This window comes from Narcine bancroftii, chromosome 1 (genome assembly GCF_036971445.1).
Source record: "Narcine bancroftii isolate sNarBan1 chromosome 1, sNarBan1.hap1, whole genome shotgun sequence".
Classification (NCBI taxonomy): Eukaryota; Metazoa; Chordata; class Chondrichthyes; order Torpediniformes; family Narcinidae; genus Narcine; species Narcine bancroftii.
This window is the reverse complement of record NC_091469.1, coordinates 52,481,869-52,626,047: the sequence shown is the minus strand read 5'-3', so window position 1 is coordinate 52,626,047 and position 144,179 is coordinate 52,481,869. Positions and strand designations below refer to the sequence as shown.

The 144,179-nt window shown below is 40.2% G+C and overlaps 1 long non-coding RNA gene across 1 annotated transcript; it reads right to left on the bottom strand.

Moving 5' to 3' along the window:
• Positions 1 to 31,698: 31,698 nt before the first annotated feature.
• Positions 31,699 to 116,986, bottom strand: LOC138736545 (uncharacterized). The gene is made up of 4 exons (XR_011340396.1): positions 116,893 to 116,986; positions 92,754 to 92,867; positions 81,171 to 81,311; positions 31,699 to 31,787 (listed from the first exon to the last, which is right to left on the bottom strand). It is a non-coding gene; the product is annotated as an uncharacterized lncRNA (long non-coding RNA).
• Between the last annotated feature and the right edge of the window lie 27,193 nt (positions 116,987 to 144,179).

The window sequence follows — 144,179 nt, the reverse complement described above, 5'->3', positions numbered from 1 at the left end:
AAGCATTATTGATTGAGATATTATGATATTGAATATTTCACAATCTAGAAAGTGCCATATTGCAGTTTCATTAACTTATAGCCTCTGATGGAGATATTCTGGACAAATTATAGATTTGCCTCTTACTGAACACACTCTCAGTCTTGGCCATATGGCCCTGAGAAATACCTTGATGGCTGTGAATCTTTACAAAACATTTAATGCTAGTTGTTTGCTTTTCTTTTGAATGTATAACAAAAAAATCTAACACAAAATTACACATAGATCTATTATAATTCATCAGCCCATTAAAACTACAAGTGAAGAACACAGCTGGATCTCAAAAGGTTCATAAGCTAAGCTTAAAGATCTTAAGGATAGAAATCAAGTTGACAACCTTGGGCTTGGCAGCAGTGATAGAAGGCACCAAATAGCAAAGTGCCATTGCAAGATGAAATTCATCATACTCATATTCAGCCGTAAACCATTGTGTCAGACACAGTCTTATGAGCACATTGCATGGAACAAGATGATTCCTGACATTGGTCTGTGCTCAGATATTCTTTTTCCGTTTACCCCCATAAGCACTAAACTAGTTTACTTTCCAACAATTAGGTTAAGACTTGCACAATTAATGTAATGTTATGTAAATTAAATCTTCTTTGCTATTCATTACCACTTAGAGCCCAGCTTTAAATTAGGTTATCCAGCTGTGTTTCTTCTGTTTACTATTTCACTAAAATCTAAATGCCTACTTGGATTGTATGTTGGTTTCTGGCTTTTCAGCTGTTCAGCATGCATTGACCTAGTATATGCTAACCAGCTCATCATTCTCTGTATAACCACAAAGATTACGCCAGGATGGAAGATCAGACAAAAAACAGTGGGCATATAGCTCACATCTTTGAAAATGATCATGTGTGAAAACAATAAGGGATCCCTGCATTTAGACAGTACAAAAACAAGTTATATCAAATCTTTATAAATCACTGGTTTGGCTTGAGTTGAGGTATAGCGGTTAATTCCTGACACCACGTTTCAGAAAACATGCCAATGCCTTAAAGATGGGGTGGGGACACCTATCAAAATGGTATCATGTGCCCAAGACATCAACTGAATGGAATATGAAAGGGACTAGAGTTTATTCCCTCAGAGCCAAGAAGGTGAGATTTAAAAGGGGACTCAAAATCATGAATTGTTTACTCATTTGAGGCAGTCATGTTTCAACAGGTATAAAATAGGTGGCTGTGTACCTCAACATGGCTGCAAAATTGGTACTAGTATAAGGAATGGCTCAAGAAATAAGATGGTAAGACATTTGATCCTTCATTGTGCTCTGTCACTCAATAAGATCACAGATGATCTTTTACTTTAGACCACTTTCCAATATTAAACCCATTTCCCACAATATCTAACAACCTGTCAATCTCCATCTTGAATATGGTCAACCACTGAAACTTCACAGGTCACTTGGTTAAAGAGTTTCAGAGGTTCACTACCATGACTGACCCATTATTTTGAGACTGATTTCCCTGGTTCTGGACACAGCAGTGATGGGAAACCAGTCCTGCATCTATCCTTTGAGCCCTGTCAAGGAGCATCCAAAGTATGTTTCAGAATACAGCATGAAAGCATTCAGCCAGAGGCTTATTTCATTTTATGTATGTTAGGTTAAAGTGACTCCGATGGGATTCTGGAAAATGCTGTCTGAAGAAATAACCAGAAGTATTTAAACATACTGGAGGAGTCCATCATCAAAAGGGAAAATATTTGAAAAATAATCTGACTGAAGAACCGGAAATTCCATTTCTATTTCTTTCATGCCACCTTTACCATGTCAGTGTCCAAATGGATCCCATTCTTCCCCCAGTCCTTGTTCCTGTATGTCAAGAGACCATGGGATTTAATGCATTCCCATTTGGTATCTTTGAATATTTTCCATTCACCTTCAGTTTATTGTCTTATTGGAAGCAAGCAATGCCAAAAAATTTCAAGTGTGGAATTATATTTTCCCAGCTTACAGGGCATTAATGGAACTTGATCTGATTGGATCTTTTACAATAACAACAATGTGATTATTTTCCTGTAACATTAGTAGTAATTACTACCATTTAGAACACATTTTCCACTGTGCACAAGATGCAAACATTCATTCTATCTGCCAGTCTAATTTAAAATCACATATAAAACAATTACATTCAATACCCTACCAGTACAATTTGCCACGATTAATTATAGTGATAAGTAATGCCTGTTTTTAGATGATCATGAAACTGATCAAAATATCAACAAGTGCATCGAAGCAACATAAAGAGTAATGCACCATTATTGCCTGCTCTACTTGACAGTGAGGAGCTTGCAGTGGCAGTAACTGGTAATACCATTGGATGACAGCAGTGGTGCATGAACCAGCTGCATTGTGGGGATATAATTCCCCACAATTTATACATGTAAATCATCAGGAGGGTTAAACTGATATCAATAAATATTACTGGCTATTATTCATGTGGAATAGATCAGAATGTACAGCAACTTCACCAGCAATCCAAAACAATCAAAACTGTCATCTGAATTTCTGTATCCCAGTTACAACAATTACTCAGAAGATGAACCCTGACAGACCTGTGTCATAGCTGAAGGATATAGAAACTCATTCTGCTCAGTATGAAACTTGTATCAATTGTTTTGCCCATAGGACTTCAAATGATTGAAACCATCAACTTTTATATCCATGTGCTTTCAGCAATCTATCTCAGAGACATCAATCAATTTGCTATATTTAGGGCTATCTGATTTCATTAACTAATGGAGGAAACCATTTATGGATTTAGAGTTTGATTATAAAACTCTTTAAAGACCTGAAGAACCAAGAGCAAAAATGGTTTTGATTAGATCTACATATTATCAGGCTAACAAATGGATAGATGGATAATTTAATCATGGATGTCTCTGTTTAACTAAATCATGTTATTGCATTTGTTATGTTTTTGAATGTCAAAAATATTAATTTATGAAGGATTTTACTCTTTTATGGCTCAATTTATGACTATTTTGTGTTATCTAGTTATGCCTTGAAATATTTGCAAATGACGGAATGAAAAGATGGAATTGAGTAACAATTCAATACCCTTTAAAACTATTAATAGCATCATCTTTTACAATTTTGTACCACACTAATGATGGTGACAAACACCTTCAAGACAAGTAGAAATAAATAATTGTGCAAATCAGCACGAAAGTGTTCAACAGTGTCCCCATGCAGTTTAGCTAGAAATGGACATCAAAAGTTATTAGTTTACTGCCTAAGATCTTAAGCATTGGGAATTCATTAACCTAGCATCCATGTCATTAGAACATCAGTATAAAGGATTGAGTTATCGACCGGAAGACATGAGTTCAAGTCTTATGAAGATATGAAACCAAGTGCAAACTTGGGGATTGTTTCATAGAGCGTCTATGCTCTGTCCATAGTGGCTATCCTAAGCTACCAATTGTATGTCATTTCAAGTCTCCTTTCAATCTGACAATGACCCATCTGTCCTAGGCCTTCTCCACTTCAGAGTGAAGACCAACATAAACTAATGCAACAAAATCTCGTATTCAGCCTGAGCAGTCTAGAACCCAATGTAATGAACATCCACATTTCTAATTTCGGGTAATTAGTCCCCTTTCCTCTCTTCCACATCACTTCTGCTCTTTTCCTTTTCCTTACCCTTTCCCCCTTTTTTTGGTTTTGTTAACTGTGAACTCTGCAGAACCATACACCACCTTCATGAGTATTCATATATTTGGTATATTCACAGAAAAATGTTTAGAGGTGCCAAGCCTAATTTTTTCCAAAGGATCCTCTTAAAATCTGCTAGATTCATTAATTTGATCAGAAGCCTGGGCAGTTTTGCAGGCACACTTGCATCCACTGTGAAAGATCTGTGGAATCTATATCCATATTGATGTAATTTGTACTTAAAATGTTTAATCTCTCCACAGGTTTGACTAATTTTGCATGATATATGCTTAAAAAAGTACAATTTTGAAGAAATATTTCTTTAAAAATTTTTTTGCTGAATTTGAAAGCTAAATGTTGCTTTGAGATCAACATAACTTAACCTACACACTAGAAAATAGAATAAGGTTTGTGTTGCAATGTAAGCTGTTTTTAAAGTGAGTTTGGGAGAGGTTTACTTCCTGTCTGTCTTCTTCACTTCCTGTGTGGCTTGTATGTAGCTTGGTGACTATGCTGTGTGCAGCGGAGAAACAACAGAGGAAGAAGGTGTGTGTGTGTTTTTTACTGTTCCAAATAAAGTTGTTCTTTTGACCTTGAAATTGTCAAATAGATCTTTCTCAAAGTAGAAATTATCACAGTTTGCATCAAAGAATCATGGTTCTCTATATACAGGACCAGGCATTGCTTGGCCACAAAGGCTTGCTGAAATATCTGTGATATCACTTCTGAAGTCTCTGAATATACTATTGGTAGAAATGAATGTTGTGTGCAAGGAAGCAAAAGCTAAAGTCACCTTGGCAATATTTCCTGAACTGATAGAAAATGATAGATGAAAGTGGTGTTGGGTGTTATCTAGCTTGGTTGATGGGTCATTATGGATGACATCCTGAGTACATACCATCAGGGAAAACATGGAGGTTATTCCTTTGTGGTGTCCCATCCAAAGAGTGAAGGGGTATCCATTATAATAAAGTTACAACTCCTCTTAGAAGCTTGATTGCAGCTGATATAAACAAACTCAAAAATCCTGGCAGCATCAGCTCTGATTGAGACCAATGGTATCATAAAATTCCTGGTTGTTCAACAGTTAATGAGCATAGAGGCTGGTGAAAGACTGCAATAATAGGCCATATGAGGAAAAATAGTTTATTGAACATTAATTATATGGCATAGAGATGTTACATAAATACCTACTGTGAGATTTATTCTAGAAAAATAATGTAATTTTGACATAAAACACTCATATTTCATCATGTGTGACTCAATTATCTCCATTATGCTTTTATCCATGTAATTTATGTAAATGAAAATGAAGAAATCACCAAAGTCAAAGAGGAAGAAATTCCCCAGCAGTCACCAATATTAAACACCTGCATGAATCCACCACCAGATACATATTCTCCTCCTCCCCCCTTCTGCAGGGACTGCTCCCTCTGTAACTCCCTTGTCCACTCCTCCCTCCCCACAAATCATCCCCTTGGCACCTTATCCCTCTGACTGTAGGAGATTATCCAATTGCGTCCACACCTCCTCCCTCACCTCCATTCGGGGCCCCAAATTGAAGCAACAATTCATGTGAATCTGCAGGATTCATTTACTGCATCTGATGATCCCATTGTGGTTTTATCTCTATCAGAGAGGCGGGTTTGTTAAGCACCTCAGCTCTGTCTACCACAATAGAGTGGATCTCCCAGTGACCATCCATGTCAATTCCCCGTCCCATTCACTTGCTGATCTATCTGTCCATAGACTGAGACCACCTCCAAATTGGAGGAACAACTCCTTATTTTCCATCTGGACATCCTCCAACCAGATGGTATTAACATCGGCATCTTTGATTTCTGTTAAACACCACTTCTACCCCCCCTTTCCCCAACTCTCTTTTTCTTTCCCACCCGCCCTCCCAACTCCTTTCACTGAGCCAAAATCAATTCTCACCTTTCCTCCTTATGATATTTAATTAACACATTTTGACTATTGGTCTGGACTCCACTCCCAGCGATTCTTCAATCTTTATTCCGATGCCTTCCTGCTATTTGCTTATACATTATAGAAGGGCTCAGGCCTGAAATGTTGGTAATATATCTTTACTTCCTATGGATGCTGCGAGACTGGTTGAGTTCTTCCACCATTTCTGTGTTTTTTTTTAAAAAGTGTTTGCAGACTTTCATGTTTCACTTGGGGATAGATTTATACCAGGTAATGAAATTAAACAAGCAATATTAGTTTAACAAAGAAGTCTGATATGATAGTTAATGGTAACTATTTAGTTTGGTTATTTTCATATATACTTAATGAGAAAAACTTTATTTTGGTAAATAATAACAAAAGTTTATTCACACTTATTAAATAAATGTCATTGGTATCAAGTGTGAGTGGCATAAACTGAAACAAGACAAGTACAGCATTGCTGCATTTGCAATCAACTTATAACTGGGAATTTCTCCAGAGAAAAATTATCACACGAGTGCAAATAGGAGAGTCCAAAATTAGCTGTCCAACTCAGGAAAAATTGATTGAATTATTTGTTGCAATGTGTTTCATGTACTGAGATACCATGAAAAAACTTTGTGTTGCTTGTTATTTAAGCAAGTTGATCTCTGTGTAGTACAACAGGTACTGCAAGGATAAAAAGATAATGTTACAAAAAAAAACAGAATTGCCAGTTTGGTGTTCCAGCACAAATGTACAGTGTATTGTGTTAAAGGGAAAAGTAAAGTTAGACAGTGCAAGGCATCAACTTAAATTAATGAGAGGTCCATTCAAGAGTCTGATAACAATAGGAAAGAAACTCTCCTTGAATCTGGATGTTTGTGTCTTCAAATTCATGCATCTTCTGTACAATAGGGGGGAGGGGCGAGAAGAAAGTGTGACCAGGGAGAGATATGCCTTTAATATATTCTCAGCTTTCCCAAGGAAGTGGGAAGGGTAGATGGAGTGGAGGTGGGTTTGTGTGAAGGCTGGAGATGCATTCACAACTCTGGAATTTTTTGAGGTCTTGGGCAGGGCTGTTCCTGTACCATGATGTGTTCACAGGAAGGAAAGTTTAATTGTGACCTTGATCACAATTGTTGCTCTTTGTGTTAATTTGCAACATAATAAAATTAGCTTAATCATTTATATTGAGCCCCATCTTTACCAAACAATTGGCTTATATTTCTCATACAGCATTGAAGGAAACCATTTTGTCTAGTGAGTCTATGCAGGTTCTCAGAACATTTCCATCATTCTCATTCTGCCATTTATTTCCTTGAGCACTATTCTCTCTGACATGTCCATTAACATACACCTACACTTAGTATAGTTTACAGTGGGCTACAAACCCACCAGCATGCCTTTGCATTGTAGGTAGGGACGAGAGAACATGCAAACTCACAAGAAAAAGTACCCAAGATCAAATTGAAGATGGGTCACTGGAGCTGTCTGCAGCAACATTAATGAATAATGACTACAAGTGGCCAACATTATATGGGAGATCTTACATATCCCATAACCTTCTATCTAACCTTCTTTAGTTCATTCATTGCTCCCAATGGGGCCTCTGCTACATTTTCAAGACTAAACACAGGCGAGTCAGCTACTTTGCCAAGCACATACACTCTGTCTGTGATGGTCATCTTGAGCTCCTACATACAAGATCTTTTACCTCCCCAACCAGTTTTCACACCAACCTGTCTGTCCACAATCTCTTCCACTTTTAGGGTGAGGCCAAATGCAAATTGCACTGGAAAACAATTTCTTTTTTCAAAAGCTTTGCTTCCTGAAAAAAAATGAGGATTATAATAAACAACTTCAAAATGAACACAACGATAATTTCAGATTTGCTGGTCTTGTCCAAATGTGAGACCATTTTGTGTGTCTATAAGTAATTTTCAACAAGTTACAGGAGCTGGTTATCCATTAAATCCAGATCTGTTTTTATCCGGAAATATTGAATGAACAACTCCTAAAGTGAAATTATCAATTTATCATTTGAACTTTGTTAAATTAACATTAACAATTGCAAGAAAATCTATTGCAATTACTTGGAAATTGGATATGTCTTTAACATTGCCAAGGTGGCATGCTGAAATACAAAGTTATATCCCTTTGGGGAAAAAAAAATATTATAATCTAAGAAATGAATATTCCCTGTTTTTGCAAATTTGGCACCATATACTCAGTTAATGAGTATATCCTTTTTAACCCTTCTGATCCTGAAGAATCCTCCTATATATCTTTGCATTAGAACTGCTAAGTTGCACTGCATGACATCTCTCTCTGCAATTCAAGATTCTTTGTTACTTTTTTTTCTACCTTTATATATATTTTTTTTTCAATTTGTATTTTTTTTTCTTTTTGGTGAGGGGTGGGAGGTTGGGTGGAAGGGTTTTGGGATGGGTTGAAAACTATTTATTCTTTTTGAAAAACTGCATATTATAATAATTGTAGATACTGCATGTATGGAGTACTGAATAAAATATTTTTAAAAATGATTTCCAATTTGCTGTATCGCATAGGAAGTTGGAAAAAATTATTTTTTTTATTGAATTTAACATGTTTAATTGAATTAATGATGCTGACACTGATCTAAAAATGTTTTGTTGCTGATTTATAACCATATAACAATTACAACATAGGAACAGGCCAACTTTGTCCTACTAGTCTATGCCGAGCACTTTCTCCTACCTAACCCCACTGACCTAAACTCAACCTGTAACCCTCCATTTCATTCCCCTCCATATACATATCTATCTTCTTAAATGCTAATATCAAGCTTACCTCCACCACTTCGTCTGGAAGCTCGTTCCACATACCTACCACTCTCTCAGTAAAGAAGACCCCCCTCATCTGACACTTTTGCCCCCTAACTCTCAACTCATGTCCTCTCATTTATATCTCCCCATTTCTTAAAGGAAATGCTATTCTACATCAACTCTATACCTCTAATAATTGTAAATACCTCAATGAAATCCTCTCTCAGCCTTCTATGCTTCAAACAATAAAGACCAAACTTATTTAACCTTTCCCTATAACTTAGACCCTGTAACCCTGGCAACATTGTAGTAAATTTTCTCTGCTCTCTCTCCAATTTGTTGATATATTTCCTATACTTTGGTGACCAAAACTGTACACAACACTCCAAGTTTGGCCTCACCAATGCCTTGTATAATTTTAACACAACATCCCAGTTCCTATATTCAATGCTGTGATTTGTAAAGCCCAACATACCATAGGTTTTCTTCATCACACTATCCACATGTTACTTCATCTTCAGAGAATGATGTACCATTATTCCTAGATCCCTATGTTCTACTGCTTTCTTCAATGCCCTACCATTCACCATATATGTTCCATTTTGATTAGCCCTATTAAAATGTATCACCTCACATTTATCTGCATTAGATTCCATCTCTCATCTTTCAGCCCACTCTTAATACTGGCTAAAATCCCTCAGCAAACTTTGAACCCTTCTTCAGTATCCACAGCTCCACCTATCTTAGATTCATCCACATACTTACTAATCAAATTTCCAACCCCATCTTCCATATAATTAAAGTATATGACAAACAGTAATGGACCCATCACTGAACCCTAGTTACTGGCTTCCAATCTGAAAAGTTATCTACCACTACACTCTGGCATCTCCCATTCATCAATTGTTGAATCCATTTTACTATTTCAATTTTAATACCTAATGATTGAACCTTCCTAACTAACCTTCCCTGAGGAACCTTATCAAAGGCCTTACTAAAGTGCATATATACGACATCCACTGTCTTACCCTCATCAACTTTCCTACTAACCTTCTCAAAATATTTGATGTTTTGTCAAACCCCCTCACAAATCCACTTTGTTTGTTCCTAATCAAAGCCTGTCTATCTGTCTTAGATTCTTAGATTATATATAAAGAATACTTTCCATGATCTTACCTGCCACTGATGTCAAACTTACAGTCCAATGATTACTAGATTTAATCCTAGCACCTTTTTTAAACAAGGGAACTACATGAGCTACCCTCCGATCCTCCAACACCATTCCTGTTACTAATGACATTTTAAATATCTCAATCAAACCCCCTACTATTTCTACACTAACCTCCCTTTGGGCCCTAGAGAATATCTTGTCAGGACCTGGAGACATATCCACCTTTGTTTTTCTTAAAAGCGCCAGTACTTCCTCTTCTTTAATCTTCATCATTTCCATAACTTCCCGACTTATTTCCCTTACTTTACACAGATCAATATCCTTCACCTTAGTAAATACTGGAAAAAGAAACTATTCAAAATCTCCCCCATCTCCTTTGGCTCCAAACATTGCCATCTGCTTTCATCCTTTTGCGGACCAATTTTATCCCTCACTTTCCTTTTGCTCCTAATATATCTATAGAAACCTTTTGGATTTATTTTCACTTTACTTGACAAAGCAATCTCATATCTCTTCTGAGCCTTTATAATTTCCTTCTTAAGAATATTTTTACATTCTTTATATTCCTCGAACACCTCATTTATTTCATGCTGTCTAAACCATATTTCCAATAACTCTTGGAAACCAAGGCTCCCTAAAACTTTTAACCTTTCCTCTCATCCAATCAAGAACATACCATCTCTGTACCCTTCAAATTTCACCTTTGAATGCCCTCCATTTTCATTCTGCATCCTTCCCATAAAAGAATTTATCCCAGTCCACATTCATCTCCTCAAAATTAGCCTTTCTCCCATCAAAAAATCTCAACCCTGGGTCCAGACCTATCTTTCTCCATAATTATTTAGAAACTAATATTATTGTGATTACTGAACCAAAGTGCTTCCCAACGCACACCTCCACCACCTGACTTATCTCTTTTCCTAATAGCAGATCCAACACCGCCCCTTCTCTAGTTGACACCTCAATATATTGATCTAGAAAACTACCCTGCACACATTTAACAAACTCCAAACTACCCAGCCCAATTACAATATGGGCGTCCCAGTGAATGTGTGGAAAGTTTATCTTCCACAATCACAGTTCTTACTACAAATATCTGCTATTTCCTTACAAATTTGTTCCTCCAGTTCCATCTCCACATTAGATGGTCTATAATGCTCCCACTGGGACTTGTCGAACCTGGCTCTGTGTCGCCATTACTGCTGCTTCAAACCAGACCTCACCAGGCTTGGAGTCCTCATTGCTATTTGATGAGCATCAGCCTTGACTCCATGCTGACTCCAATCCTCATGCCTACTTGGTCCTTCTCCTCCTCTGCTGCTGCTGCTTCTCCTCCACTGCTGCTTAGTATGTACTCAGCATCTGATGCCTCCTGTGTCAGTGTCCAACAATAATCAGCCAGGACTGATGGATTCCAATTGCTCTGATACCATTTTACCATGGATGCAATGTCCTGGTGAAACCTGTCACTGACTGCACCAAGATCAACAGGAAAGAAGTCCAATGTGAATGCAGAAAATGAATTTTCTGTGCCCTTCATTGTTTTGTCTGCTTGAAATAAACTTAAAATGACTGTAAATCACAAAAAAATAGGTTATATCTAAAAAAAACAGCACATGATAGGAAAAATTTAAGGCAATTTTCGTGATCAGCAGACCAAAATTCATAAAATGCACCCAAAAGTGTTCAGGAAGTAAAATCTTCATTTTCCAGTTAGGCCTGGATAGTCTACAACCCAATGCCATGAATATTAAATCTTCTACGTCAGGTAACCCACACTCCCTCTGTTCTTTTCTCTCCCCTTTAATTCCTTCTCCACTCCTCTGCACTCTCCTCAGTTACTCAATTTCTTTCTGTTCCCTCCCTCACCTGGTTCCATTTGAATCATAACTGCTATGCTCTTCCATTTAACCCCATTTTCTTGCATTCTCTGAATAACCTTTGACACACTTACTAATCAAGAACCTATCAATCTTTGCTTTTAATATGTCCAATGACAGCCTCTATGGCTATCTGTGGCAACACTTTCCATTGGTTCACGACCCTCATCTATAGGACTACTAAGGTTCAGGAAGACAGTTCATTGTCATATTCTCAATATTACCTGGAGATGGACAATGTGTGCTGGTCTTGTCAGTGAACTCCATATCTTAAAGAGAAAAAAAATGGAAGAAAATAATTTATTGAAAATGAATATTTTGCTCCAAAACAGGGTTAAAATAAACAGAGGTTATTGGTTAATAGAGATATGTTCAAAGAAATATAAAACAGTTACTTATATGATTTTAATTCCTGCTTTGCTTTTGACAATGTTGTCTGTTTTATGACATCAGTAAAATTCATGATTAAACATTGCCAGATAGAATATTGGAAGCATCAGAAGTAATAGAATATCTGGTCAAGTTCCTTTGGAACAATAATTGGATAGATGCTGGATAAAAGAATTGCTAATATTGCTCGATAAAACAAAATGGAAAAGATTATACTCAAACTTATTTGCCAGGCATTTATACTCAGGCATATTACATTTAAACTTGTTTGCTAGGTATATGTAATCATAACATTTATAATTTATTAAATTTTACAGAAGACTTTATTACCCCCTTGGGCCAGCAGCATGACATAAAATATTCCTCACTGTCACTTTCAATCTTCACAGAACAAAATTAAAACCCATTTGGCTTCTGATACCATATATCAGTGCAAATACTGAGAACCATCAACATGATATACAGTATATGCCAGTCATGAAATCCACATCATAAATTTGCGCACAAATAAGTAACATTTGTGGGCCTAAGGAAGTCTGGGTTAATTTTCCAATAACTAACAATTTAAAAAGTTTTCAAGATTATTCAATATGGAGCAAGTTGTAAACATTACTCTTTCTTATTTCTGGCCCATATGTTCATCAAAGCAAATTACATCAGTACCAGTGGACCAATTTTAAATGTTTTGGGTAAATAATGTCAACATCATTGCAGGATGGAGTGTAATGAAACAAGTTTGATTATGATAAATGAATAATTTGCATGTTTGTCTCAAATTCCTCTCCACTAATTTATTGGTGTTGTTCATATAAATGTTAGGTTAGTGAAATTGTTTGTGTTCCCATATTAGTATCAGCTTCAAGACTATTTATATCTTTACATTTAAAAATTACCCAGTGAGGATTCTAAAATTTCTCCTGGTATTTTTATTGATCTTTGAATAGAATGTCTCAGTTAAGAGAAGAAATTGGATAGGCTAGGTTTATTTTCCTTGGAGCAGAGGAGGTTGAGCAAGAATTTCTGAGAGGTGTGGCAGAGGGCATAGGTTTAAAATGAGGCAACAGATGTTTGGCATAGATTTTTTTTAATCACCTGATGGATGTTTGAAGACTACACCGCCTGAAAAGATGGTGAAGGCAAACACTCTCACAACATTTTTTAGAAGCATCTGAACGAGCACTTGAATCTATCTTCAGGAAAATGGAATAAGCACAGAAAGTACTTGATAGTTGCCAATTTTACATAGTGGGCTAAAGGCCCTGTTTCCAGGATGTATGATTCCACAACAACAAAATGCACCATTGACATCTGTGCCTTCAGCTGTGTTCCCTTTCTGAACAGCTGTGCCTCTGTCCTACCTTTTCTCTGTTAACAGAAATCCCATGGAACTTTTCTTTCTGCCAATGAGTTTTCCATAATTGAATGTGTGCCTAATTGTGTTTAATAACATGATCAATTAAGTGCCATCAGAAGATTTGCTATGTGAAAGGCACAATATGAGGAAATGATTATTATCGTTGGTATTTCTCTGGCATTTGAAAATATCTGAGATTTGCACTTGAGATGTGTTTCTATTAATTTTGTTTACATTTCTGCTGTTATTGTACAGTTAACTTTATTATATTCTATGTTAATTACAGACTAAATTTCTAAAATTATAAAGTAGGTGAAATGACAACATTTGGAGAAACCACAACATTGTTGAAACTTCATAATTATGAATCAATTACCTAAGTGTGGGGTTACAAAAATCAGAGAAAGCTAAATTTCATTGAAAACATGCTGTTAAGGAAGTAACAATGTTTTTCATCATTTTGCAAATAATGTGTTAACATGAAGCAGAAACCTCCACTTTTTACTCATGGTGTAATTATTCTTGAAAAAAGTTGCAAATTTCTGATTTCCACCCCCCCCCCCCCCCCACCCAGCCTTTTATCTTATAATGAATCACCACATAGCTTGCTTAATTATCACTTCATATTTTATCACAATTCTAAAAATATTGTATTGCTGAATTAACTTTGGTTCTTGACTATGAAAGTTTCCTGCTCATTAATGATTATCAACCTCTTGGCACACAGTTCTCTCACTTTTGAAAGCAGAGCATGAATTTAACCTAGAAAAAAAATGTTAAAGTACATTTTGAAATTAGACAGGGGAATGGGATGACAACACAGACTCTCTCCATGAATAAATTCTCAAGAGATCAAATAAAGAGAAACGAAGCACTTGTTCTGAAATTGTGAGTAAGGTACATTTTCGAGAAGTGTTATTTTTAATAGATTCATTATTTCATCTCAAATATTTTTCTATGTTCTTTGCGAATATATATATATATTTTTTTTAAATCTACACACACACAACCTGTATATATACACACCTGCGTATATTTTATCACTGTGTGATAAAATGAAAATGTAGTTAGCATGTGTCATACATTTGTTGTCAAAGAATGCCACAGGGAAAAAAAAATTGTGGCTCTGCTGGATCTGTACAATGGCAGCACTGCTAGTGTGGAAGACCCATGGGTAGGCCGGGGTGGGGGGGAGGGGGGTGCAAGAAGGAACATCACTTCTCTGCAGGGTTCTGCACCCAGTCCAACTACTGACGTACAGGTTTTTAATGGCTTGTGTTGGACTTGAATTTTTGACAAGTTCATATTGTCCTAATGCAAGTTGAATAAGGAATCATAAATAAAGCCATTGACACATGTATTTCCACCCCCCCCCCCCCCCAATAAAGAATAGGGCTTTTGCTTAACCATGGTGTTGCTTGTAACAGTATTGGTTACATCTTCAGTAGTTGTTGAAGTAATTGTCTACATCATGCTGGAAAAAGCTGAGTTGGCGAGGCGATTTATTTGCTTATTGTAACACTTGTGTCCAGACCCGTCTCTCTGTGAACCCACCAAATCTGATATTCTTCCCAACATGACACTTGCCTTTATTGGTCAAGCACTGAGTATGAAGGTTGGGAAGTCATGTTGCACATATGGAGTGCAGTGTGTACTTCTTGATTGCCCCACTACAGGAAGGATGTGGAGACTTTGGAGATGGTTCTGAACAGGTTCACCACAATGTGGGGTGGATTAAACTGTATTAGCTATGAGAAGCGTTTGGACTAACTTGGATTATTTTCTCTGGAATTTCAAAATTTGAAGGGAAACCTGATAGAAGCCTAGAAATTATGAGAGGCATAAAATCAGAGTTATTTTCCTAGGATGTGAATGTGAAATAGTAGAAGATATAGCTTTACCGTGAGAAGGGGAAAGTTTAACAAAAGATTTGTGAGATGTTTATTTTATACAGAGTGGTAGGTGGTTGGGATTGAGCTGGAGGTGGAGGCAGATATAATAACAACATTTCAGAGGCATTTTGACAGGCACATAAATAAACAGAGATTAGTTTTAATTTTGTCACCATGATCAGCACAGATATCTTGGCCGAAAAGATCTATTCCTGTCCTGTCCAAGGTGATAATTTATGTTCTAAACAACTGGCAGCTTCTGTTGTAAATTAGATAACTGAAACTGATTTTGATACTAAACTATAACATTAAATGCTTTCTTCTATGTACCATCTTGTATAATACTTCAACTAAATGTATAGTAACCTGCAGAAAACAGTGAATATTAGCTAATCATAAAGAAGTCTTTTTAGGAGGGCAGTCAAATCTGACCAGCACCATTCAAACTGCTTTGTGATTGATAGTCAAAAGGTAGTGGACATAGCCCAGGTCATCACAGGCAAAACCCTCTCCATTATTGAGTACATCTACAGGGAGCGCTGTCGTCAGAGGTCAACAGCAATCATCAAAGTCCCACAACCTCCAGCACGCACTCTGTTCTCGCTGCTGCTATTAGTAAAGAGGTATAGGTGCCACAAGACTCACACCATCAGGTTCAGGAACATTGTTACCCCTCCCCCATCTGAATCTTCAACAACAAACTCAATCAGGGACACATTTAAGTACTCTTGTGCACTTTATTGATTTTCTTTTGTTCTCTCGGTATTGCACAGTCAGTTTGTTCACATTTATTTTCTGTTCACAGTTCTTTTATTTGTTTACATGTCTACACTGTACAGTTTATTTTTTGCACTACCAATTTGTGATAATTCTGCCATTCCCACAGGTAAAGGAATCTCAGGGTTGTATGTGATATCATGTATATACTCTGACAATAAATATGAAATCTGAATCTATATCAAATTGATGAACTCCAAGTTTAGATCATAATCTAGTCCTCCATACTTTGCCTGGATTTGATAGGATATGAAGATCACGTCAGCCATCCAGCAGGATGGTCTGCATGGAGATTAAAACAGGATTTGCTTGGCATGGGGAAATAATTGGGATGAGAATGTTCCATTTGTTGAGATGGGGAAAATCGCTTGAGGGAAAGATTCTTGAGGGATCTTCTGCTGTAGCCGCCACCTGTTTCAGAATTGCTCATATTTGCTTTGAGGTTATGCATTCAACAGTTTCTCTGTGATAGGTTGTCACTTATTGCCATGGAAGGACATAAGTTTAGGCCCTTAATGCAATCCTAATCCCTATACACTTCTATAAATTCAAAAACCAGGTGACAAACTAACAAAAAGTCATGTGATGGAGAAGCATCACTTTGAGGACGTCCAGATCCTTTGTATGAAGCAGAAAGAGCACTATGTTAATGCCATAGATCCATCGAAGAAAGACTAAAAAATTCACAGTCATAGAGTTAAAGTCAAGTTGTCCATGCCAACTAATATCCATGGGGCTAATGTGAGACCTGAGGTTCTAACATACTGACTCTGATATCAATCAAGGAGGTAGTGGCAGCTTGAAAAGGGTGATGAATTTGCACTGATTGATTGCAGCCTGGGAAGGAGGAGTGATGGGTGCATAGGGGCAGGATTTGGGGCCCAGTAGGAGTTGCCCAATCTTTTCTTAGTTTATTTTAAATAAAAAAACAATATTTGGAAATGACCGTGGACTAATTTTTAAAATATTCTTATTATAGACATCCATTCTGACTACTAAAGTCTGGAGTGTGTGTTGCATTTCCCTGGAAAATGGGACTCATTTTTCCAGGAGGACCTATCATTGAATGCTACTGAGAGCAGGCCTTCTGTGAGTTATGAGAACAAATCCCATGATGGCAGCTATGGAGTTTACATCCAGGTAATAATTTAGAATAAAAATAATGACATTAGTAGCAGAGACAACAAAGTTATCAGAATGTGGCAAAAACAATTCTGGTTCAGTATGCCCTTTAGGAAGGAAACACCATCCTTTCCCAATTGTCCAGTCTGTTTGCAAGTTCAGGTCCCCGTGTGATGTTTGCAACTTACCTGCTTTCCTTGCATTCACATGCCCAGATCCTGATTAGGTGACCCAGTTTCCGACCTCTTGTGCATGCCCACAAGCCAGGCTTCTGACCATCCGTCCTCTTCCGCTCCAATTTTCTGAGCCAGTCCTACATTTGGCATGCTTTCTACCCCATGCTCTGCAGTGCATGTGGAAGGTGTGCAGCCAGCAATTCAGTAGCAATCATGCTCAGTATTGAAGCTTGCAATGGGAGAAAGTGAAGGAAATGATCACTGGTGTGCCATGCAACAAATATTCAACACCCTTTCCATGGGACAGATCAATTCAACCTGTTCTCAAATCACTTTATGCTTCAATATGTCTGGTAAAGAAATTAAAAAATGATTTCTCACTTTTCTAACCTAGCACTCTTCCAATTCTTTACATGTGACAAAATGCTTAATCGCACCCTGATTGATGTGCTTTCATGGCATATTGATTGTTCTCAGTCTAAATATTATTTTCACAAAACTATTCTTGATCAGCACCTTTCTAAAACATTCTCGGTTTGATTTACTAGCTGCTATTTTGGTCAGACATGTAAATGTGCGACTTTTAGCAGAACATACCTTGTGATGATAATGCAATGTAGAGAGGAAAGCTCATATTTTTTGCCTACCTTACTTTAACAAACTTGAAATTTGACAGGATATAAATCAGGCATCTGATCCAAAACAAAACCCAACCTTCGAAATGTTGAGAGAGCTCGGTCTTTTCGCATTGCTACATTGGAGGATGAGAGGCTATTTAATAAAAGTGTACAAGATTATGAGAGATTGAGTGGACAAGCTAGAACCTTTTTCCCCAGGGCAGTAATGACCAATACCAGAGGAGATCTGTTTAAGGTGAGTGGAGAAAAGTCGAGGGGAGATGTGATTTTTTTTTACCCAGTGAAGAAAGGGAGATTGGTGGTGGTTGAGGTTGGTATCATAATAACATTTAATAACGTAGATGTAATGAGTTATGGGTGTGAAGTTGGGAAGTGTTACATTGATGTGGAATAAATTTACAGAGGTTGGCACAACTTCGTGGGCTAAAGGTCCTGTACTTCTGTTCTTTCTTTGTTTAAATCTGCTCTCACCCAGCAAGTTAGGTTTAAAATCAAGGCTAATATTTATGCTTATTCTTTGATGCTCTGTTGCAGTCAAATGTTTGCATTGAAATACTATGGTTTCTAATTGCAATCAGTGGTTCCAAATAAAGAGCAGGGGGAAAACTATTCATTCTTACAGAGAATTTTACAAACATACTGATACCTCAAATTTTCTCTTTTCTTTCAAGAAACACTGCTACAGGATGTTGAAGTTGCAGATTAATTGTGGTAATTGTGTCTAAATAAATTTGATTGTTCCCATTACAGACATTTTCACAGCATCCCAACACACATAAGCATTATTTGGAGGGAATCGTTTTGTTCTAGACTGCGAATCAGAAGAATTTATGGTAAAGACAACTTTACTTAAATCCTGTTTGAGAAAAAAAAAATTACACTGCATGAAAATTGCTGCCTTTAGATTTGTTTTTATTGTTAATAGAGACTTGGAAAAGAATTGCATCTCTATAGCATTTGTTGCAGTATACCTGAGATATAATATTCATGGAGTTATATCCATGCAATGTGCTGAAAAATTGTCAATTGTAATATGTCATTTTATCTGTAGTGTGATAGTCCTCAAATGATCAGTGTGTGATACTATCATATCATCGCTTATATATCAGTGAGCAAATGAATCGACATTATGAGCAATTTGCAAGACAGACAATTAAACTGGGCTCGAGACGTCAGACAAGTGTTCATTAGAATGAGCTATCCCCTGTCATAAGTGCATACATGCATTGAGGTAGATAGCATAAAGTAATTTTCATCAGTTATTTCCATATATTCTAACTTTCCCCTGGGCATTTGTCTGTATTTTAAATGAAGTAATAATGAATTCATTGTCATACATTGTGTGTATATATTAAATATAAAATAGCAACGATCCAATTATAGGTAGAAACCTAACGAAGGAATTCAGATGATGGTTTGTGAATTCCCGGAGGTGAGCTTACTGCTTTGGAGATGTTTATCTATAGTTCTTCACAAAATATTAGCAAACCTTATGACTATTTTACCAAGTGTTGATACTATAATTATATGGGTAAAGGTTTTTTTAATCATTGTTAATGTTATTTATAGGTTTGTGCTTATCTCAAGATAATTGCAAACTTATTGGGAATAATTTGGAATTGATAATCAAGAATCAGTAAGGGTGGGAAATGTAACATGCTGTAACATTACCACATATGTTATGAACTTTTGAAGACCGTTTCCACCTTTAAAAAAAATGCTTTCACAGACAAGTTCAGTTTTTCATATCAATTGAATCATGACCTGATATGTAATAGGATCTGGAAACTGAAAGCGCAAGGTGAACAAACCTATATGTAATGCCATGTACTTTGAATCTCTAACTGATGAACGAATAGCCATATGTGTCAGATGACAACTTCTGGTAGATTTATTCAGAAGAAATAATGAAAGAAAGAGCAGATAGAATATATTTCATAAGATTAAAAGAATTTTCATAAAATTACAGTGCTTTTTTTTTCAGAACCATAAAGAAGTTTGTGGCCTGACAATGAACAGTTTATGGCCCAGTTCATCTTGTTCAACAGCCAGATCACTGAAGGCCAACAAATTAGTTGCTTTGTTCAAAGGCTCACTGCTTGTGAAATTTAGAAGCTCATGAGATTCACGACATCCACGCATATGTAAACAAGCCTTAGTTACTGAATATTCTTCCCTTCCTGTGTTTCTCTATGGCAAAGGGAATCAACTAAATATAGGGCTGGGTGGTGGGATTTCTGCAGTAGATTGAATACTGGTGTAATATTATGATCTATTTCTCTCTGCCTCTAATTTGATCTGCCGCATACTTTCAGTTAGATCAAATAAATACCATCACGTCAGAAGAAACCATGTTTTAGTAACTTGATTCCTCCTCACTGATTGGAGCAAAATCACAGGTGAAAATTATTTTATTAAACGACTATTTCTTAGTGTGAAGTCAACAAAGTTAGAGAGTAACCAAATTGACTGAACAATGTATAACAAAGCTATACCATAATTCATTGGGTATTTTGTAAATATTTTGTGGATTATTTTGGAAGAAACAAAGTAACTACAGGCATCACTTGCTGTACATGTAATTTTACTTAGACTCGAGGACAATTCATAATTTATAAGTTGAACTGAAAGATCTGAAAATGAAGACTGTGAATAGCATTATAAGTGGTCACTGCATTTTAATTTAATTCAATGAAATCTTATCAAGTACTTGTTAGGGATTATCAATTTGATACGTGACGTATTTCTGATGATGGATTAGATCTCCAAGATTAGCAGCCAGCTGTTTCTTCTCATTGATTTCAATGAAGCTGATGTGTTTGGTACAGCCTCAGCAGGTATCCAAACCTGAGACCTGGCAAGTCTGCTGAGGTTCACACTGGCTGTCTGGAATCTATTGATGTCACACAGGAACAGCCATCAACAAAGTGGTTAAGGTGGGAAAATATCATCACAGGCTTCATCCCTCACTTACCATATAACCATATAACAACTTACAGCACAGAACAGGCCAGTTCAGCCCTACTAGTCCATGCCGTAACAAATCCCCACCCTCCTAGTCCCACTGACCAGCACCCGGCCCATACCCCTCCAGTCCTCTCCTCTCCATGTAACTATCCAGTCCATCCTTAAATGTAACCAATGATCCCGCCTCAACCACATCTGCCGGAAGCTCATTCCACATCCCTACCACCCTTTGCGTAAAGAAATTCCCCCTCATGTTCCCCTTATAATTTCCCCCTTCAATCTTAAACCATGCCCTCTAGTTTGAATCTCCCCCACTCTTAATCCACATTTACTCTGTCTGTCCCTTTTAAAATCTTAAACACCTCTATCAAGTCCCCCCTCAATCTTCTACACTCCAGAGTACTGGATTTCTGAACCAAAGCTGAGAAATTCAAACAAGTCAAAATGTAAGTGGCAGCATCTGGGCAGGGGATCTGAATCAATGTGTTTCCCGCCCCTTTGGTGATGCTGAAAAATTTGAAATTCCACAAATACATTGAAATTGTCAGAGAATTCAACTAAAGGAGTTAAAGATGAAAATGTACAGACACTGGGGTTGAGTGCAATACACAAATGTGCTAGACAAACTTGCAGGTCACTCAGCATTCATATTTAGTAAAAGGTAACCAATATTTCAGGTCTGGGCCCTTCAAGAGGAAATTGGACAAATAGATCAATGCCTGAATAAAAAAAGTGGGAGGAGAGAAGGGAAAAAGAGAGGAGCATAGGTTAGCACTTAAGAGGGAGTAGGTGGACACTGATGGGAGGGTAGAAGAGAAAGAAACTGAGAAGTTATGGGGGAGTGGGTGAAGTGCTAAAAAGGGTAGCTAGTTCTTTGATCAGAAAAGGAGGGGGAGTGGGTGGAAAGCTGCAGGAAAGAACTTGGGGATAAGGAAAGAGAAAGACTGGGGGGGGTGTGCTTAACAGAAATTGGAGAGTTGATAGTGGATAGCTGGTTGGAGCCTGCCAAGACAGAACACAAGATGTTGCAGGTGGCCTCGATTTGGCGGTAAGAGGCCATGTAAAGACATGTCAATGTGGTAGTGCTGGGTGGAATTAAAATGGTTGCCCACTAGGAGTTTCTTGCTGTTGCAGAAGATAGAGAGAATTCACCACTTGCATATGCTATATACCACATTCTCGAGCATTTAGGTTTTTGACATTTCATCTAGTTCTTTTGCTTTTTTGTATGTAATTTTCTATATTTCTATATTGCATTGAAGAGGCAGATAAGATGATGTAGACTATCATTGCTCAGTGTGGGATTAATGTTTATGCATGGATGCCACTGTAAATATTGCAGAGGTTCACAACAAAGCATCGGAGATGAGTAAACATATCATAGTCAACAAACCTGGTAATTTAAATTTTTATAGCTATTTTTACCCCAATCATAAATGATACCTCACTGAACAGTGTTACAAATGATAGCTGTCAGAAATAAAACTTCTCACACATGAGTCTTTTTAAAACTGATGACACGACAAGCTTTATTTACAAGTCTGCAGAGTTGGACTCAACTGGTTTCTCACCAGTTAAGCCCCGATACATACAGTGCATTGATTTTTATACCTTTATTATTTGCCCTTCCCCTTCTTATTAATACTGTTTTAATTGGTTAGTATTACAAAAACATTCTAAGTATAACTGCATTATTAATTATCACGTTCGTTACGTACGCTGTGAACTCTACATTCACTGAATTCTGTTTCTCATACTTCTTATCAATCCTTTGTCTCCTGCATGTCTCTCACTATGACCATGAAAAGATAGGTTTAAAAAAACATATTCAGCAGCTCCTTCTGTCCTTGACTGCTAGTAAACTCTCTGTCCGTTCTGGCTTCCCTGTTTATGATTAATCATCACATTTTAACTTAAGTCTTTTTAACCTAAATTCTCTATATCACAATCCACCCCTTTCTCTCTTTAAAATGTGTTGAATATATGTATAGATATGAATGGGGATTCTAAGCTAGGGAAGAGAAATGTTTTATGATACATTAATCTCACGCTGAAATAAAAGTCTTACAGGGTCTCCCATCCCCCCTGGTTGCATAGCTTGTTCGACCATGGAAATCACCAGGCTGCGTAGACAGGGAATAATACAGGGCAAAATAAGTAGGAGGAATAAAATACCTCCGATGACCCACAAGAAGGTACGCCACCAGGTTCCTCCAAACCATTTGTCCATCCAATTAAATTGTGGGAAAGGATGCCAGGTTTGAACCGGTACATGGGACAATGTACGAATATTATCAGCGATTTTACGAACGGCTTTTCCATTATCATCAATCTGTAAGCAGCAGTTAGTCAAATTAAGTTTGCCACATACACCTCCTTCCGTGGCTAGGAGATAGTCTAGGGCTAGACGGTCCTGATATATAGCAGAGCGCATTTGACCTTGCTGGGATGCAAGTAATTGCAGGGCTATAGCTGTTTGATTTGTAACAATTTCAAGCACTGCTTGTAAGCGAATTATGCGATTTAACATATATATAGGAGTACGATAACCCCAAGATCCATCTTGAGCCCATGTAGCGGGACCATAATATTGAATTATGCGCTCTGGAGGCCAATCATCTCTCCATTCTCCCAAATGTACCGTGGTAGAGCAGGGTTCACGATGTAATGTATCAAAGACCTTCACGCCTAATTTATGACCGTGATCGTGGGGTAGAAGGAAAAATTCTGGGCGGATTATTCCTAGGAAACAAGTTCCACTCCACTGTGAGGGAAGACGAGTATAAGCTTTATTACCACATACCCAGAATAATCCATTTGGGGATACTCCATACCCCCTTTCCCAAACTCTTTTAAGAACAGGATTTGATTGGTATGGTCCTGTGATGGTGGAAGTGGTACAATTCCAAAACTGAATACTGCTATTAGACAGGGGTAGGCAATTAGTTTTAAAAACAGTAGATAAGAACCAAGTCTGAGGTTTAGGAAACCAAGTGAAAACACCAGGCGAAATGCGAATCCATACAGCCTTGCAGGGACTTTCTCCTACTGGGTATTTGCCGGCTCGTGAGAGACAATAAAAACCAGAGGGGACATTAGAGAGAGACCAGGTTTCTCTTAATCTCGTTCGGTTAGTTGTCCAAATGCGGGAAATCATGGTCAATGAAATGAGAGGTTCTCCCCACCAAGGCCATTGTTCTGACATCCGTGGACCCCCGCAGACCCAACAATTGGTTACATTAAAAGTTCCTGCAATTTTAGTTGCTAGATCTACAAAAAGGTTATCTCCCCCAATTGCATTACCGAAACTTACATGGTTATTTGGATGGACTCGAACTAAGTCCGGCTGTCTTAAAGGGACAGGCAATTTCAAGTGTGGAGTGTAACTTTTCATTGGAACAGTACGTTGGTGTATGCAAAACCAGAGTCCATCAGGGCATGGTGGGCTTGAGTCACCTTTCCAACCGTTAAGAGGGAAAGGAGTGGTATTAGGAATCTGTATATAATTATTTCCTTCTTTTTCCACACAAGGGGTATATGGATGTTGGGTGGTATTTTCTGCCCAACATTTCTCAGGAACTGAGGTATGGGAAATGAAATTACCTTCCTTTCTTCCCCAAATGTGGTCCTGAAACAGGACCACTGTATCTCTGCATTTCTTACATTTCACACCTGATAAAGACATAGGCAAACTAAGAAAAATCAAAGAACATAACAATAACATTGTGAATTAAGTCTTTTTGCGAAATCGTAAGGTAAGAGGTTTTTCTCCAGGAATACAAGTCCAATCTGAGTTCGTATCAGGGTCCTGTGGCGCCTCTACAGGTCCCTTAAATCTGGATGCGTGTGTCCACCCCTTCTCTCTTGTTCGTGCTGCAGCTTCTGTAGTTAAGAGAACTTGGTATGGACCTTCCCACTGGGGCTGGAGTTTTTCAGTCTTCCAGGTCTTGATAAGAATCCAGTCTCCTGGTTCCACTTTGTGTAAAGAAAAGTCTAGAGGCGGTGTTTGTGCCAATAGTCCTCTCTTTCGTAAATCTGTAAGAGAGCGTGACAGTGCCTGTAAATAGTTCCTAACAAATATATCCCCTTCCCCCAAGGTGGGACACCCCTCAACTGTACTCCAGAAGGGAAGCCCAAACATCATTTCATAAGGGGACAGCCCTACATCTTTTCGTGGGGCAGTACGAATTCTCAATAAGGCTAGGGGCAGACACTTTATCCAAGGCATTTTAGTTTCCACCATTAACTTTGTCAATTGGATTTTTAGTGTTCCATTCATACGTTCGACCTTCCCTGAGCTTTGTGGATGCCAAGGGGTATGTAATTTCCAAGAGACCTGTAATGCATCACAAATCAATTGCTGGATTTTTGAAGAAAAATGTGGACCCCTGTCTGAGTCTATAGAATCCATTATACCATATCTGGGGATTATCTGCTCTAGGAGGAGGCGAGCTACTGTAGAGGCTGTAGTATTTATTGTTGGGAAGGCTTCTACCCATCGGGTAAAGTGATCTATTATCACCAACAGATATTTCCATCTTTGAACTTGAGGTAACTCTGTGAAGTCGATCTGGATACGTTGAAAAGGGCGTATGGCTAATGGTTGACCTCCCATGGTCCCTGTCCTCATTATCTTCTTATTAATTTTTGTGCATAGGTAACAATTTTGCACCTCTTGTTGGGCCAAGGTGTAGATTCCCTTACACACATATTCTCGAAGCACTGTGTCACATAAGGCTTGGGTGCCCCAGTGGCTCTGTTGATGCAGGTGTTTTAAAATATTGCGAGTTATTTCTTTATTTAGAACAATTCTTCCATCTGGTGTTTTCCATGTTCCATCAGGTAACTGGCTTGCGCCCAGCTGATCCATGTTCTTTTCTTCTTTAGCAGTGAAAATGGGAGCTGTCTTTATGCCTTGCCTTATTGGGATTAAAGTCAACAAACGGACTTCTTGTTGCATGGCTGCTCTTTTGGCTTCTTCATCAGCCAGTCTGTTTCCAATTGCTGTCGGGTTATCTCCCCTTTGATGGCTTGGTATGTAGACCACTGCTATTTCTTGGGGTAATGTTAAGGCTTCTAGAGTCAGAGTAATCATCTGTTCGTGTGCCAATTCCTTTCCTCTTGATGTAATTAGACCACGCTCCTTCCAGATCTTACCAAAGGTATGCACTACTCCGTATGCGTATTTGGAATCTGTGTAAATCGTTCCAATTTTCTTTGCCAGTATTTTGAGGGCTCTCTGCAAGGCATATAGTTCACAGGATTGTGCTGACCAGCTTCCGGGTAGTCTCGTGGATTCTACTACTTTCCAAGTATTTCCTTCTATTATAGCATACCCATTTCTTCTCATTCCGTCAACACATCTGGCGGAGCCGTCAATGTAGAATTCATATCCTTCTCCCAGCGGAGTATCGCAAAGGTCTTCTCGGGTCTTGGTCTGAAGATCTGTCAACTCGACACAGTCATGCTCCACCTCTTTCTCTGTTTCACTGCCGTATAAAAACTGAGCTGGGTTGCAGCTATTAATTTTTGCAAACTGTAAATCTTCTCCAACCATTAAAATGGTTTCATACTTTAATATACGAGAATCAGTCAGCCATCGATGGGCAGTTTGTGTTAATAAAACACTTACAGAATGGGAGGTGTACACAGTCATCTTTCCTCCAAAAGTAAGTTTACGTGCTTCCTCTACCAACAGAGCAGCAGCCGCTACTCCCTGGATACACGTCGGCCATCCGCGAGACACTGGGTCCATCATTTTGGAAAGGAAAGCTACTGGGTGTCGCTGACCACCTTTTTCCTGTGTTAAAACTCCCACAGCTGTTCCTTGGTTATGAGTGACAAATAGCTGGAAGGGCTGTTTTAAAGAGGGCAGAGTGAGCACTGGGGCTCGTGTTAGGCGATGTTTCAAGTCCTCGAACCATCCCTCCTCCTCCTGGGTCCATTTCAATGGATAGTCATTTTCATTTGTCAGTTTATCATACATAAACTTCACCAAAACTGAGTAGTCCTCTATCCATAACCTACAGTATCCTAAGAGTCCCAGGAATTGTCTTATTTCCTTCTTATAACGGGGTAAAGGCATTCTAGTGATTCCCGCAATTCGTTCAGGGGTAATCCGTTTCTGTCCTTTACTTATCTGGTGTCCCAGATATATCACAGTTTTCTCAACAAACTGTAACTTGTTTCTGGACACTCGTAGACCCTTTTTCCCCAGATAATTCAAGAGTCTAATGGTCTCTCTCCTCATTTCTTGTTCCTTGGGTCCTGATAATAGTAAATCATCCACATACTGCATTAGTTGGGAATCATCAGATTGTGGATAGTCCATCAGGATTTGTTCTAGCATTTGTCCAAACAGGTTTGGAGATTCAGTGAACCCTTGGGGCAATAGAGTCCACCGAAACTGTCTCCGTCTACCTGTCCATGGATTTTCCCATTCAAACGCAAACATATCTCTACTTTCCTCTTCTATCGGACAAGTCCAGAAGGCATCCTTCAAGTCGATAACACTAAACCACTCATGGTCTGGGGGAATCCGACTCATAATAGTATAGGGATTAGGCACCACTGGGTGGCGGGTCTGAACAATAGCATTCAAACTTCTTAGATCCTGAACTAGGCGATAGGATCCATCTGACTTTTTTACTGGGAGTATAGGGGTGTTATAAGGTGACATGCATTCTTCTAATAGTCCGTCTCGTATTAAAGTCTCAATTACCGGCTGTAGCCCTTTTCTCCCTTCCAAAGAAATAGGATACTGACGTTTCCTTACCGGCTGATGACCTGGTATTAATGTGACATGTAAAGGTGGGATGTCCAGACCTCCTCGATTTCCCTCCTTATACCAGACTCTCTCGTCAATCTGCCGTTCATCCTCTTCCTTTAAAGCGCAGAGGTGGACTCGCACTTCTCCGTCCACAGGGAGAGCACCCAAACCTAGGAGAGCCTGTAAGTCCCTTCCTAGGAGGTTAAATCCAGCCGAAGGTAATAACAAGAGGTCTGTACCCCTTCTCTTTCTTCCAGTTTCACTGTTACTTGGGGAATTATTGATACCATTCTGGGAGCTCCTTCTATCCCAGAAATTGTCAAATTACTTTTTATAGGCTCAGTTCCGATTGGCACAGTTATTACACTACTTCGTTCCGCTCCTGTGTCCACCATAAACACCACCTCTTCTCCCTTGGGACCAATTTTTAGTTTTACCAGGGGTTCCCTCTTATATTTGGTCCCTAACATTTGGAACCCCTGACACCCCTAATCTTCTTCCATAAGTTCGAGGGCACGCAATTCCCTCTTGTATCGGGGGCATTCCCTCTTAAAGTGTCCTTCCTCATTGCAGTAATAGCACTTAACGAATCTCCGGGGTCTTCCCTCTCTTGGATATTTTGGATTGTTTAGAGGAAGGTTTTGTTTTCTTTCCCCTCTGGATTCAGCATTCATCTGTCGGATAGTCTGTACCATAACCTTTGTCGCCTTCTTTTGATCTTCTTCTTCTCTCTGCACATATACTTTTTGTGCCTTTTTTAACAGTTCACTTAGGGGTTTTTCACTCCAGTCCTCCTCCTTTTCTAGTTTCTTTCTAATGTCTTGCCATGATTTGGAAACAAATTCAATTCGAATAAGCTGTTCACCCATTGGTGTACTAGGGTCCACACCAGCATACTGTTGGACATTCTTTCTCACCCTCTCCAAAAAATCAGTAGGGGACTCGTCTTTCCCCTGGTGGTTCCCAAATGCCTTGGTAAAATTGTGACCCTTTGGCACAGCCTCCCGTATCCCTTTAATTGTCCACTCTCTATATTGTCTCATACTTGCCAATCCCTCGGGTGTTCGTTTGTCCCACCTGGGTTCATTTAGGGGATATTTTTGTTCATGGGGTCTAGGGTCCCCAGGTTGTTCATATTCCCACATGAGGAGGGCAGCCCGTCGAATCATCTGCCTCTCCTGGGGTGAAAATAATGTTCCCATTATTGCCTGCATCTCTTCCCACGTATATGTGTTTTGTCCCAAGAATTGGTCAAGCTGTTCAGCCAGTCCTATAGGATCTTCCAATAACTTTTTCATTTCTTTCTTAAATCCCCGCACCTCTGTACTAGTTAGGGGAACATTCACATATCCCGTTCCCCCTCCCGGTCCTCCCATAGGAACTTCTCTCAGGGGATTTAGGTTTATTGAAAACTTTGATGGTCCTGGACCAGTCTGGGATCTTGTCCAGGGTCGGTTTACCGGTGGAAGTTTAGGGTCCGACTCCCTTAATTCATCCTTTTTATCCCGGCCCCCTTCGGCGCAATCAGATTCATCACCTTTCCCCTCCGGTAATAAGCTTTCCTCGGGCGCAGTAGGCACCGGGGGAATATAAGGAGGGGGAAGGTTGTCCAGAGGTTCCCATTTCTTTTCTCCTGCCACTCTCAATTTAAAACATTCTGTTAAGGATCCTGGCCAGGGAACCCAACAAAATGCATATGCTGACTCTTCTTGATTCACCTTTGGTCTCGAATTTACATATATGTTTAATGCTTGTCTAACCCAATCCTCATCAGATCCAAATTTCGGCCACCAGACCGAGGAACCTTTAATAGGTTGTTTTGACCAAAGGAGACAATATTGGACCATCTTTTTCTTGTTTTTGTCCCGATATCTTTTACTATCCCAATTTTCAAACATTCTCCCCAAAGGGCTGTCAAGGGGTACTCCCAGGAATTGTCCAGAATTTTCAGACGAGCCCTTAGATTTTGATCCTCCCATTTTCCCACCTAGATCTGTTTATCGTTGCTGAGGACCCTCTCGCTCTGGACCCTACTCCCTTCCTCTCAGACGCCTCGTCGGAGGTGCTGTCCCTCCTTCGGTTACCGCTGAGGTTTTCCTGGGGTTGACCCCTCTCTTCTCGGCACTTCGTCGGAGGTGCTGTCCCTCCTTCGGTTACCGCCGAGGTTTCCCTGGGGTCTATCCTAGAGTCCCGCGACAGGGTCCTCACACAACGACAAAAGATCTATACTTAATCTATTCCGTTAGGTTTTTATCCAAACAGGTGTATCCCGTTACACCTGTTACCCAATCCCCACACCACAATCGTAAGTCGTCACTTACCGGTGTCTTCCCGGGGATTGAACAGTCACCCTTCTCCTCTCCGTCTTGTCGTGTCACCCTGTCCGGATACCACTCGCTCAAGCCGCCCGAAGCGACGAGCAAGGGACTAGGAGCCGCTGAACTCAGCGGGGTGCACCGCCTCCGATGTCCCTCTTCTCGCCTCCCCTCACGGCCGGAGTGTAGATCCCGGACGAGCCCCCATTTGTCAGAAATAAAACTTCTCACACATGAGTCTCTTTAAAACTGATGACACGACAAGCTTTATTTACAAGTCTGCAGAGTTGGACTCAACTGGTTTCTCACCAGTTAAGCCCCGATACATACAGTGCATTGATTTTTATACCTTTATTATTTGCCCTTCCCCTTCTTATTAATACTGTTTTAATTGGTTAGTATTACAAAAACATTCTAAGTATAACTGCATTATTAATTATCACGTTCGTTACGTACGCTGTGAACTCTACATTCACTGAATTCTGTTTCTCATACTTCTTATCAATCCTTTGTCTCCTGCATGTCTCTCACTATGACCATGAAAAGATAGGTTTAAAAAAACATATTCAGCAGCTCCTTCTGTCCTTGACTGCTAGTAAACTCTCTGTCCGTTCTGGCTTCCCTGTTTATGATTAATCATCACATTTTAACTTAAGTCTTTTTAACCTAAATTCTCTATATCACAATAGCGTGATACTAATGAATTGAAATAAAAAAATATAAAATCTAAATCTAAATCAATAAGAAACTAAAGATGAGAAGGCATTGCCCTTTTTTTTTACACACACACACACATTCTATTGGAGATCTTTTAAAAAAGCATACATTTTTGCTGTTTCTTAAACCATTTGCTTCAGAGATTCAGAGAATGAGAGGACCTGAGTTATCACAGTCTAAATTTGTCATTATCATTTCTCTGCAGTGCTTTTCTGAGTTGAAGCCTGCATAGTACTGACTTTCAGGTTAATATCAAGGTCATTCCAGCCAATACTTTACCATAAATATGGTTGTGGTATCCTAGTGAAGATGGGGAGGGTGTCAAAACGTGTCATCTTCAAAGAAATGCAAGGATGATATTCCGAATTACAATCTTATCAATCCAATAAACCAAACTCTGTAGATGCAAATTTACATAGCTTTAATTTGTTGATAGAAATGGGTAAACATTTTGCATAACTTTGCATCAAGATTTTCATAATGATGAATAAACAAAGCATCCGGTTATATTTGAAGACATAATGATATCAGATGATAAGACGAATTAAGATGATAAGAAAAATGATTAAGACGAATTCAAAGAAAAGTATTTTGAGCTTGCATCCCTTTCATGGTTTTACGAGGAATGAAAAAGCAAGCTTTGAGTCTGCACGGATATTATGACATATGATGTCATAGTAACTATGGTAACACTACAAACAATACTTATCCTTAAAGAGATAGGCACAAAATTGCTAAGAAGCAAAAACACAAGGTTTTAACCTTTACATTCTGGCCCCTAATTATTATTATAGATGTTATTATACAGATACAAAAGTAAATATGGTAAGTATAAAATTAGAAATCAAAACTTTCTGCTTCTTGTAAAAGACAGATTTTAGTAATAGGTCAATTTAATAACCAGTCTTAGTTTTAATCTGTGCTTGCCGAACAAAACCTTTCTTGTCTCGAACTGTATCCATGATTCTTCCCAGCAAAAAAATGTATTGGTGCAGAATCATCCATGTTAATTACAATGTCTCCGCATACAAAATTGCATTTAGCTTCAGACCATTTTTGTCTTTCTTGTAATAATGAAGGATATTCTTTAATCTGTCTTTTCCACAATAAATCCGCAATAAACTGCACTTGTTTCCATCTGCGTCTTGCATAGATATCGTCTTGCATAGATATCTTCTTTCTGAAATTGACCCAGAGGTATTAAAAAAGGTTTAGATTTAAGAAGTAAGAGATGATTTGGTGTAAGTGCCTCGATGTCATTTGAATCGACAAAAATTTTAGTTATTGGACGATTGCTTAAAATAACTTCACTTTCACACAATACTGTCTGAAGATTGTCTTCATTCAGTATTTGATTATTCAAAATTGAATTAAGAATATTTTAATGATTCTTTTTTCACTCACCACCATGATGTGATCCTGTGGGTAGGTTAAATGTTGAAATAATTTCCTTCTGAAGTAATGAATTATGAATTTAAAGTTGATTCCAATTTTGAATTGCTTTTCGTAACTCTAATTGAGGTCCAGTAAAATTAGATTCATTATCAGAACGTAACTCCATCATTTGACCACGTCTGGCGATAAAACGTCAAGAACATTGATAAAAGAGTCTGTATCAAGCGATGACACTACTTCAATATGTATTGCTCTCATAGTCAAACAAATAAAAATAGCTCTGTATCGTTTTTCAACACTTCTTCCGTGTTTTACATGCAAAATAATCAGCTCCCACGTATGTAAATGGGGGTTCATCAGGCGAAATCTCTCTTGTGGTAAATCCGCCATTTGTTGTTGTCCAGATTTAGCATTTGCATGGTGACAATTAACACATTTTTATATAATTCTTTTGATCAATGTTGCAGCACCAAGTATCCAATATTTCTGGTGTAATTCTAATAATATGTGATTACAACCACGATGACCTTTTTTTCTCGTGTATATGTCAAGCAATCAATTCAGAAATTGGAAATTGGAAATTGGATGTTTCACCTCCAATCTTCCTTCTACTCTCAATACATCATTTACCAGAATAGGATTCATCTTGTAAACACAACTTGCTTTTGTAACATTCAGATTCTTCTTCAATTTTGATATCTCATTATCAAATACCTTTTTCTGACAAAAATGAATTATCTCCAGTTCAGCATGGGCCAATTCATCAGCTGATAGGTAACAGCTCTTTTGAGACTTCAGATTTTGTTTTTTGATATGATGTCAAAACATAATTTTTAATCTAACAATTCATGCCTTTCAAACAAAACCATGAAGAATAATAGCAAATTAATTGAATAATCAAATCTTTCTCAGTAGATATTTGAATAGTATTCACAGTAGTGTTTTAGATTTCTGGATCCTCCATCGTAAATTCTTTTAACTCATCTAGATTTTGAAGCCATTCTTCCTGAGATTGCAAAAGAAATTGAAGACCAAACACCCAAATGTTGGCTCTTTTCAGAAATGATTGAATCTTTGATCCTCGCGAAGCCATATCAACTGGATTATCCACTGTTTTAACATATTTCCATTGATTAGCGTACAAAACATTTTCGATCTCATTAATTCTGTTAGTTACAAAGGTACAAAACCTTATGGTTTTGTTATTAATGTATTTAAGCACGGATGTACTATTAGTCCAAAACCTAGAATCTGCTCACTCCATCTGTAATTCTTTTCTTAACACAGTGTCTATTTTGCTTGCCAAAGTAGCGATCGTCAATTCCATTCGAGGTTTGGCTATCGGCTTTAATGGTGCCACTCTGGCTTTTCCCATTACAAATCCATAATGTACTCGCCCTTGGTTATTTTGCAGTACTAAATAACTGACAGTACCAAAACCATCTTCGCTTACGTCACCAAAATAGTGTAACTGAGCAAATGTGGCAATTCCAAAGTCTGTGGGTTTAAAACATCTGTCGACTACAAAACGTTTTAACATTTTGTTTTGCTATGAGTGATAATATATTGTCTTGTCCACCATGGCTTGTGACTGGTTGTCTTGTTGTGAATGGAGCAAACGGATCTTGAACTGGCGCCATAGCTGTAGGACGTTGGTATGCAAGTGATGGCAATTGGTGGAGATCCTCGACTTGTTGATTCTTCAGCAACATGAAGAGATATCAGTTCTTGAGTATGATCAACTTGCATGGTTGAACCTTTTTGAAATACTCTTATTTGGGAAGATTCATAAATTATCTGCTTGAAAAAGATTGAATGTCACTAGCTCTTTCAACAGGGTTGGTCCTTATCATTTGAGCACTAGCACCCATGGCTACTTGCTCAAGAATACTCGATTCTTGTGGCTGCGGTACCCATTGATCTGCTGGAATGTTAGGTGCTAGCCCTTTGGGTATTTCACTTTGAGTGATAGATCTTGCAGAAGCCTGAGCTAATGTTTTTACTCTGGCTATATTCATAGCATGTTGTTCCTCAAGCTCTAGTCTTTTATTTTGTCCATTCAATAATCTTTTTTAGTTCTTTACTAGCCTTTTGTAACTTCAGTTGCTGATTTCATTTCAATTTCCATATCTTCTAAAGGATGTCTTTTCTCAAACCACTCACATTGTGCATAAATAGTAGCCAAGTCTGCATGCACCTTAGCATGCATAGCTGATATGCTTAAAGCATGCAAAGCTGTACTTGGTCTAAATGACTTTGAAGGCCTTCCTATTCTCATACCCTTGGAAATACGATCATCAGGATTTGCATCTGAATATTCAGATACTGCTAATTGAGTCTCTTTCTTCAGTATTTTGCTCAGTACAGCACCAGTGGGGCTTTGCAAAGTGCATTAATCTGTTCCAGTTCCACTAACCTCCAAGTCAGTGAATGAGGTCTGCAGTACCTTATCGTGGTTCTCTTCTTGCTTGGTAGTTGAAGCTGCTTCTTCTATGGTAGCTGGCTCCATTCTCCTGCCAAATTTTCTTGGTCCACCTTTTAATGTACCCCTGATGATCATTTAATAGCTGATAATGATGCATGATGCCAAATCTTTGAGTTTAACATCAAGATTTCTTAAAATAGTAAGTATAAGATCTTGCATAAGATTGACTGCATATTAATGAAGGAGATTGAACCATCTTATGGCAAGCTCTGAGAATTGCCTGTTACTAGGCAGTGGTTCTCAAACTTTTTCTCTCCACTTACATACCACTTTAAGTAATCCCTATGCCATAGATGCTCTGGATTGCTTAAGATGGTACGTGGGTGGAAAGAAAAAAATTGAAAAGCACTGTTTTTATGGTACCTAATTGGCTTGTTATGTGCACAGTTCCAAAGGAAATGGTCCATTGACAATTTTTTTCAAGCAAAATACTTCAGTAACAGTTGGGTCTAGAGCAGTGATTTTCAAACTTCCCTTCCCACTCACATACCACCTTAAGAAATCCTTTGTTATCATAGAGCACTGATGGCAGTGGGATTACTTAAAGTGGTATGTGAGTGGAAAGAAAAAGGTTGAGAACCACTGTACTGGAGGAAAACTAGGAGCAAAACAAACATAATATTAAACTGTATAAGCATATTGATATAGTTTTGATTTATGGAATTGATTCTGAAATTATACAACACTCTGATCCCATCATATCTGAATATACCATTTGATGCAAAAAGTTTTAATTGTTGGGATTACCGCCCATCAATCCCACAGTGACTATTTGTGAACACAGTCATGGATATGCTTCGGGAACTTCGAGTCTTTTTCTTAAACTTCAATTTGTTAATAAAGTTAACAAATTGGAGAGGGCTTTATGCCTTTTGTTAAAATGCAAAGAGAAGGGGTTCATTCTCTTAAGTATTTCAAGTTGAACCAAAAATCTAGGATTATAGTAGAAGCGAGTAAAAGAAAATTAGAACTGATGCCAAGAAACATGCACACATAATTCACGTATTTTAAAAATGATTTTCTGATGGTTTATTTTAAATGCTGGGGTCATTTAAAAAGCAGAGTAACCTCTGAATAAATTAGGTTGCCTACAAGGTGTAATCTTTGATGATTTCCATTTTTATGCTCAGCTTTTTGCTAAATAATATTATATAGAATACATAGACAAATGGGTATGTATATGAAAAATATTATTGTATAAAACAAAAAAAATCTTAATTTCAGCTAAAAAAAACACCTAAAATGAGCTGCAATGTGTTGAAATGAGAGGAAATGAAAGCATTGTTACATTATCAACATCAATGAACTTCATTATGGTTTTCAAGTAAATAGACACTATAATTAAGCATCCCATCTTTTCTTGCATCAACGTGAAGAATAAAGCATTTGGATCTGACATACTCTTTTAAAGGAGAAAAGCTTTGATGTGGTAACTTTGATCTTTTTGTCCTCATACTGAAAGGCAAAGGTATCATTAGCCCCTTTTACATAGCCACTTCTATGCAGGAATGTTGCATATTTATTCTGCTATCCCTTCTGTGTAAAAGGTACAAACACGGAATTGTGGTGTGGGGGGCGTTCATTCCAGTCCCACCTTTAAGTCGGTAGTAAAGGTAGACACAGTGCTGAATCGACATCCGTGATCAGATCGGGAAAGGATGTGTATATATACTATTTTTGACAGCATATAAGACCCACGGGCATGTAAGAACGCCCTCCCACATTCATGGTGATAGCCCCGGATACCACTCGATGCCAGGTCGCTACTGTGGATGTCGTTGGAAGGGTCGCAGATAAGGTGTGCACTGCACTGAAGCTAAGCCGTAGTATTGCTATAGATCAATGGTTTTCAAACTTTTTCTTCCACTTACATAGTATGTGAGGGATTACTTAAGGTATCACATGAAGGAAAGAAAAATTGTTATAACTCCAAAGGAAATGGGCCAATGACAATTTTTCTCAAGCAAAATGTTTCAGTAACAATTGGGTCTAGAGCTATGGTTCTCAACCATTTTTTTCCTCACTCACATACCACCTTAAGTAATCCCTTACTAATCATAGAGCATGTACGGCGTAGATATTATTTAAGATGGTATGTGAGTGGAAAGAAAAAGTTTGAAAATTAAAAACAATGATGTATATATATAAATAAATCTATGTGAAATATATAGGAATCACAACTTCTTTATATCACAAGAGTACATGTTTTTTTTTCAAACTCATTATAAGACATTCTCAATAAAATCAGAGTCACCCATTTATCCCTTTTTGCCTGCTTTACCATCAATGATGCTGTGGTTGCCGGTACCTTGGTGCCAATTTCCTGCACTAGTTCCATATTCCATGAATTTTATAAAGTACAAAACTGTATCAATTCCTACATTTAAGCTACTTTTGGTCAAATTAAATTAATAGTTTAATTTTTAGAACCCATTTTCATTTTTCATGGCTGACAGTAATAATGTATCATTTGAATTTTCATGCGGATTCCACAATCCAATTAATTTGCATTAAAAAGTGAAAAGCATATACAGTTCCTGTTTTCTGGTATCTATTGTTAATTTACATTTGCTAAATCATGTTCTGTTTCCCAAAGTTTGCTCAATGGATTCCCAGGAAATTTCAGATTAACTTGCAACTAGAAGATTGTCAAAAATTATCGTGCAAATATGCTGCACAATGGAATATTGTAATGGGCATATACTGTTTAACATTCTTCCCTGTTTGTTTCCTGTTATGATTTTCCTACACTCTTATAAATTGCACATGCATGTTTTATTAATTTTGCATGTATTTTTCCATGCTCTTTTATAAATTGCGCAAGTGTAGTTTTCCACGCTCTTTTATAAATTGTGCTCATGATTGTCCCATGCTTTTCTATTAATTGTTGTGTGTTAATAAAAGTTATGTTTGATTGCAAACCATTGTCTCCAGACTCTCCTTTCTTGAACCTGACACTTCTTCATCACAACACTGACCAGTGCGTGGACCAACAGCATGCTGCCGGGAGAGTTACCCAACTGCCCACACCAGTCCCCATACTGATCTCATTGCACTGCTGGCCCTCGGCAGCCTGCCACCAGCCTCCAACGATAGATAGCGGAGATGCTAGTGAGCCACACAGCGACGTTGATCATTGTCGACGTTACTCACATTATCACCCAAATTTCAACTTTTCATTTAAGACCCGGGGGATATTTTTGAGTGTATTTTGGGAAAAAAGTGGGTCTTATATGCCTTCAAATATGCTATGTTATATGTCACACTAGGTGCCGACATTGCCGCTGCTGTGTTACACATCACGCCTCTTTAGCTCCCAGAATACCAGCTTGCTGTGTGAAATAACACACTGGCCTGGCATTATGCCAACGTGGGTTGGTTGGTTCAGGGTAAATGACCAAAGCTAGTGTAATGATAAGTCTTTAAAGCAGTATTGTGGGATCTCTGTGTAAAAAGCCCTATTGTTTCCAAAGAAGTGAGGTGTTTCAATATTGCAATCATAATTTTCACTTTGCCCAAGCACATTGATGTAAAGAGAAGGAATAATAAATGATTTGATTCAATAACTATTATAAGCTCAAAATATTTCATATTCAGTTTCCCACATGAAAAGTAAGTCTGTGGCAGCCAAGGGGATGGTGTAACTTTGCTTTATAACTTCCAAGGTCTACAGAAATAATTTTGAGCTTCTCCCTCTTTTTCACAGAGCAAATGCCAGCTGATGATACAGTTATAGAGCAGGAGAAATTCCATCCACTGTAGTTTTTCAGTCATAATCCTCTTTTTATATACAACCTTGATAACTTCAATAAATTTAGGGCATCTGAATCTGTTATACTTTCAGGAATTCCAAGATTATAATAATGGGTGAATAATAGCTTAGTCATCTGTTGGTTGCAAATGGGTGGCTTCAACAGATTGGGGAGCGATGGATGAAGTAAAAGAGAGAATGTGGAAAAAGTAAATGGAAAAGTTTTTAAAAAGTAAGAGTAGAGGGGAATAAAAGTCAAGTGTAAAAGAGGCAAAGATTACCCAATTTTAAAAGCACAATGGTATAAGGGCACTTTATCTGAATGCCCATAATATTTGAAACAAGGTCTGTGAACTTGTGGCACAAATCAGTACAAAGGGGTATGATTTAGTGATCATTACACAAATGTGGTTACATGGTGGAGAGGATTGGGAATTAAATATCAGGTAATAAGGAAGAACAGGCAGGAAGGTAGGGAGGTGGGGTAGCACTATTATTTAAGGATGAAATCAGGGCAATAGTGAGAGATGATGTAAAATCTATGGATGAAAATGTTGAGTCAATTTATGTAGAGATTAGGAACAGTAAAGGGGAAAAAAATTACGAATGGCGGTTGTCTATAGGCCACCCAATAATAACATTACAGTGGCATATGCAATAAACCAAGAAATATCAGAGGCATGTAAGGATGGAAGAGCAGTTATAGTGGGAGCACATAGACTGGGTGAATCAGGTTGGTCAAAGCAAGCTTGAGGAGGTCTTCATAGAATGCATACATGATGGCTTTCTTGAAGAGCATGTTACTGAACCTAACTGGGAACATGCTAATGCAGATATGGTCCTGTGCATGAAACAGGTAAAATTAGTGATCTTGCCGTTAGGGATCATCTTGGAAAGAGTGATCACAGTATGACTGAGTTTCTCATTCAAATGGAGGGTACAATAGTTTGGTCTAAAAGCAATGTGTTATCCCTGAACAACGAAAGCTGCAATGGGATGAGGGAAGATTTGTTTAGGGTAGAATGGGAATGCAGGCTATATTGAGGGACAGTTGAAGAAAAGTAGAGGACTTTCAAATAGATTTTTCATGCTGCTCAACAAAAAAATATTCCAGTTAAAAACAAAGACAGTAAGGATGGGGGCAGCCTTGGATAACTAGATCGGAATAAAAGCTCATGCATTCAACATCTGAAGACCAGTGGGAAACAAGAAGTTTGGGAAACCTTTAAGAAACAACAAAGTGCCACAAAGCAAGAAATAAGGAAAGGGAAGGTAGACTATGAGAAAAAAAATCAGCACAAAATATAACAATGGACAATAAAAGTGTTTATAAATATAAAAAGAGCAAAATGGTGGCTCAAGTGAAGGTTAGTCCTTTGGAAGATGAGAAAGGAAAATTGATATTGGGTAATGAGGAAATGTGTGAGGCTTTGAGGACATTTCTACCATTCCAAAGACAGATGTTATGAATGTGATTGGAGGTGAGAACCTGATGTAATAGCTATCGCTAAAGAGGTCTTACTCAGAAAATTGAGGGTCTGAAGTTGGATAAGTCCCCTGGTCCAGACGGAATGCATCCCGTGGTACTGAAAGAAATAGCAGAAGTTATAGTTGAAGCTTAGGTGATAATTTACCAAAATTCTCTGGACTCTGGGCAGATCCAGGTGGATTGGAAGATGGCAAATCTCAAGCCATTATTCAAAAAAGGAAGTAGGGAAAAGGCAAGAAACTATAGGCAGGCTAGTTTAACATCTGTAATTAGGAAAATGCTTGAAGCTATCATTATAGAAGAAAAAGCCAGGCATCTGGTGTGAAATGGATCCACAGTAAGGCATCTGGAGTGAAATGGATCCATCAAGAAGGTGCAGCACTGATTCAGAAAAGGCAAGTCCTGTTTGACAAATTTTACTGGAGTTCTTTGAGGATATAATGAGCACAGTAGATAAAGAGGGGCAAGTGCAGATTGTTTAACTAGATTTCCAGAAGGCATTTGATAAAGTGCTGCATAAAAGACATACAGAAGATATGGAATGCATGGAATGTATTAGCATGGATAGAGGATTGGTTAACCAATAGAAAGCAAAGAGTTGGGGTGCAAGGGTATTTTACTGGTTGGCAATTGGTGATGAGCGAGATTCCACAGGGGTTGGTGCCCACAACTGTTCACAGTATACATAAATGACCTGGAAGAGGGGTCAGAATCTAGTGCATCTAAATTTGCTGATGACACTAAATTGAGTGAAAAAGCAAATTGTGCAGAGCATATGTAGAATCTGCAGAGAGATATGTATAGGTTAAATGAGTGGGCAAGGGTCTGGCAGATGGAGTACAATGTTTGCAAATGTGAGGTTATCCACTGTGGAAGGAAGAATGGAAGATTAGAATATTATTTAAATGGAAAATGATTATAGCAGGCTGACGTAAAAGGATTTGGGAGGGGTTGCGCAAGAATCACAAAAGGTTGGTTTGCAGGTGCAGCAGGCTATCAAGAAGGCAAATAGAATATTGGCCTTCATTGCTAGAGGGATTGAATTTAAAAGTAGTGAGGTAATGCTGCAACTGTACAAAGCACTGGTGAGACCACATCTGGGGAACTGCAAGCAGCACTGGTCTCCTTACTTGAGGAAGGATGTACTGGCTTTGGATGAGTTCACCAGGTTGATTCCAGGAAGGAAAGGGTTAGTCTATGAGGAGAGATTGAGTTGTCTGGGACTTTACTCACTAGAATTTAGAAGAATGAGAGGGAATCTTATAAAAACATATGAAATTATGAAAGGCATAAATAAGATTGAGGCTGGTAAATTCTGCGCATTGGTAGGTGAGACCTGAACTCGGGGACATAGCATGAAGATTCAGGGTAGTAAATTTAGGACATGGATGAGGAGGAACTTCATTTCCCAGAGGGTGGTGAATCTATGGAATTTGCTGCCTATTGAAGCAGTAGAGGTGACATCAGTAAATGTATTTTAGGAAAGATTGAATAGATTTCTACATAGTAAAGGAATTAAGGGATATGGGGAAATAGGAGGGAGGTGGAGAAGACTACCATCAGATCAGCCATGATCACATTGAATGGCAGAGCAGGCTCAACAAGACAGATGGCCGACTCCTGCTCCTATTTGTCAAGTTCTTCTGCAGAAACCTATATTTTGTGACAGGAACTAAGTGTATGTGATTAACTAGTTAGTTGCATTCATCCCCTTCCACACGTTCTATGTGTAAACTAAACTGAGGCCCAGGAGGCAAGTACAGTCAACAGCCAAAATTCCTGTTGATAATTTGCCCAGGATAGTCTCTGAGGAGATTTCTGTTAAACATGTTTCTCAGTAATGAGTGAAGTTTAGTAAATGATTGGTAACTTTTTATTGAAATTTAGGATTTCCTGGTAGGGGTAATCGTAGGGTGTTTGAATATAAAGTTTTGTAAGATTTTCAAATTTTGTACGATAATCAATCTTCTTATCCAGTTATTTTGAACATGAAACTTGAAATAGTACAGCATAGAAACACACAATTTAATCCACATATCTGCCTGAACATAATGCCCAACAAACTAAAACTCTGCCACTTGTATATGATGCAACTCCTCTATCCCCTGCACGTGTCGATCCAGAACACTTTAAAACTCTACTATTGTCTCTGCTTCAGCATGACACATGGCAATCTGTTCCAGGCACCGACCCATCTTTTATATGAAAGCAGCTATCTTTGAAGGCCTATGACCTGACTTTGACTCCTTATTACAACCTTCTGTTTTTGTGTACAGAAAAACAGTTCTCAATGAGAATAAGAAAAAAGTTGCACGGAATAAATACTTTGTTTTTTTTCTGTCACGAGATTGAGTTGTATTAACCTCTTGTTCCAGCCATAACAATGCTTCTTGGGCATCTTAACCATTTGCAATTTATGTTTGCCCACAGGGATTTTATAATTATTTCTTAATTGAAAATCCTACAATAGAAGCTGTAACTCCAAGCCATTGCACAAAAAATGCAAACTGCTCAGTTTAGATTTATCCTTTTCATTTAGGATATTCAAACCAATCATTATAGATGTGACCTTTGGATTGGTGGCAACTCTGTGGAATTCTAAATTCTTCATCTCATTCTTTTTTGGAAAAGGTCTGCAATTCATAATGTAATAGTAAATATTCACCAATGGTCCTAAATCTGTAATTATTATTCACCATAATAAGTGACAAAGATTTTAAAATATTTTCATCATGATTCCTTTTGGCAGCTTTGTTAAATTCATTGAATTTTCTCAAATAAAATACTCCTTTTTTTCTTTCCAATTTGTTTTTTTATTGTAATGAAACTTTTTTTCTGGTAAACATTTTACCAGCCTATATTTCTTCTGTTCAGTTTGGAGGTGAAGTTCATTTGAACAGTCACCAAAGGTTCCAGAGTTAAAAGGTTGATGGGATGACCACACAGACTTGATCATGTCTAATTCTGAAGTTATTTGTAAGCACAGCATATTCACCCCGTGTTTCAAGGATATATGTGCCTACCACTGTCCTCTCACAAGAATTTTTGGTAAAAAAAACAAACTGCTGGAGTAACTCAGAGTGAGGGCTAGGGTTAGGAGGAGGGTCAAGGAAGAATGAACCAGGAAGTCACTGTGGGATAATTGGAGTGAGAAGGGCAGTTTGATTTTTTTCCCCTCTTGATTCCAGCATTTCCAGTCCCTTGAGTCTCCAAGAATGCATGGTGCTCTCTCCTTCTGTTCCATACATTCCAATACTCATGAAAATCTTAATCAAATTGAAAATTAAGAAACTGTGTAAGTTGGAAATCTGAAATAAAAGAGGGAAATATGGAAAGTATTCAGCAAATCCATGCAAAGAGAAAGCAAGTAAATATTATAGGTTTGCAAACTTTCACCAGAATTTTCTCTGCATGGTTGTCAGGGCTCTCATCTAGATTTGCTTTGGTTCCTGCACTTCATTTCTTTTCAACCAGAACCAGTTTAGTGTTCCCATTTAGCTCACCTTTCACTCCATTAGTTTCTACATTCAAAGGATCTCCTTTATAAAATTCCATCATCTTCAACACAATGCCAGCACCACATGCAATTTTCCCTCCCTCTCCTTACAGTATTCTGAATGGACTGTTCCCTCTGCAAAGTTTGGTCTTATACCTGCATCTCCCTTTTTTTAATGGTACCTTTTCATTCAACTGCAAAGTAAGCACTCCTCACTTCCTCTTCTCATAATCTGGAACTGAAACATTCCTTCCCAATGAAGCAGCGAATCACTTGCACCTTATCCAATTTTGTATAGTGCATCTGGTGGTCATGATGTAGCTATCTTTATGTTGGGGAAAACAAATGGAGATTGGATGATGACTTTGCAGAACAACATTGTTCAATCCACCTGACTCTGATATTACCGCTGTCTATCACCTTAATTCTCCATCTTACTCCCACCTTGGATCTTGAGCTCTTACAATGCTTTAGTGAAGTGTTATACTAGTTAGAGTAACAGGATCACATCTTCTGACCTGCCATATAGAAACTTTTTGGACTTGACTAATTCAACGATGTCTAGATTGTACCAAAACTGATGAAAGCTCATTTATCGGAAACATTAACTCATTAGCATTTTTCTCCCATTGGTGCTGCCTTAATGACAAAATATTTTCAGCAGTTTTAAGCTGAACACAATCTACTTAAGGAGCTCAAAAGGTTGAGCAGCATCAGTGGGAGAAAATGATTGGTTACTATTTTGCGCCAAAGCTCTGCATCAGGACTGAGGGGAGTTAGTACAGAAGCAGTGTTGAGAGGGCATGGTGGGAGAGGTGAGGCAGGAGCCTCACATGGGATTGGCCAACTAGGCAGGGGTAAAACAAGGGAGATAGAGGCAAGATAAATAAATGGGTCAGGTAGAGGAAGATGAGTCACTGTCACAAAGGGTTGAGTGAGTGATTAGAAGGCAAGCTGCCATGGCTGTAATCTGATAAGAAGAGAAAGTGACAGTGGTGGTACAAAGAGAGACCAATTGAACCCAAGGGAGGGGGCAAGTATTAAAGAGGAGAGACTGGAAGAATCCAGTAAGGAGATGGGGTGAGGATGAATCAAAGTGGAGGGGAGTTGAGAATAGGTGGGGAGCTGGGATGGTTGGGAAGAGGGACAAAAAGGGGGAAGGGGAAGAGCAGAAGGAGTACAGATAAAAATAGGGGGGCTCATTACTCAAAATTAGGAAATGCAATGTTCACTGACTTTTCTCTATCCCGATGAACAGTTTTGACTCAGAACGTCAACAATTTTTTTTCCCCCACTAATGCTGCTCGACCTGCTGAGTTTCTCCATTAGACTGTTTTTGGCTTCAGATTCTGGCTGCTCCAGCCTCCTGCGTATTTCCACCATCTTGTTTCTTTTCTATACCATTCCAAATGGTATAATTCTCCAATTGGTCTTACAGTTGCAGATTTTGATTTTGTTTTCCATTAATTCCTTCTTTCTTCTAATTTCATTCATCTCTTTCCATTTATCGATCCTATTTTATGGATCAGGAAGAAAGCATTTTCTTAAACGGGGCTACAATCACTTTTGTGTCATTCAGTCCCTTTCGACTTCCACTTTTAGCAGGGATTCTTTCTTGTTTTCACAGCCATTCCCCCTTTTCTGCAACTGAAACGTGTTCAATTTCAACAATTTCTCAGTTTTGATGGAAGGCCATCACTCTGCTTTTCTTTTCAGAGTTGTTGTCTAGCCTGTTGAGCATTGCCACTTTTTTCAATTGCATTTCATTAAATGTGAGATAAATTGGGTGGGTTTGGGATTTCAATTGCTCAGCATCAGGATCTTTAATTGTTCTGATAGTCTAAGAGAACATTGAGCTCTATTTTCTAAACAATGAGATAGCAAGTGCAAAGAAAAATGTAATAGCACAAAATCGATTGTTACAAAAATACTGCGAATGCAAAACTGTTATTTTTATTCAGCAAAGTTGAACTATTTTTAATGAGGGTGGACAATGAATCCAGTAAGTTCTCCTTCAAGAACTCGAGAGATTGCATAAAGCCTTATCGATTGAGAGCTCTCTAAGTACCTGGTACAGTTTGTGTGAAAAAAGATCACTGAAAGCAAGTATTTTATTGCTGATATTAGCAAATTACATGGATGGACTGTTCATTACAGCATCAAGTGTGAGGTGGTCATTGAAATCCCTAATGCAAAAGGCTACAGTCAAGCAGCCCATTATCCTTGAAGGAATCAAAAGCTAAGGAGTACTAAATATCTATCACTGATCTATGCATCATCTTTTAGCAGAAGATCTGTGGAAATGGTGATAATCTGATTAACCATTAGAAGCAGACTCCATCAGCAATGAGGAAAAAAAGTTCAAATGTTTTCCATTAATATATTTCAAATACATCTTCATTGCTTTTGTGATATTTGTTCTGAGAATGTTCTTGTGACTGCAATAAATGCAACAATGCTGTAAAAGATGCAGCAGTTTGTAGTTTTCATGGTCCTGACCCCCTTCCGTCAATTAGGCTTTCAACCTTTACTAGAACGGATGATTACAGAGTTATGGACCTACCCTTTAAAATCTCCTCTAAATACTTTCCAACAACTTTATATCCTTTCCTTAACATAGTGATGTAATTGTTATTCCATGTGTTAAGCCAAGTTTAAAAACAGTAAATTAATAAAAACAACTGCAGTTGCTGGAAAGCTGAAATAAAACCTGAAAATGCTGGAAACACTCAACAGGTTAGGCAGCTTTTGATCCTATTTTTATTTCAAAGTTGAAAGGTCATTGAGCAAAAGAGGAACAACAGCGGCACAGTTAGCAGAGTGCTTAGTGCAATGCTATTAGAGTGCCAGCAACTAGGTTCAAATCCTGCTCTGTCTGTAAAGAGTTTGTACATTCTCCCTGTGTGTGCTTGAGTTTCCTGCGGGTGCTCTGGTTTCCTCCCATTCTCCGAAACATAGGTGTTTGTAGCTTAATTTGGGTGTAATTGGGCTGCACCGCTTTAAATGGCTAGAATTGGCTTCTTCCATTTTGTAAATAAAATAACATTTAAAATTTTTAAAATTTAACATGTAATATTCTGTTTGGTAGAGGGCCCAGGTGGGATTAATCCCAGCGGTGAAAAGGTTAACATGTGAGGAGTGAATGATGGCTCTGAACCTGTTTTTTCTGGAGTTTAGAAGGACGAAGGGGGGATATCATCGAAACATACTGAACATTGAAAGGGTTAGATAGAGCGGACATGGAGAAAATATTAATAATAGTGGTAGAGTCTAGGATCAGAGGGGCACAGTCTCAAAATAAAAGGACATCCCTTTCAAACAGAGATGAGCTGACATTTCTTCAGAGGGTTGTTAATCCGAAATGATTGGGAAAGGCAGGAGAATGGGATTGAAAGGAAAAAAAATATCAGCCATGATTCAAATGGCGGAACAGATTTGATGGGCCAAATAGCCAATTGTGGCGATTAGCTAGGGTGGGAGTTCTGCTCAGGTGACCTGTGGATAATGGATTTGGGCCAGGTGAGATGGTGTATGTCTGTACCTTGCTGGGAGAAGGCTAAAGGAAAGCCAATACATAAATATCTGAAAAAGGGACCACCTGTGTCAGGGCTGCAGCACTGAAGTGGAAATAGGTCACTGAAACAGTAAATTCGTGCAGAAACAATCTTCACAGGTGTGTTGTAAGCCTGTTTCTGCAGGAGTGTCTACAATGGAAGTAGGAATGAAACTCACATATTTAATGATTGGCAAGAAAAATCTGCAATTTTCATTACTATTCAGTTTTTTTTTTGTTGAAATGTAATTATGTAACATTCAAAACATGATGTGACCTGCTCTCATTTCCTTGGAACCTGTTTCTATCAAATTATCAATCTCTTGTAAGGAGCTGGACAGATTTGAATGAGGTGAGACCCAACAAAGCACAAATAAAGGAAGAAAGTAGAGAAGGATATGATAAACTTCATCACAATAATATGAAACAGCATAGAAATGAGATTCTCATTTGATATCTGGCCACATGCTCCAATGTTATTTAATTGGGAAGGGCAAATTACATATAGAGTCCACGCACCATTCTTTGATACCGGTCACAAAGGTTTTGGTCATTATTAAATTTGTTGGAAAACTGCCAGTAATGGACCCTTCAGTGGGAACTGATGCATCAAAGGTTACCAAGGCTGTGCAGATCAAAAACACAATGATTACTCTTTCATTTTATTTTTACACAATTGCACACTAAGCAATGTGCATTTCACAGCTAGCTCCTGAGGGCAATTAGAAGCCTCCAACTAGTTTTCCTTTAATAATATTTTACAACTCCATGGCTACAATCTTTGTTGCATAAAGAAAATCATGTCAGACAGACATAGGATTGAACAATACACTGTGCAGTCAGCTACAGGACTCATCGCCATAGTAACAGTATGGAGACTGGTTTTATTGTTCATCTGCTTCAAATTCTAATAGTCATTACAGCTTTCAAGGTCAAAGTATAATCAGAAAAAAAAACATTGAATACATGGGCGGATATGTCCTTAAGCGCATCATTTAATTTCTCTACGTAACATAAGGAATAAATTAATTTTGATATGTCATACAAAATAAAATGATTTCTGAAGTTATATTATTCAAGAGGTAAAATAGAAAAGACAATTCAATGCTATAAATATTGGATCCTAGTTAAGGGGCACAATATACAAAAGCTCTGAAGATCACTCCTCTTATCTTTGAATGATAAACTATACAGTAAGCTCAGGTAGAGCTAAAAACTGTGATAAGCAGCTTTGCACTGAGTTTATCAAAGGACTATGCCTCACAACACTCACTTCCTTTATCTCGAGCAAGTAATATTAAGGAAATAGACTTAAGTGCAGTAGCGAAGGGGCTGTTGTTGTTTCCTCCCAAATGTCCCATTTTTCATGTCTTAGTCATAAAATTAAATTTATAATCATATTTTAATTAAATGAGATGCATTGTTAATAGTTCTAGATTAGAAAACACAAGAGAATTTTTTTGCAAAATATAGTAATTTGTATGTATGCCAGGGACTACATTAAATAGTCACCACCTCTTCATTTATCTTGTAATATTTATTCAGCAGAAAATGGATGGTAGAATCTGTATTTATATCAGGAAACATTTACAATGTATTTACATCTTGAGGGATATGAAAAAAAAAATTCAATGTTTACTCTTGTTTTAAATGAGTTCTCAGATCATCTCAAAGAACTTTTATGTCCACTTGAGAGAGGGTTTCTGTTTAACAGCGGATGTGAAAAATGGTGCCATCAACAATACAGCACTCTCCCAAGATTGAATTGAAATATTACTTTTGTTGATATGCTCACAATATGGCCTTTAACTCATAACATTGTAACTCTGAGATGAAAGTGCAATCATAGCTAAGAATGTTTAAGCACTTATTGTGGCAGTATCTTCCTTGAACTGAAATAAAATTCAGTTTCCACACGTTAGGTGTTTTTTTTTGTTATTCCAAAGCTTCATGCTCTCAAAGAAGTTATAAGATGTGTGGTAACATCTGCTGTATGTTAGAGGGGGAATATCTTTGGAACTTCACTAAACCTGCTGATTTAACCTTGCCGAAATTTGCAGTCATTCCATTTCATATAGACTTTATTTCAACATTTCTGTAGCAGAAGAAGAAAGCCCTAAGAGGCTCTTAAAATAAGGGCTTATGATGTAGGTTTGTGTCATTAATTTATTTTTTTTAAATTTATAAATAACAGTCAGGAAAAAGAAGCAACAAAAACCTAATGATGAACTTCAGAGGACCAAATTGAGCAGGTCCAGGAGTGCTGAAGCACCTCTGCCCTTGATATGTCAATTTGAGCTCGTTCTGATGTTAATAACATGCATGTTCAACATATCAGGTTTCTGCCTCAGAAGAGGGTTTTGAGAAGGCATTTATGTCTTAGCACAGATTGCATCTGTGCAGTGAGTTCTATTAACATGCAATCTGTGCTAAGACCTAAATATCTTCTCTGGAGAAGTCTTCCTCTGGAGGCATGGAGTAAATTGGGAAAAAAGCCATCCAAAGGGCCCAACCAATTTAAAAGCCCAATAAATACTAACCAATACCTTTTTTAAAGTCACAATTTCAACCTTTTGTTTTTGACACATGAAAGTTTATATCCAATTAATTTTATGGTTGGGGCTGTCCATAATGAAAACCATAATTTTCTCTTTGTGCATCTATAGCCTCTATAAACATTTCTAATATTGGGAAAGATGGCAGAAGGGGCAAAGGAGAGCTATGTCAAGGCCTAAATTTAGATGGCATTTGGAATAGGGATGATAACAGTCACATTTCCACTAAACAGTGAAGTAACAAGGTATCTAAAGAGAAAAACTATGATGTAAATTGTCTTATGAATTGAGAGGACCACAGAGGAGGAGTCACGTCTCTTCTCCCCCCCCCCACCCCCCCCCCCCACAACCCCCACTCCATTGCAGTGATTTACTGTGATTGTTATTTAAAAAGGCCTTATAAAATCAGGGGGGGACCACTACCACCCTGCACTCAGCATCTTGCAGCTACTCCCTTTTGGAAAAAGATACAAAAGTATCAGAGCTAGAAACACCAGGCTGAGGAATAGCTTCTTCCCACGGACAGTGAATGACTGTTGATCTGATTAATTGAATTTGACAACCAGAATAATACACAAAACTTACAATGGATGAGACCATGGTCCTTATTAAGACCTGAATTAGGCCATTTGGCTCATTGTCCTCCATCATGACTGGTTTACTATATTTTTAACCCATTCTCCTGTCTTCTTCCTGTAACCTTTGATTCCCTATCTAATCAAGAACCTAGTTACCTCTGTCTTAGATACATCCAATGACTTGATCTGTACAGTTGTCCATGACAATGAATTCTACAGATACACCACTCTCTGTTCTAAATTCTTCTTCTTCTTCTTCTTCTTCTTCATAGTAATACAATTATTATCATTATTATTTTTTTATTATTATTGAAGCATTTACTTTGCTTATAAACCATGCAGTAAACAAATAATTAAAATAAAGCAATAAATGGCAAAATAAATTAGCACAGGTTTTGAGTGATTTTGATGCTAATGTTGAGAGCAAATTAAAATGAATAAAATAGCTTGTATTCAATCACTCCCTTTCACTTTATAAAACATGATAAGATTGTTCACAGGGGCATTAGTATGCAACATTTGTCTCCTAGTCATGCAAGAGCATAGTTGGCCATGTGATGAAAGGCTAAGTCATAAGTTTTAAAGAGCATCTTCAGGGATAACAGAGTCGGCTCAGATTAGGAGGGAATTCAAGAGTTTAAGGCTTGGAATTTGCAGTTTAAAAACAATTACTATTAGGAATGTACAAAAGCCCAGACCTGGAGGAGCTGCAATATTTACAAGGCTGGAAGAAATTTGAGAGACGAAATGACAAGACCACAGAACAATTTGACACAAAAGTGTGAATTTTAGTCAGGATCCATTTTTTTTAACTGGAAACCAGTGGAGGTCACTAAGGACAGTGCTAATGGATGAATGGGAAGTGCAAGTAGAGGCATTAGAGTTTTGATGCTGGCATGGGTACTCATCAGCTGGCACAGACAGAATGGGTTTAAGGGTCTGTTTCAGTGCTTCAATCTTTAATTCTGACCTGGAATAAATATTCAGGTTATCCATACTCTTGGTGCAATGCACAATCAGCTCCAGCATCTACAGACTTCATGTTTAGCCTCCAATTTGTTGGTGTCCTCATTCTAAACATACTTCACTTTCATCCCTCCCATTCTCTCCCTCATCTGGTTCCATTTGCTCATCATGCCTCACCATTTGACTCTACCTATCACCTGCATCTCTACCACCTATGTATTCCTGTTCACGAGCAATCTTTCCTGTTCCCTTTCAGCCACGTTGCAGGGTCTAGACCTGAAAAATAACCTTCCTCCTTTAGTCTCCACAGACATTGTTTAACCTACTGAATTCTTCCAGCATTCTGCTTTTGTTCTGACTTGAAATGTAGTTTCTTATCCTCTGAATTTCAAAATAATATGTTAATAATTCTTTTACCATGACATCCAGATATTTCAGAGCATTTTGTTGTATTTTATGGAAGCAAACATAATAGAAGACAATTAAGCACAATGAGTCTGTAACATTTCAAGATTATATACCTTTTACTCTCCAAAGAAGAAAATCTGCACAACATACTCTCTAATTTCCCCTAGGTATACATCTGCCCATCAGTCTTCAATGCAAGAGAAATACTGCAGCTGCTGTGAATCTTGAGTGAACAAAAAAGACATTAAAAGGACTCAATGGGTCAGGTGCATCCATGAATAAAGATTGTCGGTCAGAATTTTGGATCAGGGCTCCATCTTGAAAGCTGCTCTCTATAAACAGCTTTGTATTATGAGATATGTCATTTTCCTGGCTGTTTTTCATCAATCTGCAGTGATTGTCATCAATTCTACATCTATTGTTGTTGTGTTTTGTCAACACTATGTTCCACAAGTTCAAATCCCTTTCAAACAAGTCTATCAAGTAAAGCATAACAACATCAGCTCTTTGAGTGATAGCACTGGACAACAATTTTTATTTTCAAAATGTTTGCTTCCTGAAAAAAAATTGGCGATTCTGATAGGCAACTTCAAACTGAACACAAATATAATTTCAGATTTTCTGAACATCGAAAAAATTTGGAGAAACATTGAATGAACTTTTATTGCAATGAGCTTGTTTAGAACATAAGAAAATAAGAAATAGGGGCAGGATTAGGCCATCCGGCCCGTCGAGCCTGCTCTGCCATTCAATAAGATCATGATTGATCTGATCATTGACTCAACTCCACCTATCTCCCTTTTACCCATATCCCTTAATTCCTTGTTTATGTAAATTAATCACAAAATGATTTATTTAAATTTAAATATGGACATACAACATGTTGGCCCTTGGGGTCAGGCAACCCAATTACACCCAAATGACCAAAAACCCCCGGAATGTTTTGAATGATGGGAGGAAAACAGAGTCTCTGGAGGAAACCCACACAGACATGGGAAGAAAGTACAAACTCCTTACAGAGAGCATGGGTTTCGAACCCCAATCCTAGTCACTGGCTCTGTAATAGAGTTGTGCTAACCGCTACGCTGACCTCACCACCCGAAAGAAAAAGAATGATGCTGACACATTGCGTTAGTTCAACTGATTAAAAATGTTTTTCCACTAATTTTCATTTGTACTCATCATTTGATGCCTCTCATGTCAGTGTCAGCCAGTATTGATGGACTCCAGTTGCCTTGACTCTGCTTTTCCATGCTCACAATGTCCTAGTGAAACTTTTCCCTATGTTCGTCACTGACTGCACCAAGATCACCGCAGAAGAAGTCCAAGTCCGAATTGATAAAATGAATTATCAATGATATGTTTTAGTTCATATTTTTGTACGCTTAAAGTAGTTGCAAAATATGACTGATAATCTCAAAAATAGGTTTCATCTTAAAAAAAAGTACATGATAGTAACATTTTAAGGGGATATTCATGATCAGCAGCCCAAAATTCATAAAAATACACCCAAAAATGTTCAGAAAGCAAACTATTTGTTGTCCAGTGTGATTAATTATGTTTTCATGTTCCTTCAACACTCAATATGTATGATTTCTAAAGTGGAACTTCCCTCCACATTAATTTCACTGGAAATTATATTTAGGAATGGAAGCAAGAAGGAAATCCCTGACCCTGCTCTAATTATATTGAGGTGCTTAAAAAGTTCCATTACATTACTAATCAGACAGAGACTGTCACAATATCCCTACCTTCCAATTATTTGGAATTATTCAAATCAAATATTTTGCCAGCTAAAAATAGAATTTATGGTAATATGTAATGTATGTTTAAAACTATCAGTGATGTTAATATCATGAAGCTTGGTGATGTTCTAGATAATCTGGTGGATTGCTAGAGGTTACAGCAGGACTGGGCTGAGAAATCACAGATGGAGTTTAAGCTAGAAAAAAGTGAAATGGTACATTTTGATAGGTCAAATTTGAAGGTAGAATACAATATTAATGGGAGGACTCTGTGCAGAATGGAAGAACTGAGAGATCTTGGGGTCCATATTCATAGTATTCTCAAAGCTGCTGCACAGGTTGACAGTGTTGTAAAGAAGGTCTATGATGTCTTGATCTTCATTAACCTTGTGATCGAGTTCAAGAGCGGTGAGTAATGTCGCAGTTATTCAAGAACTTAGTTAGGCTCCCCTTGGAATATTGTATTCAGTTTGGCTACCTCACTGCAGGTAGGATGTGGATGCTATAGAGATGGTGCGGAGGAGATTAAGAAGAGGGTGCCTGGATTGGAGAGCAAGCCAAATGAGGAAAGCTTGAGCAAACTTGGTCCTTCCTCCTTGGAGTGACAAAAGATGAGGGGTAACCTGATTGAGTGTTTTAGATGATCGTGTGGGTGGCCAGAAGCTTTTCCTCAGAGTTGAAATGACTAACACAAGGGGGCATAATTTTAAGATGCTTGGGAGTAAGTACTGAGTGGGGGGGTGTAAACTGTATCTTTTTCACATGGAGAATGAAATGAAATCCACTGCTGGCAAGGATAGTGGAGGCAGGTGCAATACAATTTTTAAGAGGCTGTTAAATTTTAAATTTAAATTTAATTTAAATTTAGACATACAGCATGGTAACATGCCTTTTCGGCCCAAAAGCCCATACTACCCAATTACACCCAATTAACCTACAACCCTGGCACTTTTGAATGGTACAAGGAAACTGAAGCATCTGGACGAAACCCATGCAGACATGGGGAGAACATGCAAACTCCCTACAGATAGTGCAAGATTGGAACCCTGGTGCCGATTGCTGGCACTATAACAGTGTTGCGCTAACCGCTACGCCAACTGTGTTTCCCAAGGTAGGCGTGAGACTGAGAAAAATGGAGAATTATGCAGTAGGGAAATTCTGAGCAATTGGTCTAAGAGGTTATTAGGTTGTCACAACACTGTGGGCCAAAGAGCCTGTTCTATGCTGTAAATTTCTATGTTCTATAATTGAATGAGAACTAATAGATGGATAAGCAAAATTCAGGATATGGTCATATTATAGATGAGAATAATCTGTTTGGGAAAAAATAAAATTCTTTTTTTAAGCATTGCTTTAAGGTGACTTGCTCTCACAGTTCTGGGATGGATGAGTCAGACCAATGGAGAAAGCACAGATGTAGCAAGAGGTGGTGAGAGAGTGGGTGAGTGAATAGTTTGTGAACTGGTGCTTTCCTTCTCATTTCTCCTGCATGCTCTCGATGCGTGGACTCAGTTCTCAATACCATACTGAAAGCTTCCTCTCCACTAAGAACAATCATGCCCCAAAAGTTCCTCCGTATCAGTGGGGATGTTGCATTGCTTTAAGGAGACTTTCAGATGCCTTTGATTCATTCTCTCTGTCTATGTGGTCATTTTCATGAGCTCAATTAAGTGTTTTGGGAGTCTGTTGATGGGCATGTGAAAGAGATGAGCTACCCATCACAGGTGACTGGAATATATCTGTGGTCTCAATGCAGTGAAGCTGTTGATGTCGATTCAATTATCAGTAAATGGAAAACATTTTGAGTACAATATGAATTAATCAATTTAAGATGCTCCAGGAAGAAAATAAATAGGAGTGCTGAACAGCACTTTTACACTGCCCTTGAAATACAGTAATTAACCGCCTTTTAACTGCTTCACTTACCTGTGTGAACGCAATGAAACTGGGATGGGGGGGGGGGGTCATTTTCATTCCGGTACTTACCCGCCAAAGTAGGTAGTATCAGAGCTGATGCATTTCGCATTGGCTCCAGTGTAAAAGGCTTACCTGCTTTCCCTGGATGCCAATGCTGTAATGCAGCAGGTCCTGCCTCCTTTTGCATCGAGATGCCAGGTCCCTATGTAAAAAGCAGCACAGAACTGGCTTTTATTGGTTCATTAAGAATGCTCCGATCCGATCTGACCTATCTTTAAACATGAGTCGTTGACACGCAAATTTAGTGGGATCTCTGTTTAAAAGAGGTAAATGATTCCTCAACACTGGCATTCCTCCAAGGCTAAACCAACTGTGAGAAATTGTAAGTGAAGTCCTGCACTGGATGTACAACCCAAGTCAACTTTCTCAGGTGAAAAAGAGCATGCACCATGCCAGCTCATATAAAGCATTCATGACCATGGAAGGCTGCAGCAAAACCAAAATAAACAGCAGAACAGAATGTCGCATCAGCCTGGAGTAAATATTGCAGCCTCAGCCCTGTGCTCCACCCCCCCCACCCCCCCCACCCATACACTCCCTATCATCTCACTGATTTTGAGAAAACCAATATGCTGCAACCATTGTTTTTGAGCTGGCTCTGTCTACCACCTAAGTCAGTATTTTTCAAACTGTCCCTCTAAACTCACATTCCACCTTTAGCAATCTCTATGCCATAGGTACTCTGTGATTAGTAAGGGATTGCTTGAGGTGGTATGTGGGTGGAAAGAAAATGTTTGAAAACCACTGTTTTAATGGTAACTAATAGACTCGTTATATGCATGGTTTCATAACTCCAAAGGAAATGGGTCAACGACGATTTTTCTCAAGAAAACAATTGGGTCTAGAGCAGTGGTTCTCAACCTTCCCACTCACATCCCACCTTAAGTAATCCCTTACCAATCAGAGAGCACTTATGGCATAGGAATTACTAAGGGTGGAATGTGAGTTTAGCGGGGCAGTTTGAAAACCACTGACCCAAGTTAACCAATGTGCAACTTTGCAGAAGCAATTAAGCAGCGCTTGATTACCACAACGGAGGCTGGATTAATTTACACAAGTCCAGATTCCTATTAGTTTTTTTTGTTAGCAAGGGTTAAAAAAAATCATAATTTCAAGTACAATAAATAGTATTCCTGCAAGTTCTGCCTGATGTTATTCATCAGTCATTGCTCAAATTAAGTCGATGCAATAAATGGTGATGTAAATTGAAATATTTAGTTGAACATGCACTGATCTGTAGACCATAATTTCAGAACTTCTGATGTTAACTTTGGATGATTATTGTGGATATTTTCGCCGTTTTGTGTCTGAATTAGTCAGTAGTTTATTTTGTTCAAATGGTAACAACCTCTAAAAAATCATGACCTTGAACTTCATCCCAGATCCATTATATCAAGCATGTCATTGTTGTATTAGCACATTGTGTTCTCTGAAATTCCTTTGACTTCAATGGAATGAATTTCAGAGACTTGTTGCAATATGCTGATGAACAGCAGTTATTTCTATTGACTAGGGATGAATTTTTAGGTAAATTGGTTTAAACATTGGTCTCACTAGGGGGGTGTGGGGAATGCAGACCACACCAGGTGACACCATCAGAGGGGTTACACTAAAATGACTGTCTATAAAATTTTTGTGCAGAGTTTATAAAAATATCCCTGAGTTATAACAACAAAAAACATTTTTCGTAAGCCCAGCTTACATGTGTCAATATACCTACAAAGCTAACACTATGCTAATTTATTTTTTGAACCTTCTAATGCGCTCAGTTCAGAGCTATCATTATTCCTCAATTACAACGACGCTTTGAATCACATGGTTTTGTCTACATGCGCTACAAGCACACGCTGTTGTTTTCAATGCTGCTGTTGTTTTTATAGTCACTGCTTTTGTCAAATTTTCTGGTGTTTTAGCTACAATATTGTGGTAATTAGAATTTGTGAACCTATTTTTTAATATTTTTTTTTATTTTTCACACTATGAACCATATCAACTGAAATATGTACAAATGTTTCTCATTGAATTTACACAGTGGTCTTTTCTCCCAATTTTTTCCCCCTTTCCCTCCCTCCCCTCTACCCACCCACCTCCAAAACCTGTTTATTCAACATATACAATACAATGAAACCATAAAACAATATCTTCACACAAAGGAAAATAAACAAGAAAAATGCATCATCTATTTATTACACACTGAATCTAGTCATTTTGTCTTCTTATCATTTTCATTCTCATTTTACTCTAGGCAAGCTCTCTCTGATATCTTCCATGTATGGTTCCCAAATTTGTTCAAACATTGTGACTTTATTTTTTAAATGATATGCTATTTTTTTTCAATGGAATACATTTATTCATTTCCATGTATACTCATTTTCCAAGTTGACATTATACATTTTTTTGCTATCGCTAAGGCTATCATAATGAATTTTTTTTTGCACTTTATCCAATTTGAGGCCTAATTCTCTACTTCTTATGTTACTTAGAAGAAATATCTCTGGGTTTTTGGTATGTTATTTTTTGTAATTTTTTAGTATCTGATTTAATTCTTCCCAAAACGTATTTACTTTCTCACACGCCCAAATTACATGTAATGTTGTTCCCATTTCCTTCTTACAGCGAAAACCTCTATCCGATAATGTTGAATCCCATTTATTTAATTTTTGAGGAGTAATATATACCCTGTGTAACCAATTATACTGTATCATATGTAACCTTGTGTTTATTGTATTCTCCATAGTTTCAGAACATAACTTTTCCCATACTTCATTTTTTATCTTTATGTTTAGATCCCTTTCCCAATTCTTTAAGGAAGTTTATAGTTTATTTCATTTTCCTAATCTTGCAGCTTAATGTACATGTTGGTTATAAATCTTTTAATTATCTTTGTGTCTGTAATCACATATTCAAAGCTGCTTCCTTCAGGTAATCTCAAGCTGTTTCCCAATTTATCCTTTAAATAAGCTTTCAATTGATGTTATGCAAACATTGTACCATGAGTTATTCCATATTTGTACTTCAACTGATCAAATGTTAATAAATTATTTCCCAAAAAACAATTTTCTATTCTTTTGATTCCTTTTCTCTCCCATTTTCTAAAGGAAAGGTTATCTATTGTAAAGGGATTAGTGGATTTTGCGTCAATAGTAATTTTGTTATTTGATTATTCATTTTTTTTCTTTCTAAGTGGATCTCCTTCCATGTATTAAGTAAATGATGACTGGTGAGTTTTTATATTGCACCAGCTTTTCATCCCACTTATAAAGTATATGTTCCGGTACCTTTCCCCTATTTTATCTAGTTCTATCTTCATCCAGTCTGGTTTTTCCCTTGTCTGGTAAAAACCTGATAAATACCTTAATTGTGCAGCTCTATAATGATTTCTAAAATTTGGTAACTGCAAACCACCTTGATTATACCTCTCTGCTAATTTATCTAATGCTACCCTTGGATTCCTCCCTTTCCACAGAATTTCCTTATTATTCTCTTTAGTTCCTTAAATAATTTTTCTGTTAAAGGAATTGGTAACGTTTGAAATAAGTATTGTATCCTCGGGAAAACGTTCATTTTAATGCAGTTTACCCTCCCTATTAACTTTAGCGATAATCCTTTCCAATGTTCTAAGTCTTCCTGCAATTTCTTTATTAGTGGCTGATAATTTAGTTTGTACAAGTGGCTTAAGTTTTTATCTAACCTGATCCCTATATATATAGGGATCAAATATTTGCATTTATCTTGTACCCTGATATTTCTCCATATTCCTTCAATTTCTTATGTAATTCTTTTACTGATACTTCTGGTTCTGTTAGGTATACTATGATGTCATCTGCAAATAAGCTGATTTTATACTTCTTCTCCTTTATTTTTATCCCTTTTATTTTATTTTCTATTCTTATCAGTTCTGCCAAAGTTTCTATTGCTAAGGCGAACAATGAGGGGGGATAATGGACATGCCTGTCAAGTTGACCTACTTAATTTAAAGTGACTCAATATGTATCCATTTTCTGTTACCTTCACCAACAGTCCATTATAAATGCTTTAATCCAATTTATATATTTTTATGGTAGATTTAACTTCTGTAATACTTTAAATAAGTAATTCCACTCTACTCTGTCAAAGGCTTTTTCTGCGTCTAGAGCAACAGCCACTGTCGGTTTCTTATTTCCTTGAACTGCGTGGATTAGATTAATAAGTTTGCAGACATTGTCCGCTGTTCATCTTCTCTTAATAAATCCTGTTTGATCTTGTTTTGCTATTTTAGGTACACAATCGGTCGATCTATTTGCTAATAATTTCGCTATTATCTTATAGTCTGAGTTAAGTAGAGATATTGGTCTATATGATGCTGTGTTAATGGATCCTTCCCTGTCTTTGGTATTACTGTAATTATTGCTGTCTTACATGAATCTTGCAAGTTTTGTGTTTCTTCTATCTGGTTCATTACTTCCAGGAGAGGAGGAATTAATAACTCTTTAAATGTTTAATAAAATTCTATTGGAAATCCATCTTCTCCTGGTGTTTTATTGTTCGGCAGCTTTTTTAATATATTCTGTATTTCAAATGGTTTTATTAGCTTGTTTTGTTCCTCTTCTTGCAATTTCAGCAGTTCAATTTTAGGTAAAAACTCCTCTATTTTATCATCTTTTCCCTCGTTCTCAGTTTGATACAAAATTCCTTAAAATTTTCATTAATCTCTGTTGTAATTTGTTTGTCCTTTTTCCTTGATGCAAGTATCGTTCTTTTAGTTTGTTCTCTTTTAAGTTGCCAGGCTAATATTTTATGTGTTTTTTCTCCCAGTTCATAATACTTTTGCTTTGTTTTCATTATGTCCTTCTCCACCCTGTATGTTGGTAATATTTCGTATTTAATTTTTTTGTCCGCCAATTCTCTCCTTTTCGTTATATCATCCCTTTTTACTAATTCCTTTTCTGTACTTACTATCTCCCTTTCCAATTGCTCTATTTCCCGATTGTAGTCCTTTGTCATCTTAGTTACATAACTTATTATGTGCCCTCTAATGAAGGCTTTCATTGCGTCCCATAATTTAAATTTGTCTTTCACTTCTCCTGTGTTTATTTCAAAATATGTTTTAATTTGGCATTCAATAAACTTCCTAAATTCCTGTCTTTTAAGTAGCATGGAGTTTAACCTCCATCTATATGTTCTTGGTAGGATGTCCTCCAGTACTATTGCTAATAATAGGGGTGAATGATTTGATAGTAGTCTAGCTTTATACTCAGTTTTCCTAATTCTCCCTTGAATATGGGCTGACAACAAAAACATATCAATCCTTGAGTAAGTTTTGTGCCTACTCGAATAACATGAAAATTCCTTCTCTCTTGGGTGTTGCTTCCTCCATATATCCATAAGTTTCATTTCCTCCATTGATTTAACCATAAATCTGGCTACGTTATTCTTTTTACTTGTCTTTTGTCCAGTTTTATCCAAATTAAGGTTAAAATTCCCTCCTATCAATATATTTCCTTGTGTGTCTGCAATGTTCAAAAAAATATCCTACATAAACTTTTGATCCTCCTTGTTAGGTGCATATATATTGAGCAAATTCCAAAATTCTGAGTATATCTGACACTTTATCATTGCATACCTCCCTGCTGAATCTATTATTTCCTCCTCTATTTTGATTGGTACATTATTGTTAACTAGTATGGCTACACCTCTAGCTTTTGAATTATAGGATGCTGCTGTTACATGTCCTACCCAGTCTCTCTTTAGTTTGTTATGTTCCGCTTCAGTTAGATGGATTTCCTGCACAAATGCTACATCTATTTTTTCCTTCAATAAATTTAGTAGCCTCTTCCTTTTAATTTGGTTATGTATTCCATTAATGTTTATAGTCATATATTTCAACAAGGCCATCTTATATCTTGCATACACCTCTTTTCCACCTCTTCGCCACCTCCATTCCCCTTTTCCCCATTTTCATCTCTTAGTTTTCTCTTATTACACTTAATGTACGACAACACATTTAAAACATAAAGTACCACCGCAGTTCCTACATCCATTAATACCTTAACCGCAAAAGTTCCCCCCTCTCTGAGTTGCCCCATATACCTTGCTGGGCAACCACAACTCCCCTTTTCATTTGGATTGCAATGTTGTTCGCAGCGTCAACTGATTTTGCAGTGACAGTTATTTCCCCTCTACCCAGCCCTCTCCAGAAAACACATTTTTAAACACATATAACAAAGCTCTCTCTCTTCTTTCCCCCCCCTTACTCGCTTCCTTGCCTTCTCTTTTCACTCTAGTTCTTTACATATACATTGTTTTTACATCTTTATATATACTTTATCACCATTCTTCATTCTTGTTACATCTCTTCATCTCTTCTCCTGTCCTGCAAACGTTCTATGAATTCTTGCGCTTTCTCTGGATCTGAGAACAATCTGTTTTGCTCCCTGAGTATAAATATTTTAAGCATGGCTGGATGTCTTATTATGAATTTGTAACCTTTTTTTCCATAAAATCAATTTTGTTGTATTAAACTCTTTCCTCCTCTTTAAGAGTTCAAAACTTATGTCTGGGTAAAAAAATATTTTTGACCCTTGTATTCCAATGGTTTATTATCTTCTCTAACTTTATTCCTTGCCCATTCCAGTATATTTTCTCTTGTCGTATATTTCAAAAATTTTACTAAGATGGATCTTGGTTTTTTGATGTGTCTGCGGTTTCGGAACTAGTGCTCTGTGTGCCCTTTCTATTTCCATTTCTTCCTGCATTTCTGACGTTCCCAGGACCTTCGGGATCCATCCTTTTATAAATTCTTTCATATCTATGCCTTCTTCACCCTCCTTCAGGCCAACTATTTTTATGTTGTTTCACCTACTATAATTTTACAACATATCAATTTTCTGAGATAACAACTCTTGTGGCTCTTTAATTTTTTTTGTCACTTTCTTCCAATTTTGCTCTTAAGTCATTTACTTCCATTTCTACAGCCGTTTCCCACTCTTCCACACTCTCTACTCTTTTCCCTATTTCTGTCATTACCAGATCTAACCTTTGCATTTGATCTTCTGTTCTTTTCATTTTCCTTTTAATTGCATTAAACTCTAATGAAAACCATTCTTTTAGTGACCTCATTTGTTCTTCAAAAAAGACTTTATTCTGTTCATCAGTTTTACCTTTTATTTCTCTTTGTCCATCAGTTTTACCTTCTATTTCTCTGTGAAGATCTTGGTCTTCTTCTGTGTCTGTATCTATGTTTGTGTCTTCTTCTTCTCTTCTTTGTGTCTGTGTCTCTTCTGTTTTTCCTGATGAGCTGCTTGTATCTCTTTGTCGGGTCTCTTCTTGTTGGGCTTCTTGTTGCTGGCCCTTCCCTCCTGTGCTGCTTGTCTGATTGCGCACTTTTGTTTGGCTCCGAGAGTCATTTTTGTAGTGCACTGGCTGGTGGGTCGTGACTCCCCAGGGCAGGCACTGACCTTGAGGGTCGGGCGCTCCTCGCCACCACAGCGTCTTGTTCCTTCATACAGGTAAGGCCTTCTTTTATTTTCTCTGGCGACTTTCCTACTTCTTTTTTTCCAGTTGCTTTTACTTTCTCCTTCTTGGAAGCTATCTTCTTTCTCTTCTCTGTATCTTTATCTTCTATTTCTTATATTTCATTTTTGTTATGCTTTGCTTTTTCCTAATTTTTTTCCTAATTTCCTAGAGAGGGCTGGTTTTCCCAACTGGCCACTTCTCCATCACATGACTCCCCCCGAATTTGTGAACCTATTTGAGAATGAAGTAGTAACTAAGGGAAAGGAAGGAGAAAAATCATGGGAAAGTGGGTGATACACGAGTTACCGTACTGGGTGTCACCAACCCTAGTGACACCACTGGTGATGAAGAAACAAAGTTTACCAAAGTGCCTAAAATAAATGAATGAAAACAAATAGCAGGAGATGAATCAAAAATATCTTTCAATGGAATACAAGCACAATTTATATGCCACTTATAACAGTTAAATGTCCCAAGGCACATAGCAAGTATTATGCAACAAAACATTTATGCTGAATCATATAAGAAGTCATTAGGATAGAAAGCTGAAAGTTTAATGAAAGTTGCAGGCATTAAGCAGCAGATTGAAAAAGGAAAGAAAATGTAGGATGTGAATTGCAGATCTTAGGAAATGGATAGCAAAAGCAACCAATAAGTAAAAATGTAAGGAGCCAGGGTGGAAGCCTACAGATTCCTCAGAGAAATATTGGAGATGCACCATCAATGACTCCAAAAGACAGAAGTTGAGCAAAACCGATAGGCTTGATTTGCAATAGAATGAAGGCACATTCATGCTGGTCAACTGTCCGGAACTGAGGAGGGGGCTGAGGAACGGTCACCTTTGTTCAGGAGTCTGTGGGAGGAGCCACAGGTACAGTCGGCCAATGGGTGTGCCCAGACAGATAAATATCCACAAACAGGGATTATGGGTGAGCATACTTGGTGCAAGTTAAGATGCAGGCAGCAGTGTTGGATGTCAGTTCCATACATGAGGTTGCAACTCAATCAATGAAGTACGCTCATTTTACCTAAATGCAGGATTGCAAATTAGTTCCAAAAATCCCATGAAGGAAAAACTCAATCCCAAGAGTTTTGACTTGTAAGTTATTTAAGAGACATTGATTGAGCTATTTCTTGGTCATGTTGAAACAAGGTTACTGATAACAACATGCAAACTCATTAACTTATATTCTGAGAGTGTTGTGTTGAATAAATTTATTGTAAAAATTACATTCCTTCTCTCATAACTTCATCAGACCCTATGCTTTCAGGAAGTAGGAAAGTTTGATGTAGTATAAGCATGTAGAGCTCGTCGAAAGAATCAAAGACTTGTTGATCCAAACCAAGGCTTTTATTAGCAAAAGACAGGAGCTCTTCACAGGTGGCCGACCAGTCCGGAATGATCCGACCTGGCTAGGGACACAACCCTTTAAGGCCCAGACAATAGGCGAGGCTTAGCTCTCAGCCAATCGGTGTAAGCACAGTCTAGATACAGTAATTATATACACTATGTACATTGGTGATAGATCTGTACTATCACAAAACATGTCTACAATTTTATATTTAAATTTAAATTGTAAATTTTATTTACAACATGGTAGTATTTGATTCTGGCCATTTCAACCCATACCCCCCAATTACACCCAAATTAAACCACAATCCCATGTGTTTTGAATGGTGGGAGGAAACAGTAGTACCTGGAGAAAATGCATGGAGACAGGCTAAATGTAAAAACTCCTTACAGAAAGATTTGGATTCAAACCTGGATCACTGGTCCTATAATAGCATCAAATTAACAGCTACACTAACTGTGCCACATCACAACTTGCACTAAATATGTTCAGCCATAACTCCTGTGCTTGCAAACCTACTTTCAATGCTATCCAATGGGGTAACCTCCTCATATCTCTGTAATTGTTTTTTCAATCTGGTATTCCTCTGAGGAATCTGTTGGCTTCCACTCCCAGCACCTTGAGTAAACCTACACTTTCTTAGTTGATCCACTACTAGTTGATTTCGCTACACCTTTCCTAAGCTCTGGAACTCATGTCATAAACTTCTCAATCTTTCTTTCCTCTTTCAATCTGCTGCTTAATGTCTGCCACTTTGATTAAACATTTCAGACTTCTATCCTAATTGCCTCATATAAGATTCAGCATAAATGCTGTGTTGCTTGGGACATTTAGCTACGTTATCAGGTGAAGGCATCATTCATTTCCTTGTAGATAAATAATCCTTATTCTGCTTTGCAACATTATTTTAAGGATCCAGCTGAATCACAGGAGGGTGGTGATGAAGCAAAGTGTGATGTCAAATTGTTAAGCGAGGGAAGCCAAACACAATCTGAAATAGGAACTCAGTGGATCGAGCAGCATCAGTGGGAGAGAAAAAAAAGTCAATGTTTTGTGTCAAAACCAGTTCAGAAGCTGTGTGAAGAGGACATTGTGTAAGGGGTGAGGCATAGACCTCACAAGGGTTTGGCCAGAAAGGCAGTGGTGAAATATAATGGACAGGGGCAAAGGTGTGGCAGGTGCCAGGCAAAGGGAGAAAGAAGCAAGAAGATGGGTCATGTGGAAGAAGACAAGTCATACCTCCAAGGTAGTAATCTCTGGATTGCTGCCCGTGCCACGAGCTAGTGAGGGTAGAAATAGGAGGATGTGGAGGATGAATGCGTGGCTAAAGAGATGATGCAGGGGGCAAGGGATAAGATTTCTGGATCATTGGGATCTCTTCTGGGGAAGGTCGGACCTGTACAAGAGGGACGGACTCCACTTGAACTGGAGGGGGACCAATGTGCTGGCAAGTAGATTTGCTAGAGCTTTGGGGGTAGGTTTAAACTAGTTTGGCAGGGGGGTGGGGAACAGAGGGTGAGAGCAGTGTCCAGGGAGAATGGCCACCTAGCTAGGAATAAAAAAAGATAAGAAAGGTAGGATGGAGATTAGGGTAGAAGGTAAAAAAGAGAATATATGTGAGGGTCATTCTCTGAGATGCATATATTTTAATGCAAGAAGCATAGTGAACAAGGTAGATGAGCTGAGAGCATGGATAGATACTTGGGGTCACGATATTATGGCAATTAGTGAGACCTGGCTACAGGAGGGGCAGGACTGGCAACTTAATGTTCCGGGATACATTTGTTTTAGATGTGATAGATCAGGGGGTAAAAAAGGAGGAGGAGTTGCTCTGCTTGTTAGGGAGGACATTACTGTCGTGAGGTGGAAGGATGGTATGGAGGGATCGACCAGTGAGGCTGTTTGGGTGGAATTGAGGGGTGGAGAAGGCAAGAGGGTGCTAATAGGGGTGTATTATAGACCACCAAATGGGCCAAGGGAATTAGAGGAACAAATTTGTAGGGAGATAACGTATATGTGTGAAAATCATAGGGTAGTGATCATGGGAGATTTTAACTTCCGACACATTGATTGGGATACCCATATGGTTAGAGGGCTGGATGGGCTGGAGTTCATTAAATGTGTTCAGGATTGTTTTCTAAATCAGTTAGTAGAAGAACCGACTCGGGATGGTGTAATACTGGATCTCCTGTTAGGGAACGAGCTAGGTCAGGTAGCGGACATTAATGTTGGAGAACCAATTGGATCTAGTGACCATAATTCTGTTAGTTTTAGGGTAGTTTTAAGGAAGAGCAAGGAGAGGCCTAAAGTTGAGCTTCTGGATTGGAAAAGAGCAAATTTCGTAGGAATAAGAAGGGATTTGGGGAGTATTGAGTGGGACAGGATATTTTCAGGTAAGGATGTTAATGAAAAATGGAGGATATTCAAAAAAGAAATTTTGAGGGTACAGAGTAGTTATGTCCCAGTCTGGATCAAAGGAAAGGCTGGAAGTCATAGGGAGGCTTGGTTTTCGAGGAATATTGGAAATTTGGTTAGGAGAAAAAGGGAGGTGTACAAGAGGTATAAAGAGCAGGGAGCTGAGAAGTTGAAGGAGGACTACAAGGAGTGTAGAAGGAATCATAAGAAAGAATTAGAAAGGCCAAAAAAAGGCATGAAGAGGCTTTGGCTGACAGAGTAGAAATAAATCCAAAGGATTTCTATAAGTACATTAAAAGTAAAAGATTAGTGAGAGATAAAATTGGACCCCTTGTAGATAGCGAGGGTACTATGTACCATGAGTGAGAAGTCTGAGGAAATGGGGGAAATTTTGAATGATTTCTTTGCCTCGGTATTCATTAGGGAAAAAAAGTAAAGAAAAATAGTGGGGAGGTCATGAAGCATATAAGGATAATCGAGGAGGTAGTGATGGCTGTGTTAAAAAGGATAAAGGTGGATAAATCTCCCGGACTGGACAAAATATTCCCTAGGACACTCAGGGAAGCTAGTGGACAGTTAGTGGGGCCATTAACAGAGATATTTAGGATGTCACTGGCCACGGGGGTGGTACCAAAGGATTGGAGGGTGGCGCATGTGGTTCCTCTATTTAAGAAAGGGTCCAAATGCAAACCTGGGAATTATAGGCCTGTAAGTCTGACGTCTGTTGTGGGCAAGTTGATGGAAAGTGTTCTGAGGGATGCTATTTACAAATTTTTGGAGGTACAAGGATTGATAGGGAGTAATCAGCATGGTTTTGCCAGGGGTAGATCATGCTTGACAAACCTGATTGAGTTCTTCGAGGGGGTTACAAAAAAGGTTGATGAAGGGAAAGCTGTGGATGTTGTCTATTTGGACTTTAGTAAAGCTTTTGACAAAGTTCCCCACAGGAGGTTAGGAAAAAAGGTGCAGGCATTAGGTATAAATAAGGAGGTAGTGAAATGGATTCAGCAGTGATTGGATGGAAGGTGTGAGAGAGTAGTGGTAGACAATTGTTTGCCCAATTGGAGGCCGGTGATTAGTGGAGTTCCTCAGGGTTCGGTCCTGGGTCCACTATTATTTGTTATATATATTAACGATCTGGATGTATGGGTAGAGAATTGGATAAGCAAGTTTGCGGATGACACAAAGATTGGTGGTGTTGTGGACAGTGAGGTAGATTACCGTAGATTAAAAAGTGATTTAGGAAGGCTGGAGGTGTGGTCTGAGAAATGGCTGATGGAATTTAATACAGATAAATGTGAGGTGCTGCATTTTGGAAAGGCAAATTTAAATAGGTCATATACATTGAATGGTAGACAATTGAAGAGTGCAGAGCAACAAAGGGATTTAGGAGTTATGGTAAATAGTACCCTCAAGGCTGATACTCAGGTAGATGGTGTGGTGAAGAAGGCATTTGGAATGTTGGCCTTCATAAATCGGAGTATTGAATTCAAGAGTAGGGGGGTTATGATGAAATTGTACAAGGCATTGGTGAGGCCAAATTTGGAGTACTGTGTACAGTTTTGGTCACCAAATTATAGGAAAGATATAAACAAAATAGAGAGAGTGCAGAGAAGGTTCACGAGAATGTTGACAGGATTTCAGGGTCTGAGTTACAGGGAAAGGTTGTGCAGACTGGGGATTTTTTTCTCTGGAGCGTAGAAGATTGAGAGGGGACTTGATAGAGGTGTTTAAGATTTTAAAAGGGACAGACAGAGTAAATGTGGATAGGCTTTTTCAATTAAGAAAGGGGGAGATTCAAACTAGAGGACATGGTTTAAGATTGAAGGGGGAAAATTATAAGGGGAACATGAGGGGAAATTTCTTCACGCAGAGGGTGGTGGGGATGTGGAATGAGCTTCCGGCAGACGTGGTTGAGGCGGGATCATTGGTTACATTTAAGGAAAGACTGGATCGTTACATGGATGGGAGGGGACTAGAGGGGTATGGACCGGGTGCTGGTCAGTGGGACTAGGAGGGTGGGGATTTGCTACGGCATGGACTAGTAGGGCCGAACTGGCCTGTTCTGTGCTGTAAGTGGTTATATGGTTATATTCCTTGTTATATGGTTACAAGGTGGAGAAGGCGACTGGAAGTCAAGTGCTGCCAGTGCTCGAATCTGAAGAGTTGAGGTAAGTCATCAAACCTCAGCTACTTCTTGAGGCCAAAAAAAAATTCCTGATCAAATCACTTTACATGTAATGCTAACTTACATTGTATCTTACAGTGACATTAACTGCTATAGTAATAAAATGAATCGTGCATGATGTTATCATCAGAATTATTATCAGGTAACAAAATAATCATTATAGTTTTTGACATTCCCACTGTCTGTATAACAAAATAGCTTAAAAAAAATAGCTGGTGAAAATGTCTTCATTTTAACTATGCTCAAGATTAATACATTTAATGGTGGGTTCCAGTAGTTTTGGGGACAAATGAAATGACCAAGTACATCATGATTATGTAAAACATTTCACCAATTGTAAGGATTTTTATGCTGCTATAAATTTGCAAATGCTTAAAGGTCCAACTGCGAGAAAAATATTCATGCTTATTTCTCTCCTTGCAGGCATGAATTCCCTTAGTTACAGGCTCTTGCTCAGCCTTTTGCACTTGAAGGCCAATGTTGGAGTGACATACCAGTTTGACCTAGAAATAAGAAAACAGTCAGCTGCAACCAGGCTCAATGCAGCATAAGACTTACACTCCTGCTTCCCTCGGTTGAACTATGTGGGCATGCTCAGGCCATATTAAGCTAGATAGTATCTGTTTTGGTGTTATTAAATCTACAAGAACACATCAAATTAAATATTTGGTTTACACTCTTCAAGGTCAGGAATTGTATGAATGTAAATGACTGGGTACATTTGGTGTAATTATACACTAATCATAAAACAAACACAGTAACTTTTTTGTCTCATTACTGCACTGGATATAATTTGCAACACATGACCTTGATCACTTAGGTTGATTATTTTTACTTGAATTCATAACATAGGCACGTAGAACAGAACAGATATAGATATTATAGTAAAATCCCTGTTATCTGGAATTCAAGCAACTGGCAAAAAACCCGGAAAATAAATGGGTAAAAAAGTATGGAGTTTATAATTGCCTTGCAACACACAGTCTCAACTAACCAGAAAATTTGCTTATCCAGCCCATAGGTGCTGGATACCAGGGATTTTACTGCATTTATAACATAACATAACATAACAATTACAGCACGGAAACAGGCCATTAGGCCCTTCTAGTCCGCACCGAACCAAACACCCCTCTCTAGTCCCACCTCCCTGCACAATGCCCATAACCCTCCATCTTCTTTTCATCCATATACCTGTCCAACCTTTTCTTAAATAATACAATTGACTCCGCCGCCACTATTTCTCCTGGAAGATCATTCCACACGGCTACCACTCTCTGAGTAAAGAAGTTCCCCCTCATGTTACCTCTAAGCCTCTGCCCCTTAATTCTTAACTCATGTCCTCTTGTTTTAATCTTTCCTCCTCTTAACGGAAATAGTCTAATCACATCCACTCTGTCTATCCCTTTCATAATCTTAAATACTTCTATCAAATCCCCTCTCAACCTTCTACGCTCCAAAGAATAAAGACCTAATCTGTTCAATCTCTCCCTATACTCTAGATGCTTAAACCCAGGTAACATTCTGGTAAACCTTCTCTGCGCTCTCTCCACTCTGTTTATATCCTTCCTATAATTAGGCGACCAGAACTGCACACAGAACTCCAAATTAGGCCACACCAACGTCTTATACAATCTCAACATCACCTCCCAACTCCTATATTCCATGCAATGATTGATAAAGGCCAGCATACTAAAAGCCTTCTTCACCACCCTATTCACATGAGTTTCTACCTTCAGGGAACGATGTACCGTTACTCCTAAATCTTTCTGCTCTTCTGTATTCATCAATGCTCTCCCATTTACCACGTATGTCCTGTTCTGATTCTTCTTACCAAAATGAAACACCTCACACTTATCAGCATTAAATTCCATCTGCCATTTTTCAGCCCACTTTTCTAAGCAGCCCAAATTCCTCTGCAATCCTTGAAAACCTTCTTCATTATCCACTATTCCACCTATCTTAGCATCGTCTGCATATTTACTAATCCAATTCACCACCCTATCATCTAGATCATTAGTGTGTATAACGAACAACAATGGGCCCAATACAGATCCTTGAGGCACACCACTGATCACCGGCCTCCAACCTGACAGACAATTATCCACTACCACTCTCTGGCCTCTCCCTTTCAGCCAATGTTCAATCCATTTGACTATCTCAAAATTTATACCTAAATTTTGTCATGTAATTAAAAAAAAGAGAAATGTAATATTACACAAAATTGGCTTCAGTCTTCCATAAAGCAAAGAAGTACCATTAACATTGCCTATTGCCCATTACAGTCAGATAAAGAGAAGCAAAAGAGAGACTGCCCAGAGCCACTGAGTCTCAGTGGATTTGCCTCAAGCACTCTTGCAGCCTCTGCAGCCACATAAGACTCCAGTTCAGTTCAAACCATCAGCAACCAGAGCACAGATGCAAACCTCTGACATGATGTGGAAGCCTTCAATGACCTGGGCCGCTTGGGAGCTCTCCTTGCCTTCAGCATCCTCTCAAATCCTGGTTTCGATACCTGGTTCTCATGAGTCAGTCTCTAGTACCCCACAGCCTACTGTGAATCCTTTGACCTCAAGTCGCCAGCATCCCGCAGCCTGCGTAGGTTCCTTGCTCGCAAGTCACCAGCATCTCGACACATGAGTGTGTCCTTCAGCTGCAGAGCTCCCTTCTGGTTCCACCACCATCCTTAGGGTTGTTGCCTCTGCCATTCAGACCCTCAAAGATGAAGTTGCATTTGATTTTTCTTGCAAAGCACTTAGTTAAGGACTTTGCTGTGCCATCTTACAGCAGAAGCCTGATAGGTTTACACAGTTAATTGCTTAGTATGTTGGAAGGCTGTGAGAAAAAGGCAGCAATCTTAGTCTGACAGCTGCCCTAGGGGAATGAAGTGGCTCCTCAGAGCATAAATCTGCTGTCCTCTCTCAGTAAGACAGTATTCTTCCTTTGACCATTGCCCTCACCATTCATATTAGTGATTTTTTTGAAATAGCTTCTGCTCACCCCATTTTATGTTACATTCTGGGAGGAATAGGAATAGATAACTATATTTGGGGAAACTAGTATTAAAGTCATAAAGTTCTACAGCATGGAAACAGGCCATCTGGCCTCATGTGTTTAGGCTGACCAAACTAATGCCATTTAGCCATATCCCTCCAAAAAGGCGATTCACCAGGCTGATACCTGGAATGGCAGGAATAACTTATGAGGAAAGATTGCGCAATTTGGGATTGTACTCGCTGGAGTTTAGAAGATTGAGAGGGGATCTCATAGAGACATATAAAATTCTGGCAGGAGTGGATAGAATGGATGCAGAAGGGATGTTTCCAATGGTGGGGGAGTCCAGAACCTGGGGCCATGGTTCGAAGATAATAGGCAAACCATTTAGGATCGAGATGAGGAGGAATTTCTTTACCCAGTGGGTGGTGAATCTGTGGACTTCATTGCCACAGAGAGCAGTAGAGGCAGGTTCATTGAATATATTTAAGAGGGAATTAGATCTATTTCTTCAGTATAAGGGAATTAGGGGTTATGGAGAGAAGGTGGGGACGGGGTAATGAATTTTAAGATCAGCCATGATCTCATTGAATGGCGGAGCAGGCTTGAAGGGCCGAATGACCTACTCCTGCTCCTATCTTCTATGTTTCTATGTAGTATTATGGTGACAAAAAAAGGCTCCCTGAGATCTTGGCACATCTCTCCACACACACTAATGTATTGATACTCTGAAGAGATTAGATGGATGGCCCCATCCTGTTACTTGGCAGTAGATTCTCATGAGGTCATTAATATCAATGAGATGATTATGGCCACACTGCATGATATCTCCATCTCCCCTCAAACAACATTACCTACAGAGGGCAAGAGAGTCTAAAACTCCTTCCCAAAGTGATGACTGCTACAATTTATGCTACAGATATGCATGAAGAAGTGGGGAAATGGGATTGATAGAATTTTCTGAAAGGTGACACAGACTGGTTTCCATAATTGTTACAATGAGATAGGCATCATACATCAAATGGTCATACATAAGAATTCAAATAATTGTTTCCTGTGCAACCAAATTTTGCAGTTCTTGTTTCTGTAAAATTCAAATTATGAAGTGGTGAAAAGAAATTAAGAATGATAATAGTCTTGTCAGTTAATAAAAGCAGGAAATAAGCTCTCTGAAGAAGAAATAATGTTTGGAGAATGGAAAACATGAACAGAAAGACAACATGTCTAGTGATAGCACTGGTGGGAGATAAGTTAGCATTCTTCTACTGAGTGTTCAGCGAAATGAATTTCCAATTCAATAACCTCTTCAGAATTAATTTATCTACTTGTTACATTTTTAAACACGATTTGTTTGTATTTCACTGTGACTAATAGCACCCCACACTAAGATTTTTCTATTGATATGCAAATCAGTACAGCGTAGATTCGGCATTAAAGCTCCCTGGCCTGACTTCTGCACCATCAAATGTGTGAATCGACCCAAATAATTCTCAGTCTGAATTCTAACCATTCCAAGTTTGCACTGCTCATGTACAATTGGCCAAAGATTAAAAACAAGAAATGAAAGATTGGTAAGACGAACCAGGAACAAAGTTATCATTTACATTGCTACTGAAGTTTTTCATGTTGTAAAATATGCATGAGCTTGCCTGAAAAATACGGCAGTCAAGTATAATAGTCTCCTGTTCCAAAACTCAATCTAAAATGAAATGAGGTTGACTGTCACAAAGCATGTTCAATGTCTTCGTCTTTTGAGTTGATAGGTGTCCAACAAATTATGATCTGGAAATTGTCCATGTCATGTCTTTAGCACTAACTATTTCCTTCACATTACTTCAAAAAGCTCAAATAATCATGAAATCAAAGCGATGTGGGAGACCAGTCTTGTGTAATATGAGTCTGTTTCAGGAATATGTGGAAATTAGGATTGAATTTCATGTATTAACATAATCTTTTCCCATTGTTTTGATATTTGGAAGTAGTCTTAAGTGGGGGAAATTACATCACAATGCAAATCACTCTCAGTGAGCTTTTGGGGAGCATTGAAAATTGTGAGTGGATGCTACAGTAATAGGATGATCAGAGAGCTCTGGGGGTGGGGGGAATGGCGAGGTGGCTGCTGGTACAGTGGAACCACATAGCTTTCAGAAGTCAGAGCATGCAGGATACAGCCTCTGAACAGAGAGTAGGATGGCAGGAAGTTGCTGGAGAGGAGCTGGCAAAGACCTGAGCACCTTTGATAAAGACTATCACTTGGAATTCAGACAAAAGACCATGCTCCATGAATGCCAGAGTCCATTTATTAGAAATAGTATAGAACATTTCCCTTTCTTACTAGTAGATGTGTGTGGAGTAACAATGAGCAGCCAGATTTCATGAGCAACAGGTCTCAATCGATAGAGCTGCAAGGATTCAGATGCAAAGTTTCTGAGAGCGAGGAAACTAGATTCCACCATGAGGGCATTACAGACACTTGCTGCTCTTGAGAGCGAAACAGAAGACCAGTGGTAATTATTACGTGTCCCATTGTGTGACCATGACACAACCAACCCATTGGAAATATCATGGCGGTGATGTTCTGAAAAACAACCAAAGTGTAGCCTAGATTTTATAGTTTTTATGTTGTTTATTTTAGAATAATAATTGATGGGTTTTAGGAAAACCCAAAAGGGACACATCCAATTTTCTTAGGTTGACTCATTGCTTTAATTTTGATGTCGATTTAGTTATTTAAAAGATCAGGCCAAATTTTGGTGATAGCTTGAGAAAAAAACAATAGGAATTCTCGAATATTTTGAAGAGCCACTGACAGTCATGACCGAAGTTCACTCTGGTCAGTCGTTTCCTGTGTGTCTACATACAGCAGTTTATATATATATTACTGCAGTGTCTGTCCCTGCAAGTGAAAGGAAGCAAGAAATTCTAATGCAGCCTTGTGATTTCAGCACATAATTTTCCTGTTCCCCTCAATTTTCACATGTTGTATTAAATTCTAAAGAAATAAAGCCTATACTATGCCAAGGGAAATAGTTCACAAATGAGTTTCACAACTTGGCAGGATTCTGGCTGCTTATAAATCTCGCCAGAAGAAAAGAAAATTATTATTTTAGTGCAGACTAGCGTGGCAACTGAAACACAACCTTGAATTTTCATCTGATTTTGCTGGTTGATGCTTCACAGTGTCAAATCTACCAAATTTTATGGGTTCATTTCCATATTGATCAGAAGAGTAGCCACAATTCGATTTTAAATACCTGGAATTTATTGCGGAGCCTGGAGATTGAAACCCTGCCTTCATAAAAGCCAATTGTGATCGAAGATTTAATCAATAGCCTGGGTACAGAGCAGGTAAATAGGAAAATACTTAGATCAATCAGTTCAATGTTAATTCACTGTCAGCTGACTGTCAGATTGCTACACTAGGTGATTAACAAAAGTTTTGAGTGAAGAATATTTACTAGCTCATGAAAGAAAAGGTCGAGGGATGGTATTGTTAATCAGGTGATTATTATTGGCATGGTGTGATATCCCCTCCACAATGCTTGAGATAGACACTTTTTTCCTTTATTTGCCCCTGTGCTCCAGTTTTAAATTCCAACAATTCACATGTGATTAAAGTGTACATTCCAGATTTTATTCAAGGTTATTTGTATACATTTTGTTTTGACCATGTAGAAATTACAGCACTTTTTATACATTGTCCCCTCATTTCAGTGTACCATGATGTTTGGGATATAACAACGGTATGTATATTAAAGTAGTCTTGTTGAGCTCTTTGTTGGAAATCCCTTGCATGCAATACCTGCTTGAAGTCTGTAAAGCATAGACATCATCAGTTGCTGAGTATCTACTCTGGCGATGTTCTGCCAGGCCTTTACTTCAGCCATCTTCAGCTTTGTCTCCCAAAAGATTTCTCTTCAACATAAGGAAATCATACTCAATCAGATTTAGATCAGATGGCTGACTTGACCATTCAAGAATTTTCCAGATTTAACTTTGGAAAAACTCCTTAGTTGTTTTAACTGTATGTTTGGAATCATTACCTTGCTGAGGATGATGCACCTTCTAAATGAATTTGGAGGTATTTGCTCGAACTTGAGCAGATAAGATGTTTCTATGCACCACAGAATTCATTTTGCGACATGCCCAAGCCATAGCACCAACCATCATGTTTCAGAGATAAGGTGGCATATTTTGGATTTTGAGGAATTCCTTTACGCCTCCACGCTTTGCTCTTGTAATTACTTTGATACAAGTTAATCTTGGTCTCATCTGCCCACAAGACCTTTTTCCAGAATTCTGCAGGCTCTTTTAAATACTCTCTGTGGCTAACTAGTGGTTTGCATCTTGCAGTGTGCCCTCTGAATTTCTGTTCGTAAAGTTGTCTGCAGACAGTAGTCATTGACACATCCTGAAGAGTGCTTTTGATCTGTTGGACTGGAATTTAGGGACTTTACTTCATTATGATGAGAATTCTGTCGTCAGTGGAGGTCTTCCTTGGCCTATCAATCCTTCGGTGTTTATTTAGTTCACCAGTATATTCTTTCTTCATAATGATGTTACAAACAATTGATTTTGTTAGTCCTAAGCTTTGGACAGTGTCTTTTACTGTTTTATTCTTTATTTTCACCCTCATAATGGCTTCTGAATTTTATTGGCACAACTCTGGCTCAAATGTTGAAAAATGGCATCTACAAAGTTAGTAGTTCAAAGCTTAGAAGCAAGCCCAATGAAGCAAGTAAACATACATGAGTATTCAAAATCACCAGTGAAGCCCAATGTTCCTAACATTGAAATGAGGGATCTATGTATAAAAGTGCTGTAATTTTTATATGGTCAAACCAAAATGTGAACAAATAATCTTGAATAAATTCGGGAATGTGCACTTTGATCACATGTGAATTGTTTGATTACAAATGTAAAACTACGGAGTACAGGGACAAATAAAGGAAAAAAGTGCCTTGGTCTTTAACATCATGGAGGGCATTGTAGGGCATAGAGGTCTGATGTGTGCAACTGTTAAGAAGAATACTGGATTAAAATTGTAATTCCTGTAAGAAGAGGAAAATGTATTAAGGCAGTGATGAACAAGAAACCTTCAGTGACTAGGCACATAGACATAGGAGTAGGCCATTTTGTCTCTAGAGCTTGTTCTGCCATTTAATTAGACCATAGCTGGTCCATATTTTAAGTCCATTGTTACGAGCCCAAAGGACCCCAAAACCCAGCAGCAATAGATATTCACCATGACAAATGGTTACTTAAACAAAAGTTGCTTTTAATTATCTTTAAACATGAAAACAGAATCAAACTTTAACTTATCTCTTTTAACTTAACTAATCCAACTTAACCCCCTTCTAATTCTAAGCGCATGTGCATGTAATGTGTGTGAAAAATTAAGAAAAGTTATTTGGTTTACAGTTTAATCTCACTTCTCATTCTTCCAAGTTCTCTGGTTGCAGGCAATTCTTATACTGTGCACAGAATTTAACATCTGTTAAGTTCACCAGACATTGGTGCTCAAAAGGTAAATGTTTACTGCTCAGGAAGGTTCATTGTAGGTTTGCAGAGAGAGATTTGTTGTTTCATGATTTCCACAACTGAGGTACCACCATTAGTCATCTCAATGTCTTGCTGATGAAACTTGCCCCATCAGGGTTCTCAAGATGATGACCTCTTTTTTTCAGGCTATCACAGAGTTCCTTTCTGTTCCATGTATTCCAAGAGAAACATCAGACAGATAGCACTTCCAGCCATCCGCCACTCTGGAGTTTCTGTTTCAGTTCCAACCAGCTTCTTCTGCTTGTTTCATCTGTGACTCTCTCTCTCCATCTCAGATTCCAACTGCCAGCTACATGTCCTCTCACTCTCTCTCTCTCTCTCTCTCTCTCTCTCTCTCTCTCTCCTCTCTCTCTCTCTCTCTCTCTCTCTAAACAACAGGAGTTAGTCTTCTGCTCCCATCTGTTGTTTTAGGTAAACAAACCTCTCAATGACCTTTGAATAAGCACTTTGCAGAAGGCTCAGAAGACTTGTAAACACAGATGACCTGTCTCCAGTCCATTAATTTCATGACATCATTTCAATTAGCACCTACTTGTGAAATGTGTATAGCATTCTCCATAGTTTCTGTAAAGTCACTGAATATTAATTCTTCAATATTTCAAATAAGATCTGTTTTAAAATGTGTGTATGTATGTAACCTAGTCTAATTTTACCAATTTATCTCCCAAATACATCTACAAATATTACATCACAACATCCACTTATTTTCCTCCTTTAGTATTCCTGTTTATTCCATCAGCTTATATACAGTATGTCATAAAACTGATAGCATTATGAACTAAATGTGGAGTGACAAGTCACCTGGTGAGTTATTTCTATTCATTAATGGAATACAGGCACATCTGCCAAAACCAACATTGGTTTGGCTGTGCCCAAATGCCCTTGAGAAAGTGGTAATGTATTGCTGCAGCCCCTTGTATGAAGGTATTCTGCACGAACGTCTTGGATCTACTCATCATTTCCCCAGAATAAATGTGAAATTCAATTATATTATAATCACAATTATCTCATTTCACTTCTATGCTCAGGTCATTAAAATTGTGAGCCAATATCAGATTTAGTGTGGCCTGCTCTCTGGAAAGTAACAATACACCATTCTGAGAAACTATCACAAAAACTGTTATGTTTGTTCCTTGATAAAGAAAACCTTGCATAGTTTTAATGCTTAAACAACTTTATTTTTTGCTCAGTGTGAACCAACAACTCACTCGACTTCTCTCATAGTCTACTTTTTGTTCCCATGCCAACCACGTGAAATGCCTACTGGGAAATATAGTTCTTTATTATACAAAATACAAACACAATACTATGTCTATATAACAAGGGTATCTACATTCTGTGGCCAGTCTCTTTCCATTCATCAGTCTCTGAGGTGGTTTAACAGTCCTTTTGGTCTGCTATATGTTTCCACTGGTGTATTGCTTGCATTTTCTGTGTTAGTATTCGTGTCTTTCTATGAACTCTGAACAACATATTCCTTTTCTACATATGCTGGCCCCTTTTGTGTACTGATACAGGTCACAACCATGGGTTGAATCTTGCGGTCATAAATCCACGTAGTTCCTTTGCAGAGGTGCCCCTCCCTCTGTCTGGATCTGGTAGGAATGAGGATCTATTTCCTCTTGCACATATCCTTGCATAGACCTTGTGCCAGAATTGTGATACTTTGCAGTCTTATTGTGATACTGTTTCTGTTTTACTTTCTCTTCCACTTTAGCCTGTTTGACCTTGTGTGCTACTTTAGATGTCAACAGATTTTCATGCTTTGGAAGGTTGGTCCGTATGCCTCGACCCATTAGCATTTGGGCAGGAGAAAGGCCATTCTGTAGTCGCGCACTTGTGGGAATCATTAGACTTCTGTGGAAATCTTCTCATCCATTATGCACTTGCATTGAAATCTGCAAGTATTAACAAAGGACTCAAATTCCCTGCTGAACAATTGTTGACCATTTTCTGATACTATTTCACAAGGAACTCCATACCTCCCAAACACATTTTTAATTAAAGTAATAGCTGCTTTGATGGATATTGCCTGCAGTGTTGCTACATCTGGGCAATTGGAAAAATAGTCTGTTACTACTACTCTTTCCATTACAGACAAACAAATTTACTCCAGTTTTGAAGTATAGCCTGTTTGGTACAGGGTGTGGTGTAAGTGGTTCTGCTCAAGGAGTGACCTAAATGGTGCTGACACAGTCCACAGATGAGGGATGAACTTAACCAGGTAAATCACTGTCTCCAAGAAAAGTCTCACCTCCTCTTTTTTTGGGGCCTCACAAAATTTTCAATGGCTGATGTCTTTCTTGAATCAGGCTTCACTCCCTGTTCAGATATGACATTTCCTAAGAAGGTCAGTGTCTTTATGCCAAATTCATATTTCTCTTTACTTAATTTCAAATTGACATTCTGTGTAACATCAAACACTTGCCTTAGTCGTGCATCATGTTTGTCCTTGGAGGACACCCATACAATGATATCATCCATCATGGTCTGAACTTCAGGTAAACTTTCAAAGATCATGTGGATGGTTTAATGGTTGACTCCTAGTGTGGACAAGATCCCATATGGTAGCTGAAGAAAGCAATATCATCCTTGTGGACTATTGAAAGTGCATAGTCTCAAATGCCTCCTTGAGCTTCATCTGCCAAAACCTTGATGATGCATTGAGTTTGCTAAACCACTTGGCATCTGCAAACAGGGTCATGACTTCCTCTCATGCTGGCAACTTAAAATATTCTCTCTTGATGGCTTTATTGAGTCCAGATATACATGCAATGCTCCATTTTACTTTTGCACGATGACCAGTGATCTGATTTATCCAATATGTAGGTTCTTCGATTTTTGATTTGATTTTCATCGATTTCATTCATGCTAGTTCTTGTTTAAGTTTGTCTCTAAGTGGAAATGGAACTTTCCTGCATGTATGGACAACAGGAGCCATGGTCTTATCTACATTGATCTTGAGTATACTAGATAAACATCCAAACCAGACATCTGTGTACTCTTCCATGAGAGTTGTATGCTTATCTTCAGTCTGTGAAGCCACTATGAAAACTCTTTTCACCAGGTTGAGCTCTTAATATGCACTCAGATCTCATATTTACTACACCCTCTTTTCTACAATCAGTAGTTGTGACTTTAGATGCCACCGTTTGTGTTTGAAAATCACCATATAGTCCCCTTTTCCTAGAATGTTCTCTCTTGTGCAGCCTGTCACTTTTAATTTCACTGGATAAAACTTGCTCTTTATGCTGAGAGTCTTGTAATTGTCCATAGATAACAGATTCACCTGAGCTCTGGTGTTGAGCTTAAATTCACAGTCACTGGAATGATCCAATCTGTTTTACCAACAGCAGCAGTCTGTAGTGAATCCTTCATTTCTTTGTCCACTGTGTGTACCTTTCTCTTAGTAGCCTCTGTTTTGCAGCACTTTGCAAAATGATTCTTCTTCTCACATTTATTGCAGGACTTTCCATGGGCAGAGCACATCTTTGGGATATGTCGCCCTCTGCACCTGTTGCATTTGCTTTTTGAACCTATCTCTTTGCTGTAGATTTAGGAAACCCCTGGTGCTCTGCTTCTCTGTTTTCACCGCATGCACTGTTCTGTCTATTCTATGCAGTTCTTTAGCTTGTGCTCATGTGGTCTCTGCTGCCCTACACATATTCACAGCCTTTTCTTGTGTCAAATCTTTTTCACACAACAGTCTTTCTCTGGGAATTTTCAAACTATTCTGTCTCTAATTAATTTTTTTTTCAAACTTCCAAATTCACAGGACTTAATCAGTATGTGAAGCTTTGCTAAGTATTGGTCGAAGCTCATATCTTGCTTCTGTTCACAGAAGATAAACTTGAATCTCTCAAACATAACGTTTTTAGTTGCAACAAAATACTCCTCAAATTTTGTTCTCAGTGTCTCCAATGTGAAACCTGTCTCATCAATTTGAAAACTGTTATAGATGTCCAAGGCATCTTCACATCATGTGTAGAAATATAATGTTTTCTGGGGTTTTTTTTCTGTCTCTCCCACTCCACCAGGTCTAAATAAATGTTTGAATCACTGTTTGAAGTATTTCCAATTATTGGTTAGATTGTCAGTAAACTGCATCAGTGTAAGAGGTCTTAACTTATCCATGACAGGAACTATTGACATTTCTTACTCACCCACTTCTGACACCATGCTATGTTTGTTCCTTGAAGAATAACAACTTTGCGTGGTTTTTATCCCACGCTGTGTGCAAGGAGTTTGTACATTCTCCCCATGTCTGTGTAGGTTTTCTCCTGGGGATCCGGTTTCCTTCCACCCTTCAAAAACATACCAGGTTGTAGGTTAATGGGATGTAAATTGGGTTGCACATACTTATCGGGCCGAATTGGCCTGCTACAGTACAATATGTCTAAATTTTAAAAATTTAAAATAAAAAAAATGTAACACTTGAACAACTTTATTTTTCGAGCTGCTTGAACCAAAAATGCACTTGACTTCTGTCAAAGTCTACTTTTTGTTCCCCTGCCAACTGGGAAATGTAGTTCTTTATTAAACAAGCATAATAACATAACAACCACCATAGTCTCTTCAACCTGGTTACCTTGGCCCATCTGATTTTTCCAGTCACCCAACCTGACTCTCTGACAACTCCCATTATTTCTTCCTCCATACTCTGTCCTACCATATGGTTGCTGTTTGGAGACCTCTATATCATGTTCACAAATGACTTATTTCTTATTTCTCAAAGGCTTTGGAATCCTGGTTTCCTGAACTTGGACCATCCCTCTCTATTACATGTCGGCTGCATAGCTAAAAGGCTTGGCATGAAGTGTACATGGCCCAATTACTCAGCACTATTAAGTTCCACTGGCAACCTATCTCCAGCACGCTCCTTAGTTCCACACTGCAATGCTGGGAATATTATGATGCATGTTCTGTTCTAGATGTGTAATTTTCTTTTGAACCTCTTACTAAAAAGAAGGAGCATAATCTGGGCCAATGGTCCCAATTCACTTAAATCCTCAGAAACGTCCATTATGAATAAAAGTTAAATATAATTAATGTCATTTGGCATTCTTCTTCTTAAAAAAATAATGAACAAAGGGAGTGCTGTGACTGAAAAAGAAAAATTAACTATGAGGTACCTGTAAGTCAAAGCAACAAGTCAAGACTGGGAAAAGGCAATTTAAATAATGTAGACTTGTCAAGAACCATACTTAAGTGGTGCTAAAACAAGAGTAGTTCATTGAAGTAAAAGAGAAAATATCTTACCGTTGCTAAAATACATCAATGCTGTCATTGTGGAGCAACCTTGTCAAGAAATGAATCAAAATATAGTATACCTTTGCACTGATGTGACAGCACGCTAACAATGAATTCAATAACATCGTGCAAATGCTTGCATTTTCTAAAAGCAGAACATGCGAGAGAATGCCAGTGAGAAATACTTCAGTATGCATAATGAAATATTTACTACCACGGGTATGTATTGAAAAATGCAACATCTACTGCCTGAAAAAGCATGCAGAAATTCTGATCAAAATTCCTTTGAAATATTATCAATACATAAACTGCAGTACAGAAAGCAGTTTGGTATCAGCAGTACTTCCTCAGATCATTTCGATAAGCTATTGAAAGACATAGTAAATCATATATTTTGATGTATAATTGGTATCATATGAGAATTCTAACCTGATTTGTTATGTATGCATGCCTTCAACAAGAATTCCAAAAAGTATTTTGAATTATATATGATAACACAGATACTAAAATTAAAATTTAATATGTCTGAAATATATAATGCAAATTCTCCCTTTCAGAATTCTTTTTTTTTGCTTTCCTAAAATCTCCAAGGTGAGGTGAAAATAGGATTTATTTTGTTGGGGCATTATGTTCTTTTACAGTTCCAAAAGAGTGTTCATGACAGCATTTTTGGAATTCTTGTTGAACGTACTTGTGAACTGAGCATCAGCAATGTCCCTTATTTGAAAAGTCTGCGCAGAACCTCCCAAATTCCTGCAACCATAATCAAACTCAAAGCAAGACAATAACTATATTGGCAGTAAGTTCTAAGGTGATCATGACGGTAAACATTTGTGCTTCTGACTGTTTATATATTGGCAATGGAGATTTTAGAAACATGTCACACATCATAATTTGCAGCTCATTGCCGATTAAAGGTCATTGTTGCTTTCTGTTCAAAATGAGGTAATTTGATTTTGTATGCACCTGTTTCCATGAAGCACTCAGACCCAGCAATAGGGTTAGAAAGCACGGTCAGCTTCTCGTGTTGCAGAACTGCATGCAAATTGCTCTGCATATCAGCCCTAGAGAGCCTATCTGAAAAAGAGTGATTCTATCTGCTTTGTTTATGAGCATTGGGAGAGTGTTGTGGACTCTAATATCCTGTTTTTTATCAGCTTTCATGAAGCTTTCATTCTGTGGAAGACTTTTTTTGTCATCTGTATTGAAGGAAGAATATGATGGAAAGGAAGCAAAGGCCATGGAAGCAGACAAAGAGGAAGAGATGGTACAATTTCAATGGTCCTTTCGTCTGGGGCATAAACAAGGTCCATTATCAATAATCATACTTACTAATAGTCCCGCATTTCTTATCTTTCCCCTGATTTTGATTATCACATCATTTTCTTGGTCATAAAACAAAAATAAAAGGAACTCAGAATCCAAATGTTACAGATCAAATTTAAGTTAAATTACCTCTTCCTTCAGTATCTATACTTTTGATGCCCCAGTGGCGGTACTGTGACTTAAGAAAGATATTGACTTTTATAGGAGACACAATTGGGAATAGCCTTGATGACCTTGAGTAGATCTAGGCCTTAAAAATCCACTTTGGATTGTAGAATCATGACAAGTTTGGCTGTGGACTATCCGGAAAGATAGTTTTCTACAAAAACACAAGTAGAATGATCTTCTTGGAAAGAACAGCTGATGTCGACTCTCCCACTTTCTCAGCAATTTAGAAATTTATCACACTATAAAAGGCAGCAAGGTTAGGGTAGGTCAGTGGTTTTCAAACTGCTCCCCTAAACTCATATTCCACTTTAAACAATCCCTATGCCATAAGTGCTCTGTGATTGGTGAGAGATTACTTAAGGTGGTATGTGAATGGGAAAGGAAGGTTGAGAACCACTGCTCTACACCCAATTGTTACTGAAATATTTTGCTTGAGAAAATTTGGCATTGGACTATTTTCTTTGGAGTTATGAAACCATGCACATAACAAGTCAATTAGGTATGATAAAAACGATGGTTTTCAAACTTTTTTCTTTCCACTCACATTCCACCTTAAGCAATCCCTTACTACTCACAGAGGACTTATGGTATAGGGATTACTTAAGGTGGAATTTGACTTTAGGGGGGCAGTTTGCAAATCACTGGTGTAGTGGTTAGCACGATGTTTTTACTGCACCATCAAACAGGGTCTGAATCCGGTGCTGTCTTTAAGGAGTTTATACATTCTTCCCATGTCCATGTGGGTTTCCTCTTGGTCGTCCAGTTTCCCCCCACATTTTAAAAGTTAAGTGGTCACCTGGCTATATTTGGGCAGCATGTGCTTATGGGCCAGAAGGGCCTGTTACTGAGCACTATCTCTCCAAAATAAAATAAATAATTAAAATGCTATTTGTTTGAATTCTGGAATTCCCTTTGAAGAAATGAGCCCCAAAAGGTAGCAGATGTTTGACCTTCTAATATAGCATTTCAGATGTTGAGTGCCTCATGCTGGTCCTACAGTGGAAGCTGACACATTGCTGGAAGCAGTCTTTCAGGCCAGAGAGCATCTGATGAAAAAGAAACAGCTAACACTTCAAATCCCAGGACCTTTAAGAAAAAGGGGAAAGCAATTTAATTTTCAGCAATGGAGAAGGTGGGTAAGAGATGAATGGAACAAAGCAAAAATCTTTGAGACCAAATAGATAAATGTGACACTTACAGGCATATTATGGTTCCTTGTCTATATAAAGTGTTGTTGTGAGAGATGCCATTGGAACTGGCCAGTACACCAGGCAGTTCAAATAAAATGAAAAAACCTGAGCCATAATTGTTGATTTAGAGAAAAAGACAAATAGTTACCTAAAGTTGGAGAATTCAATATTGAGTCCTGTATGCTTCAGTATTACCAGATGGAAGATGAGGCATGCCTTCCAAGCTTGAATTGGGTCTCGTTGCATCAGTGCAGGAGGGTGTGGGATTGTGAATTAAAATGGCAGGCAATTGGAAGTTCAGAGTTACCCAGTCAGTGTTTGATCTTTCCATAGCCAATCAAACCATTATGGAAATGTGGTGATGAAACTGGCTGTGAGTTCATTCTGGAATCAACCAAGTCTAATAGCTATACAAAGCCCTGCATTTGTGGGGCTGTTGGGGATTGCTCAACATTCGAGCTGAGGATGAATAGCAGGCTTCATTTAGTATTAAGATCGTCAAACTCTATCTGGTCTATTGAAGTCCTTGTCTGTATCATTGATATATTGGGTAATCGAGTTAAACAGTTAAAGACAAAGGGAGGAGTGGTTATTGTTGGAGTGTGCTGAGTCAGAGTCAAGAGGCTTCAGCAAGAACAGGCAAGAGGTGAGGAATAGTTGGAAAGTCAAAAAAGGCTACCCTATTCAAGGAACAAAAAAAGATTCAGCAGTTAGGCACAGGTAAGGGCAGGTTCGTTAGATATCATATATTTTGTTCATACAGTCATAGTGAGTGGGAATGGCAGCCAAGGCAGGGTAATGCTTCTCTTGCAAAATGTGGGTCATCAGGGAGGCCAGCAGTATCCCTGACGACTTCATCTACGAGAAGTGCATCCAGCTACAGCTCCTCACAAGCCGAGTTAAGGAATTGGAACCAGAGTTGGATGAACTTTGGATCATTTGGGAGGCAGAGGGGGTGATAGACAGGAGTTACAGGGACACTATCACATGTAGGGGACAAGAAGAGGGTAGATGGGTGATGGTCAGAAGAGGGAAAGGGAACAGGGAGGCAGTGCAGGGCACCCTTGTGGCCATCATACTCAACAACAAGTATACTATTTTGGATACAGTTGGTGGCAGACCTACCAGGGACAATCCACAGTGACCAAGTCCCTAACATGGAGTCTGGTCCTAAGGCTAGGAAAGGAAGGGAGGAGAAGAGGTGAGCTGTAGTGAGAGGGGATTCCATAGTTAGGGAGGCAGATAAGAGGTTCTGTGGAGGCAATTGAGTATCCCAAATGGGACCCTGATGCCAGGGTCTGAGATATCTCAGATCAAGTTCATGCCATTCTCAGGAGGGAGGGTAAACAACCAGATGTCATGATCCATATAGGGGCCAATAATGTGGGTTGGAAAAGTGAGGAGGTACTGTAAAGAGAGTTCAGGGAGTTAGATGCTAGGTTGAAGGACAGGACCTCCAGGGCAGTGATCTCAGATTTGCAACCCATTCCGTGTGCTAGTGAGGTTAGAAATAGGATGATAATGCAGTTCAACATGTGGCTAAAGACATGGTGTAGGAGGGAGCACTTCAAGTTTCTGGATCATTGGGCTCACTTCCTGAGAAGGTGAGACCTGTTCTGACAGAACGGTTTGCATCTGAACTGGAAGAGGACTAATATCTTCATGGAAAGGTTTGCCAGTGCTGCTCCAGGGAGTTTAAACTAGATTTGCAGGGAGAGGGAACCAGAGTGCAGAGCAAAGAGAGGCATGGAGGAGGGAAAATATTATATTAAAATTGCATGCACCGTTAGAAGTCAATGGGTTGAATTTGGTGGAAATGTTCTCATGTGCAACTATTTCAATGTAAGGAGTATCGTAGGAAAGGCAGACAAGCTTAGAGTGTGGATTGGGACACGGAATTATGACATTGTGGCCATTAGTGAGATTTGGTAATAGTAGGGGCAGGACTGGCAGCTCAATGTTCCGAGCTTCTGTTGCTTCAGACATGATAAAACACGGGAGGGGGGCATGAAAGGGGGAGGAGTAGCTTTGCTTGTCACAAAGGGCTCGTCTAATGAGGGTAGATGGATGGAGCTGAGGAACTGGAAAGGTATGACCACACTCATGGGGTTGTATTATGCACTGGCCAATAGTCAACAAGAATTGGAGGAGCAAATTTATAGAGAGAAAGCAGGAAACAAAGTTGTGATAGTAGGAGATTTTAATTTTCTACATATTGACTGGGGATCCCTTACTGTAAAAGGGCTGGATAGTTTGGAGTTTGTCAAATATGTTCAGGGAAGTAAAGGTACTAACTCGAGAGAGTGGAATACTGGATCTTCTATTTGGGAACAAGACAAGACAGGTGACAGAAATATGTGTAGGGAAACATTTTGGGTCCAGTTATCATACTGCCATTAGCTTCGTTAATTATGGAGAAGGATAGGACTGGGCCTTGTGTTGAGATCCTTAATTGGAGAAAGGCAAATTTTGAGGAAATGAGAAATGATCTAGAATATGTGGATTGGGATTGAATGTTTTCAGGCAAGGATGTACGAAGTAAATGGAGGACCTTCAAAGGTGAAATTTTCAGAGTACAGAGTTTGTATGTTCCTGCTCGGAGCAATGGCAAGGTTAGAAGACATAGGGAACCTTGGTTTTTGTGTAATATTGGGGAGTTGGTTCAGAAGAAGAGAGAGGTTTATAACAGGTATAGGGAACATGGACAAAATGAGGTATTTGAGGAGTATGAAAAATGCAAGAAAATCCTCAAAAAAAATCAGGAAGGCTAAAAATAAATGAAGTTGCTTTGGCAAAAATGTGAAGGAAAATCCTTAGAGTTTCTACATGGTAAGAGCAAAAGGATAGGAAGGGACAAAATTGGTCTCCTTTAAGATCAGAGTGGTCAGCTTTGAATGGAGCCAAAAGAGATGGGAGTGATCTTAAATGGTTTTTTTCATCAGTATTCACTCTGGAAAAAGGGCACAGAGTCATGGAAAGTAAGGAAAACAAGCCGTGAGGTCATGGAACCTATAGAGATTAAAGACAAGGAAGTGCTTGCTGTCTTAAAGAAAATAAGAGCGGATAAATCCCCAGGGTCTGACAAGATATTCCCTCAGACCTTGAGGGAGGCTCGTGTGGAAATTGGAGGGGCTCTGACAGAAATATTTAAAATGTCCTTAGCCACGGATGTTGTGCCAGTAGATTGGAAGGTAACTCACGTCATTTCATTGATTAAAAAATGGCTCCAAAAGTGACCATGGAAATTATGGACCAGTGAGCCTGACATCAATTGTAGGTAAATTACTGGAAGGTGTTCTAAGACACTGAATAAATAATTATTTGGATAGCCATGGACTGAATTAGGATAGTCATCATGGCTTTATGCATGATAGGTCATGTTTAACCAACCTTATAGAGTTTTTTGATGAGGTTACCAGGAAAGTTGATGAAGGAAAGGCTGTGGATGTTGTCTCCATGGACCTTATTAAGACCTTTGACAAAGCTCACATGGGCGGTTCGTCAGGATCGTTCAGACACTAGGTATTCATGCTGAAGTAGTGAACTGAATTTGACAATGGCTGAATGGGAGAAGACAGAGTTGTGATGGATGATTGCTTCTCAGACTGGAGGCCTGTGACTAGTGATGTGACTCAGGGATCAGAGCTGGGACCATTGTTGTTTCTCATCTATATGATATTATAGTAAATTAGATTAGCAAGTTTGCAGATGACACTAAGATTGGACGTGTTGTGGAGAGTGAAGAAGGTTTTCAAAGCTTGCAAAGGGAACTGGACCAGCTGGAAAAATTGGCTGAAAAATGGCAGATGGAATTTAATGCAGACAAGTGTGAGGTGTTGCATTTTGGAAGAAATTGTTTTATTGACATATGCAATTACAAATAAAATGGTCTCTACATATCGCTGGAGGTTTAATTCTTTATTATTAAAATTGAAGAATTTTGTAAATATATTAATGAACAAATACAACAGTTTTTAGATATAAATAGAAATTATGTGAAGAGCAAGTTTGTAGTATGGGATGCTGTAAAAGTGTATTTAAGAAGTCATATTTTTAGTTTTATAGTCAAACTTAAAAAGCAATATTTAGCTGAGGTTGATATGTTAGAGAAAGATATAAATATTTTGGAAAAAGTGTTACAGAGGAATCCATTTGATAAAGAGAAAAAGTACAATTAGATTCTAAGCAATTGAAATATAATACATTACAAACTTACAATGTGGAAATTTTATTGCAAAGATCTAAACAAAAGTATTATGAATTGGGAGAAAAGGCACATAAAGTTTTGGCATGGCAATTGAAATCTGAGCAAGTATCTAGAACAATAAAGGCAGTTAGAAAAAAATTCAAAAATTTCTTATAAACCACAACTCACTACACAAAAGTAAACTTTGTTTTATTTGTCCATGTAGTGAGAATAAAACCTCTGATGACTGGAGGGATAACAAATGCTTTTATTAGCTTATAACTAAGGATAGGGAGTCAAAGTAGTCTTCAGAAGGGTTCTAGGTTTAGGCGGGAAACCAGGGTTATATGTGAGCAGATGGGGACAGAGCCAGGAGGTGGGGCCAGCCATTACCACAACACATTACCAGTGAATCCCAGTTCACTGCATTCACCCCTTCCTGTAGAATTTAGGGTCTGTGAATGAAGACAGAGAACATGGATTCAGAAAAAAGTTGAAAAAATATAGTAATTTACAAATTTACATATTTAAGTGGTCCGGGGTCTGGAGATCCTGGTGGAGCTCCTTAGCACCGGGTGACCTTGGACTCCTTGGGTCTCCTGGTCTCCTTGTGAGGGAGGAGAGGCAGGCTGGGTCTCTGACTCAACAGTGGAGGGGGATGCACTTTCCTCATGAACCAGGTCCCTTGAGGCCCTAACTGGGGGTAGCAAGAATGAGCTCCATGACTCTCAGGGTACTTGTGGCAACTGACCCTCTGTTCCAGCAGGCGCCAAGTCCCTGATGGAGACAGTGTCCTCTCTGCCATCTGGGTACTCCACATAAGCATATGTGGGATTGGTATGGAGCAGTTTCACCTTTTCCACCAGGGGTCGGTTTTGCTTCTCCTCATGTGATTCCTGGAAGAACTGGACCAGGAGTGGTGAGCCAGGTTGAGAATGTAATTCCCGATGCTGACCTTCTTTCGAAATTGAATAGGAGCTTGTGCGGAGTAGCATTGGTCATGGTACATAGAAGAGTGCCATAGGGAGGGGTTCATGCCTGCTTGAGTCTGGAAGGCTTTTTGACTTAAGGGCCAGTTTGACAGCTTTCCAGACCGTGGCATTCTCCTTTTCCACCTGTCCATTCTCCTGGGGCTTGTAGCTATATATAATCCATAAACGAACCTAGGCCAGTGTTTAACCTAAATAACATATCTTTTGATTTTGGTAAATAATTTCTTTTGTTGAAGCTCATCAATGTCTTTGGAAAGTCCAAATGCACCATAACAACTGAGTCCCCATGACCTATTCTCATAGTTACATTGTCAAATAACAACTAACAAATTTGCCAATCATGACTTCCTTTCATGTGGAAATTTTTTTGAAATTTTTATTGAAACATTTTCCCATACCAAATTCAGAATAAAATAGTGAAATATTAGTATCAAATTCATTATACATGTTGGTATAAGTGGGATCAGTATGGGATGGCCGGCGTGGGCTGTCAGCGCTGGGGCAGCTGGCGCAGGCTGACCCCATACTGATCCCACTTATGAGGGACAGATTAATTTGTTGCTTTCCAATGCAGGCACCGAGCACCAAATGTTTGTTGATAATCTGCCCATAGCCACGGCAAACCTTAAGTGCTCAGAGAAGAATTAGACCAGCAGAGAGTTTGAACTAGTAGAGGCATCGGGAGAAATATATAACCACAAAGGTCTCGGTGGTGCAGAACAATTTACACATGAACCAGTTAGCAAAAGACATCAGGGTGGCAAATAAAAACCTAGGGAGTTTGTCAGAAGGAAATGCAAACACCAAATATAATGAATATCTAAAACAAAGAACTGTACAGCACATGAACTGCCCGTTTACGCACAATGTCTGCACCAAACATTATGCCCCAATTAAACTAGCCCCATGTCGGTCCCCACACTGATCCCACTGCTCTGCTCTCTCCCCATAGCTCCGTGTCAGTCCCCATACTGATTCCACTGCCACATGCTCTCCCCACAGCCCGGTATCAGTCCCAACACTGAAGGGGCAGCTGGCGCAGGCAAAGCAGTGGGATCAGTGTGGGGACTGACACGGGACTATAGGGAGAGAGCAGAGCAGTGGGGTCAGTGTGGGGACAGCCCGCACCGGCCACCCCAGCACTGACAGTCCGCGCTGGACACCCCAACCCCTACAGCCCATGTCGGCTGCCCCAACCACTACAGCCTGCACCAGCTGCCCCAAACCCTACAGCCGCATCAACCGCCCCAACCCCTACAGACCGCGCCGGCCACCCCAACCTTGACAGCCCGACGGGACAGGAGCTGGAGTGCGCTCTGAGGCGCCTCCCGTGCAGCTGTCCCTTTCAGATGGCCAGCGCTGCGCTTTTAGCGCTGCTACCTGAATGGCAATTCACAGGTCCTCTTCCCCTTCTGCAGGCGCATTCTTAGCAGAGAATGCACCTGAAGAAGCCAAGAGTGTGGAATGAGCTGCCAGCGGAGGTGGTGAATGCTGGTTCAATTTTAACACTTAAGAAGAATTTGGACAGATACATGGATGGGAGAGGTATGGAGGCCTATGGGCTGGGTGCAGGACAGTGGGACTAGGGAAAAAAAATGGTTCAGCACAGACTAGAAGGGCCGAAGGGACCTGTTTCAGCACTGTAGAGTTCTATGTCAGTGATGCCGTCAGCACACATCAAATGCTGTTTCATGTTTGTTCCTGCAATATGGCCTTTCAAATGTCTGCAAATAATCTCCATTGGGGATAAGCACAAAAGTGGTTAAAAGTATTATTGTAATGAGTGAAACATGAAACATTCATTCCATTCTTATGCCCATAGTGAGTCCCTCTAGTCATTGTTGCACTACTTCCTCTTTTTTTCACATTATACTCTTGCTGACATGAGCTTGTCCATTTACATCAGGTCTTTTCCTGCCTCCAAAACATTTCTACATCATCCTCACAACCCACACTTCCATCCTGCTGCATTGGCAGAGTTGAAAATATCATATTTAATTCCACTTTCCAAATATTGATCTGGATTGTAAACAGACTGACAGTGGCCTAGGCAAAGGTTTCTATGCAAGGAAAGGATCATTCTTCCACTTGGATAAAGAACAATGCACAGCAAGAGCAAATGCATCCTTGGATGTGTGCTAAAAGGGAGGAAATTGTAGAGGCTTTTGCAGATACTATATATTTACTTCATCTTTATCCTCAGGTGAAGTACCAGAATACTGGAGAGTGGCTAATGTTATACTATTATTCAAAAGGGCAACAAATGAGACCAGCCTTGAAAGTCAACTTAGTCAATGTGGGAACTCGATGACTAATAATCAAATTACTTTCATCATGGACAGATAGTTATTTTCTTCCATATGTTTATGATGGATTATCACAGGCAACTACAGTCCTAAGTGTTACAACTTCAGATGCAGCATATCGCCATGAACGGCATGAACAACAGGCATCTTGGTTGACATAGATGAGTTGGGTTGAAGGGCTTGTTGACTTTATTGTTCAACAAAGATAGGTTCAAGTCAAAATGAAAGTCTGTAGTGGGCAGAGTGGCTGAGTAACATAACAAGCTGAACCGCTGCCCGTGCAAAACAACGGGCCAAATCAGAACACACAGGACAGTTAGCTACTCACCCATAAGATGTCGTGGAACTCCCATTGTCTCCACTTTCAGCCCCGTGCTCTTCATGTGCATCGCAGGGATGTGATGACATCACTCCTGGTCTTGGGTGTCCGGGCTGGAAATGTCTTAAAAAGAGAGGCGATTTTGAATAAACAGTATTGCTGACTACCTACTGTCTGGTGCATTGATTTAGTGGAGCTGTTGCAGCAAACACCACAATTGGTGACCCCATCTGTAAGATTCAACTAAAGCTTGAATCCACAGTTAACATGGATGCAACAGCAGCTACTGACACAACTGCAGTTAATGCCCCCTTTCTGGGCCCACCAGCCTTGAGTATGGCTCAACCAGGCTGAGATCCAGTTCTGCCTCCATGGCATAACCGCTGAAGACACAAAGTTTTGGCATGTTGTCGGGGTGTTGGACTCTGCTACAGCAGCTAAGGTGAGCAAATGTTTTGCCCACCCCCCAGCAGAAAGCCAGTACACCAGGTTCCAGTGGTTCCTCCTGGACACCCTGGAATTAACCAGGCACGATCGTGGCAAGAGGCTCTTTAATATGGAAGGGCTGTGCAACAGAAATCCATCCAATATAATGAATGAAATGCTCGCACGAGCAGATGGCCATTCCAAATGCTTTCTCTTTGAGATCTCATTCCTGGTGAAGCTCCAGGATCACGTCTCTATAAATCCTGGATTTCAGTCATCCCCATGACATAGCACAGGAGGCTGACATACTATACCGCATGCAAAGTCAAGAGTCTGCCCATATACAGCCCGTATTCTCAGCAGTGACAGCTCCCTTGCCCAGCGCACCGCCTGTAGCTGCAGTTCAAACAAAAAGGGACGAACGTACAGGTAGGTGCTGAGAATGGTGGTTTTTTTCATCACCGGTGGGGGATAAATGCTCATAGATGCATGTGCTCATGTGGCTACCATGGCAGCAATGAAAAGCCCGAAAAGTTGTTGGAAAATGACAAAGCCAGCCACCAGTAGTGACCTCGGCAGCTGGCACAAATACTGGCCTCCTCTATCTCCAAGACAAAGCTCATGAGCAAAATTTCCTGTAGACCCAGGCACCGAACTCACTTTACTCCCACCCACATACTTCAAAAAGATACATAAGCAGCAGGGACTCCCCCTTCAAGCTGCGAACGGGACTTCTGTCCACAGCTTTTTCAAGCGCCGTGTCACGATTAAGATAGGGGAGGCAGTGTTCCATTGCAATTTCATTTTGGCTTTCATCACACAGCCCATCTTGGGTGCAGAGTTCCTCCAGTCCCACGACCTGCTAGGTGACGTTAAGCGAATGAAGCTAGTCAATGCCACTATTTTCCAAACGTACCCTATGACAACCACCAAACAATGATTCTCTCTACTTGGGGTCCACACTCTACACGCCGACACTGCCCTGCTCAATGAATTTCCTGGTGTGCTCAATCCTAAATTCAATTCCTTGAAAACGGCCCATGGCGTGGCCCATTGACACCATGGGCTCGCCTCTGCCATGGCTCATTGCCTCCTGTCAGAAAAACTGCAGCAGGCCAAGGCAGAGTTTACTGCCATGGAGGAATTGGGTATCATTTGATGTTCCAACAGCCCTTGGGCATCACCCCATTACACAAGGTGCCCAAGAACACCGGTGGGTGGAGACCCTGCGGCGACTACCACAGGGTCAATGATATAACTATGCCCAACAGATACCCTATTTCACATATACAGGATTTCGCTGCCCACCACCTACATAAATGCCATGTCTTTTCCAAGGTTGACCTAGTCAAGGGATATCATCAAATCCCAGTCCATCCAGAGGACATTCGGTAAACATCAATTATTGCCCCTTTTGGACTTTTGAATTCCTCAGGGTGCCATTTGGTTTGAAAAACACAGCTCAAAAATTCCAGTGGCTTATGGACACCATCAACAGGGATTTAGAATTCACATACATATACTTAGACGACATCCTCATCGCCAGTCTATATGAGCGAGAACACCAACGGCACTTACGCCACCTGTTCCAGTGGCTCGATGAATTTGGACTTAACGTAAACCCTAGCAAATGCCAGTTTGGTAGAATGACCATCGATTTCCTAGGGCACAAGATCACGGCAGAAGGTGTGTTTCCCTTATCCATCAAGGTGGACGCCATATGTGCTTTCCTGAAATCTACCACAGTTAAGGGAGTGCAGAAATGTTTGGGCATGGTGAATTTCTATCAACATTTAATTGTGGTAGCTGCCGACATTCTTGGCCCATTATTCCAACTCCTCATCACAAAGCGCAAGGAAGTTACTTGAATGGTCGAGGCGGAATCAGCTTTTGCCCCTGCCAAAGATGCTCTGGAAAATGCAGCGATGCTCACACATCCTAATCTCCCAGCCGCCCTGGCACTCACCACAGATGCCTCTGACAGATCAATGGGCGCGGTTCTCGAACAGTTTGTCAATGGCCAGTGGCAACCCCTGGCTTTCTTTAGCCCCCACCTACAGCCACCAAAAATGAATTTGATTGAGAGCTGTTGACACTTCCATTATGTTTTGGAAGGATGCCATTTCACTGCTTTCACAGACCACAAGCCACTCACTTTTCACTTTAGCAAGATATCTGACCAGTGGTCAACCAGGCACCAATGCCACATCATACATTTCTGAGTTCACTACGAGTGTGCATCACGTGTCAGGAAAAAACAATCTGGTCGCTTATGCGCTGTCCAGACTGTCGGTGCCTCGGGGGTGTGAATATCCCTGACTTGGTGAGAGCACAGGCTGCTGATCTGGACGTTCAGGCATACAGAACTTCTATCACAAACCTGGACATACATCTGGCACCACAACCCTGCAGACCAAGTCTACTTTGCGATGTGTACCCACTGACAAAGTTCCAAAGTACAGCGGCACACACCACCAAGGCACCTCTCCAGTCTTTCCCAGCCACGCGTTGATATTTTGCGCATGACCTGTTTGGACCTGCTACTAATGACTCAGAACATGAGGTTCATCATCATGGTCATGTGCCAATTCATGCCCCATCCCATCGCCATCCAGTGATACTGAGACATGCACCAAAGCGTTCATTGCCGAATGGATCACAAGATTCAGAGTTCTCACAAATGTCACCTTGGACCAATTCACCTGTGTGTTATGGACAGCCCTTGCGTGCTTTTGTGGCACGCAACTGCACCACACCACAGTGTACCACCTGCAGTCCAATGGTCTAGTGGAACGTTTCCACCAGCCACTCAAGGCTGCACTCAAAGCTTGACTCAAAGGGCCCAACTGGGTAGACGAGTTGCCATGGGTTCTGCTGGGAACCCGAAGGAACACATGTCAGCGTCGTCCGCAGAAATGGTTTATGGTTCAGTTCTCTCGGTTCCAGGTGACGTTCGCTTCTCGACCGACTGCTGCCCTTCTGATCTGGACATACTTCAGCAGCTTCGACACCACATCGCAATAAGAAAGCCGATTCCATGGACCCTCCAAACAGCATGTGCCTTCAGTCCTCCTCGACAATGACTTTCTGTTTGTGCATAGACAAGCCATGCGTCTCCACTTTAAGCCCCATACTCTTTGTGTGCATCGCAGGGATGTGATGACGTCACTTCTGGTCTCGGGTGTTCGGGCTGAAAGTGACTTAAAAAGAGAGGCAAGTTTGAATAAACATTATTGCTGACTAACTACTGTGTCTGGTGCATTGATTTAGTGGCGCTTCTGCAGCAAATGCCACAAGACTTAAATAAAGCCAATCACATATGCATGATGAACAAACTAGGTTAGGAAATTATTCAAAGGCATGCAGTTGATAAGCAACAGTAAAGGGGAGGTACTTAGATAAGAAAGGCTTAGTGGGTACAGTCCAATGTAGGCAAATGAGGTAGGCATCATGATCGATATGGATGAGGTGGGCTTAAAGGGCTTCTTTCTGAGCTGCACTGTGCTAAAATTCCATGATTCTGGGCAGGCTAATGGAAAACATAAAAGATACTATTAGATTATGACTGTAAAATTACAAATACTGCCATCCTGATAAAGAGAAGCTAATGTGTGAACTAGTGCCATTCCAAGAGGGTAGCTTCTTAGCATTAGCATTGCCAGTAATCTGATGAAAAACGTAATGCTGGAGTATACCTTAAATACAGGTGTAGAGGACCATAATAGCGGCATCTGAGTTTACATGGTGACAAGCTAAGCTACATGGTGGAAGTCTATGTTTTCACTGCAGCACTCAATGCTGGATGGTTCCTGCTTGTAATACAACTGAGACAATGCCCGAGAAACTCAGCATGATGGTTGGGCACACAAGTGCTGAAATGGAATTTGCTGCAAAAGATGGTCTTCAGGCTTCAATGTTCGATCTCTTCTTCCTCGTGCTCATTCATCATTCAGGCATGGTTATTACTTCACTTTCCATAAGCACGTCATTCAGCCTTTGACTGCTTTGTCGTGGTCACGCTGGAGTCCTTAAGAACAGAACTCCTGGAGAGCTGAAAGCAAAGCTCATCTTACCACAGGATACCTGACAACTCATCATGAGCAAATCAAGATAACTTTCTACTACTTGCAATATGCCAGAATTTGAGCCCTCTGCTGCAAGTATGAGATCAAGTGATATGGAACCTTCTTTAATTCCATTCTTAAAGCCAAGGTGAGAGTTTTTGTGGACTGTGGAAGGAGAATAGGATTATATTTACACTAACTATGTCTTGTAAATTAGAATGTGGGGTAAGAGAAATCAGGATGTTAGGACAAAGTTGAGTTATAAGCACATTCTCATAAGCTGTAAACAGTAGCACTGCAGCTGGTCCAGACGCAGGGAGAGGAGACACAGTGCTCCCGTGGGTTCCGTCCACCCAGTCTAACTGCCATCAGCTCCATACAGGATTCAATCAGCCTGTTAAAAGAGCCACTGGTAGTTTTATTTAAAATCGGGCAACCGTTGAATCTAGGCCCAAGTTAGTGGCGCCTATGATTGACAGCAGCCACGAGTAGTTACAAACTCCGGGGAACCGTAGGACTGGTGCAGGGCACCAGAAAATGAGGAGACCACCCCCATCTGGATGGCGACCACAGTGGTGGACCAGCGAGGGGTTCTGTGGCTGAAGGAACCCCACAGGCTGCTGGTGACTCAAAGGTGAGAAACCCACCGAAGCTCTGGGCTGCTGGAGATGGCAGTCAAAGGACTCACACTTGGTTGCAGATTGGTGGAGCCTGGCTCAAAGCTGGCTAAAGGGTTACCAGGTATCAGAACCTGAATGTGAGATGGGTTCCTAATCGTATCAGAGGTTCGGATCTGGAGCTCGGGTTTCTGATGGTTTGGTCTGGACTGTGGAGGCTCTGGAAGTGCTGGGGAGAATCCACGGGCACTTGGTACTCTCGGGGATGGGGGGGTGGGAGTTCTCTTTTGCTTCTCTTTCTCTGACTGACAGTAATTTGCTTCAGGGAATTTGTGCTGATGGCGAATCTGTCTGCCTTACAGCAGACAAAAGCAATTTTGTGTAATATGACACAGCTTTCATTACATGACAATAAATTGAATCCCGAATCTCATCTTCAATATTTTATGATTACTGATAGCATTAACTGTATGGATTGTATGGACTAATCTCAAAGATTAGCCTATTCTCCTCCAGAGTGCCAGTCTGTTGTTTTTTTTCTTGTGTGACAGTCCATTGTGATAGTACAGATTCTATCACCTATGTGTATATGTACATATGTACAGATTGTAGTGTAGGATGACTGTGATTGGCTGAGAGTGTAGCCACACCTACTGGCAGGTCTTAAAGGATTGCTCCTAGCCAGACCAGGTTATTCTGGATTAGTCGACCGAGTTGTGATATGCTCCAGTCTTTTAGTTAATAAAAGCCTTGATTTGGATCAACAAGTCTTTGGTTCTTTCGACACGTATTACATCCGTCATCCAATAAAATACACTCACCAGCTTCTATGCTCTGTTTACTGTACTTGCCACAGTTAAAAGTTTAGAATATGTGCTAACCAAGTTTAGAATATGTGATTGTAGGAATGGTGATAAATGTGTGCAAGTGGGTTGTGCACTTGATTAGTAGTCAGGATTTTTTAAATGGAGGCGTGCAAATTTTCAGATTTCAGTGTGATACATGTACACTTGTTGGGAAATATGATTTGCTGATGTCTTCCCTCACCTTGATGACCTCTGCAAGGTTACTCAAGTTTTCAGTCTTCTGTAGTGCTTACCTCCATTGTCACCTTTTCTCATTGCTAATGCCTAATCTATTGATTCCATCTCAGTTCTGGATTCTTTCCTTTTCCACCACTCCAACCAAAAGAATAAAAGCAATGTCAAATTGGCTGCCCTGCTCGGTCCCTCTTCTGCTAGTGGTTTGAGTAAGCTTTGCAAAGGTACAATGAATTCCAAAAAAAAAAATTCCAAACAATGAATTTCATTTGTAAGTATGATTCATACCAACCACCATCATGTCATTCTTCAACAGGTAATCTATTGAAAGCGTCCTGGCCAGCTGCATCACAATGTGGTACGGTTGCTGCAGAGAAGTAGATTGGAGGACAATCCACAGGACCATAAGAGTGGCAGAGAGGAGTTTCCTTCCCCCCTATCAACGTGATCAACTGTACCAGGAGCATTGTCTGAAGAGGGTGTGCAAAATCACTGAGGACCCCTTCCACCCTCCACACAGCATCTTTCAGGTGCTCCTATCAGAAAAGAGACACAAAAGTATCAGAGTCAACACCACCAGGATGAGAAACAGCTTCTTTCCATAGGCAGTGAGAATGCTGATTGACCAGAAGAACTGCTTGTGGCGGGTGAGCAGTGTAAGAAGCACAGCCACCACGCTGAGGGTCGTTAACGACTGTTTTATTTGAATTTGGCATGTGCCCCTTTAAGGGCAGCATTGGTTCAGTCACCACGTGAATGATGAAGTCACACTCACTGCCCGGAGCGCACGCCACGTGGGAGGTTTGAGTGAGGAAGAAACCCCCAATGGCGCCATATTACCAGGGCTGCCCCGCCACGTGGCATTACAAGCAGGGTTGGTTCGCCCTGAGCGGGTGGGACATCACACAAACCCCCCCCAGAACCGGCTACGCTTCTCGCTGCTAGGGCAAGTGGCCCCATTGCTTGGGCCTGGCCGACTGCACCAGCTGTGACGAGTCCAGATGGGCTGCCTTTAGGCGATTCACCGTGAAAAGTTCGTCCCTTCCCCCAACGTCCAGTGTGAAGGTTCCGCTGGACTGGTGTAGGACCTTGCTTGGACATTCGTAAGAGTGGTGTAGCGGTGCCGCCTGCGGTCCTCTCCGAACGAACATGAATTGGGCAGAGTCGAGTTCCTTGGGGAGGTGGGCCGGCCGAGTGCCGTGGCGCACTGGGGGTGGGGGGGGGGCCAGGAAAGCCAGTCTCTTGCAGTGGTCCGCCACCAGGTTCACGTCCCTGGGCGGGTTCTGGACCAAAGAACTCACCAGGCAGGAAGAGTGGTGTGCTGTATACCATCTCTGCCATTGAGGCTTTCAGGTCCTCCTTGGATGCCGCCCTGATCCCGAGGAGGACGCAGGATAGTTCGTCTGCCCAGTCCGGGCCAGTTAGTCTAGCCATGAGTGAGGACTTAAGGTGCTGTTGGAACCTCTCCACCAAACCATTGGACTGTAGATGGTAGGCTGTGGTGTGGTGGAACTTGATCCCCAGGAGTTTCGCCATCTGGTTCCACAGAGCAGATGTGAACTGGACACCCCTGTCGCTGGTGATGTGTGTTGGGACCCCAAACCGGGCGATCCACTGGCTGACCAGGGTCATGGCGCACGTCTCCGCAGAGGCTTCCTTGATGGGGATAGTCTCGGGCGATCTCGTGGCTCGGACCATGAGTTCGAGGCCTGAGATGGCTGTCCGCAGGGCTTGCGTCTCTGCATCGGTTCACTGGGCCTGGGCTAGTTGTGCATAGTCCAACCCAGGGACGAGCACGTTGATGGTCAGGTGCGAGCGTGCATCCGCCACCACATTGTCTTTGCCTGCCCTGTGCCAGATGTCAGTAGTGAACTCCAACACATACAAGAGGTGACGCTGTTGTCTGGCGGTCCACGGGTCCTTGGCCATCGCCAGTGCCTGGGTGAGGGGCTTGTGAAAGTACTGCCCTCCAGGAAGTAACGAAAATGGCGGATGGCCAAGTAGAGTGCCAGGAGCTCCCGGTTGAAGGCACTGTATTTGAGCTCCGGCGGTCACAGCTGCTTACTGAAAAAGGCGAGTGGGTGCCATTGTCCATCAAGTCATTGTTCCAGGACCCCCCCCCCGACTGCTGTAGCTGAGGTGTTCACGGAGAGTGCCATGTGCACCTCCGGCTGTGGGTGCACCAGCAGCTTTGCACTGGCAAGGGCCTCTTTTGTCACTGCCTCTTACAGCCAGGATAAGGTTTTTTCTTTGATGGCCATTACCGCAAACAATGGGTGCATGGTAGGGGCATCCCCAGGGATGAACCAATGGTAAAAGTTCACCATCCCCACAAACTCCTGCAGGCCTTTAAAGGTGGAGGGTTTGGGGAAATGTTGGACGCCCACCACCTTCTCTGGCGCCAGGGTAGCCCCAGCCACTGAAATGGTATACCCCAGGAAGTGGAGGGTCTCCTTGCCAAACTGCCATTTGGCTGCATTGACTGTAAGGCCGAAATCTGCCAGCCGGCCAAACAACTTGTGAAGGTGGGCTTTGTGCTCCTCGCGGTTGTGACTGGCAATCAGTATATCGTTTAGCTAGATGAACACAAAGTCCAGGTCCTTTCCCACTGTGTCCATGAGGCTCTGGAATGTCTGGGCCACATTCTTTAAGCCAAACGGCATATAGAGGAACTCAAAGAGGCTGAAGGAGGTGATAATGGCCGTCTTACCCACATCGTCTGGGTGCACCGGGATCTGATGGTATCCCCACATGAGGTCCACTTTGGAGAAAATCCGTGCACCGTGAAGGTTGGAGGAGAAGTCCTGTATGTGGAGAACCGGGTACCTGTTAGGAGTGGTTGCAACGTTCAGCTGACGGTAGTCCTCGCAGGGCCTCCAGCCCCCAGATGACTCTGGGACCATGTGGAGTGGTGATGCCCAGGCACTGTCTGAGCGTCAGATGATTCCCAGCTCCTCTAATCTGGAAAACTCTTCCTTCACCTGCTGGAGCTTTTCAGGCAGCAGCCATCTTGGCCTAGCATGTAGGAGGGGCGTTAAATAGTGATGTAGTGGAAGACTCCATGCTGGCGCAGGATGGTGTCGAAGCGTGGCTCTAAGAAGGTGGGGAACTCATGGAGGATGTCGGAGAACTCATCCCTGGTGGTGGCTATGGCGGCGATTTCCGGCTTGCAGGCGTCTGCCGTATCCAATCATACGGAGTAGAACATGTGAGCGTTAACCAGCCCCTTGCCCTTCCTGTCGACTAGTAGACTACGAGCCCTTAGGAAATCGGCGCCCAACAGCGTGGTGGCCACTGAGGCTAACATGAACCTCCAGTGGAAATGTTTCCTTGCTGATCTGGATCTGGGCAGGGTTGGACCGCGAGATCGGGTGCGAGTTTCTAAGGCTGTGGGGGGTAGGACGCTCAACTCGGCCCCTGTGTCCACCAGGAAGCATCAGCCGGTGGATTTTTCCATAACATGTTCACGTAGCAAGCCGTCGCAGCCATCAACTGTGGCTGGCCTGGTCGTTTCCCTGAAACCCACAGGGTTTTCGTCACTTACGGTCTTGCGCTCCCCAGTGCTGATGGTAGAAACACCAGGTCAACTGGCTCTCCTCTGGCTTGGTCTTGGGGGTGGCTTGCGGTTGGCTGATTCCGGGTCATGCCACCTGGTTGAGGGCTGCATTGTTCTCCCTCTTCGTTCCCCAGAGGGCATCCGCCTGGGATGCAGCTTTGCGTGGGTCAGAGAAATCCTCATCGGTGAGGAGCAGCTGGATGTCCTCTGGCGTCTGCTCGAGGAAAATTTGGCTGAAGAGAAAACAGGACTTGTGGTCTTCTGCCAGGGCCAGCATTTTGTTCATCTAGTTGTGTGTCTGTGTGTTTTGCACCAGAATTGGAGAACACTGTTTTGTTGGGCTGTATTTGTACAATAAAATGGTAATGAACTTGACTTGACTTGATTGTGGCTGGTGACTGCCAAAGTTCCATGCTGTGAAGAAAACCGGTGCCTAATCATACTGATGTTGAGTCCATTTTTGCCAGTGTGATCACATTTCTAGGCCACCATCGTTTAGTTAACTCGTTAAATTAAAAGAGTAAGCCAAATTCTATGAAAAAATAAACATTTTACTGGGAATTTATGCAATTTTATTCAAATAATATAAACTAATTTGAGGGTCCACCTAAGTTTAATCATATGCAGAACCAAAATTAATCTCTTTCACTCATTAGCTAACTAATCTTGTTTTCCTTTCAGTTAAACACAAGTAATCTATTCATGCAGAACATTGGGTTCATCCATGCTGGAACCAAAATGTTCACAATGGATACAATAAAAGTTAGGCTTAATGCTGGCTATCCTGGGATAAGATTTGATAGCAGAATGTCAAATTTTCCAGAGATCACCAGACAAATTTTGATTATCAGATTAAATATGTCCATGTACACAAATAAATTATGTAAATATGAAAGAAATCTGGCAGCAACTGGAAATTATTCTGAATACATTTAAGCATCACACCAACATCTTTAATTCTGAGATGTTGTTATTGCATCCTGCAAGCTGCCTGTCAGTGTTAACATTAGGGATTACTCATCAAAAGTAAAAAGAGGAACAAATAAATATAATTTCCATAAACATTGCATATTAGTCAGCAAAAGTTCTGAAGACTGGGGATTAAAAAAAAAGACTGGAAAAGATAAGAACTTGAGAAATTGGATGCAAGAGTAGGTCGTTCAGTCCCTTGTGCCTGAAGTGTTATTCAATGAGATCATGGTTGATCTTTTACCTGAGTGCTACTTTCTGCACAACCTCAGGTCCCTTGAGTCACTTGATATCTGAAAATCCATCTATTTCTGTTTTGATTATATTCAGTGATTGAACATCCCCCACCCTCTTGTTTGGAGATTTTTCTCCACTTGGATATCCTCAATGGCTGGTCCCTTTTTTTGAGATGGTGAACATAAATTTGAGACAGGGGAAATCATTCCTTTCCTATTTTAGCCAAACAAAATTCAAAAGAACATTATAGATTTTCATCAGATCACCTCTCACCCTTCAAATTTCAGGAGAACATTTTCCACTTAATTTCTCCACAAATAACCAATTTGTCATCTGAGGAATGAGTGTGATGAAAGATTGCTGAAGTCACAAGTACATACTCAGCACTTCCATGGGTAGAGAGACCAGTCTTACACACAAACCTCCAGATGTGGTCTCAGAGGGAGTGTAGATAATTGTCTGAGCTCTTGCAATCTTATTTTTAAATGTTTAACCCTGTTTGTACCTCTAACAAGAGACACAGAATAAGATGGAGATGAAGATGAATTTATTCTCTCTGAAGACTACAAATCTGTGCCCAGGGATATGTGGAGTCATTGAATTTAGTTAAGGCTGAGCTAAATAGATGTTTGGTCTAATGGGGAGAGGGGTGGGGGATAAGTACCAGGAAGATCAGACAGGAAAGTTGAGTTGATATCAATATCAATCAGCCATTAAATTTAGAAATAATGCCTTCTCTTTTGAATGAATAAGCGGAGTCTTCTCTTATGAACATCATTTCAATCTATAAGTGGTTGAAGGTTTTAAATAACACAGGTATGATTTTCTTCCAGATGCTAAGCTTTATTTTTCTTGTGATTAATACAGCTGGATCATTGCAGCTTCATTTATTTGGGTTGTGGTCAAGTCAGTAGTAAATATGGATGGACATCAGGACAATGTTGAAATAATGATATGGGTGAGTAATGCATTAAACATCATGTTTATGAAGGAACTTGAGCAGGTTGGGCCTCTACTTGTTGAATGAGAGGGTATCTGCTTAAAATAAACACTCTGAGGGAGTTTCATAGTGTAGATATTGAGAGGATATTTTTCCTCACGAGGCAATCTAGAATCTTCTCAGAATAAGGAATTGTATGTTGAAGTCAGATGAGGAATTTCTTCTCTCAAATGCTACAAAGCTTTAGAATTTTTACTCCCAGAAAGCTGTGAAAGCTGTCATTGAACACATTCACTGCTGAGACAAGTACAGTAGATTGTTGGTCAATAGGGGAGTTGAGAATTATACAAACAGATAGATGTTGAGGCCAATATCAGCCTTAATGATCTATTTGAATTGTCCACTCTATCTCATATTTTGAGAAAGTAAAAAGACCATAACAGAGGACATATTGGGATATGAAGTTGGCTTCGCTCTGAGAGGTGAATCTTTTCCATCCTAGAATGCATAGTTGAATTAACAGGGTCTGTTCTAGCCAAGAGTTATATCTCAATACCTAGAACATCAAGATTTTCTGTATGATTCTCCATGGTAACTCCCCTCTTCAACTAGTGAGCCTGAATCAGGTTACTTTTCATTGAGAATAGTGGAAAGGACAGGGAGCAGGCACACTGCTTCTCCAATAAATAACCAGACAATGGGCTATTGCAAATGGACACCCAAGAAAATCATGAGAATGATGTGATCATGGTCATCCTAAAGAAAACTGTAGATACTAGATGCCACACTGGAGACTGACAGTCCATGAAAGAGCCATTTTTGCTGTTGGACCTGCCATCACACCAAATTGCCCAGATATGGAAGAGAATTTGAGTGTCTTCTCATCCTTCCACAATATTCTGGAAACACAGTTGTCAACAAATTGAACTGCACATAATTTTTAATGTTTTTTAATGCTGAATCAGCCCAATTGCCCCAACCAGAAATTGGGAAAATTGGACAAAATTCAGTTTGAACTGGCATTAATCCATTTATCCTCAGAATGAAATGTTGAAACAGGACATGCCTAACTCTCACAGGACAAGCTCAATTAAACAAAACTTCCAACTCTTGCTGTGAACAATCACAGGAGCATGTAAGGTCCTAAAGGCAGACTTCCTGTGGCACCAGACACCCATTGGGACTCCCATGGCTCTGAGAAAGTTTTCAGGAGGTTTGTCAGAATGCGAACATGATGAGAGTGAGAGAGATAGAAAACTCATTTGGAACATTAATGGGAGTTCTCATGCTAAATGATGACAGACTTCATTAGCATTGGAAGATAACCCCTCAGTGGATCTCCCTGACTGTTGAAAATTAATGTAATCAATTTGTTCTTCGCATAATCTCAGCTAATGTAGCTGCAAAGCTAACTAACCACTTCTGATATTAAGCCACAGTGCAAAGACTTATCAATGAACATTTAGATAAGCAAAAATGAATCTGATCCAAGGAAAGAGCATTCTGTGCAGAGGTGACATGTGTTTGAACAAGCAGTACCCATCAAGAAATAAAAGAATGTAATATTCTAGGGTCTAGAAGTCATTCATTGAAGTGTTTTTGTCAGTGCAGATGGACCTACACCGTAGGAAACGAGGGCATCATCTATGCTCTAGAGGCTGATGTGCAGAATTTATGTTTGTTGATTGGGGTGTGTTTTGTGCTGTGGAATTTTATTTTGCAGGTTTGTTTTGAAAATCATCTCTCTGTTACTGTATCCCTTGTATCCCCTGTGGCAAGTACCTGCCTCATGTACTCAGCTGGGAGAAGAGACAATGAATGTTGATAATGCTGGCCATCTTCCTCTTCCTCTTACTGTTCTCAAGGCTCTGCCTCATGGCTCTTGGTCTCTGGGTCTCTTTGTTCTTCTCCCTCAGGTAGTGGCTGCTGACACCAATCGACAAGGTAATGCAGCAGGCGGCAGAAAACAATGAAGTCTCTGTGCTCTTTGGTGTATTCTTCAAAGCTAGCCCTGACTGATACAGGCAATGAAATCTCACCTTGAGAGAAACAACATTTTCTAGCACGGCCCTCGTACCTGTCTTCCTCATGTTATATCCGCATTCATTTCATGTGCTTGGACAGCTATGATAAGCCAAGGCTATAGTAAGATCCATGTACCTCCATGTATCCCTCTGGCAATGCTGAAAATGTCCTGCAGGATGCGGGAGTCATGTGGGCTTCATTGAAATAAGGAATTAACCATGAAGATCCACAACCACATGCATTGAGGGAATGGAAAAGACCTAGGAGTTTATGAAAGTTCTTATGAGCACTCAGGTTCATGCTTTATTATCATCTGACTGTACATATTTAACCTGACAAAACAGCTTTACCCAGGACCATGGGGCGCACACATACAAGCACAATACACAGTGCATAGTATTCACATATGAACATAAATATATAATTTTAATAATTGCACTGGATACTGTTATTCAATCTCACAGAAGTGAGATAATGCTGGCCATCTTCCTCTTCCTCTTACTGTTCTCAAGGCTCTGCCTCATGGCTCTTGGTCTCTGGGTCTCTTTGTTCTTCTCCCTCAGGTAAGAAGTTACTTCCCAGCATGACTGGCCTGATTTTGATGCTCCTAAATGCCCTCCTTGATGGTAGTAAGTCAAAGGTACTGTGTGCTGTGTGGAAAGGGTCCTCAATAATTCTTTGAGCCCTATTTAAATTTTTTTTCTTTGGCTTGGCTTCGCGGACGAAGATTTACGGAGGGGTAATGTCCACGTCAGCTGCAGGCTCGTTTGTGGCTGACAAGTCCGATGCGGGACAGGCAGACACGGTTGCAGCGGTTGCAGGGGAAAATTGGTGGGTTGGGGTTGGGTGTTGGGTTTTTCCTCCTTTGTCTTTTAACAGTGAGGTGGGCTCTGCGGTCTTCTTCAAAGGAGGTTGCTGCCCGCCGAACTGTGAGGCGCCAAGATGCACGGTTTGAGGCGAGATCAGCCCACTGGCGATGGTCAATGTGGCAGGCACCAAGAGCTTTCTTTTAGCAGTCCTTGTACCTCTTCTTCGGTGCATCTCTGTCTCGGTGGCCAGTGGACAGTTCGCCATATAACAATGCTCAGGTAAATGCCATCAATATAAGAAAGGGAAACTCCAGTGAATTGACTTCTGATCCAATGATTTGCAGCTACAAGCAGTCAAAGGATACCTGTACCCAGGGGAAACCAATGGCAAAAATGCCAATGTTCTTCACTGGAATCAAAGCAGGTGAAATCATTTCATTGTGAAAACAGTAATTTAATAATATGTAGTAAGCAGAAAACTGGGGATTGTCCCTGAAATTTCTGTGAGAGTAGGCTTTTTACCTTCTATCCTGAGGTCTAAATACCACCCTAAGTAGCTAGCCATGCCCTTCATGACATCCTTGGAAATAACACGTCACCACTGAGCCACCACTGAGCATGAATATTTTAGCAGATACACGCCAAAGACAAAAAATGCTTCTTGTTAGCTGCAGTACACTGTGGAGTTTGAACAGCCTGCAGTCACTTCTCAATGTGCCCAATCAAGTGACCCGATGTTAGGAACTTGTCCCTTAAAAAGCAAAATTTTCACCTAGCTCCAGTTATGCCTAATTCTAATGACTATGCAATAAAAACCCCAATTCTTAATTCCACCATGTCATAAGCCATATTATTTTATCAAAGGAAATTAAAGCCATATATAATCTATCACCAACTAAGCATATTTATCCACATACAAGTCAGACATTAAATTATTATAGAAATATATTTTATTACAATTTTTGAAAATGGTTTATTTAACATGGTGAAAGAATTTGGAACTACTACACAGAAATAAACAAATGCAGTTCTGAAATAATCCATTTTGAGACCTATTCAGCTTCCCTTCAATTGTAGACATTCCAGCCAGGTTGTTCTGACATATGGAATACAAGTATTTTTTTTTTATTATTGTTTGACAACATATGTTTATCTCCACTGATTCCTTGTATTTTCCTGCTCAACATGAACAATCAGGTCATATTCATCAATGATTCTAATTTAATTCTTGCTGATAACATGGATTACCATTTCAAAATAGACAGCTGATATCAATTAAAATATTTTTGTCTACTAACAACCTGCACCTATCTCTCAATGGAACCAATCTATAGTTTAAGCACATCAAATTATAATGAGGAGAGATTCGATTCAAACAGAAGCTTGGCTTGCCCACAGAGCCATTTTAAAGCTGTGTAAGGGAATTAGGTTCTAAAGCAGGCTGTCCTCAGGACATGTAAATGCACAATCTCATTTATCTTGAGATGGACTTGCTTGTCAAAAGGATTTTTTTTCTTGACAGGTAACAGCTTTAAATATAGATTTCACAAGCTCCTGCTTTGTGTTAGATATTCACCATGATAAGAATCTGTGGATACAGCTAATTTTCTTTTTTTTAGATGTATCATTCAAATGATGGTTAGACAGTACTAAATATTCCAAATTTGGTTGTCAGCCTGAAATCCATAAAAGCAACACATTTTTTTCTAGGATCAGTGACTGCTAGTTGCACTTTACACGACAAGATTTTAAATTTACATCAACTCTGCTTTAAATTAATCTTAAATGACTGAAGAGTATCTCTTGGGATTTAGAGAAAGCTATTTCCTAAAAGTAACAGTAAACATTATCAATATCTGGGGGTGGGGGGAGAAACATTTTCCATAAGCCTTTTACAGTTAGTATGGGATGTCTGATAAAGACTCAGTGTAAGTACTGTATCCTAAATGAGCTTTAGCTTTACTTAATATCATCTTCAAGCATATCTCCTCAGATAATTGCAGCCCTTGTCACTCTCAGCTTTAAAACAAATTCAGGAAAACAGCCCGTGGAGGCGGTGTACCTTCTGCAGAAGGTCAAATGCAATCACCTTCAGGCTAGCCACCTGAATATCTTCATTCTCTCTCCATTCCTAAAAATATTTTGACCTCTTACTGGCCTTTTTTTTAGGGATACAGCATGATAACAGGCCCTTCCAGCCCATGAGCACATGCCACCGAAATGCATCAATTAACCTATGAACCCTGTACATTTTTGGAGGGTGGGAGGTAACTGGAGCACCCAGTGCAGATATAGGGAGACATCCTAGAAAAAAATGTGTTGCTTTTATGGATTTCAGGCTGACAACCAAATTTGGAATATTTAGTACTGTCTAACCATCATTTGAATGATATATCTAAAAAAAAGAAAATTAGCTGTATCCACAGATGGTGCCAGATTCAAACTGTAATAGTGTTGTACTAACTGCCAGGCTAACCATAAAATCCTAAGCTTGTTAGCTCTCTTTTCTTCTTATCAACATTTCTTCAGCTGCTCTCAATCAGTTATTCCTATCTTTCAACTTTCTGAATCCTAATTGTTTATTTTTGACTCCAGCTATATCTCAACAATGTGAAAACCTCTCAAGGTGGACTATCAATGGGGAGAGATGCACTGGTGATGGTGGAGGTTGGGTGAACATTGTTTGAGATTTGAGAGAGCAGGGACTTCAAATTGTGGGTCTGAGGCTTTAGAGGTTGTTGTGACTGGCTGGACTCCATTCTCTGGAGGAAAGGAAGGTGAGGGGAGACCATAAGGAGATTTATGAGATTATGAGGGACATACTTGGGATAGATAGTCATCTTTTGCTCAGGGTAGGGGTCTAAAATTTGAGTGCATTTTTAAAATGCAAGGGGAAAGGTTTAAAGGGGATCTGAGGACCCAACATATCCTTCAGGCAGTGTTGTGTGGTGATATGTAATTACACCACTAGGTCATCAGGGATCATCCCAGTGACCTTAAATATAAGGCAGTCCAGAGCTAGAGTCTAGCCTTCCAGGTTCGACTTGCAGAGATACAAGACCTCTTAGTGTACATATTAGTTTATTAAAGCTGTCTTATACTCGTACTGCTGTTGAGGTTATTGTCAGTACAATTTAATGAACTAATATGAGAGCTACTAGGATGGAAGCTGCTTCTGCTCCAACGTACATTCCTGACCACCTGGAGACTCTTCTTGAGGAATGGAATCTGGGGACAACCAGCACGCATGTGCATCCAAGGACAGAGATGGCAAGGGACCGCTGTACTAGAATCGTGGTGGAATGCGGGGAAGACCACAGAAGTACAATTGGGCAGGTAAGAAACGGCCAGGTGCCCTGGCTGCCCGTGGGTTCACCGGTACAGGTGCCGCTGACTCTAAACCCCGGTGCGATCAGAAATGGGGCACTACAAGCGCGGGTGGAAGGTTCTCCACAAGTCGTGCTCCCGATTACCACATATGTGCAGAATTCCCGACCACTCCAGAGCCAGGGAAAGCAAACACCACTACCATCACTCCCCCAGCAGCAGTTTCCCCAGTACCACGGAGACCTGATGCTACTGCTGGAATCCCCCAAAGCCTGCTGCAAACATCCCAAAGCCAGAGACTCAGCCAACAGCCCCAAGCACCCAGGTTACTCCCCCAGCAGACACAAGCCCCACAGAGGCTCTACCAGCAGCTCCCAGTACCCCAGGATCCGCCCTTGCTACACCTAGACCCAGATATCACTTGGAGACCTGGAACGACCCCTGGGGTTCCCCCACATTACCTAAGGGACCAGAGACTGCGGCTTAGCCATGTGCTGCGACCAGCCAGGCTGGAGCTCAACCCCAGAAATCCCGGAGCCGGCACGCACTTCGGCAGCTGGCAGAGACGCTTTCTAAATTACGTGGAGGGTGCTGAGGCATCGGATAATGAGCTATTAATGCTGCTCTTAGCACAGCTGGGAGACCACCCTTACTCCCTTATACAGGATGCCAGGTCCTACCAAGAGGCAATGAGCATTTTACAGAGGTATTACAGAAAGGGGCATAGCGAAATCCACTCCCAGTACAGGTTCATGACCAGGTCACAACAAGTAGGGGAGTCTGCCAGAGACTTTATACTCTCTGTGAAAGACCTGGCAAGAGGCTGCAACTTTAAAGCAGCGTCAGCTCAGGAGTATGCGGAGGACCTTATTAGGGATAGAATTGTTGTGGGCATACGGTCCACTGAGACGAGACATCGATTGCTGGAGAAAGGAATGGTGGGGCTAGATGAGGCAGAGATTATTGCAGAAGCTTTAGAGAGCACCAGGAAAGAATTGAAGGAGTACTCACAGGACCCTGGGGCTGGGACAAACGTCACACTGCTGGACTCTCTAGCCCCACGAAAAGAAAATTATGCTGCCTCACAGGAATTCACAGCAGCAGCAGCACCTTGAGGGTCCCAAGAGTTGTTACTGTGGACAAAGAAAGCACCCCAGAGCCCTCTGCCCTGCCAGAGAAAATGTCTCTTCCAACTGTGGAAAACGTGGACAATATGCAAAAGTCTGCAGAAGCCCCAAGTCAACAACCAAGGCCCATTCTCATGCTAATGAGAGGGAGGAAAGCTCTTCTTTCTCCACAGACAAACAGAAGAAGAATGCCATGTGCAGTCGGCCATCTTGGACAAATGCTACAAAGCAGAGGACACAGTCTTCAGGAGATTAATATGACGCCGAGTACTATTGGATGAAAAGACACGAAAGACATGCCAGACATGCTTCCCTATGCATGAATCAGTCGAGTTCACACAATTTATCTGATGCCTCTGTGTGCATCAAAATTAATGATGTGAGGGTAAATTGCTTAATAGATAGTGGAAGGACTGAAAGTTTTATTGACTAGGGGTTAGTAAACCGTCTTGGCCATCCCACACGCCCGAGTGAGCACCAGATACTGTTAGCAGCCAGCAGCCTCTGTGCCCCGGTATTATTGGGGTTAGATTTTCAGTGCCAGTTAGAAAGCATTACAATAGTGCACAATGGCCTCACCCCCCACTACGCCTTACGAAGAAACAACACTGCAGCCTGTCTGTCCTGAACATAGAACCCCCTCCACTGTTCACACACCTGACCCCAGAATGCACATCAATAGCCACAAAGAGCAGGAGGTAAAGCCCGAGGGACAGAGCCTTCATTAGGACAGAGGTCCACAGGCTACTACAGGAGGACATCATAGAGCAGAGCACCAGCTCCTGGAGAGCCCAGGTGGTTGTAGTAAAGTCAGGAGAAAAACTTTGTATGGTAGTGGATTACAGCCAGACAATCAACAAATTTATACAACTAGATGCCTACCCCCTGCCACACATAGCAGACATGGTCAACAACATTGCGCAGTATAAGGTGATCTTCACCATAGACCTGAAGGCAGCATACCACCAACTGCCCATTAGAGACATCGATCACATTTACACGGCATTTGAGGCAGACGGCAGGCTGTATCAATTTCTGCAACTCCCCTTCAGTGTCCCTGTTTCAGAGAAAAATGGACCAAATAGTAGATGAGTTCCAACTGAAAGTGGTGTTCCCCTACTTAGACAACGTGACAATCTGTGGCCATAGTCAGGAGGATCATGACATGAATTTAAAACACTTCTTCCAGTCAACCGAGGAAATGAACCTAACATACAACAAGGACAAATGCGCCTTAACGCAAGGAAGTTGCCAATCCTGGGCTACATAGTGCAGAATGGGGAAATCAGCCCAGACCCAGCCGTATACACCCTCTCTTAGACCTCCCAGTGCCACACACGCTGAAAGCACTAAGAAGGTGTTTGGGACTGTTCGCTTACTACACCCAATGGGTCCCCAACTACACTGACAGGGCCCACTCATTTATAAAAGCCTCAGTTTTCTCATTGTGCCCAGCAGCCACTAGAGCATTCAGAGACATTAGGGACCATATCGCTAAAGCTACCATGCAGTCCATAGATGAGTTGATCCCATTTCAAGTAGAAACGGATGCATCTGATGTGGCTCTGGAAGCCACCCTAAACCAAGATGGACGACCAGTGGCCTTTTTCTCGCGAACCCTACAGGGGTCAGAGGTAAGACTCTCAGCAGTAGAGAAGGAGGCCCTAGCCATTGTGGAAGCAGTAAGGCACTGGCGACATTATCTGGCGTGAAAACACTTCACCCTCGTCACGGACCAACGGTCTGTGGCTTTTATGTTCGATAACCAGAACAGGGGGAGAATTAAGAATGACAAAATCCTGTGCTGGTGGATAGAATTGTCTACAATTAACTTCGGCATTCTATACCACCGTGGGAAGACTCAATGAGCCCCCGGACGCGCTGTCCAAAGGCACTTGTTCCATCCTTAACCACACATCCCAGTTGCAGAGCTTGCACAATGAGCTGGGTCACCCGGAGGTCGCTAGACTATTTCACTTCATTAAAACCCAAAACCTTCCATTTTTGGTGGAAGAAGTGAGGTCAGTGAATAGGAACTGCCCCATCTGTGCGGAATGCAAACCGCAATTTTACCAGTCAGACAAAGCCACCCTGATAAAAGGTACCAATCTTTTTGAGCACCTCAGCCTCGATTTTAAAGGCCCGCTCCCATTCAATAATAAAAATGTCTATTTCCTAAACGTAATAGATGAATATTCTCATTTCCCCTTCGCAATCCCGTGTTCTGATGTATCAGCAGCCACTGTTGTAAAATGCCTCCAACCCATCTATGGATCAACAAGAAGCGCAGCAGCAATCACTAGAACAGTCGTCCATCAAGTCACCCCAGAGGACTATACCACCCACCCTGGAAATCAGGAGCCTGGGTACGCTCACCCCACAAAATATCACCACACTGGACTTGATGACAGGACCTAATCCCATACAAGAGAATCTCCAGACCACACGGCCACATGGCCATTTAGTACTTCCCACTCCCACACCTCCACCATGAAAGGCTGAAAGGCAGACCGCACTCCCCACCCCTATACCACTGCCGAGGAGGTCCAGAAGGCAAAGGAAGCCACGAAAAATTTTGGACTTATGAACTTACAAACAAGGGAAGGAGGATGGGGAGGGGGGGGGTGGGGGGGGGGGGGTGGGGGGGGTGGGGGGGGGGGTGGGGTGGCGGTGGGGCGGTGGAGGGGAAATAATTTTTTTAAGAGTGAGTGAATGTGATGATACCACTAGGTCACCAAGGGTCATCCGGTGACCTTGTATATGAAGCAGTCCAGAGTTACAGTCTAGCCTTCCAGGTTCCTCTTGCAGAGAGACAAGACCTCTTAGTGTACATATTAGTTTATTAAAGCTCTCTTTAATAAATGGCTGCACCATTTCATCAGATGCAAGGATAGACAACGAGATAGACAACAGACTCGCCAAGGCAAATAGCGCCTTTGGAAGACTACACAAAAAAGTCTGGAAAAACAACCAACTGAAAAACCTCACAAAGATAAGCGTATACAGAGCCGTTGTCATACCCACACTCCTGTTCGGCTCCGAATCATAGGTCCTCTACCGGCATCACCTACGGCTCCTAGAACGCTTCCACCAGCGTTGTCTCCGCTCCATCCTCAACATTCATTGGAGCGACTTCATCACCAACATCGAAGTACTCAAGATGGCAGAGGCCGACAGCATCGAATCCACGCTGCTGAAGATCTAACTGCGCTGGGTAGGTCACGTCTCCAGAATGGAGGACCATCGCCTTCCCAAGATCGTGTTATATGGCGAGCTCTCCACTGACCACCGAGACAGAGGTGCACCAAAGAAGAGGTACAAGGACTGCCTAAAGAAATCTCTTGGTGCCTGCCACATTGACCACCGCCAGTGGGCTGATATCGCCTCAAACCGTGCATCTTGTCGCCTCACAGTTCGGCGGGCAGCAACCTCCTTTGAAGAAGACCGCAGAGCCCACCTCACTGACAAAAGACAAAGGAGGAAAAACCCAACACCCAACCCCAACCAACCAATCTTCCCTTGCAACCGCTGCAACCGTGTCTGCCTGTCCCGCATCATACTTGTCAGCCACAAACGAGCCTGCAGCTGACGTGGTCATTACCCCTCCATAAATCTTCGTCCGCAAAGCCAAGCCAAAGAAAAGAAAGAAAAAAGCTCTCTTATACTCGCACTGCTGGTGTGGTTATTGTCAGTACATATTGTGTATATGGAATGAGATGCCAGAGAAAATGGTAGAGGTAAGATCATAGAATCATCAAAACATTCAGTATGGGACAGGCTCTTTGGCCCAACTCATTTATTCCAAACAAGTTGGCATTCTGGGCTTATCCCATATGCCCATATCCTTCTCTACCTTCCTGTCCACATAACTCTCCAAATTTCTTTTGAAATTATACCTATTTCTATTGCATTCTTTGGCAATTCATTCCAGAAAGTCTCTGAGTGAAAACTTTGCCCTTAGGTCCCTCTTGAATCTCTTCCCACTTGCCTTAAACCTATGCTTTCTGGTTCTCTAATGACCTATCCTGGAATAAAGAAACATGAGCATTCACTTTATCCATGTCCTTCATGAATTTATAAACCCCCAAAATGTCACCTATTAGCTTCCTACACTCCAGAGAAGGAATATCCAGCCTCTCCCTAGAACTGAAACCCCCATAGTCTCGTAACATTCCTACTCAATCTATTCTACACCCTGTCCAACTTAATGACATGCTTTTCACAGCTGGGAAACCAGAACTGCACACATCACTTCCAATGCAGTCTCACTAATGACTTAAACAGGTGCACAATGATATTACTTTTTTAAAATTTAAATATACAGCACAGTAACGGGCAAAGAAAACTCATGCAGACGCGGGGAGAACATACACACTCCTTACAGACAGCATGGGATTCAAACCCCGGTCTCGATCGCTGGCGCTGTAAAGATCTTGTGCTAACCTCTACACCAATCACCAACTTTTATACTCAATATCTTGCCCACTGGAGGACCCTCTCTCCCTGTGTTCCCATTTCACAATCTTCTGAGATGACTTCCATCTGCCAGTACTTTGATCACTTTCCCAGTTGATGTAGATTCTGTTATAATCTCAGACAACTCTCTTCACTGTCCACTGTAACACTAATTTTGTTGCCAGATGCAGTATTAATCATGTCCCCTTCAATCTCTTCTAAATTATTAATATCTATGACAGATAATAAAGGATCAAGTTGATATCCCTGCAGTATACTACTAGTCACAGGTTTCCAATCAGAAAAGCAGCCTTCCAGTACCAACTTCTGACTCCCTATTATCAAGCCAATTTTGTGACTACTTTGGATCCTTGTATTCTAACTTTCTGGATTAGCCTACCATGTGTCAAAATTCTGACTAAATACCATGTGGCAAATGTCCATCATTTTACCCTCTATAATCTTGCCATCTTTGTTCTGAATGCCTTTGACACTTGGTTGGAACAGCAGAGAAGGGGTTTACAGTATCCAGTTTACAGTGTCTGTTCTGACTCACCTCATAGTACTCAATGTTGACCTGGTGGCTGAAATATATATTTAAAAAAAACTCCTGGTACCATTATCTCTCAACTTAAAAGTCTGCTGAAATAGTAGGATGATTCTCTCAAGTGCTCTCCACATTGTTATCAAGGCAAAAGTCGTTATCATTAACTGATACACTTGCTGTGTATACTTTGTGTCATTTTGCTAAATTTGCAACATTTGCCAAGGGTTTCAGGCACAGCCAAGGAAGTCAATTTCTGGTGACTCAGTAGCTTTCTCACAATCAAAATGATGGATTCTGCAATTACTTTAAGACATTTATTTGTTCCCCTGCACATGCTGGCAAGACTATTAAAGAAATCCTGAAGGAGAAAACAAGATCAAGCTTTTCAATTAGATTGCTTGTACAAAGCTCCTGAAGAAAATAAGGACTGAACATTGCTTTCTTAAAAAAACACAATTAAAGCAAAAGTTGAATTGTACATTCCTATACTTGGAATTGTTACAACATAGTTACAATTGAAACAAAATGCTAAACTTTCAGCTGCAGATGCAGAAGTACCTTCTAATGGTACTTGGTTTCACATTGTAGAGTACATGAGAGTTAACCCTCCAACTTGGAGGGTCAAATCACAGGAATCGTGCAGTATGCAAAGAAATAACCAGGCAGGGTGAGTCAATTTCAACCAGGCTCTCAACTCTGCTCACCAATCGTGGTGTGAAATGACAACCAGGTACGATTAGTGATGTTACTGCCTGTGTGCTTGTCAGTCTGGCAGGTAAATTTCACTGCACGGCCAACTGCACTCTGACAGCCCCTGCCCCGATGCTTGACTGCCCCCCACTCTGCTGCCTGAGTCCACTGCCTGAGCCTGCTTTAAGAGTCTGTGCTCTGACAGCCCATCGCCTGCCCCACTCTCACAGCCCCCACCCCGATGCCTGACAACACATGCCCCGCTGCCTGAGCCCCTTCCCATGCTATCCAAGCACAAATTGAGCTTCCCCTCCATGCTTTAAGTCCCCCAAAAACAGCCACAACTTCCTCTTTGAATAATCGCGTTACCTGAGGGAGTGGGTGGCGTGAAGGAACAGGTGGCATGAGGGAATGGGGAGCATGAGGGAATGGGACAGGGTGACTGGGTGGCATGAGGGGTAGTGGGCCCAATGTGAGGGGAGTGGGGCAGGGGAGCAGACCCACGTTAGGAACTGTTCTGCCGAGGAACAGTGGATGATCCTGGGCACTGACGACATGGCAGCAGTGGCGTCCTTCTTGCAGGAAATGGGGGGCTGGTCCACTGTGATTTTCCCTGAGCACCACCATGAAGAAGTGGCCACTCTGGCTGGAGCCATAGTCTCTCACGCTGGACCCCATTTGACCCTGATGTCTGGCCTTCTGCCTCGTTTGGCCACTGGATCCAAGCAGCCGATGCTGCTCACTCACTAACTGGCCACTCTTTCTGAGTGAGGAGGTCCAAGGTGAACTATTGATCAGTATTTAGAAAAGCTTCCATCAAAAAATTACACAAAAAAGTATATTTTTTTTGTTAAGTGTACGGATGTCGTTAACTTTTCAATAATAAACATTTGACAAATTAATCTGGTTGTGATTCTGTGTTTATGAAGGTCATAATATCTAAAGCTTTGACAGTTGTTAAATGTCACTGTGTAGTCAGTTGGCTGTCAGGGCGCTGTATGTAATCCGTCACTTGCGACATCATCGCTGGAGGTGGAACCCCCCCCCCTCCAAAGTTGCAGAATTACCTGCAAATAATGGTGTGGTGTAAAGCTGGGTTCAGCTTGGCCTGCAATCTTTCCTGTACCCTAGGCAAGTCGGTAGTGAGAAAAGGACTACTGACTGACTCAACACCGGAACATGGTATTTCCCAAATATTTCTTATTGCCAGCAAAAAAAATTTAGACTCCAACAGGAAAACCTCAAGACACTACAAATGCTTGAATCTGGAGCAACACACAATCTGCTGGAGTAACTCAGTAGTAGTGAGAGAAAAAGAATGGACAATGTTACAGGCCTGGAACCTTCATCAGGTATCCATGTGGCAAAGCTGGAGTCCATTCATAGTGATATTACGACACTTCTGTGGTTTGTTAAAGAAAAACTCCATCATATCCCATTGAACCAAGGAGAAAATAGAAAGCAGTGTCCAAACATCAGCAATAATTGTATCTTATTGAAGAGTGAATATAAGATACATCAAGAAAAGTAAGTTAGAATATCTTTGATAGAATGACCAGTGACTTATTGCATTGCCATGTTCAAGGTGAGGAGGCCAGACTAAAAAAACTGGGTGGCACGGTTAGTGTCATGGTCAGCTTAACACTATTACAGCACCAGGAACCAGGTTCGAATTCAGCACTGTCTGTAAGGAGTTTGTGCACTCTCTCCGTGTCCAAATGAGTTTCATCCTGGTGCTCCGTTTTCCTCTCACCCTTTGAAAAATGAATGAGGTTTGTTGGTTAATTGGTGTAATTGGGGAGACACAGGCTTGTAGGTAAGAATAGCCTGTTAGTGTGCTGTAGGTTTTAAATTTTTAATTTAGGAATTATGACCATTTTGACTGAATTTTTGATTAATAAAGCAATGAGAAATAATTCAAATATTAATGCATCATTCTGACAGCATCTTGAAAATGCTTTGCCTTGATATTTGTTTCCAAAAGAAAGACTGAATGTTAAACTGGAAGGAAGTAAAGGCAAACTGGAGTAAGAGTTCTTGAATGTACATTTTCTTTAAGAGTTATATCCGAATTTTCTATAAGTGTTTTCTAAAAAGAGTTTCTATAAGAGTTCTTGAATATCAGGTTAGCAACGGAGTTAATCATTTTATTTTCATATATGTTATATATAGAGAATTTAGGTTAAAATGACTTAAGTTAAAATGTGATGATTAATCATAAAAAGGGAAGCCAGAACGGACAGGGAACTTACTAGCAGCCAAGGACAAAAGGTTCAGCTGGATATGTTTTTTTAAACCTATCTTTTCATGGTCATAGTGAGAGACATGCAGGAGACAAAGGATTGATAAGAAGTGTGAAGTGTGAGTAACAGAATTCAGTGAATGTAGAGTTCACAGCGTACGTAACGAACGTGATAATTAATAATGCAGTTATACTTAGAATGTTTTTGTAATACTAACCAATTAAAACAGTATTAGTAAGAAGGGGAAGGGCAAATAATAAAGGTATAAAAATCAATGCACTGTATGTATCGGGGCTTAACTGGTGAGAAACCAGTTGAGTCCAACTCTGCAGACTTGTAAATAAAGCTTGTCGTGTCATCAGTTTTAAAGAGACTCATGTGTGAGAAGTTTTATTTCTGACAAATGGGGGCTCGTCCGGGATCTACACTCCGGCCGTGAGGGGAGGCGAGAAGAGGGACATCGGAGGCGGTGCACCCCGCTGAGTTCAGCGGCTCCTAGTCCCTTGCTCGTCGCTTCGGGCTGCTTGAGCAAGTGGTATCCGGACAAGGTGACATGACAAGACGGAGAGGAGAAGGGTGACGGTTCAATCCCCGGGAAGACACCGGTAAGTGACGACTTACGATTGTGGTGTGGGGATTGGGTAACAGGTGTAACGGGATACACCTGTTTGGATAAAAAACCTAACGTAATAGATCAGGTATAGAGCTTTTGTCGTGGCGTGAGGACCCTGTCGTGGGACTCTAGGATAGACCCCAGGGAAACCTCGGCGGTAACCGAAGGAGGGACAGCACCTCCGACGAAGTGCCGAGAAGAGAGGGGTCAACCCCAGGGAAACCTCAGCGGTAACCGAAGGAGGAACAGTACCTCCGACGAGGCGTCTGAGAAGAAGGGAGTAGGGTCCAGAACGAGAGGGTCCTCAGCAACGATAAACAGATCTAGGTGGGAAAATGGGAGGATCAAAATCTAAGGGCTCGTCTGAAAATTCAGGACAATTCCTGGGAGATCCCCTTGACAGCCCTTTGGGGAGAATGTTTGAAAATTGGGATAGTAAAAGATATCGGGACAAAAACAAGAAAAAGATGGTCCAATATTGTCTTCTTTGGTCGAAACAACCTATTAAAGGTTCCTCGGTCTGGTGGCCGAAATTTGGATCTGATGAGGATTGGGTTAGACAAGCATTAAACATATATGTAAATTCGAGACCAAAGGTGAATCAAGAAGAGTCAGCATATGCATTTTGTTGGGTTCCCTGGCCAGGATCCTTAACAGAATGTTTTAAATTGAGAGTGGCAGGAGAAAAGAAATGGGAACCTCTGGACAACCTTCCCCCTCCTTATATTCCCCCGGTGCCTACTGCGCCCGAGGAAAGCTTATTACCGGAGGGGAAAGGTGATGAATCTGATTGCCCCGAAGGGGGCCGGGATAAAAAGGATGAATTAAGGGAGTCGGACCCTAAACTTCCACCGGTAAACCGACCCTGGACAAGATCCCAGACTGGTCCAGGACCATCAAAATTTTCAATAAGCCTAAATCCCCTGAGGGAAGTTCCTATGGGAGGACCGGGAGGGGGAACGGGATATGTGAATGTTCCCCTAACTAGTACAGAGGTGCGGGGATTTAAGAAAGAAATGAAAAAGTTATTGGAAGATCCTATAGGACTGGCTGAACAGCTTGACCAATTCTTGGGACCAAACACATATACGTGGGAAGAGATGCAGGCAATAATGGGAACATTATTTTCACCCCAGGAGAGGCAGATGATTCGACGGGCTGCCCTCCTCATGTGGGAATATGAACAACCTGGGGACCCTAGACCCCATGAACAAAAATATCCCCTAAATGAACCCAGGTGGGACAAACGAACACCCGAGGGATTGGCAAGTATGAGACAATATAGAGAGTGGACAATTAAAGGGATACGGGAGGCTGTGCCAAAGGGTCACAATTTCACCAAGGCATTTGGGAACCACCAGGGGAAAGACGAGTCCCCTACTGATTTTTTGGAGAGGGTGAGAAAGAATGTCCAACAGTATGCTGGTGTGGACCCTAGTACACCAATGGGTGAACAGCTTATTCGAATTGAATTTGTTTCCAAATCATGGCAAGACATTAGAAAGAAACTAGAAAAGGAGGAGGACTGGAGTGAAAAACCCCTAAGTGAACTGTTAAAAAAGGCACAAAAAGTATATGTGCAGAGAGAAGAAGAAGATCAAAAGAAGGCGACAAAGGTTATGGTACAGACTATCCGACAGATGAATGCTGAATCCAGAGGGGAAAGAAAACAAAACCTTCCTCTAAACAATCCAAAATATCCAAGAGAGGGAAGACCCCGGAGATTCGTTAAGTGCTATTACTGCAATGAGGAAGGACACTTTAAGAGGGAATGCCCCCGATACAAGAGGGAATTGCGTGCCCTCGAACTTATGGAAGAAGATTAGGGGTGTCAGGGGTTCCAAATGTTAGGGACCAAATATAAGAGGGAACCCCTGGTAAAACTAAAAATTGGTCCCAAGGGAGAAGAGGTGGTGTTTATGGTGGACACAGGAGCGGAACGAAGTAGTGTAATAACTGTGCCAATCGGAACTGAGCCTATAAAAAGTAATTTGACAATTTCTGGGATAGAAGGAGCTCCCAGAATGGTATCAATAATTCCCCAAGTAACAGTGAAACTGGAAGAAAGAGAAGGGGTACAAGACCTCTTGTTATTACCTTCGGCTGGATTTAACCTCCTAGGAAGGGACTTACAGGCTCTCCTAGGTTTGGGTGCTCTCCCTGTGGACGGAGAAGTGCGAGTCCACCTCTGCGCTTTAAAGGAAGAGGATGAACGGCAGATTGACGAGAGAGTCTGGTATAAGGAGGGAAATCGAGGAGGTCTGGACATCCCACCTTTACATGTCACATTAATACCAGGTCATCAGCCGGTAAGGAAACGTCAGTATCCTATTTCTTTGGAAGGGAGAAAAGGGCTACAGCCGGTAATTGAGACTTTAATACGAGACGGACTATTAGAAGAATGCATGTCACCTTATAACACCCCTATACTCCCAGTGAAAAAGTCAGATGGATCCTATCGCCTAGTTCAGGATCTAAGAAGTTTGAATGCTATTGTTCAGACCCGCCACCCAGTGGTGCCTAATCCCTATACTATTATGAGTCGGATTCCCCCAGACCATGAGTGGTTTAGTGTTATCGACTTGAAGGATGCCTTCTGGACGTGTCCATTAGAAGAGGAAAGTAGAGATATGTTTGCGTTTGAATGGGAAAATCCATGGACAGGTAGACGGAGACAGCTTCGGTGGACTGTATTGCCCCAAGGGTTCACTGAATCTCCGAACCTGTTTGGACAAATGATAGAACAAATCCTGGTGGACTATCCACAATCTGATGATTCCCAACTAATGCAGTATGTGGATGATTTACTATTATCAGGACCCAAGGAACAAGAAATGAGGAGAGAGACCATTAGACTCTTGAATTATCTGGGGAAAAAGGGTCTACGAGTGTCCAGAAACAAGTTACAGTTTGTTGAGAAAACTGTGATATATCTGGGACACCAGATAAGTAAAGGACAGAAACGGATTACCCTTGAACGAATTGCGGGAATCACTAGAATGCCTTTACCCCGTAATAAGAAGGAAATAAGACAATTCCTGGGACTCTTAGGATACTGTAGGTTATGGATAGAGGACTACTCAGTTTTGGTGAAGTTTATGTATGATAAACTGACAAATGAAAATGACTATCCATTGAAATGGACCCAGGAGGAGGAGGGATGGTTCGAGGACTTGAAACATTGCCTAACACGAGCCCCAGTGCTCACTCTGCCCTCTTTAAAACAGCCCTTCCAGCTATTTGTCACTCATAACCAAGGAACAGCTGTGGGAGTTTTAACACAGGAAAAAGGTGGTCAGCGACACCCAGTAGCTTTCCTTTCCAAAATGATGGACCCAGTGTCTCGCGGATGGCCGACGTGTATCCAGGGAGTAGCGGCTGCTGCTCTGTTGGTAGAGGAAGCACGTAAACTTACTTTTGGAGGAAAGATGACTGTGTACACCTCCCATTCTGTGAGTGTTTTATTAACACAAACTGCCCATCGATGGCTGACTGATTCTCGCATATTAAAGTATGAAACCATTTTAATGGTCGGAGAAGATCTACAGTTTGCAAAGATTAATAGCTGCAACCCAGCTCAGTTTTTATACGGCAGTGAAACAGAGAGAGAGGTGGAGCACGACTGTGTCGAGTTGACAGATCTTCAGACCAAGACCCGAGAAGACCTTTGCGATACTCCACTGGGAGAAGGATATGAATTCTACATTGACGGCTCCGCCAGATGTGTTGACGGAATGAGAAGAAGTGGATATGCTATAATAGAAGGAAATACTTGGAAAGTAGTAGAATCCACGAGACTACCCGGAAGCTGGTCAGCACAATCCTGTGAACTATATGCCTTGCAAAGAGCCCTCAGAATACTGTCAAAGAAAATTGGAACGATTTACACTGATTCCAAATACGCATACGGGGTAGTGCATACCTTTGGTAAGATCTGGAAGGAGCGTGGTCTAATTACATCAAGAGGAAAGGAATTGGCACACGAACAGATGATTACTCTGACTTTAGAAGCCTTGACATTACCCCAGGAAATAGCAGTGGTCTACATACCAAGCCATCAGAGGGGAGATAACCCGACAGCAATTGGAAACAGACTGGCTGATGAAGAAGCCAAAAGAGCAGCCATGCAACAAGAAGTCCGTTTGCTGACTTTAATCCCAATAAGGCAAGGCATAAAGACAGCTCCCATTTTCACTGCTAAAGAAGAAAAGAACATGGATCAGCTGGGCGCAAGCCAGTTACCTGATGGAACATGGAAAACACCAGATGGAAGAATTGTTCTAAATAAAGAAATAACTCGCAATATTTTAAAACACCTGCATCAACAGAGCCACTGGGGCACCCAAGCCTTATGTGACACAGTGCTTCGAGAATATGTGTGTAAGGGAATCTACACCTTGGCCCAACAAGAGGTGCAAAATTGTTACCTATGCACAAAAATTAATAAAAAGATAATGAGGACAGGGACCATGGGAGGTCAACCATTAGCCATACGCCCTTTTCAACGTATCCAGATCGACTTCACAGAGTTACCTAAAGTCCAAAGATGGAAATATCTGTTGGTGATAATAGATCACTTTACCAGATGGGTGGAAGCCTTCCCAACAGTAAATACTACAGCCTCTACAGTAGCTCGCCTCCTCCTAGAGCAGATAATCCCCAGATATGGTATAATGGATTCTATAGACTCAGACAGGGGTCCACATTTTTCTTCAAAAATCCAGCAATTGATTTGTAATGCATTACAGGTTTCTTGGAAATTACATACCCCTTGGCATCCACAAAGCTCAGGGAGGGTTGAACGTATGAATGGAACCCTAAAAATACAATTGACAAAATTAATGGTGGAAACTAAAATGCCTTGGATAAAGTGTCTGCCCCTGGCTTTATTGAGAATTTGTACTGCCCCACGAAAAGATGTAGGGTTGTCCCCTTATGAAATGATGTTTGGGCTTCCCTTCTGGAGTACAGTTGAGGGGTGTCCCACCTTGGGGGAAGGGGATATATTTGTTAGGAACTATTTACAGGCACTGTCACGCTCTCTTACAGATTTACGAAAGAGAGGACTATTGGCACAAACACCGCCTCTAGACTTTTCTTTACACAAAGTGGAACCAGGAGACTGGATTCTTATCAAGACCTGGAAGACTGAAAAGCTCCAGCCCCAGTGGGAAGGTCCATACCAAGTTCTCTTAACTACAGAAGCTGCAGCACGAACAAGAGAGAAGGGGTGGACACACGCATCCAGATTTAAGGGACCTGTAGAGGCGCCTCAGGACCCTGATACGAACTCAGATTGGACTTGTGTTCCTGGAGAAAAACCTCTTACCTTACGATTTCACAGAAAGACTTGATTCACAATGTTATTGTTATGTTCTTTGATTTTTCTTAGTTTGCCTATGTCTTTATCAGGTGTGAAATGTAAGAAATGCAGAGACACAGTGGTCCTGTTTCAGGACCACATTTGGGGAAGAAAGGAAGGTAATTTCATTTCCCATACCTCAGTTCCTGAGAAATGCTGGGCAGAAAATACCACCCAACATCCATATACCCCTTGTGTGGAAAAAGAAGGAAATAATATGGGTCATTATATACAGATTCCTAATACCACTCCTTTCCCTCTTAACGGTTGGAAAGGTGACTCAAGCCCACCATGCCCTGATGGACTCTGGTTTTGCATACACCAGCGTACTGTTCCAATAAGAAATTCCACTCCACACTCGAAAGTGCCTGCCCCTTTAAGACAGCCGGACTTAGTTCGAGTCCATCCAAATAACCATGAAAGTTTCGGTCACGCAGTTGGGGGAGATAACCTTTTTGTTGATCTTGCAACTAGAATTGCAGGAACTTTTAATGTAACCAATTGTGGGTCATCGGAGGTATTTTATTCCTCCTACTTGTTTTGCCCTGTATTATTCCCTGTCTACGCAGCCTGGTGATTTCCATGGTCCAACAGGCTATGCAACCAGGGGGACTGGGAGACCCCGTTAGAATTTTACTTCAGCACGAGATTAATTTATCATGAAACGTTTCTCTTCCCCGAGTTAAAATCCCCATTCACATATATATAATACACACATTTTAAAGAGAGAAAGGGGTGGATTGTTATATATAGAGAATTTAGGTTAAAATGACTTAAGTTAAAATGTGATGATTAATCATAAAAAGGGAAGCCAGAACGGACAGGGAACTTACTAGCAGCCAAGGACAAAAGGTTCAGCTGGATATGTTTTTTTAAACCTATCTTTTCATGGTCATAGTGAGAGACATGCAGGAGACAAAGGATTGATAAGAAGTGTGAAGTGTGAGTAACAGAATTCAGTGAATGTAGAGTTCACAGCGTACGTAACGAACGTGATAATTAATAATGCAGTTATACTTAGAATGTTTTTGTAATACTAACCAATTAAAACAGTATTAGTAAGAAGGGGAAGGGCAAATAATAAAGGTATAAAAATCAATGCACTGTATGTATCGGGGCTTAACTGGTGAGAAACCAGTTGAGTCCAACTCTGCAGACTTGTAAATAAAGCTTGTCGTGTCATCAGTTTTAAAGAGACTCATGTGTGAGAAGTTTTATTTCTGACAATATACAAACTGAACTATTCCCTGTATTTGGGGAACAGTTTGACTAACTAGACAGTCAGCTACAACAAGATGCTCAAAGTATTGATTCATTGGTTGCACTATTTGTTTATTAACAAAGCTGAACATGGAAGCATATGGTTTCAGTTTGAATCTCTTTGTTTAGACACTGAGCTACTTGTGTGTTTGATGGTTTCAGTATGAATCTCCATTGAGACGCTGAGCTATTTGGGTTTGAGGTTTCAGTTTGAATCTCTTTCTTGACGCGTTGAGCTATTTGGGTTTGATGTTACCAGTATAATATCTGAGATGAGATGCTGCTTGAGGCCCTGGGGACACTTTGTCTTGATGGAACCACATGTTTTATTACTTGCAAATGACCAGTGAAGAGGCAATGAAAATTAACTCTGAGATAATGGGAAATGGTTGACTTGATACTGCAAGCAGGAAGTATCAAACCTCTATACTGAATCTGGCCCAATTATCTTTTCATTTATGTAAACAGAAGTCAAATTAGGCAAATTATGTACATATATTCATTTTTTTCTCATCAGTTAGGAGTAGTGATGAGATCCTGAAGAGAGAATATAGGGAGTTACAAAAGAAATTAAAAAGCAAGACCTCAAGCATGGTAATCTCAGGATTGCTGCTGGTGCCACATGCCAGAGAGGGTAGGAGTAGGAAGTTATGGCAAATGAATGCATGGCTGAAGGGTTGGTACATGGGGCAGGTTTGTGGATCATTGGGATCTCCTCTGGGAAAGCTCTGACCTGTACAAAAAGGATGGGTTGCACCTGAATTGGTTGGGGACCAAAATCCTAGTGGACAGATTTTCAAGAGCTGTTCAGGAGGGTTTAAATGAGTTTGGCAGAGGGAACAAGAATGAGAGCGCAAACAATAGGGCAGAAAGTCAAAAGCACTTTCCAATACTTTTATTGAATTTTTATCTATATAAATGTGTGTGTGCGCGCGCTTACACATAAGTAATAACAAGAATATATATCCAGCAAAGTAAATATATATATTAACAAAAATCTGTAAACAACCTATGAAAGAGACAAAAAACAAAATGAATATAATGCAAAAAACTATCCTAATAATCTAACCTTCCCTTGTGAAGTTATGATTAAACATATATGATCCATTAATGCATAAAAGAAAGGACAACCAAATTGTAAAATGGGATCCAATAATCTTATAATTTCTGGAAATAATGAAAATAAGGACCCCATAAATTTATAAAATTAAGGTTTATTACATTAGTAGAGCATTTCATTTTTACCAGAGTCAAGCATGCCATCACATCAGATAACCAATGAGGATGAATAGGAGGGACACAATCCTTCCATCTCTTCTGGCAATAAGGAGAGCAAAGGCAACTACATGCGATTGTAGCCCAGACAAATTTAAATCAGCTGACTTACTTACTCCAAATAGAGCAAGAAAAGGATTAGGAGCCAAATTAATATTAAGAACTAAAAACAAGGTATGGAAGATACTTTCCCAATCATTGAAAAGCAAGGAATATAACCAAAATCTATGAAATAATGTACCTTATTCAGTCTTACATCTATCACACTTTGATGAGAAAGTAGAATAAAATTTAATTAAGTGAACTTTGGAAAGTAAGCTCAATGTCTTTTAAATTGCAATAATGAATGACGGGCACATAGAGAAGATTAATTAACCAATTTCAAAATAGAATCCCATGTAACATCAGAAAATTCTTATTGAAAATCTTGCTCCTGTCATTTCTTAGTCTTGTCCAGGCAATTACCACTAAACCTCAATAATAACTCATAGAGAAACCTATTACTTTTTGTAGAATGAAGAAAACTTTTAAGGTATTGGAAAATACTTGATTTTGATATTATCAAATTAGGAGATTTTTATGTGAAAGTTTTGGACAAGATTTAGTATTACCAGCAGAAATGGAGGTAAATTATTATTTTGTTCTGGAAATATAAAGAAATTTATTTCAAGTATGTATAAATTATTATAAAAGAAAGCATGGAAGGAAGGGGTTTATAAATCAAGGCATAGATGGGTAATAGATTTAAATATGCAGATAGATGAATTTAAATGGATGGAGATATGTAGAGAAAGTATGAAAAGTACAATAAATGTGAGATATAGGTTAGTTCAGTATAATTTTATTAATCAGTTATATTTGACAACACAAAAGTTACATAAAATGAACCATACTTATTTGGATGTATGTTTTAGATGTGGACAAGAATTTGGTACATTTCTGCAATCAACTTGGCAGTGTTTCATAGTTAAAATTTTTTGGTTTGAAATAGGTAGTTTATTTGAATGAATAAAATTTCAACAGGATCCAGTGTTATTTTGATTGGGATATATTAGAGGGGTTAAAGCAAAATTAAAACTGAATATGAATAAAGTGAAATTTGTTCAAATTACTTTGGCAATAATTAGAAAATGTATTGCTATAACTTGGAGACTGAATATCGATTTGGGAATGGATAGATGACATGCGGAAGTTAAGAGTTGTATTCCACATGAGAAAATGACATAATTTAAGAGATAAATACCATATATTTTGGAAAATATGATGCCCATATTCACAAATGTTCATATTTGTAGCAGTGCTATGGTGGCACTACAACTCCTAGAAGGCATCGAACCAGACATATGACATCAGTGCATGATGATGTCAGTGCATGTCAAGTGCATGACTGGGACTTTTAAAAGGTTGCGTGGTGATAAAGAGTACATCTGTTTGATTCACTCTAAAAATGCCTTGTGTGTTTATTTTGTCATGTCCACTGTGATTCCAGAGGCTACAATTGGTGACCCTGACAAATCCAAAAAATGTATTTTTGGACAAACATGGACTCTGCAGTGGTTACTGTGAAGCTATCACCTTTCTGGGCAGCTGAACCTGAACTGTGGTTCCAACAGGCTGCATATTAATCTCGAACATTCCCTTTCTCTTATAGGTCTCCATAAAATATCAAAAAGTGAAATACTCTTGCTGTGGTTCTCTTGTACTTTTACTTTTTTCTTGTGTTTGTAGAGGGTTGGAGGGAGGAGGGTGGGGGGGGCGGTTAATCGATTTTACTTTATTTTCTTTCTTTTTCTATATATACCCACACACACACACACACACACACACACACACACACACACACACACACACACACACACACACACACACACACACCACATGTATTGGGATTGAATTTGAAATATTGTAAACATTTATTTTGTGGTTTTAAATTTTAAATAAAGTATATAAAAATCTCATAGAGAACTGATAACAGCTTTATAGTATTCGGTTTAAGATTATAAATCTTCTCTATTGTAGTCATGTTTTAGTTATATAAGCACTAAATTTAATTGTTTAATAATTCAGTACAAACATTAAATTGAGTAAATCGATAGTTCAGTTCAGAAGTCATCGTCAGCCAAAATAACTACTGCTCAACTTTGCTCTCCCTTCTCGATGATGTCATAAGTGCTGATGTCCAACTCATCTGTGTTCTGACTCCCCTTTCGCGAGAGCCTGAACCTCCAAAAGATGGTTTAAGAACTAAGTGGTGCGATCTGCCACATAACCCACCCCAGAACCAGAATACTGGAGGTGGTTATGTTGTCGAGGTGAGGGTGGTTTTCGTCATGATAGTGGATTCCCTCTGAGGCAAGGTTGTGCTACCTGCATTGGTTGGTCAATGTCCAAGTGTGCTGGCTTGAGAAGGTCCACAGAGAAAGTCTTGTGTCTACCCACGTCGATGATGAAAACCATGGTATCGTTTTATAGTACTCTGAAGAGCCCTTTGTATGACTTTTGCAGTGGTGTACAGTGGAAATCTCAGAAAAGGAAAACATACTGGCAGTTCTGGAGATTGGGTGGGACATGAGTGGGAAAAAACATGCAACCTTCTCATAGAGGTGTGTCAGCATGTTCATGGGCGGTCCTTGATATCTATGCTCTGTTGGGATGAAGTCCACGGGGACCGTAAGCGAGGCGCCACACACCAACTCAGCCTAGGAAGCTGCCAGGTCCTCCTTTGGGGCAGTACGCATGCCCAGAATGACTAACAGCAATTCATTCATCCAGTCTGGGCCTGTGAGCTGTGTCTTGAGGGATGCCTTCATGTGCTGGTGTAAATGTCCCACTCTGCTGTTTGCTTGTGGGTGGTTGGCTGTTGTGTGGTGCAGCTTACTGTCAAACAGCTGGGAATTGCTGACAATAGCCCAGAGGTGAATTGAACATCTTTGTTGGAGGAGATGTCCACCAGTAAACCAAAATGGGCTATCTAATGGATGATAAAGGCACATGCACAGGTCACAGTGGAGATGTCTGAGAGTAGGATGGCCTCTGGCCTCTGGCCATCTCATGAATCAGTCCACAATGGTGTCAACGTGAATGGGGTTGAAATGTTTGTGAGGCGAGGCAAAGTTCTGAAGCAGCTCCTTGATGTTTTGCTGGATCTTCGAGGTTTGACAGGGCTGCATTCCCTGGCCCAGTTGCCGACCTGTTTTCTAACTCATGCCACATAAACCTGGCTGCAATAATTCCTTTGTTTCCTGAATGGAAGTGTGAGCTCTGCTGTGAACCATGTCGAAGATCCGACGTCGCCAGGCAGCGGGGATGATGAGTCTTGGTTGTCCTGTAGACACATTGCAGTGGAGTGTGGTGTCAGTGGGCCCAAATCTCACACCCTCTAAATTTAGGTTTGAAATGGAAGTGCGATAGGCGAGTATCTCTTCATCCTCTTGCTGGGCAGCTGCCACAGCTGTGTAGTCGACACCTGGGGCCAGAGCTTGGATGGCATTGATGTCTATACGGGATAATGGATCTGCGACCTGGTTGCTCCTGCCTGCGATGTGATGGATGGAAGTCATGTATTCCGAGATGTAGGTCAGTTGGTGCTGCTGTCAGAATGACCAAGGATCAGACACTTTGGCAAAGGCAAACATGAGTGATTTGTGGTCTGTGAAAGCCGCAAAATCCCTGCCCTCGAGAAAGTAGCGGAAATAGCAGATGGCGAGGTAGAGAGCGAGGTGCTTCCAGTTGAAAGTGCTGTATTTCTGTTTGAGGAATCTCAGGTGACAACTGCCAGCTACCATTGATCAGTTGCTCCAACACTCCACCCATGGTTGAGCCAGATGTATCGACTGTGAGAGCGGTCAGTGTGTTGGACCATAGATGTTCCTGCATTGTTGCCTTTGCCAGCACTTCCTTGGCATTGTCAAACACTGTTGTGGCTGCGTCAACCCAAATGAGCTTTTTCTGTTTGTTGTCCAGGACTTTGAAAAGCGGTTGCATTATCCTGATTGCTGCTGGCAAGGAACGGTGATAGAAGTTGACCGTGCCGACAAACTCTCAGAGTCCCTTCACAGTAGAGGGTTTGGGAAACATGCTTTGACCGTGGACAGGAGTGGGACTGCTCTGTGCTGGTTTATGTGGTGACCGAGAAAGTTGATGGAAGTAAGGCCAAACTTACACTTGGCAAGATTGATCATCGAGCCTCTGGCAGAGCTATTGGAGGTGGGCACAGTGTTCCTGGTGAGAGCAACTGGCGATTAGGATGTTATCCAGGTAGATGAACATGAAGTCGAGGCTGTGGCCTACCTTGTTCATATGCCTTTGGAAAGCTTAGGCAACGTTCTTGAGGCCGAAAGGCATGTGCAAGAACTCAAAGAGCCCGAATAGGGTGATGAGAGCTGCCTTGGGGATGTCATCTGGGAGGACCTGAATCTGATGGCAGCCGCATACCAGGTCGATCTTGGAAAATACGTTGGCACCATCCAGGTTTGCCATGAAGTCCTGGATGTGAGGGACAAGGTACCAGTCAGCAGTTGTGACCTTGTTAAAACGGCAGTAGACTCCACAGGGTCTCCAGCCCCCCAGAAGTTTTGGGGACCATGTGAAATGGGGATGCCCATGGGCTGTTTGAACTATGCGCATTTCCTCCATCCTGCAGAATTCATCTTTGGCCAATTGAAGCTTGTTGGGGGTAGCCTACATGTATGTGCATGGAGTGGTGTTCTGGTGGTGGGGATATGGTACTGCACCCCACCTTTGGGGTTGGCCATTGTAAACTGGGAAGTTTTGATGTCCAGGAGATTGGCTAGGATGTTGGCATACTCGAAGGTCACTGAGCCAAGGTGGGGTACAGTCAATTCAGCATGGCGCAAGGTGATCAATTCAAACATCTTGGAATTGATGAGACATTGTCCTTTCAAATTGATCAGCAGAGAGTGCGCCTGAAAGAACTTGGTGCCCCGCAGTGGTTGTGAGACATCGGCGATGGTAAAGGTCCACTTGAAATGGCAGGAATTGAAGTTGAGTGGGATCTTACAGACCACATATATCTTGGCGCTGCTGCTGTTGGTGGCAGTCAAGGGAGGCCCCTTTTTTCCAAAACTAGTAATGATGCTCAGGGGGAGGGGGGTGGAATCCACCCCGAATGATGATCCCAGATGTAGAGGAGTCGATCTTTTTGGGTGGCCGCCATTGCCACTACCGATGGCTGGCCAAAGAGTTTCCTGGATGCATGCAGGGTGGTTGGCATCAGTGTGTCGCGGAGCCCCATCTTTGGTGGTAGTAGCACCACTTGTCCTTATTGGCACTGTTCGAGGCTGACGTCGCTGTCGTCCTTTCCCTGGAGGCTGGGGCTGTCCAAATCACCTGGCACAGCACTGCTGCCTCCCAGTTGATGGTCACTTCCTACTGCTGCTTGGCTTGCCTTAGTATGTCTGCACAGTTGCAGCATGACCTCCCTGCTTTTGAATACAATTCCATTAGTGATGAAGGCCAACATTCCATTTGGGTTCTTAATAACCTGTTGTACCTGCAATCCAAAAACTTTATTATTCAAAATAATTTTGCTTCTTTGGAACAATTGGTGGTAAAATTTAACTCACCAAACACGCATTTTTTTAGATATTTACAAATTAGACATTTTGTTCTCCGACTTTCCGTGAATTCCTGAGGCAAATATTCTTGATTACAACTTTCTTATAAAGGTTTATTATCTCTTATTTATAACAATTTTCTTGATTTAGAAATGGCCTCGTAGTTAAGATCAAGGGAAACTGGGAAGAGGATTTGAATCTTTAATTCTCTGATGAGGTTTGGGATTCCATTTGTTATTTGATTAATACTACCTCCATAGAGTACAGATGTCTAAAGGTAAATTATCTTTTTTTTATTCTGATATAAATCCTCTATGTGACAAAAGTAAAATTGCTGAGGCTTCCTTGATTCACATGTTTTGGACTTACCCTAGTTTAGTAAAATTTTGGAAAGATATTTTTCAAACATTATCAGTGATTGTTAAGGTTAAATTGGAACCTTGCCCTTTAATTGCTCTTTACGGATCATTTCAAGAAGATAATGTTTTTTTGGACTTCAACTCAAGACCAAATGTTATCTTTTACTTCATTGATAGCAATTTTGATTAAGTGGAAAGAAAACACTGTACTTACATGCACACAATGGTTAAATGATATTATACCTTAAGTTTAGAAAAAAAAGATATGCTATTAAAGATTAAAATACCAATTTCTTAAGGACATGGGGCCATTTTATGGACCATTATCACAAACTAATGTTTTTTAGGATTGTTATAAGCTTCATTGCTGTCCTGTCTATTTCCAGTTTGTCATCACATGATATCCACGTTAGTCTTTTTTTGCAATCTTATATAGTGGTAGGGGCTTTGAATTAACAGGGGTGTGTTTTTTCTTGTAATTTGTATTTCAATATATAATTTTATTATTTTTTTTATTATTGCCAACTTTAATAAAAATATATTGAAAAGAAAAAGGATGATTATCTAGAATGGGGCTAGCTAGAGAAAAAATATTAAACCCAAAGAATTTTCTAAATTGAGCTCATATTCTCAACTTATTATGTATCAATGTATTAACGTATTATGTATCAATTTAGAAAAAGAAAGTGGTAAAAAATATGCTGAAATTGCCAATATAGATTTTTTTAAAAATTTCTTGCCAAGTGGGGTGATTCACTAACTTATCAAAATGTAATAATAAAAGTAATTTAATCATATTAATCACTCAATATTAAAATCTAAAATCTAGAAGTGATAATCCTCCATTCCTTTTGAAGATGGGTTTAGGTATACATGGTTGTTTTCCCTGCCATATGTAAGTAGAAATAACTGAATCTAATGAACTAAAAAAGGATTTAGGAATAAAAATTGGTAAAGCTTGAAAGAGATACAGAAATTTAGGCAAAATGTTCATTTTAATCCATTTAATAAAACCCATCATTTTAATAGGTAAAGGTGATCGTCCCATTAATAGTAATTTAATCTTATTGAATAAAACCAAAAAATTCACTTTTACTAAATTTTAATTACATTTCATAATTGTATTTCTTAAATATTGGAATTGATATTTCACTATTTTAAATCGAAAATTAGAATAGCTTGCAAAAGATCTTTTTTTAAGGGTAAAAGTTCACTCTTATGTACATTTAATTTAGAACCCAAAAACTGAATAAAATGGGCAAACAAATATATTTAGTATAGAAATTTCAGGATTTGAAATAAAAAACAATAAGTCATCTGCACAAAGAGATACTTTATGTTCAATTCCATATTTAATTATACTTTTGAATTCTCTACACTATCAGAAAGCAATTTATATAAAGGTTCTAGTACTATATCAAAAAGCAAATGATTTAACGGGCAATCTTGCTGCATTCCCCTATTAACCATAACCATATAACCATTTACGGAGCGGAAACAGGCCATATTGGCCCTTCGAGTCCGCACCGGTTCACTTGAACAACTCCTCTAGCTCAACCCTCAAAGAACATTCACAACAAAAGGGTGAAACACGTGTCGGAATTTTGTGGGTTTGTCACGGCACAGCAGTCAGAGCCCAGGCCGTTTCATTTTCTTGACTTTACCTGGTCGGGACAAGTTGCCCCCCCCCACCATGCCCAAAGCCTTAACATTTTTGAATGTTGTAAATTAGAATAAATTTAAGCCATGGGCCATGAATATAATAATTTAATCTATTTAATGAAGTCTGGACGAAAATTATTTTTTTCTAAAATAGCAAATAGATGCTCCCAGTCCACCCAATCAAATGCTTTGTCAGCATCTATGAGAGAACATATTCCATCACTGGGATGGAGGGTAAATATAAAATGTTTAATAGTCATTGCATATTATAATAAGAATAGTGATTTTTTAAATAAAACCACTTTGGTCAGAGTTGATCATTATTCGTAGAATATTTTCTAATCTATGTGCTAAAACCTTGGATATAATCTTCATATTAACATCAGGTAATGAGATGAACATTTTGTTGAAACTTTCTGTACTGGATGCAGGTTTCAAGGAATGGTATAGATTAGGTATCTGAAGTTATAAGGATCTTTTAATTCGAGTTAACCTTGCTTCTTTTGAACAATTATTGGCCAAATTTTATCTTTCAAACAGGCATTTTTTTTAGATATTTATAAGTTAGACATTTTGTTCAATCCAAGCTTTCTGATTTTCCTAAAATCTCAAATACTAATATTCAGGATTCATTTTTTAACTAATTTTTTTTCCACAGTGGATTAATATCATATATCTATAATGGTTTATTGGATTTAAGATCAGCCTCAATGGCAGGGATTAGGAGCGAATGGGAACGAGATTTGCATATAACATTTTCAGGTGAAGATTGGTTCTCTACTCTCAGCTTGATTAATGATTCTTCATTTTGTGCAAGGCATTGCTAATTACAATTTATAGTGGAACATACAACACATATGTCCAAACTTAAATTATCTTGTTTTTATGTAGATGTTGATCCATTATGTGAGAAATGTAAAATTTTTGAAGCTTTACTGATCCATATGTTTGAGAGTGTCCAAATTTCAAGAGATTTTTGAAAGACATTTTCCAAACTTTATCAACAATATTTAAGATCAAAATAGAACCATCTCCATTAATTGTTTGGCTTGGTTTTCACGTGAGTCAAATACATAAACCTGTCTGCAACTCAGGAGAAAGTCTTAGCCTTTACCACACTGATAGCCAGATGAGCAATTGTATTGAAATGGAAAGATGAATCTTCACCTACTCATAACAGCGGTTACATGATGTAATGTCCTATTTACGCTTGGAGAAAATTAGATAAAATGTTATAGATAGGAAGTTTTAATTTGTAAAGATGTGGAAGAATTGAGAATTTTGAATGTTCCAAAGATTAATTTGGAAAATATGGGATTAACATGGTTAATTCAATAATTTAAAAACTAGTTTCCATGTGGATGTAGTTTCATTCCTTTGTTTTGTTTTTGTACTTTTATGTATATGAGATGACTTGTGTTTTCCTTATAATTTTGCATGTAAGTTTATATTGTTATGAGCCCAGAGGACCCCAAAACCCATCAGCAATAGATATTCACCAAGACCAATGGTTACTTAAACAAAAGTTGCTTTTAATTATCTTTAAACATGAAAACAGAATCACACTTTAACTTATCATCATTAACTTAACTAACCTAACTTAACCCTCTTCTAATTCTAAGCACATGTGTATGTAATGTGTGTGTGTATTCAGAAAAGTTCTTTGATTCACAGTCCAATCTCACTTCTCATTCTTACAAGTTCACTGGTTGCAGGCAATTCTTATACTGTGCACAGAATTTAACATTTATAAAGTTCACCAGGCTTTGGTGCTTGAAAGGTAAATGGTTACCACTCAGGAAGGTACTTATCGGTTTTCAGAGAGAGATTTGTTGTTCCAGGACATCCACAATTGATTTCTTTTTAATCAGCCACTTCAATGTCTTGCCAAAGAAACTTGCACCCTCAGGGTTTTCCAGATGATAACCTCTTTCTTTCAGGTCACCACAGAGTTCCCTTTTGTTTCATTTATTTCAAGTGAAACATTAGACAGCCAGTCTTCTCCTCTTGCATGAACTACAAGGGCTGAACTAAGCACTCACAACCTGTCTTCCAAATGGGGTTTTCCACAAGCTTGCCAGCTTGTCCTGTTCCAGTCCCAGCTGCTGCTGCTGACTGTAACACTGTAGAACTGATATCTGTGTGTGTCTCTCTCTCTCTCTTTCTCTCTCTCTCTCTCTCTCTCTCTCTCTCTCTTTCTCTCACTCTCAGAGTGAAAACATGTTTGACTCTCTCTGCTTGCAAAACCACATGACCCTCTTAGAACAGCAAGTTCTTCTCCAGACATTCTGCAGCTCTGACAAGTTGTTTCATCTGTTGCCTTTTTGTAATCAACAATCCATTAGTGAAGTCGCTTGGGCACTCTCCAAAGCTTTTGCAAAGGCTGTTGGCCCTGACTTGTCTAGCATTAGCAGAGCTGCGCAGTATTTTAAATAAGATCTGTTTTAAAGTGTGTATGTGACCTACACTAAAAAAAACCTCCCCAATTTATCTCCAAAAAACATATCTATATTCTGTCACAATATGTTAAATTCAATAAAAAATGTTTAAAAAGAAAAAGAAAAAGGATAGTCAGCATGGCTTTTTGAAGTGAAGGTCATCCCCCATAAGTCTAATTGAGATAGCAGATGATTGGACAATTGAAGTTGAAGGGCAATCCAGATCAGGTGGCCCAAACATCATAAAAGTGAGGGACTAGGGACTAGGTAGTGGACCAGTAATTGAGGGAGCAGAAAAGCTTTAGCTCAAGGGGATGATGACGATGACGATGATGGTGGTGATGATGGTGGTAATTGTGGTGGTGATGATGGTGGTGGTGGTGATGGTGGTGGTGATGGTGGTGGTGATGATGGTGGTGGTGGTAATGGTGGTGATGGTGGTGGTGGTGATGGTGCTGGTGGTGATGGTGGTGGTGGTGATGGTGGTGATAGTGATGGTGGTGGTGATGATGGTGGTGGTGGTGGTGGTGATGATGGTGGTGGTGGTGGTGGTGATGATGGTGGTGGTGGTGGTGATGGCGGTGGTGCAGCAGGAGTTGAAGTAAGAAAGGGCCACTCAGTTTGAGGAACAAAAAGAATGCATGGTAAGAGCAGGTTTTAGTTCTTGTATTTATTCCCTCTAGACATAAACAGTGGGAATGACAGTCAAGGCAGGGGAAGGCTGGCTTGCAGGATGTGGGTCATCAGGGAAGCCAGCAGTATCTCTGACCACTTCATCTGTGAGAGGTACATCCAGCTACAGCTCCTCTTGACAAGCAGAGCTAAGGAATTGGAGCTGGAGTTTGATGAACTGCCGATCATTTGAGAGGCAAAGGAGGTGACAGATAAGAATTACAGGGACACTATAACACCTAGGAGGCAGGATGAGGGTAGAAGGGTGACAGTCAGGAAAAGGAAAGGGAACAGGCAGGCAGTGCAGGGCACCCCTATGGCCATTCCCTCAATAATGAGAATAGCATTTTGGATACTGTTAGAGGTGACAACCTACCAGCGACAAGCCACAGCGATCAGGTCTCTGCCACAGATTATGATCTTGTGGCTATGAAGGGAAGGAAAGAGATGAGGTGAGCTGCAGTGATAGGGGATTCCACAGTTAGGGGGACAGATAAGAAGTTCTGTGGAAGAGATGGAGTATCATGGATGGTATCTTACCTCTCTAGTGCCAGGGTCTGAAATATTTCAGATCGAATTCACAACATTCTCAGGAGGAAGGGTGAGCAGCCAGATGTCATGGTCCATATAGGGACCAATGATGTGGGTAGTAAAGGTGAGGAGGTCAGCAAGGAGAATTCAGAGTTAGGCACTAGATTGAAGGACAGAATCTCCAGGGTTGTGATCTCAGGAATGTTACCCATGCCATGTACTAGTGAAGTTAAAAATAGGAGGATAATGCAACTTAACATGTGGCTAAAGACATGGTGCAGGAGCGAGGGCTTCAGGTTTCTGGATCATTGTGCTCTCTTCTTGGGAAAGTGGGAGGTGTTCCAATGGGATAGTTTGCATCTGAACTGGACTAATATCCTTGTGGGAAAGTTTGCTGGTGCTGTTCCAGTGGGTTTAAAATAGATTTGTCAGGGGAATGGGAACCAGAGGGAAAAGATTATATTAAAATTGTACCTAATTTTAAAAGTCAATGGGTTGTACATGGTGGAAATGTTCTCAGGTGCATCTATTTCAATGCAAGGAGAATTGTAGGAAAGGCAGATGAGCTGAGAGCATGGATTGGCACGTGGAATTATGATATTGTGCCAATCAGTGAAACTTGGTTGCAAGAGGAGTAGGACTGTCAGCTCAATGTTCTGGGCTTCCATTGATTTTGAGATGATAGAATGGGAGGGATGAAGGGGGAGGAGTGGCATTGCTCATCAGAGAAAATATCAAAGCCGTGCTCAGGCAGGACAGACCAGAGGGCTCGACTACTAAGGCTACATGGGTGGAGCTGAAGAACAGGAAAGGTATGACCACATTCATGGATTTTTATTATAAACGGCCCAATAGACAATGGGAATTGGAGGAGCAAATATGTAGAGAGAAAGCAGACAACTGCAGGAAACGTAAGTTTGTGATAGTAGGAGATTTTGAATTTCAACATATTGACTGGGACTCCCATACTCTAAAAGGGCTGGATGGCTTGGAGTTTGACAAATGTGTTCAGGAACCTTTTCTCAATCAATATATAAAGGTACCAACTAGAGAGAGTACAATACTGGATCTCCTATGAAGGAACAAGGCAGGACATTAGTTTCAAGTCAATTATGGAGAAGGATAGGTCTGGGCCTCAGGTTGAGATTCTTAATTGGAGAAAGGTCAATTTTGAGGAAATGAGAAAGGAATGGGTGGATTGGGAAAGTTGTTTTCAGCAAGAATGTGCGAAGTAAGTGGAGGAACTTCAAAGGTAACGTTTTGAGAGTTCAGAGTTAGTATGTTCCTGTCTGGATCAAAGGCAAGGTTAATAGGCTTAGGGAATCTTGTTTTTTTAGGGATATTGGAGACTTGATTCAGAAGAAGAGAGAGGTGTAAAGCAGGTGTAGGCCACATGGAGCAAATGAAGTTTTTGAGGGGTATAAAAATCCAAGAAAAACCTCAAGACATAAATCAGAAAGACTAAAAGAAGACATGAGGTTGCTTTGGCAGACAATGTGAAGGAATGAAGGACAATTCTAAGGGGTTCTACAGATATGCTGTATTAAGAGCAAAAGGATGGTAAGGGACAAATTTGATTCCCTTGAAGATAAGAGTGGTTGGCTTTGTATGGAGCCAAAAGAGATGGGGGAGATCTTCAATTATTTTTAAAATCAGTATTCACTCAGGAAATGGCACAGATTTGTGGGAAGCAAGGAAAACAAACAGTGAGGTCATGGATCCTATACAGATTAAAGAGGAGGAGGTGCTTGCTGTCTAAAAGTACATAAGGGTGGATAAATCCCTAGGGTCTGACAAAATATTCCCTTGAGTATAGAAGACTTTACAGTACCACTTAGAATGTATTCAGGTTTCTGACCTTGATTTAGGCTATAATGTCCTCAGTATTTAAAAAGTCTGAGAGCATTTTTTCTTTGATCTCTTTAAGTATAGGCATTCTCCTATTTCCTCCATCTCCATGCTATTTGCTCCGCTGATGAAACATTCCACACAGATGTCTCTGAGAAATCTTCTTTTGTCTGGAGCTCTGGCTTCCCTTTAATCAGATTTCATGACCTCTGCTCTCACGCTCTCTCCTCATGTATAGATCAAGCGTTGACCTGTTCATCACCTTCTACCCTTGTAACCATTGTTTTAGGTTAATCTTTCATAACTTCCACCAGCTAGGAAAGATATTCCTTTCACAGCTATTTTTTAGTATTTTGGTGGGACCATTCCTTGGCGACTCCAGAATTTTCTGTTCTGCCCCAACTTTCCCCATCCAACCTCAAGAAATGCATCATCCATTCTTTCACTTCTAGGGTCTTATATAATCCTTCAAAGTGAGGCAGTAATTCACTTGATTGGATGACTGCTTTAAAGAGCCCCTGCATTTAGTCTATAGGGGTTACCATGTTGCCTGCCACTTTAAATCTTCATTTCACTCCCACTGTGGAGGAGCAACACCACGTCTTTGGTCTATATTAACTTGGCTAATTCTGCTGCAAGCGGTCTGCCTGTGATGGAAATTATGAAGAAAAAAAATGCAAATACTGGAAATCTGATGTGAAATCAGAAAATGCCTGAAACGTTCAGCAAGTTGCAGTCACTGAGATGAGGGTTCTCAGACCAAAACTCTGTGACAGTACCAGTGACCCAGGTTTGATTCTGGGTACAAGGAATTTATATATTTTCCCCATGACCACATGGGTTTCCTTCGCATGCTTCGGTTTCATCCCACCCTCCAAAATATATATATATATATATATATATATATACAGGGTTTGTAGTTGATTTGGTATAGAGGTTCTCCTCGATTTATGACTGTAATTTGGACCGAAGGATCGGCCTTATTTCAGACTGAGTGTCTGTCACAATTGCGTATGTTTGTTAAAAAAAAATAAAGAAAAATAATAAGATTTACTCAGTTTTATGTTGTATTTGAAAAACTATAGCAGGGATACAGGGCACATAAGAGCCAAGATGTACATACTTACTTTGTTAGTCGGCGTCCCAGGGTCTGTAGGCTGGCCGTGGCCATCTTGATTTCTGTGTGCATGTGAGCGTCTTTGGTTGGTGCATGCCCTTTGTGTTCATGTATCGGAGTTCGGTTGGCGCATGTGCAAGAGTCAAACACCCTAACGATATTGAATTTGGCCCTTAACTCGAACTTTCATATTCTTCCTCACTATCTGCCCCATTTAACCCATCAACTCAATGATCTCTACAACATATCACATGACAGTGATAGCTCTGCCCTCCCAGAGATATTTCCTTTATTGTGTTCATCCCTCTGCCACATTCCCTCCAACTTAATGCTGACTTGTCTTCTTCTATGTCACAGTTCTAATATGGAGCCTTTGGTCTGAAACATTAAGTTGGATTCCCTTTCCACAGTTATTGCCTGACCTGCTGGGCATTTTCAGCTAATTTTAATTATTCAAAACTTTGGATATTTTCCATAATAATATATTAATCCATTGTATATGAAATAGAGTTGAAACATGTCCCCAACTCAGGCATTATCAATACTAAGATGAGGTGACATTAAGAACAGATCAGGGTAGAATAGAGGGAGGGGTCAATTACCACACTGTGCATACACATCTTGTAAAAAACTAATTACTTCCAATTCTGAAATATGAACAGAACATGTTAGAAAAACTAAGTAAATCAGCGAGAATTGGTGAAATTTTAACAGTTAACATTTTAGGTGTTTGAATTTCAAGATGTCATTGACTTGAAATGGTAACGGCTTCTCTCTCCAAAAATGTTGTCCAATTCTCAGAACAATCTCAGTAATTTTTTTTAATACTGATGATGGGAGCCTTGCTTGTTAAATATGAAAGGAGAAGGAATATTGATTAGTATAAATGATAAATCAAATCACTTTTACCTGGCATAGTACTTGGTTTGTCCCAGTTGGGCTTGCACTCAATGCAAAATGTTCACCTCATAACTTCCATGTAATTTCAAATATTATTTATGATGCAGTAACTTGTAAGATTAGTTTGAAGCATGTTTTAATTTTGTTTGATTTGATGGGTGCTAAATTTGTAGTGTATTATTTCTTTCATCTCACAAATAATTAGTTTTCATACCGTATTCATCCATCACTGCCTATTTTTCATATTTGCTTAATTTGTTTTTACACTCGTAAAAAAGATTTAAAAATTATACCTTGGGATACTAATATCCAAATGCATTGCAGTTCCATTTAAATTTCCTTCTGACATGTTTTGAATGTTTATCTTGAATTGATTAATGTGAATTTCAGAAAAAAAATATTAGACATTTGCATTCTGGTAATTCCACAAGCGCAGTATATCTTATACATACAGATTTCTAGAAGATCATGCCCTGCCAAAATGTAATATGTACATTACTTTGTAATGAAATGTCCATTCCATTTATCTAACTACTTAGGTCATCTGTACCTGCTCAACAGATCAGCCTCTATTTTTCATCATAGGTTGCCATGCCTTCTAATTTAACATTGGCAGATTTCATTATCAATCTTCTGGTGCTAATGTCCAAAGTTAATTCAATGTCCAAGTGTGAGCAAAAATGAAAAAAATATTGTACCACAATCTGAAGCAGAATGATTTCCATATTCTGTCAATAGATAAAGGCTCTC